Source organism: Gavia stellata, chromosome 2 (assembly GCF_030936135.1).
Source record: "Gavia stellata isolate bGavSte3 chromosome 2, bGavSte3.hap2, whole genome shotgun sequence".
Taxonomy (NCBI): domain Eukaryota; kingdom Metazoa; phylum Chordata; class Aves; order Gaviiformes; family Gaviidae; genus Gavia; species Gavia stellata.
Window position 1 is genome coordinate 100765394 of NC_082595.1, and position 144179 is coordinate 100909572.

The 144179-nt window shown below is 39.2% G+C and overlaps 4 protein-coding genes across 5 annotated transcripts; 3 read left to right on the top strand and 1 right to left on the bottom strand.

The window, feature by feature from the left end:
• Positions 1–4493: 4493 nt before the first annotated feature.
• VSNL1 (visinin like 1) lies at positions 4494–55985 on the top strand. Of its 2 annotated transcripts, XM_059834574.1 has the most exons (3): positions 4494–4655; positions 54619–54834; positions 55788–55985. In XM_059834574.1, exons 1-3 carry the CDS (start codon positions 4494–4496, stop codon positions 55983–55985), a joined length of 576 nt encoding a protein of 191 aa, XP_059690557.1. The 2 variants fall into 2 exon arrangements, with proteins under 2 accessions (XP_059690557.1, XP_059690562.1); XM_059834579.1 differs by lacking the exon at positions 54619–54834.
• Positions 55986–60304: 4319 nt separating this feature from the next.
• On the bottom strand, positions 60305–95306 carry SMC6 (structural maintenance of chromosomes 6). The gene is made up of 27 exons (XM_059828403.1): positions 95165–95306; positions 92562–92690; positions 91207–91311; positions 90315–90420; positions 89030–89166; positions 88404–88465; positions 87408–87488; positions 85872–85973; positions 85558–85677; positions 85355–85453; positions 84074–84220; positions 83603–83691; positions 82937–83101; positions 80988–81166; positions 79686–79887; positions 79434–79548; positions 78246–78406; positions 76375–76510; positions 75392–75472; positions 73344–73514; positions 68811–68948; positions 67909–68054; positions 67079–67204; positions 65553–65658; positions 64098–64250; positions 62089–62186; positions 60305–60756 (listed from the first exon to the last, which is right to left on the bottom strand). Exons 2-27 carry the CDS (start codon positions 92683–92685, stop codon positions 60648–60650), a joined length of 3258 nt encoding a protein of 1085 aa, XP_059684386.1. The 5' UTR covers positions 92686–92690; positions 95165–95306; the 3' UTR covers positions 60305–60647.
• A 6114-nt stretch (positions 95307–101420) lies between these two features.
• Positions 101421–120883, top strand: GEN1 (GEN1 Holliday junction 5' flap endonuclease). The gene is made up of 13 exons (XM_059831141.1): positions 101421–101581; positions 103937–104123; positions 105342–105518; positions 107187–107297; positions 110213–110286; positions 110825–110916; positions 111756–111906; positions 112023–112059; positions 112159–112239; positions 114907–115037; positions 116829–116890; positions 117440–117583; positions 117921–120883. The coding sequence occupies exons 1-13, from the start codon at positions 101421–101423 to the stop codon at positions 119387–119389; spliced, it is 2877 nt and encodes a 958-aa protein (XP_059687124.1). The 3' UTR covers positions 119390–120883.
• Positions 120884–138008: 17125 nt separating this feature from the next.
• On the top strand, positions 138009–138524 carry MSGN1 (mesogenin 1). Its single transcript, XM_009821470.2, has one exon. The coding sequence runs from the start codon at positions 138009–138011 to the stop codon at positions 138522–138524; it is 516 nt and encodes a 171-aa protein (XP_009819772.1).
• Positions 138525–144179: the final 5655 nt, after the last annotated feature.

Here is a 144179-nt window from a genome sequence, read left to right on the forward strand (position 1 = left end):
AGGAAAGATACCAAACAAAAGATATAAACAGGGAAAAACTATTTTAAAACCAGGTACTGTCTTAAAACTGGAGGAACTGTCTTACTCTTCCTGCATGTCACTTAATGCCCGTTACCTCCAAAGCCCCCAGTAAATCATATAAAATCAGTTTTCTAAGCCACGCTGCTGAGTCATTTTGGAGTAACTTCCAGCTGCTGCTGCAGCCCTTTTCTGCTTCCCGGGCTGGCTGGCATGGACCTCCTGAGGGCCAGTGGGGCAAAGAGCAGGCAAATGCATCCTCATACTGTCCCTGCCTGCTGCTGGCACAGCCCAGACTGCTTCAGGCTGGGGACTGGTTGTTTAATAAAATTCCATCTTTTAAATCTGATCCTCCTACGGACCTGTAATGGCAGCAATTAAGGTATTACTTAATGAAGTACTGAAGTACTGCTATACTAAGCATTTATGAAAAGCTTGTTTCTCTGGGTAGCTGATGACCTTTTTGCAGCATTTCAGCCAAGAGGATGTGTTTTTAAACTCAACCTTCATTGCTGTTGCTACTTGTGGCACAACAGTAGAGTTTGAGTGTTTTTCTTGATCTCTAACCTGGATTGTGTGCCCTTGCTAATATCAATAAGCATTCTACTGCCAGAGTAATCTCATTGGGAACAGATTTGACACCTTTACTGATGCTAAGTGCCACCCACATACCTGGTTCCTTGTTTTCATGAATCTCTCCCCCACGATGGTTTGGAATCGAAGTGTGTTGCTTTTTTTGTTTGGGTTTTTTTTTGTTTTTTCCCTTTCATGATATATACCAGTCAGAAAACACAACGTAAGATGAATAGCAGTGCTTGAATTGTCACATTGCATGGTTGGAAGCATGGAAGTTGGAAGCAAATTTACAGTTTAAAAGAATAAAATTTACTAAACAAAGAAATGCTTGCAGAGTGACCTTTCCTCCTCTTGAAAACTTAGTGATTGTGCAGCTGTTCTCTCCTGTCTTTTCCTAATGCATATTCATAGATTTTCACAAGGAAAAAACATGTTTGGGAAACCATGATTATAAGTTAATTAAAAATAGTTTTCATTTTAGAAAATTAAATGTGTTGTCAGTGGCATACTCATTGCTAATGGGTGATTGTACTTTTTCAATAATAATAAGAGATTCGATGAAACTCTAGAAGTTGTTAGAATGTGATTAACTAGATAATCTATGTATTTGAGTTTTTATTCCCAAATAAGCCAGATCTCACAGAGCCAGAAGTGTGAGTTTATATTTGATAATTATATGAGACTCTTGAGCTTTCTTGCAGATTGTCATTCAATTCCATAAGAAAAGAACTTTAAAAAGAGAAGAAAGAATGAGTGTGTCTAATTACAGGAAAGCATTGTGACCAACTTGGTCAGCTTGTTCAGTCCCTCGTCTCAAACAGAGCCTGGCAGATTATGCACCGTACTGTGCTGGAGCAGCAAATAAGAGTACAGAACCCAGCAGTCCCAAACTATACCTTCCTCAGATATTGGAAAAAATAGTTTCTGAATGTGTTCATCAAGATGTCAGCTGTGGTTTTCATTTACTAGAGGATATTTTATGGTGAGGTACATCAGGGATGTCTGGAAGGTGTTTGGGGTTTATTGGACAACCTATGTCAGAACAAGCAGCTGACCAAAGCTAGGGACCTATATCACAGAGGCAGAAAACTGGTGCATTGTTTTTCCAAATCTGATGATAGAAAAGGTTATGTGTGCATATGCTTGTCCAGCTCTTTATTCATGTACTCTTACATATGTGCAGACCCACTCCATTTTCTATAGTGTTTTACATCCACATTACTGAAAACAACACAACTAACTTTGGAAGATGGTGCTGAGATTCACAGTTCTGTCTGCTTCGACCTCTGTGTAGTGCCAGGTCCAAGGGCTGTAAAGCTAATACAATAAATACAGAAAAGTTGCTATTACAGAAAATTTGTCAGTCAAAGCCACCCAATTTTTGCCCATTGAAGATGCTTTTTTTCACGTGTGTCATTGAGTTAAGTATTAATGGGGATAAGAATCCAGGTGAAAAGAGTCAAGTAAAAGAACACTTGGCTAAATTAAGAGCACCAGAAGATGCCTTATGAATCTGCCTAAGGTAGTTACTATAATTGCTGAGAATCTTTAAGGGTCCTCTGGGTGCTAAGCAAAGCACCTTATGACTGCAAAGGGTAACACAGTTTAAAGGAGAAAAAAGAAAAAAGGGAAAACAAACAGGACCCCTAAAGTTTAAAACAAACAGTCTATTGTTTCACTTAAAAACCATCTGAGTTGGAGCTAAAGAAATCACGGTATTAGTATACTTTAGTCTCCATGGGATTTAAATTCAGATTATGCCAAATTAGGTCAATGTCATAAATGAGAAGATGGGGACTTCAAAGATAACGCTGGGGCAATTGTTCTAAATACTATAAATTGCAAACCTGTCTTTTAGTCAAAACAGCTAATTTCTGGACATCTGCATGTACAATTAGGCCTGTGGCAATTAACTGGAAGGTTGAACTCTCCCATATCTGTGCTAAGTTTACCAAAACGTGTGGGTGGGAGCTTGGCAAAGCTTCAAAATAAGTTTGGAGTAAGCAGTGTGCTGCCCTTAATTAACAGCTGGGTGAGTCCTTGCAGTGGGTTCCTGTAGTTCAGAGAAGATGCAGGGCCTGGAGCAGGAAAGCACTGCAGCATCTCGCAGCGTTGATAGAGGAGGGATGTGCAGAGCCTGGGGAAGGAGGATCTGCTTGCTGGAAGCACCCCAAGAAATGGTGGCCCACTTCCACCTCCAGTTATATCTGTGCACAGCACAGCGCACTTGTCTAACAGCTGTGTCCCGAAGGCGTTGAGACATTTCTGGCTGGAGTTTCTAGCTCGATGGGTTGCGGCATTTTGTACTTTCTGATGACCAAATTTCCCAATTGTACCAGCTGAATGCTTTGACGAAAGACACCTTCCTTGTTGGTGTCGGGGATGCTTGTCCGGCCAAGTCATGTGCTGTCTTGGCAAAGAGGTTTGCTGCCAGCCCTGGTTGTCTTGGTGGGCTGGGGGCTGTGGGAGGGGGTGAGGACAGACTGGGGAGGACCATGGCCAAAGGGGAGAGGGGCCATGAGGCGTTTCAGGAAGAGACCTCATGCTGCTGGTAGTATGGCACCAGGGGATTTGTTGGCCACACACAGACCAGGAGGAGTGGTTAACTTTGCACCTGCTCAAGGAAGGTTCCCATAAAGAAAATTATGTGAATATATTGATTCGTTGGAACAGAGCAAAGTATGTCCTTCGTGAGGAGAAAGAAACTTGCCCTTCGAAATGGGGGAATATGCCAAAAGCCATAGATTAGTATCAGGAATGGGTGGTGCTATGCACTAGAAATCAGACTAGAGACAGATGCTATACTGGGAGATAAAAATGGAAATGCTAAGCTAGGCTCAGGAAAGAAAGTATTCATTGCTTTGCAGTTCTGTACAGGACAAGTTAAGTACTGTCTGTCATCTGATTAAAAAATAACTGAAAGACATCTCCTGTCATGAAACAAACTGTAGTAGAGTGGGAAAAGTTAAAGAAAAGGATTTCTCAGAAGTTTTCTCAAAGGACAGCTTTGGTCAAATGTCAAAGGACCTGGAAATATCTCAAAGGGCCAACATGAGTAGTGCTGAAATTACTGTATTTATCTGCACACATATGCGTATTTTTTATTTCTGTATGTTTTATGTTTATAAGTGTGTATACAAAATGTCTATAACAAATGTAGTGGGTATATCCAGAGTTAACAGTGATGAAACATAAACATGGTTTATGGACCATAAATATGGTTCATGGACCAGTGATGAAACATAAATATTTTGTATCAACTATGCAATAAATATATACATATATCTATACATATGTGTGTGTATATATATACACATATATGTGCATATATATAAGAATTACATTCATTTTTCCAGTTTGGTTTCATCATTTTTTGAGATCAAGGGTGTGGACTCTCGCGTTGCTTCCTCCCGGTGGAACATCTAGTGCTGTACATTACAAGCCTCTCTGTCCACTGCCTTGTACCTGTGAAGAGTAGCTGCTAATGTGGGTATTGTATCAGAAGAGATTTTGAAGACAAAGATAAGAGGAATTCTGTGGACATCCCTGAATCTGTGAAAAATTTTTGTTAAATTCAAAGAAAAAGTGCAGTCATCTTTTTCAGCCTTAGTGTAAAGAAAAGCTAGAGATTACCTAATTTGAAGGCAAATAAGCAGTCTGTCTCCAGGCCTTAAGACTCCTAAATGAAAGAAGAATGTTGTCTTTTTCACCATTTCCAGCCTCTATTATTCAAGCATAGTTTAGGTTCCTGTTCACTAGCGAATCTGTGAAGTTGCATTTGACTAAAAGCAGCAGTGAGTACGAAACAAGTGATGAGTTCGAACTTTGTCGCTAATTCCAGTTTAAAATGTTTACAGCAACTTGGCTAATTGTATTAATTTATTTCTTCTTAAGGCAGAATGGGGAAACAGAATAGCAAGCTGGCCCCTGAGGTGATGGAGGATCTGGTGAAGAGCACGGAGTTCAATGAACACGAGCTAAAACAGTGGTACAAAGGATTTCTAAAGGACTGTCCAAGTGGTAGACTGAACCTTGAGGAGTTTCAGCAGCTCTACGTAAAAGTAAGTTATTTATTAAGTTCCTATTATTTGGCCATAGAAAAGGTTGCAAAATAATGTAAATCAAACATATGGTCAAGAGCTGCCAGTCATTTAGACTAAAGAATACCATTGCTAGGAGAAGCAATGGTGAAGATGAGGAGATAAATGGGAAGCGCTACCCTCATCACACCAGCAATTCATATAGCTACAGTGACCAGAACCAAAAGCTTAGAAAAAAAGCTGTGATTTACTCACAAGAAATGTATTCTCTGCACTCTGTAATTTATGGCTGTCTTTCACCTTCAAAGAGTGGTTGTGGTCCTGTTCAATAAATGGCGCTGTACCCATGTAATACCACCAGAATACAAACCTTTTGATTGCTGGACTTACTCATATAAAAGACTGTCCTTTTGGTTTCAGAAAAAGTGGTGAAGTTTCATGACAGTGTGTCCTGCAGATAAATTACACACTGTGCACAAAGGATTTCTTTATCTAAATTTTAAGTATTGCCTTTATTTTTCCCCTACTGTCTCTATGCTCTTGTTATATAGGAAAGAAAAACCAGGCTGCTTGGTTTATTTTCTGCTTATTTTTCATTATTTTATCAAGTTCAATGTAGTCTTTTCCTTACCTTTATTATGTATTTATTCTGTAACAAGAAGAGCATGGGGGCAGCATAAGAAGTATATTCATGTTACAAAGATAATTATATTTTAGTTCAGAATCAAGTGTCTGCCTAAAGGTCAAAGACTTCAAAGTAATTTTAATTAGGAGAAATATTGGATGGCAATGATGAACAGTAGGATCAGAATGGTTCATAAATACAATGTGAGGGGCAGAATAAAAATAAAAAAGCCTTTCAAATGTAAGTAGTTAATATTAAGCACATTGACAATTTCTGCAGACAAGTGGGACTATCTGTCTTTTCCCTTAAATGCATGCTACAGTCCTTTCCTAAATTTCTTCAGCCTTGAACCAGATCACTCTGCAAATTATTACCTAGCCCCTTTTTCCTTCTAATGAATGGTCTAACAAAAACTGCTAACTCCAGCTTACATAAATAAGTTTCTGTCTTCGTATTTTAATATTTATGGCTCAAGATGTTACCTCACAATCCTTTTCTTAAGAAACAACTGACTTTGTAATAACTGTTATTTTCAGATGAAAGAATTTTTACTGCCTCAGGTATTGTGCTTGTTATTCACTGATAATTTATAGCTTCCATTTTAAACAGTACTCGGTGCATATCCAGCAAGATCAGACATCTAATCATTTCTCATATATGTTTCTGAGGAAAGTAAACGGTCTTTACAAAATATGGGTTCCTAATAAAGTACGTAAACTGTTTAACTCTTTCGAAATCATTATTTTCTTTCTGGCAAACCACAGTAAAGGGAATAAGTAATTTTTTTTTATGATTTTGTGCGTTGTGAGGAAAGATATCTTCTGAAAATAGCTCGAAACTCCCTTCCTTCAAAGGGGTGTTTGAAGTGTTCACAGATATTTCACAAGATACTTTACTTATGAAGAAACATCAGAAAGTAAATTCAATATCATGTTTACAAAAATGGCAGTGCAAAAAAACAACATGAAGAGCAGAGCAGTATTTTGCTCTTGAAATTTGGAGACAGCTCTGTAGTCTTACTAAGCTGCAGTATCTGGCTTTTAGTTTCATGGCCTCATATATTTTTAGATATGCACATCAAATAAGATTGTCTCCCGTGCTTTGGAAGTTACGGGTTTTGAGATCTGCTCTGTAATGGTACTGTCATATATTTAGTCCAGCTTATTGTCATTCTATATAGAATGTCTATATAGAGGGCAAAATACTAATTTTGCATAGGAGAAATACGATTAGCTGTAGTAAATCCAGAGTTTTACTTCTTCTGTCACAGAAATGCTTGTAAAATAATGGCCCTGGGCTCTCCAAGGAGCTAATAGTCTGACTGCTGTCAGTGGTGGTGACTTCTCCTATGTAGGACATTCTCCCTGCCCCGGCTGCTGGCTGCAGACAAAACCCCAGATGCGAAATTTGATCTTTCCAGGAGGAGCTGCCAGCAGGAGACCCAAATCATTATGATTGCATTTACAGCATTTCCATTCCTTTAATGCATATTCAGGGTGAAAATGTGTATTGATTAATAACTCCTCTGCATGAACTTATAGTTGAGAGGGATGACATTTTATCTCTTGGTCTGAACTGTATTTTATTGAAGATTTCCATCAATAAATATATTTGGAAAAGAAATACAAGACTTATCTTCAGTTCAGATTTACATTTTCTTAAGATGACACTGTTTCTTTGTTCTTGAGAGTTGTGTGGTACACTTTCATGTGGATTGATAAGAGGGTGTTGTTCATCAGACTAAGATGCAAAGAAAGCTCTTACTTTCTTTTACTTACACACAATAGAAAATATTGTTAGCTTAAAGAGCAAAAATATTTTAGGCTATACCAGGAGTATTATTTTGAGGTGAATTTCCTGATTATCTCCACTTATGCTCTTTCGTCGTAATTACAGAGTGGCGTGCACAATCTTGGGGCACAGAAGCTGCATTTTTTTGGATGTAATGTAACCAGAAGATGTGTCCTGGGATCACACCTAATGTTATTACTGTATCTAATGCCTGCTAATAAGCTAGAGTTGGTCTGAAGTAAAACGTCCAGAACATGTGTGATGTGGATGTCAGGTCCTCAACGCTAACTCTTCCACTCTACGTATTTGCATCAATTGTACTGTGCTGTTTACTGATGTATGTGAAGACCATATTGACTAAAGGGGGAATTACTCTAGCTTGGCTTGGAAGCTTTTGCTATTGAAGTTTCCATTATGAATACAAATCATGCAGTGCTTAAAATAAATAGCAGTTACACAAACAGACTCTACAGAAAAATTGTTTGCAGCACTTTTAGTGGAAGTGTCTATAAAAATATTTAGTCAAGAACACCTCTTTTAAATAAGCAGCTAATAGGCAGAAATATACTTTACACTGTTGCGTATTTAGCTTTGTCTGCAGTCTAACAGGTTCAGTAAAAAACATTGGTACATTTTTGGGTGGATAGATTCTTCTTGGGATCCATAATCTGTGGCAATCTATTAGGACTCATGTTTCCCTCCATGTTACTGAATGAGCTGTATGCTTCAGGCATTTTTGAAATAGTTTATTGAAGAATTTTTTATATACTATCAGCCCAGAGCCACAAAGAGACCTAAATGCTGAAGCACCGAGTTAGCTGCCCCGACAGTCTGCACAGAGCTTGGGAGGGGAAGAAATTTGTGGATGCCATTCTGAGAAAGCTGAAAATTAAGCCAGCATGTTGTAAACAAATGTGCCAGTGCAAAACCACAAGGTAATGCTCACGACAGGAATTTGTATTAAATTCTACATTTCTCCAGGGTATATGCATCTGTTTTCCTATGGGAGCTGCATCTTTCAAACCTCTCCTGCAGAGAACTATCTAGGACATTTGAAGTCAAAGCAAAATCAAGTGGCTGGAGTCCTTTTTCTTTCTCTGTTAAGTAACAAAGATCATGTGAATGCCTCATCTTTACCACAGTGGTTTAAGTACTCATCAAGCTGTAGGAAACTCTGAATCAATTATCACATTCCTGTAAAGAGTTTGAATCTGCACTGCTCACCCTCTCATTGCTCTACCTGTGATGACATAGGCCCTTCTGGGCTGCTGGCAATATCCCAATTAACGTCTTTTTCTGCAGGAAATAGTGATAAGTAGCATCGGACAGTCTGGAACCTACAGTTTCCATCTTCAAAGTGAACATCCTAATTATTAAGCTTAATCCTTGCTTGCTTTCTTCATTTTCCCTTTTTCTGTCCTAAAAAGTCCTTAATTCTTTTATCTTACATAAAACATCATTAGCATTGTGGGCTGAGAGCTGAAAGAATTAATATGCAAAAGTGTCATTAAAATAAAATATACCAATAAAACATTCTGGTCTGTTCCTGTCATTCTTTAGGGTTTCTTGCAGTCTAGAGGGCCAAATACATTTTCCTTCAGATCTTTTGAATTCACTGGGTTTAGATGAATATGCCCTAGAGTGTGTAAGTGTGCATAATCAGTGCTAATATTCACAGGAATTATGCATGTTTATTAAGTGGAAAATAGGCTTCTATATAGTGATACTTCTTGGAATTGGGTCACTGAACATGAGAAGCATGGATTAATAGCAGAAATGGAGAAGCTCTGGATTAATAGCAGAAACAAGCACCGATGGTCCTTTAACTGGAAGGGTAAGGTTGGGAGTGATCATGATGTAATGCTAGCATTAAATAAAGTCGTTTGCTTTGTGACTTTATTGCACATCTATTATTTAGCTATGTTTTGGGGTTTTATAGATAACATTTAAATAAAAAAAATAGTAATGCCATTTGATTAATTACAATCAAATGGTTTGTCATATTTTTGGCTTCTATCTCACATTTCCTGCCTTGAAGGGAATTGATTTCTAGTCCCTCATTTTAATATGTGTAGAACAAAAGAATCTCAAAAATCTATTGAAATTTAAGTGGGTATATTTGCAGCCTCTCTTTCTCTATCCAGATTTTCAAGACAGACTAGCGTCTTTCTAAAGATGGCACAGAGCTCCTCAAAATGTAGGTTAGAGCTGCATTTCAGGCTTTCAGTGGCTGTGAAGTGGGATTCCAGAGCAGCACAGCTGTGTTTACAGATGCCCCTAACATAGATGCAGTTGCACTGGCAGGAACTGATTTTCCTGGGATCATCTCTTTTAACTGGAAGAGCTGTGCTGGTTTTACGAGTGCGGTTTGGCCACTTAAGTTCTCCCTATAATAAGAGTACTTTTTAGTTATATTATACCAATGTTAGGTGTATTATACCTAATATAGTTAACATATTTAGGTATATTGTACCAATCCTGTATTGCTGAAGAACAACAGCATGTTTTGAAATCAGGCAGATTATCGAAAATACTGATGTATCTACTCATACAATGATTTTAGCCCATGCTGTTGCTCCCTTCCAGAAGATCACATCTGGGGAGCTAGCAGTCTTCCTGGACAATATGACTATGTTTGTTGGATGCACCACCTAAAATTAACTGCAACACAAAAAACATGGTATGTATTTGTTTATAAACATGACTCTAAAAAATCCTTAAACAGGTTAATAGTACTGCTGTGTTACTGAATTTTTAAAACCAGTATGGAATAATAAAACTATTACTGTTACGTTAGAGACAATTAGAAATCGCATTGGATGCAAACAAGTAAAGCAACGAATAGCTCTGATCCAGGGACATTACAAGGTGGCTCTATAAGAAGCACCACATATGTAGATGGACAAATAGAGGCTAGAAAGAAATAACAGTAACATTATTGGCATCAGTGGAAGTTTTGCTTTGGGAGGCAGTTGTAGAACAATCTATGAGGTAAAGATTCTTAATACATTCCTTAAGCACTTAATACAAATCTGCACATTTGGGGCAATTACAGTAAAATCATTAGAAACAAATGCTCCTGAAGAGTAAAAAACCTTTCGCCAGAAGTGCAGTGAAAGTTTCTGTGAAAGGAAAATTAATAAAGCAGAATCCAAAAGGCAGTATGCTGGAAAGCAAATGTATTTGCGGTCCAGCATTATCACAGGGGAGTGCTTTTCAGGATGAAGTATATGTTTAGTGCTCCAAAGCTGTATTAAGATTGGGTTCTGATAACTTTAAAAACAAAAGAGATTGCAATTGCTTTTCATCCAGGACTTGGTTAAAAAAAAAGGGATGGTCTTGTTGCCTGGATGTTTTCCATGCAAAACTGCTTATGCCATTGTTCTTCCTCCTCCTTCTCCTTATAAACATGAATAGGCAGATGCTTTGCCAAAATGCAGGTCTACTAGAAAACCACATGAGAGGCTTATTTTATGTTTCAAACAGAAGCTGAGATTGTGCTGCATGAATTTTAAAACAAAGGGCCAGAATGCTTTTACATAGAAAACCAAAATGAAACAAACCCCAAAGGCAGTGTTAACTTTGAAGCTGACTTTGAATGATTTGGGGAAAGGGAGGATATTGGTAACATGCCCTTCTGCTGCATTTCTATCTCTGCCCTGATCCCAGGAAAAAGAATGGCTGGACTAAACATTTTAGGGAACATCTTTTAAAATCTGTTTTTAGTAAACAGAGCTTTAAAGATCAGCAACCATATTGAAAAATAAAATACAGTAAATAAACGTGGATTCTCATTTAAGATGCAAAGTAAAATGAAAACAGTAATTTTCACAAGAGGACCAGCACACTGGGTAGTAAACTGTTCTGAAAATATGGCCATAAATCACAACAGTGGATACTAAGAGCCTTTAACAATGCAGAATGGAGTCAGTTTAGATTGAAATCCTAATCTCACTGAAGCTAATGGGAATTTTCATTCCTGATCCTTATTTAAGTAAGTGCTTAGGACTGCTCTTGAAATTGTGAGACTCAAGTCCCGTGAAGTCTGATGCAAGCTCCATTAACATCCAGTCCTACAAGCTGGATCTAGTGTCTGCAGAACTCCTCTCACCACGTGTAAGGAACGTACACATTGCTAGCTGTCATTTAAAGGCAGCAGTTATTTTAAAAGTAAGTCTGTATGGATGAGGGGTGAGAGTAAGGGTCCTGAAGTTAGTAGAAAAACAGTTTCAGATGCAAAGAAGGACAAATCCTTTTCTTTTTGCAGCATTATGTCTGGTGGCTCATTTTAAAGGCTGAAATCTATTTTTCTTTGCTTCTGTTGCAGAGCACATAATGGCCCATATCCTCCAGACGGTCTCTGGAGACTCTAAATCTAGAAAATGAGGAAGTCGGACAATTCTAAGAGATGAAATCTAAATAGCTAAATCTTAATTGCTCCAAATAGCAACTTGTGGAGTGTCCAGGCGTGTGGGATGAATCTTCCTGATGCTTGAACAATTCAGTAACATATGCTGACACCTTCTCCATGAGAGGCAGGAGTAATGGTCACATGAATCCATAAAGCATTCCAACTGTCCAAAGGCATCTCCAGGGCTTACAGAATCAGAAGATGTATGGGGATGTGAAGGTTTAGTCAAAACCTCTGATTATTACTAAGTATTGAATAGTTCTGTAATTCTGTGGTTATATGTGGTTCCTGGAGGCACTCTAAACTAACATCGAGTCCAAAGCATTGACGAAAGTATATCCGGCCAGGGCAAGACAAGCCAGCCTGGAATACTTAAAAATCTCACTATGTACTTGCATGCCCTAGTTGCCAACATAGCCCAATAAAAGAATCCAGGCTGGGTAAATTTTCCAACAATAAAATGCAAATTACTTTTACTTCATCTTTTATTTTGAAGGAAGCTCACCAGTTCCAAAAACTGCCATGCATTTTTATAAGGGACCTTGTTCCTTTACAGCTCACCTTTGCTCTGTGTTGGATTCCTCAGAGAAATCAAAACGATGAATTTGGGATACTGTAATTATTTCTGTAGCAAAACACTGAATTCATTAATTAGGTTATGATTTCCCTGAAGGGTAATATGGAAGGAGTGGTGCAGCTTGGATGAGGATAGCCACTGTTAACACAAAGTATCAAAGACCTCAAAGGAAAAAAAAACCAACAAATTGTCAGCGCCAAGTCCTGTAGCTGTTATGGTGTTCAGGTCTACTATTTGTTGTAACTACTTATTTTACCATTGTTAAGTAGTCTTCAAAGCAGTCACCAAGACTGATCAGTGGTTCACAACCTTTACCCAACCTGTTGCAAAAGTCAAGTGTTTGGGACTTCTTTCTCCCTTCATACCACCTCAGTGCTTTCCTTCTCATCACAAGGAAGGGTGTTCATGAAACCAGTAAAAACCCTTGAGGATGTGCAGTGGAGAGAGGGAGTGGTGATAATGACAGTACTTTTTTCAGAGATACTCCCTTCTCTTGCAATCTAAATAAAATAACTGTGAATGGAGCACATAAAGTCTCTATATTATGTATGGATAGGTGAGATACAGAAAGGTTCAACCACTTGCTTGTTGTCTTTGGCAAGGTCAAATTGAAATTATTTCACAGGTCAAAATATAAATGTCCTTTATTTTATTTCTTTGGAGTGAGATTTTTTTCCCTACAGAATGGCATGGGATGGGGTTTCTTTGACTTGCTGGGTTCGTACATGCACATTAGTATGGCACTTCTGGCCAGACTTTAATCAAATGTCTACTCTAGATGTACACTGTGATCTGCAGTCTACAGTTAATCTGTGACCACGTTTTTGTGGAAACATGTATTTTAGGTCTTCAGTAACTTTGATTTGGAAAACTGGATCATCCTAAAACTTGTTCTGAAGGCTAGTGAGCATGTATTTTTGTTCCTTGAGACAAAGTGAACTAAGGTCTTTCAGGGACTTCAGCTTGTCACATTTCTTGAACTGTAAACATTTCTCTTTTTTTAAAATATTTTAAAAAGCTGTTTGGTATTACATGGTTCCTGAAGGAGCCTTTGAAACCAGGGCATTTCTTTTCAGCACTGGCGTAAACTAATATGATGTAAAGTATTTTCTTTTAAAACATAGAAGTGTTTTCCTCTAGTATCAAAGTGTGCTTCCAATATCTCACTTGTACATAAGGCCCGGGGCTGAAAACAGTGTTCTTGTTTCATAAGGTATAAACAGGAACTTGGTGCTCTGAACCAAGTCCCTTCATCCTGATGCGATGTCTCTGTCTCCATGCCTCAGATTCACCTCCCCCTCTCCTCCCGGGGAACTCATCAGTCCTTCAGAAAATTAAATTACTGTAGTGATATGTACTTCCAGAGCTTCCCAGATGGACAGTTGTGAGTCACTGTAGCTGGGTATAAATGCTCCAAAAACTAAAGGGGCCTGATTGGTCTGGACCATGGCTCTTGCAGCCATGCATTGCATCTTAGCCTGCTCCATCTGCTTGGGGTACTTTGAGATGGCAAATTGCTATTACCACTGCAACGCATGCTGCTGTGGGTAGCTATAGCTGTGCAGGTAATGAAACATCAGGTGGTTTTACAGGGAGAGACATTTGGGAGCTCGCTTAGTTATCAAGTTCAATGCAGTTTTTATTATCATGTAGACGTTAGTTGAGATTCCAGTCAGGTTTCTACTAATCACAGTCTGAATGTTTCCAGTAGTTTAGGGTATCAACTTCATTTTTCTTCAGTGAGAGTAAATTTCTATCTTTTCATGTTTAATTAAGGCTCATAGGAATAGGTTATTTGTACCGACAAACCTATTGATTGCTGAATTGAGATGACTTACCGCATGAGAATTAGCTAGCTATCTTAATTTTATATTCAATCACAAATGAAACAAAATGCGAAAAACATGTGGTTTGGAAGATAAAGTAATCAACACAAAGAAATTCAGACTGGATGACACTTTGCCATTTTGATGAAATACATATGAAACATTCTCAGAAGATTTCTGTGTGAAATCCACCTATATGAGAAGTTGTGAAGTTTGGCTGTCTGGTTGGATGGATAGCCCAGAACTGAATACGCAGCTTTAAATAAAATCTCCCTGTAGTCCAGAGAAACAGCAGATTAAACAAAAGTGTAAATCAACACTGCAGTTCACCTCAAAGTGAGTATCAGAGTCAATTGGGGATTATTTCCATGTTAACAAAACTATTAAAAAAAAAGAATTAAAAATTCTTAGGTCATTAATTGGAATAAGATTTTATATGGACCTTGTCAGCAGCTTTCAATAGAATTATATTCAATTACAAAGTTATTTCTAGATGCCTTTGTCCCCTTTCATTTGGAAGGATATACTTTAGAATTACTGTTATCTCTTACTGTGAAATTACACACTTGTAAGCATACTTGTGACTCTTCACAGCTTTCTTTGAAAGGTATTCACTAATTTGCTCCTCCCTGTCAAACTGATCAGGCTGGGAGACGGTTAAAGCCCTGTTCCAAGATACATGAGTTTTGTCTGTGTGATTCCTGTCCCTAGTGCTAATACCAAATGCACAAGCACTGATTAAAAAGAGCAGTCCTTGAATTTGCTTTCATGTTCACAAGTTCTGGCTACCGCTACTTCTTGTGCCCATGTTGACTAGATCTGTGTCCCTCTTCTAAATAACTTTTTGGTACTGGAAACACTTTTAATTGTGTTGGTGTTTATTAATGTAGCAATTACAGTGCCTAATTTTATAATATGTGTCAGTGCAGATAATTATGTCACTAAACCATGTAACTGAAATGATGAGTTGTCTAAGAATGGACCAATTAAAACAAGAAACTGTGCTGTGAAAGCCTCACAGGACACCACAGGTAAAGCCTGCAGATGACTTCAGGAGACAACCTCCCTCCTAGCATGGATCTGTTTTCACCAGAATAAACTCCAGCCAACTGCTTTTCAGCCAGCTGCTAAACATGGGTAGCTGGAAAGTGATGGTCTTTGGATGTGGTCCCGGTGAAATGCAGATGTCCTCAGTTCCCTTCAGAGACTCCCTACCCACACACACATGCCTTAGCCCTGGCAGGAAAGGATACAGTTGTTCTTCCCACTAAATCACTGCTTCCCACTTTCCCTCCCACAGATGCTGGTGGCACTTGCCAGGTCGGGTGCCATCCCCTGTACTCCATTAACACTCCTAACTTCATTCAGGAGTAAAACACATCTGCTTTCCTCAGGGTCCAATTTCTCCATTTTGATATAAAGCATCTTCAGCACATTGAGTCTTATGTTACACGTGGGTTGGTAAACTTGGTACAAACATTATAGACACACATTAAACTTCTCCTGGTTTCCTTATTAGGACAAGTCACTTAGGTGGTAATCCACTGCTCTGAATTCACAGTTGCTTAGTGCTGACCAAGTCCCAAAGTTTTCTTGGAGAAATACAGTCATACCATTTCATGCATTTCTAAAGCCACAGAAAGGTACAGCTGAGCATCAGCTTCACAGTAATGGTACTGCACACACAATTTTCTTCTTATCTCTTCTGTTGCTCATTTGTGCAGAAAAGTGATGCCTTAACACTCACTTTATTGCTTTAGGAAGTCATAGTTCCCAATATTTGACTTTTTAAAATATATGCGTACATGGAATTTGTTTGGGGTTTTGTTGGGTTTGGGTTTTTTTGGAGAAAAGTAATAATTCAGACAATACTCGGCCTGAGAAAGGTAGATTTTTGGATGTCCAGTATATGGTGGCTCTTAAAAAGTCAGCAAGAAAACTGCGGTTAAACTCTAGAACAGCTCTTTAAAACTTATCTAATGTCTTTTTTTTTTCCTTTTTTTTTTTTTTTTTGAGCTGGAAGAAATGCTGGTATATGAAATAGGATTCTGAAAATGGGAGTTTATAATAGTAATAGTCATATTTGATTGTAAGGGTGCTATATTAGTCTTGGCTTGAAGAAGCAATTATTTAGCTATCAATTAGTTCTTGCTACAGTTAAATATGGTATATGACAAGGGAATCCCGACAAATTAGTGGCCTTGTGTTAGAATTGCAAACTCTGTGCTGCAAATTAGCCCCTATGGTGTATTAGTCTATCCGCTCATTTATTTTTAAGATTCTTTTCCCCTGGAGTTTTTCTGTATGGCAGGAAAATGGTGTTTAATGGGCCTGATGTTATTTTCACAGAGACATAAATTCTGGGGTTATTCTAATGTGTGGCCAAGAGTAGGGAGAATAAGGACAGTTTCTGCTTCCTGCATCTACTACTCTGGGGTATTTTTGAAATATGAAAAATCATGAAAGAGAGCACATGCTGTAAAACAGCAGGTAAGGAAACCCTATTTTCACTCTCAGAAAATTAAGTTGCTCATATAGAAAATCACCAGCAAGTCCAGGGCAATAAAGCTGAGTTAAAAAATAATGCTAACAAAAGGTAAATGGTGGAAATAATAAGTTGTCTTTGTATTCAGCAGTTTCTTTTAAAGTGATGTACCTCTGTTACCTCTGTGTAAGAATAATGACATTTTGACAAAGAAATCAAATCTGTTCCAAAGTAGAATTTAACACATTCAGTATAAAAATTACATTAAAGCATAGCCAAGTTTATTAAAGACTTTTGAAAATTATTAATTTGGCACACAAACTTCTAATAGGCATCCTATAGAAGTGGACTATCACTGGGAAATTAGCTCTTGAGCTCTACCCAGCAGGCGGCTGTCAGTGTGAGATAGAAGAACTGCATTCTGGCTATCCGAGGGTGAAATTTTTCCTGCACAGGCACAATAAATAGTTTTTGCTAGCAATAAAGAGGCTGCCAAATCAACCTATCTGAATAAAAAGTATGTTGTGCTTTACACATGGGAAAAGTGCTCCAGAACAGTTAATCCTTATGAAAACATTATCCCTGCATTATCGCCAATAATAATTGCCTTCAGGCAGTTTTCAGTTATTTGTTTCCATTTTCTATACGTGTACCCAGTGTTCTTTATTTCCATGTGATTGTTCATCTCAATCATTTTCTTTGCTCTCATCTATTCTGGGCTTATGCACATGCATTTTACCTATTGCCAGAATACTTTAGGCTATATTTAAGTTTCCAGATTCATAGAAATATTGTTCTACATACAATGCTATGAAAGCAAGTACATAGTCCTAAGAGGACCGCTGATTTCTGTGGGATGTCCCATGTCACTACAAAGTACACCAGTGGGCACAAACACTTTTTACTTTTTCTCCTTCCCTTTTATGTAGAGTAAAAGCCTGGAATGGTATAAAAATTCCATGGAAGTCCTGTGTATGTGTGGTGTGAGTGAGTTCATGTAGCTCGCTGGTTGAAGAAGTGTCTCTCAGGTTTTATTGCCAGCACGTTGGTGTAATAGCTGGGTCAAGGGACAGCTGAAGTTGTGTTACTGTGCAGACAAGAATGCATGTCTTGGAGCCAAAAGAACAGCAAGGGGAAAAAAAACCTCTTTACGAGAAAAAGCAATCCCTAGTTACTGTGTAGATCATTTTACTGTATAACAAAAGGGAGCCGTAACAGTGCACAAGTCACATGTATAGTGAAGTGGAAGTGTTATGGTGGAGGGTAAGAGTTTGACCAAAGTAAGAATAGTTCTTTAGTATCATCCATGATGGACTAAAAATGCCCTTTTTGAATTGTTAGAACTCATTTATTGTATTGGGGCCTCAATGCTTGCTGTAACTGGGTAAATTCACAGAATGCAATATAATAAGAAAGCAAAAGTTTTCTCCCCCAAGGAGCAAAGTGCCCACTTTCTTCCTGGAGTGGGCCAGGAGATGCAACCTTGGCATCTCCAAGGTTCTGCACAGTCCTGACTGTGAGGCATGCAGAGTCTTAAGTACATCCCCATCTTTTTCTTAACCATAATGTGCTTTGCTTTGCTTCTCAGATAGCTCCGCTCTGTTTTTCCTAGGGCACTGGCTAGTTGAATAGTGAAGCCTGATGTGATATGTGAACCTTTGTCCTTTTCTTCTCCAGCTTTTGAATTTCTGCAAGTCTGCCTTGTTGGGCAAGGGATGCTGTGACTTCAACATGATGAGAAGCTTGCTGTTGGTTGTGCTCATTCAACCTATGATGTGGGCTTGGTGATTTTATTTTAATTTGTCTCTCTCTTTACTTTAAGAAAAGGGCAGTACAACATCAGAAAGCCAGCCCAATCCGTTATGCAAAGGAGAACTCTATAGCTGAAAACCGTTCTAAAATACAAGTCTACAAGCTCTGTCAAGATTCTGCATAGCAAAGCAAAATGAGTGGGCATAGCTGAGTGTTCGTTATGCATTGTTAATGGAGCTGAGAAACACTTTAAGAAATGGAACTATCCAGAATCTTTTACTTGAACTAAAATGAAATGTCTTCAGAAAAATTTTTGAAATGCCTTCCTTTTAATCTTTGAACGTATACTTTTCCAATTTACTATGTCAGAAGTTGGGGGTTTTTAAATCTGTCATTTTTTTATTTTTAAATTTTTTTTGGCAGTAATGCCAGTTACATGAATGGTGGTGGTGTCAAACAATACAGGTTTGAGAAATGAAAGAAATTAAAAAGAAAAGAGATTGAGCCTGGATAAATGTAAACTTGTGGTAGACCTTGGAAGATTTAAAAGTACATGTATTTTTATAAACCTAAGGGTTTTATAACTTAAGATAGATAATGAAGAGAATGTTGGCAAGGGGACATTATCTAGACAATCCTTTCCATGTTTAAGGTTACATATCTGTAATGAAATGCATGGTTCTGAGAAGAACTGCACTGCAGTCTTTAAATAAGGTTATAAATGAACAGATTGAATAGCCAATGGGTCTGTTCAAATCCATGGAAGATTGACACTTTCTGTGGGACCAAGACTTGGCTTGCATTTTACCAGTTTCTTGTTTTATAACATATGATATACTTTGCAAAAGAATGACAGATGGCCTTAAAACTATTTTTTGTGTTGAGAATATGTTCACCACTTTTTATCTTTTGTATGGAAATTCCTTCTCTCTTGGTAACTTCCACAAGCAAATAATCTGTTACCAAGCTCATCCTGAAATGACAAATATAGTATCTGGAAGTGCACAAGAGAAGTTGCTGAACTGGGCACTCCTGGGAACTCCCATTCAAGCCATTGTGGGTTTTTTCAGTTCATTGGCCAAACAAAACAGATATTACCACATCTGTTTAGCCAGCTGGTCTTTCTAGTGTCATGAGGCAAGTACAGTCAAAATACTATCTACAACTAGCACAAGAACTGTATTGGCAACTTGCTGCAGAAAATAACATATTATGGAAAACCACTGTTGATGGCATTCGATGGCAACTTCCTTTTTTAACAGGCAGATGAACTGAGCACCATGTCCAGCCATGGTTGGGGTATGCAGGTAATAGGTGGCAACCTAGGAGACTAAGCAGTTCTCTGGATGGTTTCTGGATTGCAAGTTAGGAACATTAATCTTCCTATTAATCCTCTATTAATCTTGGCCTGACCTGCTTGATATTATCAGATCTTTTTACTTCTTTGTTTTTTTTCCAGCAGCTGTCAACAAAACAGTATTGTGTGTATTTTGGGTTCATTAGACTACTTCTTGTTCTTCTCTTCTGCTGGATCCACTGTACATACATTAGTACTGTTGAGTCTATACTACAAAATTAAAAAAGAAGAAGAAATTATCACAACTGCTGTGCTTCCAGCTAAAAGAAACTACCTGAGAACCTTTTCCAAATTATCATTCAGTTGATTACAGCCTTATAAAGAAGCTTCTCCCAGAGGCTTATCCAGCTGTGGTTAACTCCTAAGAATTTGCAGTGACTGGCTATTATGAAGGAGCCAATTGAAAGTTCAAATGTTGTATGACACTTCTGTGTAGTTACCAAAATGGATTTTGTCCCCATAGACCTTGAAAATTCCAGTATTACAAGAGAAGCATATGGCACTATGTTATTACTGGAGAGCAAAGGCATCTCCAATGGGCAAATCATCTTGTTACAAGATAGATGTATGAGAGAGATGACAGAAACCATTCTCTGAGGGAACCTGTCTACCTGTATCTAAAGGGTGCCAGTGAGCTGTTAGATGGCTAGAATTGGGAAGAGGAATCTCAACACTGGTGAGAGGTATTTGAGAGAAAACAATTTTACATAAGAAAAGTAAAATTAATCCCAGTTACAGGATATTATAGAGGCTTTATAATATTGTTTGGAACATATAAGAATGTTTCATATCAAGATCTCATAATGGTTTCTTACCAAATAGTAAAAATGGCAGAGATAAACTCACTTCACACAATTTTTTTTTATTGTTGTTAAAATCAAGGACACACTGTGGTCATTGGCAAGATTTTCCTCCCCTTTGGTGGAAGCAAGATCAAGTCCTGTGGACTCAGACAGAAAAAGGGAAAATAGAAGCTGAGATACATGAAGAATAAGTGTGCTTTTAGGCATTAGTAAACTCTTTAGCATAAAACACATTCATACTGAAAAAAAATGGTTGTTTCTGACTTTTTATTAGTTTTATGATAATTATAATAATTACTTTAAAAGTCACAAGCCAGGAAGTTCTAAATGAGACATATAATTATAATATATAACCGTAATAATGCTTCCTTCCATTCCTCACTTGGGTATTGTGAGGCTTAATTAGTTAATGTTTGTAGAGCAGTAAAAGGCGAAACATCATAAAAGTATTAAGCATTTTTCATGGTTTGGTTTTTCAGTATAACTGATTATCTTTCACAAGGTTCTTAAAGGGGGACAATTTAAAAAGATCTATATAAACCAAACTGTATTTTATATCTGTCTTGCTGGTAGTTGGAGTGGCAAATCAGCGTTTAATTACATCAGTATTTCTGATGAACATGCTGACACTGTGACAACGGGTTTGACCTAGAAATATTTGTTGATTATCGTATTTCTGGGCCTTGCAACAAAATTGAAGTGTTCTCATGGGAGCCAGAGTCACAGCTGATGGAAATGAATAGAGAATGAGTGACACAAGCTGACAAACCATCATATTTAGAAGGGAGAAAAATCACAAATAAATGGTGCTCAGTTTGAAGAAATAAAACCTTTTGTCAAATGTTCAGAATAGGAAAATCCGTTATTTCTTCCTTTCTGCTGAGCAGAGTTCAGTAGGGGAAAAAACCTTATGCAATGTGTAAACCTGCAATGTGTAAACAGCAAATAGAGTTAGAGCTCAGGGGATGTGGCACTGTAGACTAAAATATGATGTTTTAAATTATCTCTAGGTTGAAGGAGTCCCAAACTAAATCTGAGTATCAAAAGAACTCCTTTACAGACTGTAAGAATCAGTCTGCATTAGAGGTAGAAATGGACTTAAATTAATTTTCAGGAGATTATTAGTACCTTTGGGTATAGTACTCAGAGCTTGTTAGTTAAAATCCAGGACATTCTCCACTAGATCATTGCTTATTTAGTCACCCTCATCCCTGCCATTGAGCTTCAGCACATATGTAAGGGTTAGGATTAATTTTGCCATCTGAAGGCTAGTTTGTCATTCAGGCTCCACTAGAGTCAATGGAAAGAGAGAGGCATTTCCAGGGGATTATTCATTTTGGCTGACTTATACAAAACCACCTTCATTTCTTTAATAGCTAATAGGCTGAAGGAGAGTTCTCAAAGGATTTAATCTGATCTTGAACTTTTATTTTTGGAAGAAATTAATGATACTGTGGAAATGCCATTCTCCATTCACTATGAAGGGAATCTCAAGTTTCATAGCTGTGTTTTAGACTTAGACAATTAACTTTTAGATGCCTAAGCTAAATTGCATCCTCCATGTGCAAAGAATTAGGTCTTAAGTCTGTAATGATGAGCATGGGCACAACCCTTCAGGATGTTACGCGCCAGCAATGCAGAAGATGCTTAAGCACATGTAGGAAGGGACAGTCCTCATCATTAACCTGGGTCATGATCAAGGCCATTTGTTTCAGTTTGGAGACCATTTTAGGCTCCTTCTTGCTGATGGTACCATAGAATTAAGAAGCTTCAGTTGTAATCCACATGTTTCTGTGAGCATATGGACCTGTCAAATACAGATTACACCAGGTATTTTTTTAAGCAGAGATGGAGTGCTAAGCAGTTGGCTTTGGATTCACATGGACACTTGGATTAGTGCTTTTAAAAATACTTTTTAATGAAAAAAATGGAGATTATATGAAATCCCAGTTCTATAAAGACAGCAAAAGTTTTGCAGTTGACTTTCATGAATCCATTATTTCACCCATTAAATGAAATGGAGTGTGGTCTGTTATACTGGTAATCATATGATGGTTAAAATACTAGAGTGATCAATACATAAAACCAATCATAATTAAATATTGACTCTTGGCTTTTTAACTTCAGTCTCTTTATTATTTAGGTTGTCTCAGTCTGGTTGGCTTTGTACTCAAGGCTGTATTTTGTTTGGAAAGAATTTTTCTAATCTAATATTGCCACTTACTCTGCTTCCAGCCAATTTATAAACATCCGCTTTTAGCAGGCAAGAGCTTTCCACTTTTGTAACCGCGAGAATTTCCATTATTGCATTTACATGTGTCTCAACTGCTGCTAAGCAACAGGGCTGAGTTACCTGCCAAAGCTTGGATTTAAATCCCACGTCTGTAAAAAGGATGGATACAAATATAGGTGTGTAATATACTTAAAATAACAAGTGAAGAATGTGTTTTTGGAAATACGTAGAAATGTGAAGGTACAAGAGGAAAACAATTACGTTCTAGAAACATGTAAATAAAGGTAATATAATATGTTAGGGAAAATTTAGAGAGTCAATCAATTTGTTGTATTTAGGTGATTTGTTCCTGATAGTATACCTTTGTCAGATTGTTTTTGCTTTGCCAAATCTTACCATGAAGTGTTAGGTCTACATACAATGTTAGATAATGGGGAGCAAGGAGTAGGGAGAACATGAAGCAGAAAACTTAATTGAATGCATAAAGTATTCCTAAATAGACCAAGTTTGATATATATTATTTTGTATAGTGGTTTTGCTTCTTCTTTTAAAGACAGGTGTATTTATATTTGGATAAGAAATGAGTCAGTCTCAAGTGCTCTTCAGAGACTTGATTTTCTTTTCTATTGGTGTTTTTCTTTTTGGTCTCATGCCTTTGCCTTGACAAGGTGGGACTGTTTCTAAGAAATGGTTTGGATGTTAGAAATGCTGTTGCAGTTAATAGCATTAGCATTTAAGTCTAAGGGTGTATAATGGGTGGTGGTGTACCAACACAAGGCATAAAGATGGTCTTTACCCTGCAGACCTTATAGTCTGCATTTAAGGAAGAGGTGCTGGTGGATAGGAGGAAATGGACCATGAGAATAAAAATGAATAATGAAACAATACCAAGAGCCCCAGAAGTCACAACCCAAATGCCAGCTGACCATTCTCAAGCCTTGGGTAGCCACAGACAGATTCCAAAAAGACATTTTGAAGAGGAGGAAATAGCCTGCAGTGAGCATGCACTGGGAGAACGTGTAATGCTGCTTGCTCCGAAACTCTGAAACTGTAGATAGTTACAGGCAACATCACTGCTGGAAGTGAAGACCTAGTCTACATTTGTGCCTTGGTACAGTGAAGAAGAGGTACCACGAAGGCTGCAGGTTGAAGTGACAGGACAGGTAAATAATTTTTGCAGCAGTGTTGACATGGTGTTAACAGTGGAAAAAGGACAGACAACATTGTCAATGAGCAAGTTCAAACTGTTTGGACAGAGAAAACGTCAGATTTTCTTCATGTACAACAGAAGCGGAAGTTCTTTATTCTCCTCTGAAGTTTGTTCATATTTTTCCCTGCTTTTGAAGGCATTTTATAATTCTTTAAGGCATTCCCTCCTTTACAGTAATACCACAAGCCAAGTAAAGCATTTAACTGTCTTTATCAAAGCATTTAAGAGAAGTTTCCTACAAAATGGTTACTCTTTCCTGCACTTCAAGACACAGTCTGATGAGAATATAACATCATAAAATGTCATTTTAGACAGGCAGTTTATGCAGTAAATTCCTAGTACTTTGTTTAGTTCCCTTGGTTTGTTTGGAAATTATGTGTATACATGTAATCCCTTAAGACTAGAGTTGTAAGAAACAAAACATTTTCACATTTATTGCTTGTACTTTGGTACACACTGTTTTGCTAACAAAACTGTTGAAATGAGGCAACAAAACTGTTGTGACATTTGGGGCAAAATATTTATGCTGTGAAAAACAATGAAACAAAATACTATGCAGAAAAAATGATACTAACACATTTATCGCTGTGGAAAACAAGAATAGAACAACTGAATTTGTAACATAATTTAAAAAATTTAGGACTAGTTTATCTTTCTGTAATAAAACTGCACTGTATTTTTTAGAAAAAAATTGGCAAGTGACATGGAAAAAGTGACATACAAGAAATTAGATTAAATTAATGGGTCAGTCTAACTGAACTTAGATTTTTTTTTTCTTCAGCACTCAGGTTTAGCTATATTTCCCCTGTCAGCATCTCTAGTATGAAGTCTGCAGTTTATCCATTGAGATTTATGTATTTACAGTCTGCTGGGGAAGAGTCAACACCATGTATTCCTTCCTCACCTCTTAGAGCTCTCTGAAGGGATAGGTGGGCATGTGTATAAAGATAATCGGGTTGATACCGTTTACTTGACTTTCCAAAGAATTTGACAAAGCCCTTCACCAAAATGAGAAATGAGTGTCTCCTAGATTTCGTCGTTACAGAAAAGGGATAGGCTTCTCCCCAGGATCACCCAGAACAAGGATCTTGTTTAAGCTCTCTGATTTGACCCCATGTGAAACCTGTCACTCTGTTGACTACAGAGCACCTTTGGGAAACAAGCACCCCTCGGATAACCCCAGCCTTTGTAACTGCTCCCTTTAATATCCATGCTGAGTCTTTAACTGGATTTTCTGGATTCCTGTGTCTCACAATGCTTTATTATTTTTGTCGAATATAATATGTTAATGCTGTTTGAAAGGGCAATGTATTCTCAGCCTTAACTGTCTTTTCGTCTGGGGATATATTTAAAGCTGTAAAGAGAAGCAATGGTTATCTCATTTGAAAATCTTACTGCTATTCTCAGAGCAGTAATTGATATCTCATGGAGTATGGCTACCTTTTTCTTTTCTCATGTGTATTATGATTCATAAAGGGGGATCTTATTACTCCTTGAATAGCAGTGCCTCAAAGTGCCAACCTGAAGTGCTTGGAATAAAGAGATTGTGTCATTAGCACCAGTGGAGAAAAGCCATGGGAAGAAAAATAAAACTCTAAATAATTTGATTACTTCTCATGCCAGCACTTCCATTAAAGCTCTCACCTGGGCTCATGTGTTTTAACTTAACTGAAAGAATTCGAGCTAATGTATCCAGGGAGAATTTGAAATGCAATATAAGACTAAATAGCATCAAGGGTCACAAATAAAAGACTTGTAAGTAAAACAAAAACAAAACAGCCAAAAAAGACATGTAGACATGGTGCTTAGGGACATGGTTTAGTGGTGGACTTGGCAGTGTTAGGTTTACGGTTGGGCTCAATGATCTTACAGGTCTTTTCCAACCAAAAGATTCTATGATTCTATAAGAAACACATCTGGATTACATCAGTCAAGGCAACCACTTATCATTCTTTTCAGTAGCCGTGTTGAAGTGGAGAATGGCGGAACTGTGTCCCTAGGTTAACGAGCCAAGAGAATGAATCCCTTAATCCCACTGATTTTGGATGAGAGCAGAGCCTCTATTGCATCTGCTCTGACAGTGGGGAGTTGTGTTTGCCAATGGTCATGCTGGCATTTGTGCTCGCAGTGACCCCAGCTGGGACTCCCCGGGGGACAGGGATTATGTTATCATAACTCCTGAACCAGCAGTTTTTGAAGCTGGGACCATAGGGCAGATCCAGAAAAAGCAGGTAGTCTTTATTCCTGTCCTCTTCAAACCGTCACCCCAAAGTGTCCTTGCAAATTGCTATTCTGAGTTGAAGGAGTAAGAAACAGTGCTGTGAAGCTGGCAACGCAGTTTCACTTACAGATAAAATAGGAGCAGACTGCTGCTAAAATAGTCTACTGGTAAAATAGGAACAGTCTACTAATAGAGGGAGAAGTCAGGGTCAGATGGACAGTTCTGGTAATGGACAGATAGAAGGAAAAAAAAGAGTCCGAAAGCTGTGATGGTTTCAGTCAGCTGTCAAAACAATCTTTAATTCCTCTGGAAAACCATCCATCACTAGATTAAGAAGAAATAAATCATTGACTGGTCTTGTGAGGCAATTTTTGAACTCATTAAGAGCATGTCTTCCTCTCATTGGCTTAATCTTTAAAAGACATCTTCCCTTTGTATATAAAAGCACTTTTCCGGCAAGAAGGCTTACTAAAGTCAGTGAGCTATCCCTCCACAATGTTGTGCAACCAAGAACATGTGGTTGTTATTTTCCCTTCTGTTGCTAGCAGAGGGCTCAACATGTGATGTGTGTAATCAATAAACTGTGTGAGCAGTGGCTGTTCTGCACGGCAAGCCTTATTTTTTAATAGTCAGGGACCTGTTTATTACAGCATGTTTGCTTGGGTTTGATCTCTTTTTCTCTGTGCCAATGTGAGAGATCATACTTTATCTGCCTTTGCCAAGAAAAAGGGACCTGGGATGGATCATTCAGTGCTAAGGTCTATGTCTTAAGCATCCCTGTGTTACACTCTGGCTTCAGAAGTGAAATCCAGGTGCTAACAATCTGCATAAAGGAGATGAAGCACTTCCCAAACAAAAGCTGCCAATTGCTTGTGAGTGGTCTGATTTGGAAAAAGTAACACGCACAGTCTGCATGGAAGGAAAGTACCACTGGGGAGAGCTTGTGCAAATGGCATGTGCAGAAGAGATCCTGGGTGTACCAGCAAAATATAAATGTTAAAGAAACAAAAAATGTACAATTGACCTAACTGGACAGACTTGACAGGAAATAATTTTTCTTCTTTTCTTCACACAAGGTGTGTGTCTAGGTGCCTGCTCAATGGGTAGGGTGAGCTGAGAGACTTGAGGCAATATTTTCAGGGGAGAGCTGATTCTCCAATGAGGAATATCCAGGAGGTGGTTTTAAGTTAAGCCCTGCTCCTAGGAAACATTGCATCCTGTGACCTGGGCTGAAGATGGCTGTGTCCCTCAGTTCTTGATTCCCAGAGTGGAGAGCCTTTCCTGGAGCGGGGCACCAAAGCAAATTCAAGCCTTTCCACAAAAGTGGTGTTTCTACCTCCTTTATAGCCACCAGTGTAGTGCCTTAAGGTATACTGGGGGTTGAGGTGTAATCTTACCCCTACTTGAGAGTATTTAAACTTCGTTTTCCAAACTCCCTTTAATGTCCCCTCCACACTTGGTATTAATGTGTCTTTGACATTCTCCCTCAACCTCTTCCACATTACGCTGAACAAAGGGAGCAGCACTGGTCTCTCCTGTGTCAGAGCTTCTGGCTGAGGTCACTGGTTGGTCCTAGAGTTAGTCTGTCGTATCTGTATGGACAATATTTTCTGTCTCCTTTCTTAAGGAAATAAAATTATGTGATTGAGCTGTGTGCATGTTTGCATCTGTCTTTCTGACTTCCCCTAATGAGTTTTGAATCTATGTCCATGATTCATACAATTTGGGCAGAGGAATAAAAGCCTCAATGCCCAAAAAAAAAAAAAATTCCTATAAGTTTCATATAACAAATATCCACATGAGGCCATAATAACCTCATGGAGGAAAGACATCAACATGAACTGAAACCTTCTTAGATATCAAAGAATTCACAGAGAATTCGATTGTGAGATGCAATGATGAGTTTCTCTGAGTCTGCTGCTCAAGAGGTTATCCATCCCCCGTTTAACAAGTTTAATAGCTTGTTCAATATTGTACTTAATAATGAAACTCGATTATTAAAGAGTTTAATAAAGTATTTGATATTAACCAAATAAGATTACGAAGCCTACGGAAGCAATCAAGTTCTTGTTTCTCTCCCATTCTCTTAATAATTTAAAATAAGATAAAATGTATTACATTATTTTTTGTCTTCTCGTTCTGATTTTAAATTTACTGCTTAAAACCTAGCAGATTGTAATTAATAGCCTTACATACAGATCTTGATAAACCTCCCTGCCTATTGTAAGTTTGTAAATGAAGGCTTCAGGTATGCACTATTTCATGGTTTTTTAGTTGTGATTTATCCCTTAACGCTCCAGTGATGTGATACAGTGATTGTGTATGGAAGAGGACTTCATTAACAAAAGTAATAGCTCTTGTTAATAACCGAATTTGCTCGAATGCCCCCACATTTTAGAAGCATTGTTAGATTGACATTTATCTGGGGTTCACATCTGATTTTTGAGGAATGACCAGTTCAGTGCCTAATGCATGATGTATCATGTACATTCATTCCTTCCAGTCATGAATCAACAGATGAAATGTAATGACTTCCCTCCCAAGTGTTCCTCATCAGTGATATCACGAGCAGCATCACCCAGCTCACTACACGATGAACTGTATAGCTTGTATTAGAAAATAACTGCTTATAAAAGCAGTATAACTAGGGCTTAAAGAGAAATAATATTGGCAGGCAATATCATATAATCATTAGAAACCATGACCTTGCTAAATGACTTCTGTTTGTGTGATAGCTGAGTTTAATAGATGCTTCACTACAAGACATCAGTCTTTTAGTAGAGAATAATCCCTATCCCTTGCAGTGCCAGACATCAAGTCTCCTAGTCTCCATGTAAATTCAAGTGGTTGAAAGATTTTGCCAAAGGAGATTGGACTGTGTTTTCTGCATCACTTGTCCATCAGTGTCATGTCGTAAATGTACCTCCCTCTTGTAAAACTACCCAAATAATCTTGTCTCAGTTTAGATCATTAAAATAATCTTCTTTCTTTCTAATCAGGGAAGCTCAGCTTTAAATGAAGTTTGGGGGTAGGGCTTTCCATTTGCCTGCCGTTATCAGCTAGTGGTGATCATATTGAAATTTAAAGTCTCTAGAGCTAAGCTGTTAATGCCATAAGTGATTGATTTATTATCACTCTTTGGAAATGAGTTGGTCATGGAATGGAGCTCCAGAATTCTGAAATCTCTCCGTCGCAGACCGAAGGGGACAGGTTCTCAGTTAAAAAAATAAACAAATAATAAAGAAGAAGCGAAGTGTGGATGTTGCAGCTAGTAGACTGCTAATTGTAGGGAGCACTCAGAGGGGCCAGGGCTCTGTGTGTGCCTTTGCAGCCTGCTCACAGGGAAGGGAGGGAGCAGGAGGGTCCTGTGGGTGCGCTTTGTGCCGGGTGTTGTGGGCGATGTCCCAGCCGCTTGTGTGGAGCAGGTGCCAGTCAGGGTGATGCACTAAAGGGCCCCTCTCTATGTCCTTGTACTTACAGACAGCCTAAACAGGAGGGAGGAATAATGCCAGGTCTTGGTGCAGCTGGGAGGACTGCTGTCGACGGGGGATGAGCGCAGCTGGTCCAAGTGGTCGAGCTGGAAACGGAGGTCCCAGCTGTTCCCTGTGGGAAGGCGTTCCTCCCTCCCTGTTCCCTCAGCTTCCTCTGGTTGGCTGTGCAGGACTGACTGTAATACTCCCTTTAACGTCTAAAATGCCATGTTGTTGTTTCAGATCAGGTTGGGGTGAAGATTTTTGAGGAAGGTAAGTCGATTTCAGCAAAAACTCTCCAACATGGATGAGCTTTTGACTACACAGCCTCCCTCTGCTCAGAGGCTCGATACCCTGGGGGACACAGTTTGCAGAGTGAGCTGTATAATCTAGGTCTACATCAGCAGCATGACTCAGAACTGGACTGCCAATTGTAGCACCTTTCAAAATGAAGAGCTTTTAAAATGCAAAATGCAAGAAGTTGATCTACAGGAGACTAGATTACAGCATGCTTGAAGAAGTAGTTTCACAATGCTGAAAAAGCCTTTGGGATACAATCCCATATCATCCAACCTGTTTGCAAATTAATTATGCTAAGCAGGTTCTTTTAATTACATTGCTTGAAGGAAGAGCAGCAGAACATGTAAATTCCATAAGGGAGAAAACAAAGTTTTCCACTGACAATTATGGAGCTAAATTCAACAAAGGCAGCTGTAGCATGGTGGGGCAGAATGTGATTATTTTAAATGAAGTCTAGAGAAACTCCTGAACTCCTCATTTTTGTTTTCATCAATGTCCTGCAGCGCTGAATTGTATCACACTGAGGATGACATTTTTCCAAAGTATTAAGTCTTTCTGTTATGCAGCTTTCATGACACAACAGCCTGTAGCAAGTTAAAGCACTTGGATCTTGCTTGGGATGTATCAAGGATATTGTTTGACTTACACCACATTGGAGGTCTGTACAGTGTGCCGAAATGTTTCTCCTTCCTCCAGGTTTCTGAGAAAGCCAAGCAAAAAGTGTCAGGTACTCCCTGTGTGGTATACACCACCACCATCTAGTGGTTACCTTATAGCTTGATGGATAGGTGGCTGGAAAGTACTAAGCAGAATTATCCTGGAAATTGGGAAAACTCCCACCTAGGGCTGTTCTACCTCAGTACATTTCTATACCATTTGTTTACTTAGGGAAAGTATGCAAAGAAAAAAAAGGTAATTCTGCTGATAAGTCTGTCCCTGTTTAGCAGCTGGAGAGGCTATTTGAATGATCAGTGTAGAATTTGCAAAATTCTAAAATGCAGTATGAAAGAGCACTTTTTTTTAAAAGAAATTGCTGGAAAAAATACTCGGAAACGTGATTCTTGCATGTGACTTACACAGTTCCAAAAGCAAGTGGAGGAGTTTTAAAAGGAAAACACTTAAAAAAAAAATAAGCATGACTCCTTTTTTGGCACGTTTCTTATTCTAGGCAGATAAAACAGCACTGGTAGTTGTGAGGAAGAAGGACTTAAACCCATCGTTTTTAACTCTAAGCTATTCTTTTTAGGCACATATTTGATTTGTCATTTTTGCAATGTAAAAATGTTTTTTATAATAGCATCAAGAGTGCATTGTTCAAGGCAGAACCCAAAATATCCATGCAGAATGTCCATAAAATGCTTGAAGAGTCACTCTGGTTACAAAAGATTCCATTCAACTCACTTAACTTTTGCCATGTTGAAGTCTAAGGTAGCTATACATTGGGCACCTCCAGCAACGACCTCCTGAGAGGAGAATTCATCCTACCTATTCCATGCGTCCTCCTGTTTTAAGACAGACAAGTCTCCTGTTGGAGGTCATTGCTTCTCTTCAGTCACTGTTGAGGGAACCTTGATAACTAGTTTAGATGGAATACCTGGTTTTGGGACAGATAAAGAGAGATAAATCTTGTCCAAAAAAATAAAGGCACCATTATTAGAGAAAAAGAAAAAAATCACTATTTGCTTTTATGAATCAAAGTTGAATTTTTAAACTTTGCCTTTACTAAAAAAAAAAAAATTAAAAAAAATATTATTTTTAGTTAAACATAGAAATCAGAGCTCTCTGTTGTGATCTGCAATTGGGAGGATCTGTCTTGCAAGCTGTAAAATAATCTCTCACTTCCTGATGTGAATGTTAGCTATTTCACATGGGCTTTGGAAATTCAGGCCTGTCTCTGAATGTAAAGAAAAGGTTTTTAAAAGGCAGCAGTAAGGAGTTCTGTTTCTTATTCATCATTTCTGGGTGGACCCTTTATTCCGATTATGTGAATTACAACTTCATCCTCTCCCCACACCTTACTTCTCCGTGCCTCTTCAGAAGGACCCTGGGCTGAAAGGCCGCGTGGGTTACTGAGACGTGGCCACGTGGGCTGTTCCTGCAGTCTGTGGTGTCTGCTGTGACCCATCTCAGAGACAGTAGTGGGACCCACAGTGTAGATAATAAACTCCTCACTGGACCAAGATGTGAAAACCAGGGAGCTCCGTGTGGGGAAAGACCCATGCTAAGGTCATCTTCTGTGTTGCCATCCTCTAAGCTTGTTCAGAGCTCCTCCTTCCCTCTCTTTTTTGTGGCCTTGGTCTGCTCTCTACCTTCCTTCCCCGGCTCCATGGCTCCATGTGTCTGCCCTCTCATCTGCTGGCCCTGGCTTCTGGGCTGCTCGTGTTGAAAATATCGGGGAGATATTTTTATGCCCTGGGCCAGGTGAGCTGGTGTAGCACCAGCACTTCACTGGAAGCACCAGCTGGGGAGCTGGCCCTTGATCTGGGTTCAAGGCAGCAGAGTTTCCACAGCTCTCTTTGAACTGTTTTTTTGCTTTCTTTATCCTCTGTTCCCTTGCAAAGATCTATTACCCCTGAGATGTCTCAACTTGACACTAATAGAAAATGAAGCTTTTCGGTAAGGGGGTAGAGGTCCTCTCTCAATGCCCAGTCAGTCCTTGACCTTCCTGCCTAGACTTTTAACAGCAGTACAGTTCTGTTGATATGCTTTATTTTGTAGATACCACTAGCAATTAAACCAGGACCACCCTCTCATTCTATGTCGCTGCCAGACAGCTGTCAGATATTAACGACCAGAGTTTGCTATGACCAGAGCTGGATTAAAACTGGTGACCTACATGTGAAAGACTTTGTATCTCATTACCTCAAGTTATTGACCCCTAGATTTCTTTGAAATGTAATGCTTGTTTCTGGCTTGCTTTTATTAATCATATTTGCTGGTGTCTGCCTGCTTTATTCAGTGAATTATCTGGGGATCAATATTCCATGGTCCTCTCTCTTGTATCACACACAATTTTCACCCATCCCAATTTTTGTTCACTGTGATTGACCTTAAGAGATCTAGAAACTGGATAAGAACCCAGGAGTAAGAAGATCAAAGCTTTTTACATCTAGGTCACAACTAATAATCCAGTGGTGGTCATTAGAGCATATGTTTAGCAGCTGATGTAAATTCTTTCAATCCCCTTCCTGTGGTCACAAAATAAAATGTGCCTTCATTTTATTGGCACTTCTGGCGACTTCAGTGGGTGTTTGGCTAATTAAGAACAAGTCTGTGAGCAAGGCGTCTATTCAGGATTTGACCCCAGTTTAGGAAGCTGCTTGGTGACTGCAGCCGTTTCTGTAAGACGGGAACCAAATAAAGATCCAGTTTTGGAAAATTAAGATACTCCAGGCTGTCAATACAGTTTAGACCCTGCCTTGCCATGTGCTTCCATTCTGGGGGAAGATTGTTGGTGTCGGGGTCCTACAGAAAGCCTGCAGCTGCTGCATGTTTCCAGGGAACACTGAATATGAAGAAATAAAGGTTCTAGGCAGAGATCCAAAGCAGGGATGTTGCCAGGGTTCAGTCTGCATTTTAATCCACTAGCATACAAATTTTCCAGACAGACTGGTTCAGCAATTCAGATGGTCCCACCCCGACTCCTGGACAAAGCGAGTGAGACACATGACACATACACGTGTGAAAGGGAGCTCTGTGTGCTGCATAGCTACTGCCAGATACAAAATACCGTGAAGGAACAGAGAAATGCTTTGAATTCTGTCATGCATGCTTTTGGAAGGAGAGTGATGTTATTAGCAGTGAGATTGTCTCCTGAAATGGAAATACATAATTCAGTTTGTGGTTCAGTTAGTTCTATTAAAACTTTGTCTTTATTTCTGCTGTCAAAGTACATTTAGAACAAAACCTTCAAGTTGAAGGCAGGAAAGATTAAATTGCTCTTATCTTTTCAAGTTAAACTGAAAAGAGATGTTGGTGGAAGGGGGTTCTGGAGGTAGAGCAGTGCCATAGCCTCTTTGTATCTGCCCACCAGGCAGAGGGAGGACAAGCCTGCAGGATCTCGGTGCAAGCTAAGGAACGTGGGGGAATCTTCCTTCCAATGTCATAAATGTTTCCAGTGAAAACGGTCACTATTTTCAGGGCCCCGGAGCTCTGCCAATTCCCTGAAGCTTATTTGGATGCTACCTAGTTTTCAGCAGCCCAGAAATGTTTTGCGGCGTTAGACACAGAGGCAGTATGAAACTGGCCCCCCACTGTGGAAGCTCCTACTAGGTCCTTCATGCTTCATACTCTCCCTCAGCTTTAGACAATCTTTAAGTAAAGCTGAAAACCTGTCTTTAAACAGTGCAATGTAACGCAATGAATGGTGCAGTATTCAAATGTGAATGACTAAGGAAATGGTTGGGATTTGTTTGGAAATATAACACAGACATAAAAGCCTCATCTTAGCTCATTGGTTGGCCTTGGCATTTGTTTCTAATGCCTAAAACCAAAAACCAACCTCTCCATGGAGACTTTGGAAGAAGATCAGAGTCATGATCCAAGGTATTTAGAAACCAAGATCTCACCTGCTTTACATGGAAACTGTAATTCCTGGTCTTTTCGGAGCAGACAGACATTTGCCTGCCCTCTCAGTAGTGCGCTGTTTGCTCTCATGGCTTGAGAGCTGTAGATGATTCAGCCATGCTAATTCTTGCCAATATCCAAAATTCAAAAAATGTTGTTTCTCATAGTTGTGTCTGGACTTCTTTGTAGTCTTCCTGGGGAGAGTTACGTGCTTCCACACCATGCAGTTTGAATAACAGGTCGACACCTCCTCATGTCTGTATGTTGTATAACTGATGTCTATATGTTGTATAACTGATGTCTGTATATTGTATAACTAACTTGCACTGAAACAATGAGCTTTGCACCTTCTGGTGTCAGCCCTGGGTGTGTTGCACATGTGCAGATAGACTCTGCAGTGCATGGGCAGCCACTCTGGTGCTCCTGGTACATGTCAGACTTGCTGTGTTTCACTGGGGACTCATTCTGCAAATGTGGGGTGGCCCTTTGTCTGGGAATTTTAGTTTTCCTAAAGGCTACTTAAAGCAAATATTTCATGCTGGTTTCCACCCAGATGTCCCAAGCAGATGGACCCAAAAAGTAATAAGGTGATAGGTCAGGTCTAGAAGTGGTAGAGTTGGTAGGTGGCTTATTTATGTGTGGTCTCACAAGCTTGTTTGTTTTGTTGCCTTGCTTTGCTGGTACTCTAGCGTCCACCCATGTGGTTAGGTTGTGGGATTAGACTGGTGCTAGCAAAGCACTTTGGGATCACTCCGATTTCTGTAGGTGTGAAAACAGCTCTTTTTAAAGTTGAAAACCTGTTATTAACCACACATCTTACGAATTGGTATAGCTAAATCTACAGATTGTTACCTCTCCTGAGGCAATGGGTGCGTTGATATCTGTCAAAGGAAAAGCACAAACTAGTTTGCTGTGACTAGAAAATGTACATTGCCCTCTTGTGAAAACACAGCTCTGCTGCAGCAATAGAAATATCCAAGGATACATTTCAGTTGAAAAGTCAACATATTCTACCACTCTATAAATACAGCACAGGTCAGTCATTGCTTTAGACAGACATCTCAAAGAGTGTGCTCATAGGACAACAAACCAAATCTTTCCTATTTATGTACACAGGACAGGGAAAAAAACCTTGGCTCTGCAGTCATTCTGGATTTTAGTCACTTCATCAGCATGCTGAACTGTATTGTCACTGTATCGCTGTGACAGCTTCACTTGTATTTCGGCTTCATGACAGGTCTCAAACACATGATATTGTGACCTCAAATTTGCATTGCATTCAAGCTTCAGTGTCATACCATCCCTTTCTCTCCCTGTCATTTCATATCAGCAGTTTGAATTGTTTGTTGTACCTTGCAGATATTTATGAATTTTCCTGGAAATGCAACAGGCCTCTCTAGTTCATTAGTAAATCTGGAAAGGTTATAGGTACGTCATCATTAAAGACAACATGAGGAAGTAGCATCTTATATTTCAGTTGAGCACTGAAATCTTGTTCTTTACGTAGCTATTCATGTATTCAGCTCATAGTCATGCAATCCTTCATAACCCAAGAAATCACAAAGCGCTCACCTGGACTGGGATTCAGGTCATGCCTGCTTTTGGGATATATAACCTGTCTTGGGATATATCACCCCATCAAGATGCAGCATCTGTTTCCATTGACGAAGAAGAATGAAGCGATGAGCTTTGAATTGGTGTTTGTCAGGCTGGCTGTTAAACTAAACGTGACGGAACATTTAAACACATTGGCTCACAAAAACATTTTTTCAGTAAACAGTGCTACCAGAATAGAGATAGTATATTCACAAATGACAAGTGTAGGTACTGTGGTACCAATTAGATATCAAGACTGCCCACGGCTGAGTGGCGGTCAGAAATCTAGTGAATAAGAGAACCAGACCTAAACATTTTTTGGAGTGGTGCTGGAAGAAGTATTGATGCTGACAGCAGGTGGAAATGATTAAATTTATGACCTTCTTTCTCTGCCAGCATGCCTTTATTTAGGTTGAATTTAGATGGATTTCTTCATGAATAACCTGGACAGCTGTGAAAAATCTACCTTTTTCTGTACTTGCTTTGAGTGTACTCTCACTGTTCCCCAAATGAAGACAGCCAAAACCTTGACACAGGGAGTATCCAACTGGCAGACTTCTGTGAAAATACCATTGAGCTCTGGGAGCTTCCTAAGAGTTGGTGGTCTGCTTACGCCCTAGTAGGAGAGACTGAGCTATCAGCAGTACACACTCTTTCTGACACTTGTGTAAGAAAGGAAGAACAGAGCTACCTCAGGAAGCAGTTTCTGATTGACCTTCATAGATTTCGGTTCTTTCAGAGTTCTTTCTCCAGCATACTCAGACAACCCAAATTACTGCTGCTGACTGCTAATGGTGTTTGCTTGGGTGAGTGCTTAAAATGTTCAATTTGAGAGCTCTGGTGCTGTGGTTTAGGATTTTACCTTCTTTTTCATGAGTTGTCTCTGCCTGGGGTCATGGTAGATGATGCTGCTGAATCTGCCCTGGCAGCAGGACTAGGTATCCTCTGGGCTCCATCCCAGGTGCAGGAAGAAATGCCAGTGTTGTGTTTTCTAGTTGGACCCCAGACCCCAGCCTGGAAGACAAGCGTCTCCATATTTTGACAGCGCTAAAGAGCACTGGCGCCAATTAGCTTAGTAGGCTGTTATTTTTCTTTAGACATGTCCTGTCTAAGACATATTTCAAGTTTCTTCTCTCCTATTGTTTAACAGGTACTATATACAATTCTCCTGTGTTTCTTGTTCAGTAAGTATTTGTTACATCCTCAGAGACTGAATTCCCTGGCTGCTTTGTTGAAGGTCTTTGCCTGGGCAGTATTATCACCCTTAGGTATTTGGCTGTCACTGAGGAAAGATGCAAAGAATTTTGAGACTTCTTTACAAGGAAATCTGATTGTAACCTTAGTTATGAAGATGCTGCCACCTCTCCATAAAGAAAGATCTCATGCTATGAGAAGGGGGGGGGTTTGCCCTATTTTTGTGAGAGCATGAGCTCTAAAACAGACGAAATGCCAAATCTGTCATATATTTTTAAATAAGATGCCACATGGAGTCTCTGTGAAACTAGTTGCATTCTAGAGACAGCTGCATTAAGAGAGTGGTTGTTCATTGAATGCCTCTCCCAGATGATTTATGAAGTGCTTAGAGGCTTGAAAATCCTTTGACCATCAAGAAGACCCTTTAAGCCGGGAGTGTGTTGAGAAAGGAATGCAATAGGAGAACAAATTCAGAAAAGGCCCCATGCTGGAGAAGATGCCTACCTGTTACTTCCGTGATAATAGCAACCAACAGACAGAATGCTTTCTTGTGTTATTCTCATCTTCTTGTAACTTTGGTTTTGACGTTTTTTCACTTAAGAATTTAACAACTTGCTAGAATTAGCTCATTATTTTTCATCTTTAATTACATCTGGTATGAAATATGAGTCTATCAAATAAGTGCGAAGTATATGTCATTACTGTTCCTCTAGAAATAACTTGCCTCTAGAGAGCATTATATGCAGTCAACTCATAAAGGAGATATAAGGAACTTGGGGATGTCAGGAACTGGGCTGTTATCTCCCAGCTGTAAACTTTAAAAGGACATTTTGGGAACTGGCATCACCAAGAACAGTGTTCCTGGGAGGATCCCTCTTGGCAAGCATAAACCAGCATCCTTCTGGAAAGTGGTTGGTAGCATAATAGTTTGGTCATGATTACATAGTTTCTTGTTCAACCATTAATGTCTATAGGGCTTTTTATTCATCTTTATGGAATCTGGGGTACAAGAATATTACAGATGATGCGATCTGCTGGTCTCATAAGATAAGAGAGCTAACTTATCCAAAGGTATGTATGACTAATCCTCCTTTGAATTCTCACCCCAATACTGAGCTCTTTTTTTGCCATTATTATTGCTATTGTATTGTTGCATGCTTGCTAAGGACCGAGTAGCTGTTGTTGTGTATTCATGAAAGCCTACAACCTGATTTATTTAACATGCTTACCAGAATACTTGGGAGAAAAAAGTTAAATCTATTACTCATGTTCATTAGTCAGTGTGGAAAAGCCATAGTTGTTCCCCAGTGTGAGCTAGTTACCATAATTATACTGCTGGGCGGTTCAAATTGCATCAGTCTACATTTTTGAGCGTATTTTTGAGGTAATGTTTATTAATGGGAAACATTGATTTTGATACATCCCTCTAGTTATGCTTTGCCGTGTCTATAAATAGACCTTGTTTTTTGCTCCTTGCAAGTGGACTTAGTTGGGCTTTCAGGTTTTTAGAGATTTTTTTGTAGCTGAGGGGAAGAATTCAAATAGATCTGGTTTTGAAAGGAAATTGCATTCACCACTACAGTGAGGACATTGGTTTTACATTTATCATGCTCAGAATTTTATGCGCAACTAAAGTGGTACAGGTACCTTCAGTTGGTCTGGTGCACAGAGGGTAACTTAATCCAAAGGAAAATGTGTAGCTACGCTAAGCTTTTGCGATAAATAAAGCAGCAAGGAGTCAACATTAGAGAAGTATATTGCTTAAGTGCTTTTTATTGTGTCTTCTTTTCAGCTGACTTCTAATTATGATATTGAAACTTCAGTCGTTATAATGGTGTCAAATAGTGCATGTAATGAGAGATCCTGGTGTTGGAAGAATGGGCCTGGATAGTAGCTTTCTTTTAAGCATGCATATTGATGCATCTTTTTTGTTAGTATAGTTTTGTTTTGTTCACCTTTTTAGATAAAGATAATTTTTAATTAAAGGTAACTCATTCTCTGCAGATTTTGGAATTTATTTTATACTATCCCTTTGTATGGTCTTATTGCATTCTGGTGTTAAATCATTTATAGATTAAGTATATGAATAATTATAAGATCTTAAAGGAACCAAGTGACAGGCAAGCTCTTAGCTGGTTGATTTATCTGTAACAGAAGAGGCTGCTCTACCCATTGCAGCTTTTTGCTTCAGCGGTGGTGTTCTCATGGGAAAAAGGAGCTGAAATTTAAAGGTACCGTGTGCTGAAGGATTTAAGTTACATCAGCAGGCAAATGCAGGAGAGAAGGCAACCCTGCCTCTCGCTTGCAATGCTTTAAATCAATAAGCAGCATGTTCCAGTTTATACTAATACATTTAAGGATTTCTCTAAAATGAGACCTTATGATCATGTCTGATACCTGGAAGAGTGGACAAAACCACAGAGACCCACTGGAAGGAGATAATACAAAGTTACAGTACTGAGAAAACAGAATCTGTGGGTAATTTTCCCCCTCCAAACATCTGGTTCACTTTAGTCAATCTCATAGAAGACTGCATCCCCACAAGAGTGGATTGGATGAAACTGGGGAGAAGCTTTACTCTATGGGATGGTACTGTCTTCTTTAGCTGGCCAATTGCCTAAAAAGGAGACACCTTTGGGAACCATCTAGTACTGAGTAACACTAATATCAATATCCACATTTTGTCTGCATTGGCCCATGAGCACAGTCAGTACTAGCAAGCATATCCAGGGAAATGGCATCTCTATGTGAAAGCAGTGATCCATATGGCCCACAGGGAGTTCTTCTACGTCTCTTTCTACAGATGGCAAAGAACATCACTGATGGAAAAAAATAACTTCTATATGAAGAGGATTTTCCCTTCTTGCACCATTTTAGACAGGGAACAAGAATGTAATGCTCCTTTACATCCTTCCATTCATCCTTTGAAAGTCTTCGTTCAAGATCCTTTCCCCTTAGGGGAGTTGATCTGTGGAGCTAATAGACAAGGAGACAGTGTACCCAAGAGCTGTTGTTGTTTAAATACCTGTGGGTTATTCTAGACCTGCCCATACATCTTCTTAATTCCCAGAAGGTGACACAATGGGTTGTGTCATTCCCTTCTCTTTTCCCACCCTTGGGAAAATCCATTGGATTCAAGTCACAAAGCACAGTCTTGCAGGCTCCTTGCACTGACCTTTCCTCTTTCCTCTTTTTCTTCTATATTGAGCTTTAGGTTTTATCCAAATGCTGCTCAACCAAGATTCCTAGATATTGTGACTATCAATAACAGCAATAATAATACTGTTATTCAGGGGGAACTACAAATGTGCATAACACTTCACATGTTTTTAAATGTCAGTGAGCTCAAGGGTGTTGTCCTCCAAGACATTTTTTCTAAGCAAGAACTGATTTAGTCCACTCCCTTGATATATATCTATGTATCATAGAATAGAATCATAGAATGGGTTGGGTTGGAAGGGACCTTAAAGATCATCTAGTTCCAACCCTCCTGCCATCGGCAGGGACATCTTCCGCTAGATCAGGTTGCTCAAAGCCCCGTCCAACCTGGCCTTGAAAAATTCCAGGGCTGTGGCATCCACAACTTCTCTGGGCAACCTGTTCCAGTGCCTCACCACCCTCACGGTGAAGAATTTCTTCCTTATAGCTAATCTAAATCTACCCTCTTTCAGCTTAAAGCCATTACCCCTTGACCTATCACTACATGCCCTTGTAAAAAGTCACAGAATCACAGAATCACAGAATGATTGGAAGGGGTTGGAAGGGACCTCTGGAGATCATCTAGTCCAACCCCTCCCCCACCAGAGCAGGTTCACCTAGAGCAGATTGCACAGGAATGCGTCCAAGTGAGTTTTGAATATCTCCAGAGAAGGAGACTCCACAACCTCTCTGGGCAGCTTGTTCCAGGGCTCTGCCACTCTCAAAGTAAAGAAGTTCCTCCTCATGTTTAGATGGACCTTCCTGTGATCAAGTTTGTGCCCATTACCTCTTGTCCTGTCACTGGGCACCACTGAAAAAAGACTGGCCCCATCCTCCTGGCACCCACCCCTTAAGTATTTATAAGCATTGATAAGATCCCCCCTCAGTCTTCTCTTCTCCAGACTAAAAAGACCCAAGTCCCTCAGCCTTTCCTCATAAGAAAGATGTTCCAGTCCCCTCATCATCTTCGTAGCCCTTTGCTGTACCCTCTCCAGCAGTTCCCTGTCCTTTTTGAACCGGGGAGCCCAGAACTGGACCCAGTACTCCAGATGTGTCCTCACCAGGGCAGAGTAGAGGGGAAGGATAACCTCCCTCGACTTGCTTGCCACACTTTTCTTGATGCACCCCAGGATGCCATTGGCCTTCTTGGCCCCAAGGGCACATTGCTGGCTCATGGTCATCCTGTTGTCCCCCAGCGCCCCCAAGTCCCTTTCCACAGAGCTGCTCTCCAGCAGGTCAGCCCCTAACCTGTACTGATGCATGGGGTTATTCCTCCCCAGGTGCAGTACCCTACACTTGCCTTTGTTGAATTTAATAAGGTTCCTCTCTGCCCAACTCTCCAGCCTGTCCAGGTCACGCTGAGTGGCAGCGCAGCCTTCCGGTGCGTCCGCCACTCCTCCCAGTTTTGTGTCATCAGCAAACAGTCCCTCTTCAGCTTTCTTGCAGGCCCCCTTCAGGTACTGGAAGGCTGCTGTAAGGTCTCCCTGGAGCCTTCTCTTCTCCAGACTGAACAACACCAACTCTCTCAGCCTGTCTACATAGGAGACGTGCTCCAGCCCATCTTCGTGGCCCTCCTCTGGACTCGCTCCAACAAGTCCATGTCCTTGTTATGTTGGGCGGTCCAGAGCTGAACACAGTACTCCGGGTAGGGTCTTACAAGAGCAGAGTAGAGGGGGAGAATCATCTCCCTCGAGGTCACACTTCTTTTGATGCAGCCCGGGATTTGGCTGGCTTTCTGGGCTGCAAGCGTGCACTGCTGCCTCATGCTGAGATTCTTGTCAACCAACACCCCCAAGTCCTTCTCCTCAGGGCTGCTCTCAAACCATTCTCCGCCCAGCCTGTATTTGTGCTTGGGATTGCCCTGACCCACATGCAGGACCTTGCACTTGGCCTTGTTGAACTTCATGAGGTTCGCATGGGCCCACCTCTCAAGCCTGTCAAGGGCCCTCTGGATGGCATCCCTTCCCTCCAGCGTGTCAACCACACCACACAGCTTGGTGTCGTTGGCAAACTTGCTGAAGGTGCCCTTGATCCCACTGTCCATGTTGCCGACAAAGATGTTAAACAGCTTTGGTCCCAATACCAATCCCTGAGGAACGCCACTCATTACTGGTCTCCACTTGGACATCGAGCCACTGACCGCAACTCTTTGAGTGCGACCATCCAGCCAATTCCTTATCCACCGAGTGGTCCATCTGTCAAATCCATATCTATATGGATTTGATACATGTCTATAGATATATATAGATATACATGCATGATCCTTTGCACCAGAATGCTGGTATTCCAGTTTCACATGATTAGAAACTTCATTTTAGTACCGTTCCTCTGTGAGTTGTTGGATTGCTTTCAAACTCAGTACTGAAAATAAAAGTCAATAGGATATGCCTAGGGACAACAGGGAAAAAAGGATGATACCAAGTCATTGCCCACTTGACTGTTATGCTAACTATTGCTGCTATTGCTACCATCCTTCCTGCCTCTCACCTCTAACTTTGGGGTCCTTTCCATTCAGTTTGCTCTTCCCCCTTTTGTCCTGCATGGAAACATTATTCTCCTATTAACAGCTCCGATCAGATATCTGTTTGTGTGCCAAGACCACAGGAGTTTAGGGGCAGATGTTGTGTGGTCTCCAAGCAAAGACATGTCAGGATTTACCTATGTGGGTTCCCAAGTACTCTGTGTCATTAACTCTCCCTAGCGCTTAGGTGTTGTTAAACATTTTGGTTACAACACAAAAAATAACCACTCCTAGTCCATTGCCTGGGGTTGGTTGGGCACAGAGGGATGAAGTGCACACCACTGCACACTGACTGACCTAGAGAGTGTGGTTATAGTCTGGTTACTTACTCTGTTACATGTGTTCCTATTGGGACCAAGCTGCCTGGAGGTGCAGGCTGGGGTTCCCTTTTCTAGCCTGTGGTGGCAACAAGCAGCAGGGCACACCGATGTTGGGAGCAGTCAGCCCTTCCCATTTTCTCTCCTTGAATACTCAATGCTTTTCTCAACAGACCAAGTTCTCTCAAGGTGCTCATGATACCATACAACTTTCCTCTTTTTCCACTCCTTTGGTTTTTCTGGACTTTAGATTGTAGTTTCCTTCCTTGGAAGTAAAGGTTTATGGACTGCTCTACAGCCAGAGGTTTTATGAATTGGAAAAGATATCTGAGTCCACCAATTCCCAGCTCACTGGAGTGAGCTGTGCTTGTAAGAGAATTGATAGTTCTTCCCAGAAGTTAAAGCTATTTGTTGGTAACTCCTGAATTAGCAGATTTTGCACTCAATATCAAGAAAAGGGATTTTGTAGGTTAGCACTCACTGACTTCTTGAGGTTCAAATCCTCAGTTCTGTGATACTCCCAGCTACAGCCATTTTCCTTCTCTTTCTGCAGTTTCCTTTCTGCAGTACTGGGCTATAACAACTCCGTATGTATAAGAATTTTAGGACATATTACATAAGTATATGAGACAGTCAGATATTTCAGGCATGAGAATTTTTTCTGCGGTTCCATCTGTATATTCATAAGATGGTTGTCTCAGACTTTAGTGACTTGTGTTTTAAATCGCTTTTTGGCTAGAAGTAGCACTTACTGATGCTTCTATAGTCCTGTTCTTTTGGGAAATTTGCACTAAGGACTTCACAACACAGCAGGCACAGCATTCAAGTTAATACTCTGAACCTTTGGAGCCAAAACTCACTGGGAAAATAAAGCCTTTTTCAGAAATAAAAAGGAGTCAGATGATCTTTACTGGGGAGGAAAAAAAAGGAGAAAAAAAAAAGAAAAGAAATGTCCCAGATCAGTCTATTCTCCATCTGGTATGTTCCCAGATTCCTAAAGAGATAACATGGTGTCAAGAAAAAGGATGTTGTAATTAGGCTGGGGCATAGCTACAGCACAGCAGGATCCTGACATTGTCATAGCCCTGTGCTGTCGCTGACCTTGGGGTAGTGGAAGACTGTGCCAAACTTAAAATAAATAAAGTGTTGCAGTGCTGCTGCGCAGTTAAGGAAGATCAAAGAGAAACAACATTTAATCAGCGGTAGTCATGGTGTTATGCACTAACAATACTAATTGTTTTGATGACAATTCTCTCTGAAGATTTTTTTTTTGTTAGAACTGAGTAATAACTGATCTGCTAGTGTATTGACCTATAGCACTACCACAGCTCAATTAAGTTTCTTATTGTCCAAATCTAATCAGAGAAAAGCTGAGATTGAAAATCGATTCATTTCCTGCTAGTTAATGACTAATTCCCCACAAATGTGAATATAGAGATTAACTTTTCAGGTTGAAAGATTTTTTTAGAGGTAGACCCTGCCAGATGGACGTTTGAGAAGAAGCAGAGTGGCTTCTTTTTCCCCATCCATCTTCCTCCAACCTCTTGGCATATGCTGACTGTAGCCTTTGGTTTTTCACTGTGGGTCTTGCTTTATCATGGACTGTGGTGTGTGCTTGTTCTCTGGTCTCTTAACTTAACCCGTGTCTCACACAATTGCAAGGAACTGGTATTGATAATTCAAGGTCAGCTCCTAAATTCTCATACATTTCTTCTCCATATGCTTCAAATGAGCATTTCTGCAGTGGCTAAAAACATCTGCAAGACAGGGTGACTTAGTCCTTAATAAGGTAAGAGCTAGTCACTGTCCTTGGAGGTCTGGGAAAGACAGAGACTCTTCTCTGATCCCACTTCAGCCTCTACAAGTTAGGAATTTTCCGGATGAAGGGGAGAAATTAGATTTCTTGGCTCTTGTAAATATTTCTTCTTTATGTGAAGAGCTAACAGCTGCTCATAAGCCTCCCCATGTGTCTATATGCATACATGTTCACAGCATTAAAGCTACTGAGCAGAGACATAAGCAGTAAACATCCATGAGGTTTGGGAGTTCTCCCCAGTTCTTACTAGTTGTATGACTCCCACTGTAGCAGTATCTGAAATAGTTGCAATCCTTTGTTGTGTTTATCCTCACAGCACGCCTCTGAGGTGGGAACATCTCACGAATTTACACATGGAGAACTGAGACCTGGATTTAAATAGTCATTTAGACTCTCCTCTTTGGTGGTCCTCGAGATTACCTTTCCAGAGGCTCAGCCCCGTAGCTCAGCGGCTGCTGAAATCTGTAGACCCACGGCTGTGGATGCTGCCCACTGCCTTGGGACCCTCTGGCAAGCTGAAGCGAGGTGGCTGGAGGCAGTTTTCCTGGGTGGGGCATTTCTACCTTCCACTGCAGGTGTGCTTAAGAGTGCAGTTATACCAGACTCCACATCTATGGGGGCAAAAGGCTGGAGGGCTTTTACTGTGAAGATTAGCTCTGGGACAGTGTATAAGGTTTTTTCCTCATGTTTCTGTATCATTCCTGCTCTGCAACTGATGCTTTATCCCTGATGTCTTTTTATTATTCACCTTGCTGCAGAAAATACTGTGCTGGCTTCTGCTTTGCAGCAATGAATTTTGCCAGTGTTGAAATGTCTGTATCTTGTGTATCAATCCGTTGTAATCCTATAGGGTAATCTCTTTCCTGATACTCCACAAAACATAATCAGACTCATTTTTTTGGCTGACTCAAGACAACTTGATTGCTCTGAAGGAATCTGGCTGGTAAACCCCACGCAGACCTGCAGTACTGGGTTGTGCTATTGCATGGTCCGATCCTGCATTTTTCCAGTGGGTCAGCCCAGTGGACCTTTTGTTTGTGTAAAACAGAATAAAAAGGCTAAAGTTGAGCCAGAAATGGCCTTTCTCCCAGATACCAAGCAGGGACTCATATGCTTTGGGTGTGAAGTGCTTTGGTACATGTATGACAAGCTGGAAGGTGATAATAACCCTTCAAAGACTGGTTGGGAGAAGAGGGAGAAAAAGGAAAACTGATAATGTTTTGCTCCTAGTAAGAGCAGCTGTAGGAGGAACACCAAATGAATCTGACTTCTGAAGCAGTGTAGCTATATTAACATGCAAGAGAAAAAAATAATACATCGATGCAGTTGCTTCATTGCATATTCCGTCAGCAGAAGCTGCAGTCCTATAGATGGACAGTCTAAATATCATCGTCTGCTTTGATAATCTTGCTGTTTGTTGGGTTACATTAAGAGTGCCTAAGAGTAATACATTGAGCTTGGATTTCAAAAGGTACAAACTCTGACACAGTAGTACCATTTTTATTCATTTGTTTGCATTTTGGAAGACAGAGGAAATACAATTCACTAACCATGAACAGAGTTTGTTAGGACTACGCTTGTTCTTTCCAGCTTCATCTGCAAAGCAAAAATAGCTGAGCAAAAGAAATTTTTAAGCTAACTGGCCTGCTAATATACACATGACGTGGTTGGGCAAGGTTCTCAGCTTTGAAAAGTTTTCCACAAAACCCTGCTGCTATTCCAGGCAGTTTTTACATGCATCATTAACCCACAGAGTCAACCAACCTGCCCATTTTCCTCTGGCTGTACCGTGGTGGAGTGAGACCCAGGATCCCCATCAGCCTCATTAATGCAGCAAGTGCTTCAGCTCATGTGGAGATCAGTGGCATCAGTGCTGTAGCTGGGGGTGAGCTATTGCGAGAGCTTTTAGATCTCTCCTAGGATTTCTCTGCATAATGGGGTGATAATGTAGAGTGGGGAGGAATAGGGGATAAGGAGAAGGCTGAGAAGAGGGTCCCATCCATACCACACATCTGAACATCGTGTCTGGATCTGTTATAGCATCCCATCTCTAGCACAGTGTAGAGACATGGTCCAATTCCACCCCCTGGCATTTCAATAATGAAATTATCATTGTAATCCTCACTTTATTTTCAATGCATATGAACAAGATGGCCCCACACCTTTCGAAGGCACATGATGTGCCTTTCTGTGCTGATGTGCTGCTACTCTGTGGCTGAGAGCTGGGAACAGGACAGGAACATCTGTATCTCCGGGATCCAAATGCCTCAACGTTTGATTAAATTGTTAATGGAAGCATGCATAGCTGCTGAAATTAACTCTGCTTCTGTGAAGCCAAATTCTTGGGTGCTCATTCATTGCCCATTATGTCTCTGCAGTAAACTTCTGCCTCGGAGAGCTGAGACTCAAATCCTTAGTGGTTATCGAAATGCATCTAAATGCTTTTCATTTAAAGGGCATTTGGGGATAGGAGCCACGGAAGGACTTCAGCACAGTAAGGTGTGGGTAATTGCCTCTGGGAACAGGATCTCCAAAGTCTAGACAGAAGAGTTGTGTGAGGAAAGCCCTTGGAAATCCACAGCCAAAATATCTGGAGACCTTAAAGTGGTGAGAGACCTGGCTATGAAGACGATTGCTCAGTACCCTTCCTTGCCTGTGTCCCTTTGTGGGTTTTGCCTTGGTTGCATAAAGGTCCGTGGGGGTCTGGACTTGAATAACAACATTTGGATGTGTTTCAGTTCATTAAAAATCTCACCCAATGAATAGTAACTCAGGGAAAAACCTTTGACAGAACTAGAAAGCGGTATGGAAATGCTTTCAGTTTTAGCATGATCGTAGGCCCAATTCAAAACCCCCTGAAGTAATTGGATCATTTGCATTGGCCCATACTGCTAATAATATACATTGTGCTTAGTATCGTAGTGGTTAGGATGCAGATGAGAGGAAAGGAGAATTGTGAAAATTATCCGAGTTAAAGTAGGTTTTTTAATATATTTAGTGGGGGAAATGCTAGAATTCAAACCTTCTCTCTCCTAAAGGAGTTCCTCAACCACTAATTTGTTAAAAAAAAAAAGTTTGCTCTGTTTCTGGTCCCTTTAATATTAGTTCACACAAGCTGTTCCCAGTTTGGGAACTCGTCGTTCCCTGATCCATACTATGCTGCAGCCGACGCTGTCTCCTGTTCGGCTTGTCTCAGGTAGGGGAGGGAAGTGAGTGTGGGGTTCCCACGTCCAAGCTGAGACCTTTCAGCAGGGAAAGGACATTGCATCATCCCACTGCTGTGATTTTGGACAGCCTGTTTTGTAGGCAAGCACTGAAAACACTTGTTCAGACAAAAGTATGTAGAAGATAGCTGGGAAGAGGCCTAGTCTGAGAATTACAAGGACTGGAACTCTCCCTCCTTAGGACCGTGAAGACTTTGCAATAAACCCCATAATTTAAGCTTAATGATCCCTTTGCTCCCCCGACAGCCAGTCAAGCGAGAAGTCTCTGACACCTAATTTGGCCGCTCCAGGTGGCTCTCGGGAGAAGCCTCTCTCCATTGACCAAAGAGCGAGGCACGGCACCGACCCAGGGCCACGCTGTGGCTCTCACACCCACAGGCGCTCCGGCTCACAGCCCCGTCCTGCTTGGCCTTGCCCTGTCCCTGGTCCCCTCCCCGCCGCCCCCCGCCACCCTTGGCGGGGTGCTCTCTGCCAGCCTCTCACAGCCGTTCGCGTTCATTTCCCTGGCATTACTCCGGAGAATAAGGGTGAGACCTAACATGAATAAGAGGGGCACATTGTGCCTTATCCATTCTTAATCCACACATCCTCAGGAAGTCTTGAAAATGTGTCTTTATCTATTTTAAAGGTGTATCTGTCCTGACCTGCCCTTGAGCTGTGTATTCCCAGGGCAGTCAAACCTCTTCCAGAAGGACAAATGTCGTGGCCGTGTCTTTTTGCGCTGCTGTGGTTATTAGTTTTCAGTTTTGTAGAAAGAGGTGCTGGCAGGCACAGGCTGCAGCCCCTCAGGTCAGCCTGGTGCCAGAGCGGCACAACCTCCCCACGGGTCCTGATGGTCCCAGCCTGTACATCTCTTCCTCTTCTCACACCTTAACACATGAAGTGCAAGAGTACTATATGTTACAGTAGGTTACGATTATTTTTTCTAAACAAGAGAATTAAAAAGGACTTTTTTTTCTTATCTCCTTGGCTCCTGCATTTGTACTGTTGTCAGGAGCCCAGAGCTTTGTCCTCTTGAAAAACTAGTGAGCAGCAACCTACACCCCAGTCATCACAGGCATCCCCCTCAGTGACCAACATACTGCTGCAGCTTTATCTCATGGTGAAAATATCCACAGCATTCATGTGCTGTAGTTTCAAACACATTTAACGCTGCGGCCCTGCAGGGTGGGAGACCATATCTGATTCATGACATACAAAGCTGGGGATAAAACCTCAGGTCTGAACTCGGTCCCTCTACAGAAAAGATTGTGGGTAACAGCTACTAGAGCTGCTGAGCAAATACACTTCAAAGGACTGCTCACTTCCAAGGATCTGTAAGATGGGGCTTCAGCAGCAGCTATCAGCATCTGGGCTCAAATTTAAGATTTGCTACAAAAAATACCGGTCTGAGCTTCTACCAGCAGCCACACTTTCTGATTCTCAAAGTGCTCATGTTGCCCACTTACAAAGGTGAACTGGGTGCCTAGCAAACTTATTACAGGGAGGAAAGAATACCCTAACAAGGTAGATAAATAGGGTAAGTAACTCCTTCCTAACATGTAACAGCATCAATTATACATGGCTTTTCCCACGGGAGCCAACTTCTAGGACCGTTTCCACATGCCGGCCCCCAATGATGCTCGTGCTGCTCCTTGCGCTGGCTGTGCCTCCCTCGTCCCTCTTCGCCACTTCAGCCTTGGGCAGAGCGTGGCAGTGCTGAGCCCCAGATGGCGTGTCTCAGCTCCTGGGGGAATCGGCAACTGCTTTTTCCATCTTTGCCAAGCCTGGGATACAGAAGCCCTGCATCACCTCCTTCTCTCCCACCTCCCGTTCTGCACTCCAGCTCCCACCTCAGTGCTGGAAGCTGTGACCTTAACCAGTGACCGAGTCGTCACCTGGGCATGTGTAGGCAGCATGTTCAGCTTTCGGTACGCATCTCTAATTCTGGGTTTCTGCATTTTATAGCAGAATTTCCCTCTTAATAGAAATGCATCTCAAACATGATAAAACATTGCATGAAAAACAAAGCACCTCTCAGGCCATCTGTAGAGTCTCTCCACCCCACCCTACCAATGAAGGAAAGACCCTTCTTTTTTGCAACCCCACATCACAGGAATTTGAGGAAGTGTATTGGTTTTGGTTTTATTTTTTCTTTGTGTTTTAGCCATATGTTAAAGCTTTAGCCATATGCTTTAGCATATGCCTTATGCTTTTTCAGTAACTCCCTCCCAAAGATGATCTGAATAGAGTTGGTCACAGAGCTGTCTGTGAACAGCATCTCTTCAAAGATGCTAGAACCATCTGCAGCTGAGCAGATAAATATTTCTAGATATTTGATCAGTTTCCCTAAGACTGAAGTTATGTACAATTTGTTGATGCTATTCGCTAGATATTCTTATTCCGGGACCCTGTGAACTCCCCCCCAGATATGGGAAAAGCATCTGGAAACACTCTGGGAGCTAAGAACCTGCAAGACATTCTTCTCCTCCAAAATTAAGAAGGAGAATAAGAGGGATTTTTTTTTTTATCTTCCTTTTTCCTTTCCTAATTGGTAGTTGTCTGTAGAGATAACACTTTCTTCACACACCAGCGTGTTGACCTAACCGGTCGCAAAAACCACAGGCCAGGCAGCAGATGCAAAGCAGAAACAAAGGAATGACCAGTGTTTGGTCACCCACGGAACTGACTGCTGTAAAAAGCCCAGGCAAGTATCGTTTGTCTTGATTTTTGGATGAAAAGGGTAAAGCAGGAGACAATGTTGGTGTGTAGAGTGCACACTTTTCAATAGTCCCATTGCAGCAGAAGGGAACTGGTTGCTTTCACATGTAGATTGATCACCTGGACAAGGGTTTGCAGAGGAGGCTGAAGAACGCACTGACCTGCCCAGGGGCTGCACCCTCTGAAAATCCCCGTTGTGTTTCTTTACCTGTTTCTGAGGCATTCACTGAGCTCACGCCGGAGTGCCACATGAGGCAGACTAAACCACCCTTCTCATATCCCCCCTGCCAAAAATGGGCGTTTGTCTTCTGGTGATCCCTCTCTCCCAGTGCCACTTGGCTCAGACTACTCTTAAAGTAGTTAACAATCTGTGCCTTTACACCTTGCTAAGGCCTCACTGTATTTTAATAGTCAAATAATGTTTTACCAGAGCTGGCTTCTTTTGCTCTGTAATTGTTTTGGTTTTCTTTTACTCCATTTCTTATTTATGAAGCATTTCAAAACAGGCCAATGGAAGTCTTCAAGTAAGTTTTTAAACAAGTTTTGACAATGTTTTTTAGTCATTCTGAGCTAAAAATAATAGAAATCAGCAGGTACAGACTGGAGAAGAGTGCTTTCAGTCCCTAAAGGACCTTTTACTGCATTTGCTCCTTAGAGGGAGGCAAACAGAGAGAAAAAGAAAGAAAAAAAAAAGGCATTAATTCAATTTGTTCACCTTACTAGGCTGTAAAAGCCAAGGCTTAGCTCTGAGCATTGCCACCGCCTTTCTCACCTCAGAAGAGAAAATGTTGTCTTGTCTGTGATGAAAAAAATAGAAGAATGCTTTTCTCCCTGCTACGTGAGGTTAATGGTATGACTGGCACAAGAGGTAGGCACAGCTTGCTTATGGTTCTCTGATGGGAGACTGAATGATGTTCGTGTTTCCTCAAGAATAATTTAGAAATGGTCTTCGGCATCTCCAGCCATTGACCCCTCCTAATCCCCAGCTTCGTTCTTGGGCTCTTGAGTATTTCTGTGTGCCTACCACTTCTTAGCCATTTTTTGTAGGTGAGCTTCTTCATTGCATTTTAGTTCTTTGGTCCCACCAGTACATTTGTACCATTTCCCAGTCTGGATCAAAGGAGAATAGCACCTGAATGTGTTTTGTTTCTCTGGACAGTGAGAAGGACGATCCCATTTCCCTCTAGCTGCTTGCCTTTCTGTTACAGAGGCACAGACACAGACAGAGTCACAGAAATACCAATCGGGCAGCATCCTCAGCAATAGTCAGCTCTTAACTGAAACACTTGGAAGACTGTGAAATGTTGAAGTATTTTGTTTCATAACCTATATGTCACAGGACAGTGATCAGCACAGATTTAAAAAGCAAGAGATTATTCTGATTGTCTTTTCATCTTTGAATAGCCAGCAAGCTCCCAAGAATAGAAGGGGGGGAGCAGTGGAGTCCCGGTGGAGCTACAGGGCACAAGAGCCACTTCTTAACTTCCCACCAGTGATCTGCAGAAGTGTACGTGTATCTATACACACACACGTGTAAAATTGTCACCTGCGTTACCATCTGCAGCTGATACAGAAGTTGGGGAAAAGATAGATCATGAAGAAAAGAAAGCATGAGCAGGATTTCCCATAACCTGCAAACAATGTTCTGGTTTTGGATAACATTCACATAATTTTGTTCTTTCACAGCCAAATGTAGGGTTGTAAGCACAAAGAGCCTTCCCGCAGAGGGAGCTCGATTTGCTTTGACAGAAGGTGGAGGTTTGCACTAGAAGAGCAATTCAGCAAGGTCTGGTAGCTGCAGTCACTGCAGTCCTGAATTGTATCATATACCTTTATGTGTGTTTACAAGCCCAATCACGCTTACCATACCAGAGTCCAAAAATTTTTAAAGGTCAAAAATCAGAAAGTAAAGAAAAGAGCTGCAACAGTACCTTGAGGTATTTACAGCTCCATCACTTTGGATTATCAAAACAGAAACAGGGGCTGGGTTGAATACAGGTACATAAGTTACATTTTCAGGAGGAGACAATACTAAATGCCTCTTTCAGCTATTGGAGAAGGGGCGTAGAAGCAGCAGCTGGATGCTGACTCATACTTTGTCAGATTAAAAAATCGCAACTTTAACAGCAATGTTAACCTGGACAAAATACCACTGGAATGGGTACAGTGTCCCTCTCTCTCTCCCAATACCTCCACACCATGTTCAAATATCTCCCCAAAAAGATACTTGGGAAGTGAGATGGACATATTTGATACCTCTTGTGGGATAATTCAGCAATTTGCATCACTTTGGGGGTAATTCACAACAGGGCAATATTCTGAACGGATGGAGGTGGGCAAAATTTGACTGTGCTCTCTCTTTTGAGGGGAAGAGGAAGATTTTACCATGACTATAATGCCACGTAGCCAGAGAAGCGATAGTATCATAGCTTTTCAGCAACACAAAGGTTATCCAGAATTTTGTCTGAAAAGTTGATATCAGAGAAAACAGTAAGTTTAAAGGAAACTTTGCAGTTAGAACCCCTTTGGCAAGGTAGCAATGGCTCCTGACATGACCCGCACGGCCACATAGTACAAGCAGCTGGCTGCGCACCAAGTTTTGCATTTTTAGGGCAAGGCACAGTATCCAAACGGTCATTTGGCCTCCTCAAAGGAAAAGCAACAAAGGCTTGCCATGTTCCACATCTGTGTTTAGTCAGACAATTAGTAGCGCCCATTTCGGTATATGCTGTGAGATCCCTACGTACCCCCAAGAAATTTGAGTATATTGTTCAAGAGCTTTCATAGCTGACCACAGCAAGCGTCAGCCTGCAGTGAAAGCTCTGGACAGGGAAATGGAAAATTGTAAAATGCAGACCCACTTCCTCGGCTACCACCGAAGTCTTTCCTTCAAACTTAACATTATTAAATGCAATACTTACTAAGATTTGGAATTTTAAAAAGCACAAAAGGAGATGGCTCTCAGATTGGGAGTAAAGCACATTTCTATTTTAGGAGCACGAAAAGCTCCATGGAATTGGGTAGGGAATATAGAAACAATCATTTGTGTACAGTCCCTTCACTGCAATGGGACTTCAGCACTGGGTTAAAACTCCCTTTCTTAAGAGGTATGTTTTCTTGAGTCTGGGCCACAGAAAGAACCACCACTGTCTCAAATGTCTTAAATCATACATTTCTTGAGGGAAAAAATATCAGCTGAAAACTTACATGTTATGGTCATTTAAAACACTTTGTTAGGCTACAGTCAGTTGCAGTGTTCACTGAGCATGGATATTGAACATGAAAAGCATTGTCCTGTATTGTTTAACTGAATCTCAATTCTCATCTTATGTACTTGTGTTATGTTGGTTGGAAGATAACATATGTTCCTGTTTTTTTACGCTGTGTGGATTTTTTTTAAAAATAAATGAAGTTATATAACAACAAGCCCCCACATCTACTTGGTTGCAACATGGCAAGGGCTGGTTACTCCCAGGCAGAAAAAATACTGTTAAACTGCACCTTGGTTGCTGTATTTCATAGTCAGAGAATATTATGTACACTCTCCCATTTGCACCCAACTTCATTTTAAGGTTCATCTAATTAATTTAGCTTTAAATTAGCGTTAAATATATTTGTAATATAGTTTGCAGTAACCTAAAATTTTTGTCAAAGTAAGTTTTTAATAATCTTTACACTAGAACTGTTCGGGAAGCTTACATTACATATCTTTGGTTTCACACAAAGCCCACCAGGTACGTAGCTTGCTCCCTTGCGTTGCCCACAGTTCTATTTATTATTTTCTTTTGCAGTTCTTCCCATATGGAGATGCTTCAAAGTTTGCTCAGCATGCCTTCCGAACCTTTGATAAGAACGGAGATGGGACCATTGACTTCAGAGAGTTCATTTGTGCATTGTCCATCACCTCACGAGGCAGTTTCGAGCAAAAGCTGAACTGGGCCTTCAACATGTACGACCTGGATGGTGACGGTAAAATTACAAGAGTGGAAATGCTGGAAATTATAGAGGTGAGATCAATACGACACTTAAAAATAACATGTCTGAACATTAATAAAATTTGTTTACTTGTTCACATATGCTTTAGATTTTAAGCACACAAGAGGCTGTACTGTATCATTAAAAAAGTACATTACATACATTCATCCTACTCTCATACCTAACTGATGCAAGCACACTAACATTTCAATAGCTGTAATCTCTAAGAATTGCAGAGAGCACATATGTGCATATAAGCTTTTAAATATCAAGAGGTAATTTTATTTCTAAGGAACAGATTAACCATAAGAACAGCACAGCAAAGGATTTACAACATCCATCTGAAAATCACTTGACACCCATGAAATTACTGGTTTGTAGCTCAAGTAGCTGAAACTTCACTGGAGATTAACTTTAGATGATTACAAAAATTTAGAGGGATAACGACACACTATTTTAAGTGAGGTCTCACAGATGGGCTTTAAGATGACCACAGCATATAAGAGGAAGGATAAAGTTTACTGCCCTCATCATCTGCCGGCTACTCACCACAGTAGTTAATACCAGATTTTGCTCACATGTACACATAGAAAGCTATTAAAAGGTGATGAGTTCTAAAACTGATTATTCGGAATTTATGTGAAATATTTCAATGGAGTGACTAAAAGCCAAATAAGTTGATCCAGAGAATCAGTTGATCCAGAGAATTGGTTACAACAGTTTTGCACTGTGAAACAGAAAGCCAAAGAAATTCATTCCAGGATGCAAAATGCAACCATTGAAATAAATATACATCTAAAGAAAGTAAAACGCATTCTTCCCTGTTTCAAGTATATGGACATCAGACTCTAAGAAAAAAAGAAAAGAAAATCTTTGGGGGAAACTGGCAATCATTTTATTGTTGGAATACCTTTCCAGAATTTGATCACATCAAAAAATCACGTTAATTCATATGTTGAATTTTCTATTTGGTTTCTTTCCAAAGGCCATCTACAAAATGGTGGGCACTGTGATAATGATGAAAATGAATGAGGATGGTCTGACGCCTGAGCAACGGGTAGACAAGATCTTCAGTAAAATGGATAAGAACAAAGATGACCAGATCACGCTGGATGAATTCAAAGAAGCTGCAAAGAGTGATCCTTCCATTGTATTACTCCTGCAGTGTGACATTCAAAAATGAGCTTGTGTACAATGCGTCATAGACTGCACAGAAGTTTAATGTTCCATTCAGTTTGCAGCTATTTCCACACACACAAAAATTTGCTTGGACTACCTATAAATGGACTTGCTTCTTGTGTTTGAAACACTTGTGTGCATGAGAATGTCATTTGCTAAATAATTTTAAAGGTATATATTATAAAAATAAACTGCCACAACGTGATGTGTGCGATGTCGTTTCATAACAACCCTATTCCTCTGAAGCCTGTGCAGCAGTCCTGTGCTGCAGTGAATTATATTATTTATTGTTCATGTTTTACTGATGCTAGCTCTGTGTCTCCTAGACTGAGTAATGTTAGTGACACTGAATTCCCATGGTAATGTTAACTGTTTATTATAAATTACGTCACCATTCTGCTGTAAAGTAGTACTGGACAGACAGAGGGGACGAGTTCCTCAGCTCTTAAGTCTGATCCACACATGTGCTTGTATTGTCAGTGGATATAAATGTACTTCATTTGCATGCCTTTTAGGTTTGCCTTAATTCTTACCTCATTTGCATCCCTTCAATCTGGAAAGAGCTATGTCAGAGGAATGCAGTATAAAAAAAAAGAAAATCCTGCTAAAATGATCCCTTTAATTAAAAAAATATATATAAATATATATATATAATGTTTAAAATATTGTTTTATTGGAAGTTTAAAGGTTTTATTGGAAGTGTATTGATCTTTGCCTGAATTTTCAAAAGCTTCCACAGAGGTTGCAATATATATGTCCCAAAATAAATTTATAACATTTGACCTCTTCCCCTAATTCTTATTTCATGTCTTCTGCATGGTAATAGAAAAAAAAAAAGTTCAATCTCTTTAACTATCTGTCGCTGTACTACTGGGAAATATATATTTCATTACAAAGCATGAAGAAAACTTCTTTGCACTCACTCACTAGAAGAGTCATATTATACGAAACCGAAAGTTGTAGTTCTTGTATTTACCAACAGAGCAGCTGTTTATCCTCTAAGATGCTAATGCTACGATTTAACAGTATACCTACTAGACCTGTGCTTACATAGCTTTTTAAGCTAGCTGGAAGTCAAATACAGTTTATTTGCTTGGCTTAAACCTGGTCTTCTAATGTTTTTCCCCTCCTTAAGTAACAATCTTTGCTCTTACCATATGACACTAAACTACCCTGGGTTGAATATAAACAGACATGTTGTTAAAAAGCATTACCGATAAATTAACCATAAAGTATGATGATTGAGAAGGGATAGCGAAGAGAACAATTCTATGTGCATCAATCAAGTTTATCTCTATACTGTGGCAAGTACAGTTCTGCACAGCCCTGGGAAAGCATCGACAACTAGCAGACTACAGAAACTGCAGATAACAATCTTTCCTACACCACATTTCCCAGTTGCTTTAAACAGTTGGTTGCTTGCAGGATTACAAAAACCAAAAAAGTCTGAACAACTTACAATTGCATGTTTGATATTTCTTCTTTACCTTATGAAGAAACGAGATGGTACTCTTGATAGCTAAAAATCAAACAATAAAACATGACACAAACCAAATCATTCTCTGTATTTTCAAATTTAAAAAGTGAAGCTCATCTTAAAATTGAGGGGAAAAACCCAACAGAAAACAGTTTTACACATTTTGCTAACAAACTTGTTGGGGGGAATCACAGCATCAATTGTTGCCACAACCACAGCCATACTCTAAGTTTCTTTATATTCCAAACAAACAGCAAAAGGCAGAAATTTCAACCACATTTTTTAATACCAGAATTTAACTTAGACTACACAGGTAATAGTCTTAGCAAATTAGAGAGTGGTATACTTTGTACATTTGTCTGTAACTTAAAAATAAACCACATTCTGAAAACGTTACATACTTCTGAGAATTATATGCCCGTTGTTTCCACTTAGGCTTAAATTACTAGTTGTAGAGAGGATGTTGAATATTCCTGGGAATTTATGCCTCTTTGGTTTACATATACTTACTAGAGAAGCTGTATCTCATTCTACGTTTCCCTGCACCTCGAATTTATGTAGCTGGACAGGCTCCATTTACTTTAATGCAGCATTAAGCAATGCATTGCCATCCAAAATGGCCAACAGCTCAAACACAGTCACAGAATTTAACATCAGCACTGCAATTCTCTCTCTAGGTAGCTGGTATAGTAAACTCTATATTTAAAGTACCAAGAATAAGATAGTTTTGAGACCTTAGTAGGATCACTGCAAAAATAAGTGCATCCAAGCAAGTGCTTCTGTAATTTTTTATTCAGAACTAATCTTCTACCATGAAAACAGTTGCTTGTAATAATTATACAGTCAGGCATACATTTTCATCAAGTACAAGTGGTAGATTAGAATAGATACAATATATTGATTTGAACCAAAGACCAGAATTGTTGCCAGCTGCTCCAATATTTCAAGTAAGTCTATAGAAAACTTGGGAGAAAGCTGAAGTGTTAGCTCAGTAGGAATGCGATAATTTTCCTTAAGCTCTTTTCCTCCGTACTACTCATTATAAAAGTACTAATGAAGATAAATGGTTTTCACTGTCCTGCCTCTGCACTCTTGCTTTATTTTTTGGATGCTGAAGAAAATCAGGAGGAAATAATGCTATGCCATCTATCATTTCATATTGTAAAAGGGTCTGAAACATATTCTAGTTTCAATATAAAATCAAGTCAAACTAAACATGTGGTTCATGATCAACTAATAGTATCAAGGACTCCCACTACAAACAAACTGGGCTTGTGCTCCAGACAAGTTTTGCCAAGTATGCACTTTGTATGGTTTTCCCCCCTGCCGTCCCAGTATTTTCACATAATCCTAAACAAGTTGTAAGTATCTTGAATATATATTCATCAAATCACAGGATTATGGAATTGTTTAGTCTGGTAGGGACCTCCAGAGGTCTCTTGTCCAACCCCCTGCTTGAAGGAGGTGCAGCAGCCTGTTCAGACCCCAAAAGCCTCCAAGGATGGAGATTCTACAGCCTGTCAGGACAACATGCTCAAATGCCTCATATCTTCATCATGAACAATCCCTCCCCCCAGTTCATCCAGCCAGAACCTCCCCACTTCAATTTATGACCAGTGTCTCTCTCTCTTCTGCCACGCACTTCAACGAAAAGCCTGGCCCTGTTTTGTCAGTAACCTCCTCAAGGCTGCTTTGAGTCTGTTGGCCCATTACTCTGGGCTTTCAGAAGTAAACATCTGAAGCCTTTTGAAGAGCACTAGACTTAATTCCTAAAGTTAGAATGCACTAGAACTCCAGTTAGCTTTCTCAGTGCATTTCCTTCAATTCTGTGCTAGCTTCCATATTTTAAAGATACATACAAGTTTAATATATGCTTGTGTAAAAAATAAACAACATTAAAGACGACAAAATACCAGGCAGCAGCTGAAAACAAATTTGGCTACGAAGTCAAGTTAAAACTTACACTGCAATGAGGTTTTATTGAGGAATTGCTATTTGGTAAATAATTGTAGAAACTGCAGAACTGTTCTCTGAATAGTCTCAATGGCTTTTGTATCCCTGTAACGTCAAAAAAAAAAAAAAAGGAAAGTATGTCTAATGGCTGAACTCTAAAAAGTGACTGTTTTTGAAAAGCTCCCAACAATTTCAAGTTCCTGGAGAAAGGAGAACAGAAGAGAAAAAGAAGTTAATTCATGGCAGTTTGAAAAATCTGATTCTTCTTTCTCTCTCTTATCCCAAATTACTTAAGTTAATGCAAGATTATTTTACTTTAACTATTATAGTGTAGTCCCAGGGGAGGGGACACCCAGCAAAACACAGGCCTACAGTAATGTAGAAGTTACTGTATTATTTCCCAAAATTCTTATTCCACATCATTCCTCTATATTGGAAGGACTTCTGTCACTTTAGTTTGTTGTAATAGAATGAATATCTACAGACTTAATCTATTCTGCAAACTCAGAGTGTGCAAGAGCTTAGTCTACTGCAATTAAGAATTCAAGTTTATAAAGCCACAATTTGCTAGGTTTTGTAATCTCGTGTCCAAGAAACTCAAACTTTTCCCTATAAACTCTCTAGGAAGAAATAAAAGCACTTTTTCCCTGCCCAGAGAATACACTACAAATAAATTCTTCACTTCTCTAATTACAAAAGTATACACTATAAGTACTAATAGTTTTCTCATGTTCAGCTGCTGTGGTTCCACTGGAAAAAAATGAAACACACGTGTTACTGCATGTATTAATTAGCACACATTTAAGAAATAAAGCAGAGTTAGGAGGTAACCAACATTTTTAACTTAATGCTAATTTTAAATGTGTAGAGACACTAAAACATAACCACAAGTATCAATTCTCAGTGTTTATTAAAATATTACTCCATAGTTATACAAAATATACTTCATCTTTTCCAGAAGAAAAAACAGAACAACTGATTAAAAATTTCTACTAGTTGGTAGTTAAAAATACTAACTGAACATTCAGAATTTTCTCATCATCAAAACTGTGCTTCTTGTTGGTCTGTACACATACAGGAATTCTTAAATATTAAAAAAAAAAAATACAGGAACCTTTTCTTTTCCTGAGAGTATCTAACAAAAGATCCTCTTATGCAGCATCAGGAAATAATAAGTTTACACACATCATTACACATTTATCCTCAATAGTATGCCATATTCATACACAGAGATACTTATTGATCGTCCTCTTTGCCATTCCTATTTTGGAAATTCAGTGTTCTTTGGCCTCTTTCAGGGTCTTGCATTCGGAGGATTCGAATACGGGAACTCGTAGGCAGAGAACTAAAAATAAAGTATGCATAATTTAAACAGTGTTTCTTCTCCACAAATTTTAGTATTTCCATTTTATTCTTTCCATTACATATTTTCCTTTAAATAATGCAATCTTTTTTCTTTGACAGTTTTAAAAAACAGTAACATGGGGTGAAGTTCTAGCTTCACTGAACTGATACTGGAGCCAGACTTCAGTAAAGCTTGAGGTAAAGACAATGACTGATTTCAGTCATGTGATTTCTAACAATTAGACTACCTTAATTATAGAAAAGGTACTTTTAAGAGAAACTCCAAACCAAATAATGATCGAATACGGTTCATATTTCCCTTACAGATCCTAGAGTGGCACACATTTTATACATGTATAATCACTCACATCATACTAAGAATTAGCAAAGTTACTAAACATACATTTATACAGGCTTCTCCACTGATTGTCCTAAATGTATTTTTTCTGAAGGTGCCTCCATACTTTTGTTAAATTAAATGTTTTCTGAACATACAACATGTAGCAAAATATAACAAAACCAAGCTGCACTTGAATTATTAAACTTTTAAACAGTAACCATACAGAAAATTCCTACATGTTTATTTAATACAGTTTCAGAAATTCCCCCCAAAGCTTTTCCACTTAGGTAATAATAGTTAATAATATGTTACTTTTTCCAGATTTTAATAAAGGAAGACAATTAAGAGTAAATCAACTTCATTTTGAAGACTGATGAATTATCGTCCACAGGCTTCACTGATTACATTTGCCTAATAGAGAGAAAAGTTGGCTGCATAAGGTTAGACAGTGACTGTCCCCTTAAGCTGGGCATAGCTTTACCAGGGACTTACATGGAGGTTTTTAAAGAATTTTGGGCTACTAGGATCAAAAAGAAAAACCAAGGAGTAAGTTAGCAGTTTCTAGATCAGCTATACTAAAAAAAAACCCCAAATCAACTCAAATGACAAACTTCTTGAAAGTACTGTAGTATTAGTAGGAAAAATGGAAAAATGCAGTGTCTTCTGTTAATTTTGGGAGGGGACAGGGAGATACAGGGCTAAAAGCTACCAGAAGCCTACTTTACAGAATAAAACATTTCAAAAAGCTGTTCTACTTAAGATAAACTGATTCAAGTCCCAATAAACTAATGTATTAACAGACTTTATGTAAAGAAGAGTGAAAAACCTATTAAATTCCCAGAACCACCAGCAGTGAACTGCTTAATCATTGATGTTCTACTGCTACAAACAGCAAAATTTCTTTCTCCTCATATTTACTTTTTTCAAGTTACACTCCTTCAATAGAACTTCCTTGTAATTCTTGTACCAGGAAATATAACACAACATTATTACCTCATGCTTTGTGGGGTGAGCAAAATGAACTGTCGATGATGCTGAGAGTCGGCCACCTTAAGAATCATATCCATTGCAATTCTTCTGTTAACCATGTCCTAAAGACAAAAGATTTATCAGGAAGCGATACTGACCGTGTACTTCACTAGCTATTATTGCACAAATTAGTACAAATGCTTAAGAATATAAGAAAATATTAGAAAATACCTTAATAGAAAAACCTACCAGAAGTAATTAATACACAGTAAAGCTTAGCTAAAGAAGTCTAATAAAAACTAAGCTGGAGAAACATTAGGGTTAAGTTCTAAAAGCTACAGACTCGGAGATTCTTAAATTCTACTTTTTAGTATACATGCACAAAAGAAAGCTTCTATCAGAACAATCACACACTCCTATTCACAATGTTTTTCTATCAGCTTTGATATACACATAGTACTTCTTACTTTATTGGTATGCTGAAATGAATTACATTTTAGTAGAATAGTATTTCCTATAAAATCCTGCCTCAAATTACCTGAAAGGATTAAGAACTGCATGAAACCTAAGATATTATGTAGCTTGTTTTTATTATTATTATTATTAATATTTTGAACACAACCTTATGCATTAGGCTTACTGAAAAAGATGTGTAATGGGAAGCTATTATTAGCAGGGTTTAAACAAAGTTCTGCTTCTACACATTGTTACACATGAAACCAGGTATCTCCCTTGCAAATATGCTGATGGAGTCCTCTTGTGGTGGGTCTCCAGGATTACACCAAAAGTAACTACACAACGTGGAGACAGTAAGGTTGCACTTATTGACACAGTAGTGGAAAGACAAATTGTGTGGAATTATTTATGGAATAGATGACATGAAAATTCTCTGCAGGGCCCATGGTTCTGAGTATCCACCCTTCTCTGAACGGATGAATAAACTTCTGCATAACTAACTTGTACAAAAGGACCTAAGCTTTGGAAGTCAGCTGAAAAATGACTGCTCGACCACCTTAGATGCATACTTTCCTTTTTGAAATTCTTTATATGCAAAGTAGATTATCTTTTTATCCCCTCTAGGTCTGTGACTCCCAGTAAATAAATCATTGATGGGAAAAGGACACTGAAGGTAAAATGAAATAATCCAGCATCAACTCTTTGTCTCACGGAACTAATTATTTTCATAGAATCATAGAATGGTTTGGGTTGGAAGGGACCTTAAAGATCATCTAGGTCCAACCCCCCTGCCATAGGCAGGGAGACCTTCCACTAGACCAGGTTGCTCAAAGCCCCGTCCAACCTGGCCATGAATACTTCCAGGGTTGGGGCATCCACAACTTCTCTGGGCAACCTGTTCCAGGTTTTCTCAAACCATACTACACTGCATATTAATAAGGAGGAAATGAAATAAAAATATATAAAAAAATTGGTTAATCGCCTATCCAGGGAAGCCATACACACAGATGAGGTTTATCAGTTTTAGCTCACATTAGTATTTACTGTTCATTATCCTGCATTTCAGCACCTTGGAAAGATGCTGCTAGGTGAAGTATAAAACAAGTTTCTGAGTAGCAACAGTGAACTACTACTGCTACACTTGCTCTGAAAAAAACCACACTGATCTCAAAATTGGTAGAAGCCAGAGCACACGCTAAGCCCAGAACTGTCACAGCAATATGCAGAGGTAACTTGTAACAAACACAGTAACAACTGCTTGGGGAACTAATAAAAAGTTATATTTTATTATTTTTGTGCTGGACTAAGGTTCAAGTATGTAAAGTAACAGAGATGCTCATAGCTCTGGGTATCAACTTCAGAAACAGAATAAGCTTCAAAAGTCACTAAGCGAAGTGAACAACATCCCTAACAAGTTTTGTTTTGGGGGATTTGGGTTTTGGTTTGGGGTTTTTTTAATTTATTTTTTACAGTTAACTATAGTGTTTTAAAATCTTACCAAATACAGATAACAACCCAACCATTTCACTTATTTATACAAATCAGAATGGCAAATGTAGTTTAAGTTTAAACTATACCATGTAGACATCAAATTCATCCAAGCATCTGAAAGGCGATTCAGTAATGGACCACAGAGAAAGAATGAAACAAACTGTTGAGAAGGAACGTTCACCTCCTGATAAAGATCTCACGTCATTAAGGGCAGCTTTGTCTTCCTCTCGAGGCTGAACCTTGAAATAAAAACATTAGAGCAATTTTTAAAACTGAGATGGAGACTTACTAACAGAATCGTGGTTTTAACAGCAAACACATTACACATGAAGAGATAGAGATCACCTGAAAACAATTTTATGCACTGCACTGGCACTGCCATTCTAGAAGGGGATGGCTCCTAACCATTTAATAACACATTTCTAGGATTGCAAAATACATTGAACAGATTGAATGACTCTGCCAGTGTTTTCTTATTAAACAATGCTTAATAAATGTCAACCAGCGTAGTTATACTACAGTAAAATCCAGTGGTTACCAGCTACAATAGAAAAGCAAATAATTTATTTACAGCAGGAGTTTAAAGGAGGAACAGTTTATTTACCAGAACACATGAAATATTGTGAACAGTCCTTTGGTTCTATTGATTATGATGACACCTTGTGGCACTCCCCCTTTAAGACTAGCCTTAAGCATTTTCGTGTCCTGTTAATTACATTACCTCTAACAAGCTAAGCAGGAAAATAAGAATTATTTTGGTGTGAGGTCTTTTGGTGTTTTGTGGGGGAGTGTGTGATGGGTGGAGGGGATGTTGTTTTTTTCTTTTTTAATTTACCTTCCTTAACTAAATATAAATCTCTTGCATGAGAAACATAAAACATCAGCTATAAAAAGAAAAGGTATTCTGATAAAGCCAGGTAATGGACTTCATGTTTTATGGAGTTTGAGTTCTTCAGATACATATCCTTCACCTATTTAATGAGGACTGTATCAACACATATTTATGTGGTCACTAGACATTTTTCCCCTCAATTCCTAAAACTGAAGTCTCCCACAGAAGCAAAAGTAAATACCCCCATGACTAAACCTTTTTTTGGGTCTGTTAAAAGATACAAACTTACAGAATACACAGAAAAAACATAATATTGAAGCTTTCAGCCATTAAATGTTGTCTGAATAACAACTAGAGCCACTATTAAAAAAAACCCAAAACCACAAAAAAAGGCAAACTTCCTATCAATGAAATAGGAATGAATAATTTCAAAGACTGGCTATGATGACTGGCTAGTGAATTCTTATCCTCAGCATAAGACAACAGTCCAAATTTATTCCATGTAATCTAGCAACCTGCCCATATAAGATGGTAATACGTTTTTTGTTCTTGCTTGCTTTCAACAACATCCTACAATTTAGCATATGACATTCGGAGAGGGGAGAATAATTTATTCTACCCTTTGCAATGCATGTTCTAGTAGCTGATATTACAAAAAAAGAAAATTAATTACATATTATGATAATTAAAGGAATATAAAATAACTTACTGTTATTGAAAGTGTCTCATTCTTGTGATCAAAAAGTATTTTTCCAGAGCAAGCTCGAATACGTAATAAATGGTCAAAGTAGAGTTTGCATCGTAAAGAAAGAAGCCTTAAATCAGTTAAATCAAGCAAAAAAACATTAGGTGAGTAAGTTTTAAAATACATGAAAAAGTGACAACAGATTTTTATCAACAGTTCCACATCATAATCTTAAATAGTAATCCCTGCTCCGTTAATAACTTTTTCCCAAATCAATTACACTCTCAAGCGGTTGACATTCAGTGCTGGACATATTGGAGACAATCACCGACACAAAGTTACAACGTAAGAAACCCAGAAGTACAGGCTTTGTATTGTCTAGAAGTCTGTTTCAATAGACTGGACACTTTTTACACCCTTCTTTTACACCACAACTTCAACAAAAAATTACCAAATTCCACTTCTTTCCTAACCAGTATTAGGACTGCACAGTAAGGACAGTAAAGAATTTGTGGACTCTGCTAGACGCCAGGAATTAAAGTGTTGAATATTAATTCTGCCCGCCTTCCCCCCCAATTCTAGCACATAATTCCCCAATAGACAATACATCACAGTTCCTTCAAGAAAGAACTATGGTTCTTTAACATGTCTTAGAGTGGGATTCATACTCAAAATTTGGGCACTAGGAAGAAGATTCAGTTTTACATATATGGGCACCAAAAGGCAAGCATCAGATTCTGCAGGTAAATCTTACCCACGAGGTACTTCTAGACTTCCACATGCAAAGGCTGGGATTCTCCTGATCATTACTATTTGTCAGGATCATACTGGCACCCTCTCCAAATCCCAGATAAAGAAGTACAAAAAGCAGAGCCAACACAGATATCCCTCAATTTCTGCTGAAGGGAATGATAAATGATAAAGGGCTGCACTGGAAAAAAGACCATCAATCCTTCCGAAGGGAGGCCACCACAAAATCTTCCTTGATAGGTATAGGATACTAAGGACTGAAGCAAGAAAGAACGGGTGTACTGCCAGTATGGACACTCCATGACAGAGGAACCTGTCAAATTTCAGAATCTGAATAAAGATCCTGAAATTTTTTCAGCACAGGGCAGAGAAAAAATGCTTGGCCCACAAAAAAAATTACGCAAGCACAGCACCACTAATTACACTCGATGAAAATGAGTGACAGTCCAGATGATTTCAATGCTAGTATGTTGCTGATATTTTACTGACAAAAACCAGCACTGAAACAAAACTGCCTTGGATTAAGTCCGCGTAGTCGAGGCCTTCAGTGTGAAGCAAAATAGAGCCTCCATCTCACTGTGTTGTTTTTCCAGCTGTCAGTCCAGCTGCCTCTAAACTGTCAGGCATGGCAGTATTGGATTTGGTAGCAAGATCAGGTTAGAAAGACTGCTGTGAGTACTGCCTGAAAGATATCTCTTTCTCACAGGTGTGCTCTATAATTTTCACCCGGAATACGGGCACATACTTACATCTACAGATTAGTTTACCTGAAACCTGAAATTACAGTAAAATTAACTCACCTTAAGAATTGCCGATATATTTTAAATCTCTGTGTCATTATTTCTTCCAGCAGCCTAATGAATTTCTTTAAATTCTTTACTTTACTGTTTGCATCCTCATATCTTTCCTTTGCATCATGAAATTGCCTGTTTTAATTAACAAAAAGTTTAGGATCAACATGCATTACATTAAACCCAAGCTATTGTTGTAAATGCTGAAAATCAGTTTCATAATCGAAACATTCAAATAAAAACTTTCTTGTGAGGATCTACATTAAAGCTAAAAGCATTTGATGAGTCAAGTAAGACACTGTTCACAAATGAAAAGTGGTCAAAAATTAAATTTTACTTCTATTTTTAATTATTCTGAACGGAAACTCTTACACCAAGAAGAATGAATGGCTGGGCTCCCCATGCTCAAGAATATCCAAGGTGAGTGATTCCTTGAAATACACTGCAGTCAAAACGTCAAGTAATTCCCTAACTTCCGCATTAGTTATTCAAACTAGAAGTACACTTAATGCTCACTGCATCCCAGAACAATGGCAGGTTATGTTTGCACCACGTAGTCAGAATTGGGATACCTCTAAACACTAAAAGGGTATCTGATTATTGGTGACCTCATATATACAGCACAGACACTGTCTAAAATCACTAGAAGGTGGTTCAACACTCCTAAGCCTGTTCAGTACTGGTTGACTGAGCAAGCAGCACAGCACGTTTCCATACCTTCGTACATGGTTTAAGTACTAAAAACACATATAAATGCATTGTGAGTCAATAAGAAAACTCTTCTTTCCCCGATCTTTTCCATTGTACATTAACTACTTCAGACATTAAAGATTACTTACTGTACTATTTCTTCTCTGTTTCCATGGCGATCATTTTCTGAATTTATCCTCTCTCTCAAGCGATTCATTTCTGCATCAAGACTCTTAACAGTTCTGCTGACCTCGATGCGCTCTGCATAGATTTGCCTAGCCTGTGCAATTTTTTCCTAAAGTAATGTTAGAAACTCAATTAATTGTTACATTTTTAAAAAATCTGTTAAGTCTTCACAACAAATATTTTAAGCTATGGAATAACAAGGTCTCCAAGCAAGAACAATGTTTTTGTATCGTTTTTCATGTACTTATCACAGCAAACCTAGTTATCATTAACAATTTTACTAACATTTATAGGTAGGTAGTTATTTCAGTGCTAAGAACTGTCTCCATCTGAGATCTTTAATATGTTCACAGTTATTTAACTCATAAAGATAAATAAAAAAATTCACCATATTTAAATAGGATAGTCTTCCAAAAGCCTTTGCGGATGTCATTTCAGAGTTAGTTAATAAAACTTGATTAGATAAGTCTTCAAAAGATCAGGTATGAGGCCTGTACAAGGAAAAACCTAGCATCCAAAACACCAAAACGGTATTATTCAATTTAACATAAAACACGAATTTTAAGGTTAAGCAATTTTAACCTTTTAATTGCAAAATACAGAAGAAATAGTCCTAGATCGATAATCCCTAACTTATCTGTCAAGACAGAAATGGTGCTCTGCCAGACAAAAAGAGGCCTTGATGCATTTATAAAAATTACTTTTACTCAATTTAGACAGTCAGCTTAAGACATAGCTGAGAGAATATTCAGTGTATCTGAATATTAATATGGTTTGTATGTTGTAGAAGTGGAATGATTTATTATTAAAGATTAGAAGGATCATGACCATCTGACTTCAATAACGAAAAAAGCCCCACACCTACCTCTAATTCTTTTTCTTTGGCAGTTAATAATTCTTTATGTCTTTTTATACAAGCCAAGTGTTCTTTCTGTTTATCTTCATAATGCTGCAAACGGCGTTTACTGTTTTCCACTTCTGAATCAGCTTGGTTTAATTCATCCTGTTTGGAATAAATCAAGATGTGAGCTGTTTGGGGTAGATTCCTAAATATCTCTCCAGTGTTTACTGACTTATCACAGGTAATTATGTTGTTTTTAACACTGTGTAATTTATTTTGCTTTCAGTAAGACTACTCCTTCTAAAGTCCAGTAGCTTTAACAGCAACTTATCAGAAAGTCTATACTCAATTCTGACAAGGACATACTAAATGCTTGTAACGTTTTTAGGAATCGTATCTTGAGGGGATGTTTTAATCTTCGAAAAAAAGCCATTCTTTCTCCTAAACCTCCAAAAACTACATTTATTTTTCACACTACATTCTAGCCAGAACTTCTGATGACTCTGTGACATCAGCCAGAACTGCATTTCTGTGTGAAAATTCAGTGTCTTGTTATACCTATAATATGATGTAGACTGTAGCAACTTCTATACTACCTAAGTGTTGATACATTTGAAGTGATATCATCTCTTTCCAGAGAAGCAGAGGTATAAAGAATGACATAGATTAGACAACAATTTTCTTCCTCATTCCTGTTAATTAGATGGCCCAACTAAAGTGCATCTATACCAATGCACACAGCACGGGCAACAAACAGGAGGAGCTGGAAGCCATTGTCCAGCAGGAAAACTATGATGTAGTGGACATCACAGAAACATGGTGGGATGACTCACACAACTGGAGTGCTCCACTGGATGGCTACAAACTCTTCAGAAGGGACAGGCAAGGAAGGAGAGGTGGTGGGGTAGCCCTGTCTGTCAAGGAGTGTTTTGACTGTCTAGAGGTTAACAATGCTGATGATAGAGTTGAGTGTCTGTGGGTAAGAATCAGGGGGAAGGCCAACAAGGCAGGTATCATGGTTGCAGTCTGTTATAGACCACCCAACCAGGACGAGGAGGCAGATGAAATATTCTATAAGCAGCTGGGAGAAATCTCATGATTGCTAGCCCTTCTTCTCGTGGGGGACTTCAACCTACCAGATGTCTGCTGGAAATACAATACGGCAGAGACAAAAGAGTCCAGGAGGTTCCTGGAGTGTGTGGAAGATAACTTCCTGACACAACTGGTCAGTGAGCCAACTAGGGAAGGCGCCCTGCCGGACCTGTTATTTGTGAACAGAGAAGGACTGGTGGGGGATGTGACGGTGGGACGCCGTCTTGGTCACAGCGATCATGAAATGATAGAGCTCTTGATTGTCAGAGAAGTAAGGAGGGGGGTCAGCAGAACTGCTACCTTGGACTTGCCGAGGGCTGACTTCAGCCTGTTTAGGAGCCTGGTGGACAGAGTCCCTTGGGAGGCAGTCCTGAAGGGCAAAGGAGTCCAGGAAGGCTGGACACTCTTCAAGAAGGAACTCTTAAAGGCACAGGAGCAGGCTGTCCCCACATGCAGGAAGACAAGCTGGCAGGAGCAAAGACCAGCCTGGCTGAACAGAGAGCTTTGGATGGAACTCAGGAAAAAAAAGACAGTTTATGACCTCTGGAAGAAGGGACAGGCAACTCAGAAGGAGTTACTACAAGGATGTCGTAAGGTTTTGCAGGGAGAAAATCAGAAGGCCCAAAGCCCAACTAGAACTTAACCTCACAGTGGTGGTAAAAGACAATTAAAAATATTTCTATAAATACATTAGCAACAAAAGGAGAGCTAAGGAGAATCTTCAACCTTTACTGGATGCGGGGGGGGGGGGGGGGGGGGGGAAACAACAACAAAGGATGAGGTACTTAATGTCTTCTTTGCCTCAGTCTTTAATAGTAAGACCAGTTGTTCTCCAGGTACCCAGCCCCATGAGCTGGAAGACAGGCACGGGGAGCAGAATGAAGCCCCCACAATCCAAGGGGAAATGGTTAGCGACCTGCTACACCACTTAGACACACACAAGTCTATGGGACTGGATGGGATCCACACAAGAGTACTGAGGGAGCTGGCGGAAGTGCTCACCAAAACACTTTCTATCATCTTCCAGCAGTCTTGGCTAACTGGGAAGGTCCCAGCAGACTGGAGGTTAGCAGATGTGATGCCCACCTACAAGAAGGGACGGAAGGAGGATCCTGAGAACTACAGGCCTGTCAGCCTGACCTCGGAGCTGGGGAAGATTATGGAGCAGATCATCCTGAGTACCATCACATGGCACATACAGAACAAACAGGTGATAAGGCCCAGTCAGCGTGGGTTTATGAAAGGCAGGTCCTACTTGACTAACCTGATCTCCTTCTATGACAAAATGACCCGCTTACAGGACAAGGGAAAGGCTGTGGATGTTTTTTACCTAGACTTTAGTAAAGCCTTTGACAGTGTTTCCCATAGCATTCTCCTGGAGAAACTGGCTGCTTCAGACAACACCAAGTTGGGCAGGAGTGTTGACCTGCTGGAGGGTAGGAATGCTCTGCAGAGGGATCTGGACAGGCTGGATGGATGGGCCAAGGCCAACTGTATGACGTTCAACAAGGCCAAGTGCCGGGTCCTGCACTTGGGTCACAACAACCCCATGCAATGCTACAGGCTTGGGGACGAGTGGCTGGAAAGCTGCCCTGCAGAAAAGGACCTGGGGGTGTTGATTGACAGCTGGCTGAAAATGAGCCAGCAGTGTGCCCAGGTGGCCAAGAAGGCCAACAGCATCCTGGCCTGTATCAGAAACAGTGTGGCCAGCAGGAGTAGGGAGGTGATCGTGCCCCTGTACTCGGTCGGCACTGGTGAGGCCGCACCTCAACTACTGGGTTCAGTTTTGGGCCCCTCACTGCAAGAAGGACATTGAGGTGCTGGAGTGTGTCCAGAGAAGGGCGACAAAGCTGGTGAGGGGTCTGGAGCACAAGTCTGATGAGGAACGGTTGAGAGAGCTGGGGTTATTCAGCCTGGAGGAGAGGAGGCTGAGGGGAGACCTTATCGCTCTCTACAATTACCTGAGAGGAGATTGTAGAGGGGTGGGTGCTGGTCTCTTCTCCCAAGTGACAAAAGATAGGACAAGAGGAAATGGCCTCAAGTTGTGCCAGGGGAGGTTTAGACTGGATATTAGGAAAAACTTCTTCACTGAAAGGGTTGTCAGACATTGGAACAGGCTACCTAGGGAGGTGGTAGAGTCACCACCCCGGAGGTATTTAAAAGACTTGTGGATGAGGTGCTTAGGGACATGGTTTAGTGGTGGACTTGGTAGTGTTAGGTTTACGGTTGGACTCGATGATCTTAAAGGTCTTTTCCAACCTAAATGATTCTATGATTCTATGGCTTAAAAAACAAAAATAAGAAACAAACCCAAACCAAAGAAAACAAACAACAAAAACCCACTCCAAAAACCCAAAACAACAAACAAGAAAACCAACTATCACCAATAATAATGGATGCTCTTACCTTTTTCTAAACCTGCCTTAAAGCCACAACTTGCTATATGTCAACAGTTCATTAAACAACTGTAGAACACGCAGCAATACGTCTAATCTACAGTCCTTTCAGGAATTTAAGAGTTTGCCTCTACTGTGTTCAGTACTCTTAATAACTAGCAATAATGTTCTAAGGTTCTGAATAAATCTGTTCTCTTTCCTTACATGGTTCTTCTTTATAAATAGAATATATCTTTAGAATTTCCGTATTAGATACATTATAACTAACATATTTATCAGTTGTTTTCCTTACCTGTTTCCTTCCTCTTTTTGTTTACTCTTGCTTTTTTAATTTGGGCTGACTACATAAATTCTGTATTGCTAAGTGAGGCATATAAAAGATTCTTATAGCGATCTTGAAGTTTTTCCTCATTCCATCCTTCAAGTTTACAATACTATAAACATGGTGGACTCTGTTATTTCTGTTTTCCATTTCCAAACCATTCATTCTTCCTGGCAACGTGAGATTGCCTTCTATTTGCCAATATCAAATTTTGCATGTCACCACTCTGCTATTTAACTTAAGTCTTGCTACTTCTCTGCAATTTCCAGGTGTCTTCTGTAGTCTTGAATAATTAAAACTATGCGTTGGTACCTTCTGTGATTATGCAACTTTATAGAATAACAACCACTTCATATAGAACTTCAAATGCTATTTTGAAAACTGAACAGTTATGAACACTCTTAGCCAGGCCTTATCAGAAACAAACAAATAAGCCAAAACAACAGATGTGATGCACTAAAAAGGAAAGTCAAGGAAACTATTTTTCCTTCTTTTCAGTCCATGACTAAAAATACCTGGAGACAAACTCTCTTTAAACATAAAACACTATAGCAACTACACTTAACAATCAACACCATCTTCAAAATATTGCTAAGCTTATTTCTTGACATGCTCTAGATGGAATGCTCTATTTCCATTTTCATAGATACACCTTAAACATATCAGGAAGGAGCACACTCTTCTCTCCTGCCTCCTTTTACCCTTGTTGCCCTTGCCACACAAAGGGAATGATAAAATTATTGCTACCTTAATTGGACCAGCAATTTCTTCCACTTCATGAATTTTTTGTTTCATTTCTTCAAATTTTTTTTCAGCTACCTGGAGACTATTTTTCAGTTCTTCCATTTTTCTGCTTTGTTGCTGCATGTCTTTTTTCACAGATTCCATCTTACCCTTATTTTCTTCAGCTTCATCTTCCTGTCAAAATATATTGAAATGAAGAATAATAAAAGGAGACATACATTTGCAAATCACTGTACAAGATTTTTATTTTATTATCACTATCAGGGTACAAGATTACATGCAATACTCTATAACTTTAATAAGAATACGAACAACTCAAGGTAGTTGTCACTAAAGCCCAAAAGAAGAGACTGACAGATCTTGTAGGAGACCACTAAATCAAACTGCAAAATAAAAAGTGGAATTTCCTAATTATCTGACTGGAAATTAAGGGGACTTTATTTGGGAGTTGTGATGAAAAGACTAAAGGGACTAGGATTTTGTGAAGACTTAGCTGTGCTAGTATTTTACTACAGTAATTTTTTTAAACAAAAGAACAAGGTAACTTCCCTCTGGATCTGTGACACAGTATATACATCCAGTATACAAAAGGAATACAGGAAGAGTAAGTGGATCATCAATGTTCCCTAGAAAATTATACCATTCTTGATGAATTATCATTATACATACTTTCGAATTTGAAAAGAGAAATATTCCAAAACTTGGGGAAAATATGTAAATGAAACCTTGTATTGCTAAGGTTCTTTTTCATGATCAAACAATTGTGAAATCAAGGTAGCAATGAAAGACAAATACCAAGAGAAAGAACAGCAATTAATCCATAGTAGTGGTCAGAAAGTACAGAAAACAGAAAAACAACAAAAATCCAAGAAAGGAATAAGAAGCAAATATATAAATCTACCAGTTGCATAAGACCATTATCAGAAGGCAATGGTAAAAATGTAGATGTTGAAAAAGCAAGTGTCCAATAATTTTTGAACAGGAAGATATTCTTCTACAAAAGGACCAAAGAATATACTTCTTTTTTTAAAAACAACAGAACTAGATTATCTGGAAAAGAGAAACCCTACCAGAGTTTAGAGAATCTGTACTGATCCCTTACTTTTTGAGTAAATTTTGAAGTGTTTACTTACATGCATGCGTGTGCATACACACTGAAAGACAGATTACTGAAAAAGCATGAGCTTGTGCCAACATCAGAAGTGCCAAAAACCCCAAATTCTGGGCAACTTAGCCTCTCACTGATCCCAGATAAAAGAGCGGGGAAAACCAACATCGATTTTAACTGAAACAACTGTAGTCAGGATTATTATTAACATCTATCAGCATGATTCTCAGAATTTAAATCTTGGCCATCTGTATATTAGCTTGTTACAGAGCAACAGTTGAAATTCATTGCCACCATCACACAAATCACAATAGATTATCAAACTTTTTTTTTTTCTGTTCTCAAACTACTATGCGTACATTTTAAAAGCACATGGATAAGAATAAGAACTTTGAAGAAACCATCATACTACTATGATGCTTCCCTAGGGTGATATATGGATTTCGAAATTTCTGCATGGTGAAGCTACTGCAAAGCAAGAAACTGTGGGTTCAGGGCAGAGTGGCAGTGCTGTGCCATAAATTATGGCCTTTACCTGTGCTTTGATGGTGCCACTTGGGACCTCCCAACCTGCAGCACCGTTTCTCCCTAACCAGACTTTTACCGCACTGCAGGTCTGGAACGAGGAAAGAATATGCATGGAATATCCCTTTACAACACCACCTTGCCTTCCATAAACCTGCAGTGCTATTGGTTTGAAAAGGGGCAGAAGTGAAAGTAAAGGGGAAAAAAAAAAAAAGAAAAAACAACAAAAGTCACCAAAAAATAAAATCACACCACTGCCGTAAGTGTAGGCATTCTGTAAAGTATTACATTCTTCACTATTTCTCCAACTTGTACACTAGTTGAAAATCTACAGTATTTGCTTATTTCTAAACACTGCCAACATTCAAATACATTATTTGATATCTTTATTAGATACAATTTGATAATCTGTTCTTACTAATGTACGGATGTCCACTGACTGGTGTTCTTCCATATTTTCAAGATCTGCTATTTCTGCATTTGTTGTTCTTATTTTTATCTGAAAAGAAAATAAATATTCTTAAGATAATCTTAAGAGAAAAGTTCACATTTCTTCATTTAAGTCAACACAGAAAGCAAGACATTCGGTCGTTTAGTTTCATTAGTGCCTACAAAAGACAGAACTCTTCTCCCTTATAGAATCTAGTTTTAGAAGATATAACTTGTTCTGAAAGTCACATGCATTTTAAACCATTAAGTTATTGTATTTCCATTCAACATGCCAATTGAATAAAATATATTTTATTTTTCCTTCAAATATTTATCTTCAGCAATTCGAGGCCATGTGCCAGTTGTTTTGCTGGTTCTCAGTTGTAATTTACTGAATATAGGCTTATATAGTATATATGATCTTACACTACCTAACTGTAACATCATTGGCCACCACAAACATATATCCTACCTGGAAGTTCTGGAAAACAAAGAAAGAAGACTAATAGTTGTAAAATGGTTTATAAAGAAATTAAGAAAACTTAAAGGTGAAATATTGAGCATATTAAAATGGGTTAAGAATATAAATGAAGAGCATGAGGAGAAGATTCTGGGAATGAAGAGCCAAGGCTCAACAGAAATAAAGGAGGGAAGCAGGGAAAAGAAACTTGCATCAAAATATTGCAACAACTTCCTATTTGTGTCAAAAAAAGCAGTAGAAATTTGTGAGATTTGGCATGGGGGGGGAGAGATACCGTACAGAAACAACAGCATATGCTAATATTGATGTAACCTCTATTGTTCTGCCCTAAATTATGAAAGCATACTACAAAAGTAAACAACATGAAAGCAAACAACAAAAGTAAAGATAAACATTAAAAAATATAATCCACTCAAAATACACTGCAGAAGTCAAAATGAAATAGGGAAAGACTGACCAGTTTCTAAAAATTAACTTTGTACCTATTTTACCTGTAGTTCTTTTTGGTGTCGTCGATGACCATGAAGATGATCTTCATTCTGCCTAATCTCATTTTCAATGGAATATAAACGTTGCTGAGATGCTGTCATCTGTGCCTTTTTGTTTTCAATTTCTTTCTCCAAGTGACTTTATAAAAAAGTGATATTGAGATATTATATATTATACACACACAGAGAAATACACAAAAATAAATGCATGACAAGACAAAGTCTAAAAAAGCACACACTCACCCCCCCAAAAAAAAGAAAAAAATCTGAAGTTTGTTTTGCATTGGATGGTTTTAACAATCAATAAAGAAACACCAAAGCTCTACAGCAGAACTCAGTTAATAACCAGCAGATAGCTGTTTGATTTGTCCTAGGTCAATGCCTAGCAGATAAACCATTAATGTAATTTAAACCATTCGTAACACCCGTTAGCAATTTTCGCAAATTGTTTGAACTGTTTGAACTGTTTGAACAGGCGAAATGTTTGAACTAAGCAGCGGTGTTACTTCTAAAAATACTACTGCATCTTGAGAGAAAACAAATACTTTAACTAGTACAAAACACTTCCAGTCAGAGAGAAAATACATTAACAGAGATCTGAAAAAAATATTTTACATAGCCTCATACTTTTCCTTCTACAAAGGAGGTCATGTCCAGAGGTTTCTATAATTAATTCTTTCAAGGTTATGATAAAACTATTTGAAATGCAAAACAAAGCTATTTTTTGTTACTATTTATAAATGGCAAAACTTTGATAGTCTTTCATCTCTGCAAAAGAAAGGGGAAGATTTACTAATATTACTGTTAAAAAAAATCTAATGCAAATGTTTAATCCAATTTTTGTTATAGATGCATGAAATGGACTGATTAAATCTGATTCCAGAATCAGTGTTTAATAAATTGCTTATACTATTCCAGAGGTGTCATTCCTTTAGCCTAAGTATTGAAACTGCACGGGGGGAGGTGGGAAGACATTTTTCCTTTTTAACTGGCCTACATCATTCCCCCATAGCAATGCTGGCAATGAAATGCCTGTAACACTTTGAAAGTTAAGATAATGTTTGAGTGAAGTTCATTATATACTGACACAAACAAAGTACAGTTAAGTGACACATTTAAAACTTTTGAGTTTACAGAAGTAAGTTTTTAACATTCAATTCAGTCTACACTATCAGCTTTTAATACTAAAATTAAAATATTTACTCAATATGCCTGTAATATAATCTGAGCCTCAAAATAAAAGTATTCTGTTGTCATCAGTTCGCTTGGTGATATTTCAAGTTTTTAAACTTTTAAATATGTTTGGCTTTTTAAACTACCATTTTGAAAGTAATGAGAAAAAACAACTTAAAAAATAAAACAGAGGGGGGTTGGAATTCAAATTTATCAGAGATACCTACCATAAGTGAAATCAAAAGCCTGAAAAAACACAGATGCAAATTTTGAAACCAGTAGGACTAGGTGTGCCAGCGTAACTTTGGTTTGAATAACCAGGCTTCCTTTGGAGTAAACTACGATACCACTGTTCAGGTATTAGATTTTTAAAGAAACAGCTTGGACTCCATACTCTTTTTTTCAGCAAACGCAAGGAGGTAGCTAGATTTCCTGGAATATTCAGCCCAGCAAATCCCTACTTGCTGGGCAAGATTTACATGCCACAAGCTGAAAAATACCTAGGTACAACTCAGGTTTCTACCTATCACAGAAAGGCACTGAAAAAAAGAGGTTTGTCAGAACTCTCAGAAAGGAAGTGTAAATCTCAAAGAAAATGGAGAGACTGGAGAATAGCGTACATGCGAATAGACAACTACGCAATTCCACTATTTATGTCAACAAATGCACTTCTTGCATATACAACATTACAAGATGCTAACCTTATTTCTGCTTCAACATCTTTGCTTAGGAACTTGGGTCTGAGATAATCAGAAGAGTAATACCGTCTCTCAAATACTTGATCACCTTCAGCAGTGAAAGCTTCTCTACAATTTTTTGGGGGCCGATTAAACTGCATTACTTCACGAGCTTTACGGCTACTCTGAAAAATACAATGACCTTATCACACAATAGAAAAGCAGCCATAATTAAAGATATCAATTTAAAACTTGTCTAGAAGTTCTCCCCCAGAAATCATTTCAATTCCTAATGAAAAATAAGAAATACAGTAAAGAAATAATGTAAAAAAATCTATAATGTCAAGAATCTGCTTTTCTTAGTTGAATAAGACATTTATGTTCTCAAAAACCAGCCACTTAGTTTAGCTGCCCATTTCTTTTATTCTTTTACAAGTTTCTCTGCATTCTAAGTTCTGTAGCCTAATCAGTTCCTTATAATTCACCACAGGGCCGGGGGCGGGGGGGAAATCACTAACCAAAAGGTCACTATGCACAGATATATTTAACTATCAAAAGTGGAATACACATACAGGAAACAATCTTCCAAAGAAAGCTGTGAAGTACGTCAAACAATATTCAATTAAAGTTTGGGGAAACTTGCTGGTAAAAAAAACCCCAAACATTGCAGTGCTAGACGAAGTGGTCACAAGGGCCTTTGTCTGAGGCAACCATGTCATCCATTCAGAAGTATCATAGCTTCCACACAATAGCCATTCAACTTCTTTCAGATTCAGTTGAAATTGTTCAGGTAGGGCTCAACAATAATAACATTACAAAAATCAGTGGTTAGGTAGGCAGAGGTGGAAGAGCAAAACCAGGAGTCCTGCCAAGAAAAAAGCCTAGAAAATTCAGCAGTTACGTATCCCATTCAGTAACAGCCATGCTTACTAAACAGTCAGTCAGCTCTGCACGAGATAGAGCATAAACTGCCTCTTTTCCAGTAGGAATGTCAGAGGACAAACTGGAACAAGTGCTTTTGGAGAAAAACAAAATCCACAAAAAGTAAGCATCATTAGTTCTGCTGCTTATAGAATACCCTGCTTTCTTTAAATAAAATCTTTCTCTACCTCTTTTGTCCGTTACAGACAGTATCAGTGAAGGTATCATATATGCTCCATATGAAGAGAAAACGCTTTTCTTTAAAGACCAATAGGGAGCATAGAGCCTTACTTTAATCAGCAGGATTGTTTCTATACCCCTCACATCGATCAAACAATTGGCAACCACTGCATGATCTATTTCCAATGCTGTGAGAACTGATGGGAATTCTGGATGATGAACTCCTCTGAAGAAAAGAAGAAAAACCACCATTCATAAAGCTCACATGAGATTCTTTAAAAAAAAAAATTACAAATAGTTCTTTTCAACTAATAATAATTTGAACCCCCAAGGCTAAGCAATAAAATTCAAAACATAAGTTACCTGTGTCTAACATCATAAACTTCACTCCGAAATTTGTTTACAATTATTTGAGGTCTATATCCATGCGGATAATATTTTGACATCAGTAGCTGAAGAGTTCTTTCATCACTATGATTATCACAGCAAAATGCCTGAACTAGGCTCTTTAAACAAGATTCAATAGCCAAGGTCAGTTCAGTATCTTTCGGATGGATGAAAGCACCTAAATAAACATAAGAGACAAGGCTTTAGGAGCTGTGTTCCATAACAAAACATAACAATCCTGTAGTGCATTTTTACCACTGGAGGTTTTTGTTTTGTTGTGTTATTGCTTTTTTTAAGAGTCTAAAATAAACCTTGCTTACAAGAAGAAAAAAATAATTAAGAAGTTAACTAAAAGATAAAGAACTCCACAACAGACAAGCTACTCTGAGAACACAGACATGTAATTTCTCCTCCTATAGAGACACCTATACATATTCAGAGGCCTACATTTTCTTCCAAGATCTTTCACAGGTCACTACCAAATTCCATTAAGGTACCAATTTTATGGCAGCTCAGAAGGTGTATATCAAGGCAAAGATTGTTTATCAACAATTTAATGCTTTAAGGGTGAAGGCAGAGGAACAACTATGCTGCAAGTTAAACAAACATGAAGATTTCCATTATATCGCCTGTCTTCAGTAGCACGTGTGTTTGCACGTTCTTACCCTGCAGTAAATGCCAAGCACTTAACTACTTGGCCTTTACACTTCCATCCAGAAAATGCTGAAGCCATTACTCCCATTCACCAATTGAAAATAGCATTCACTGTCAGAGCTGATCAAAAAACTAATGAAACTAAACTTTCCAAGAAAATCCCAATTGGTTCTGAGTTGCTCCATGCAAAACATTTAAAGTTTGACAAGCCCACAAGTCAGCCGCTGGACATTTTGAACAAAATCTGTTCAAGAGCTTGACAGTGGTATCCACCAAGGAACAAGCTGACAAAGCACAGTAGCCTGATGCTTAGAGGATGCGGGGGAGTCAGAGGGGTGCACTGAAAGTTTACCATTGTAACTACATAAAATACCTTAACAAAAACAGCTGGAAGATGAGGAACAACAGTAGATGTTAGCTAGTTCATGTGATGAAAAGGACAGAAGCAAAAGACAACCTACCAGGATAAAACCTTTAGTCCAGGAAGTACAGAGTAAAGATATATCTGAAGCTCCTTAAAGAACAAACAATTTTTCTAAAAGATCACTGTTCACATTAGCAGCCATGCAATAAATCCCATGAGGAAATGTTCTAAACACTGTGTTTTACAGCAGTCATTCTTACCTAAAGGTCCAACAGGTTTGTGTTTAAAGCGTCCTTGCCTATAGGCTGTTTCAACTGCTTCAAGAAATGCTGGTATATGCGGTCCAAATCTTTTCAAGGTATTTGTTTTACTATCTTTCAGCTCTCTCAGCTGTTTCTGCTTGGCATCCAGTGCTTGTTTCACATCATAGTCTTCTCTCCTAAGAGAACAGAATTGTTTGCAGTAGCAACAGCTTATGAAGCCTTAATTTGATTAAAATAATTATAAAGTCTCATTTTTCAAGTACTAATAAGACAGTGTATCAAGACCTCAATACTTCAATGTACAGCCAGCTACACAAATGCAACAACATTTTTATAGTTCCAAGAAACATGAGACAAAAAAGCAAGAAAGAGAATTACTACTTTGCAACAGCTTTACAAGACTTTATTTCTAACAATTTATAATAAATTTATTTTATTTCTAATTGTATGCTTCAATTTCATTGCCTTCTACAAATGTCTTCAACAGAACGCAAAGTAACTATTGGTTACAATAATTGATAAAAGACATTTAAACTAATGCATCAAGTGCAACAAGCAATAATTCACAATTCCTCTCTTAAGACAATAAATGACAACATCACCACAACCCCCTCCGGTAACCACTGTTCAAGTTCAGGTTTCCAAATCAAAGCCAAAGAGTGCTTTCTTTTTCTAGTTCAGGTATGGGCTAAATTGGTATTTGAACCACTTGCTTCAAAGTCTCCATAAATTTGCTTTTAACTATAGATACAATAATTATCCCAAAGTGTATCTATTTCCTTATATCATGTTATATATCTTGTGACATCATATCAGGATATAATAGTGTATTAAACAACAAATGCCGAGTCCTACACTTCGGTCACAACAACCCCATGCAATGCTACAGGCTTGGGGACGAGTGGCTGGAAAGCTGCCCCACAGAAAAGGACCTGGGGGTGTTGGTTGACATCCGGCTGAATATGAGTCAGCAGTGTGCCCAGGTGGCCAAGAAGGCCAACGGCATCCTGGCCTGTATCAGAAAGAGTGTGGCCAGCAGGAGCAGGGAGGGGATCGTGCCCCTGTACTCGGCACTGGTGAGGCCGCACCTCGAATACTGTGTTCAGTTTTGGGCCCCTCACTCCAAGAAGGACATTGAGGTGCTGGAGCGTGTCCAGAGATGGGCGACAAAGCTGGTGAGGGGTCTGGAGCACAAGTCTGATGAGGAGCGGCTGAGGGAACTGGGGTTGTTCAGTCTGGAGAAGAGGAGGCTGAGGGGAGACCTCATCGCTCTCTACAATTACCTGAAAGGGGGTTGCAGAGAGGTGGGTGTTGGTCTCTTCTCCTAAGTGACAAGTGATAGGACAAGAGGAAATGGCCTCAAGTTGTGCCGGGGAAGTTTAGATTGAATATTAGGAAAAATTTCTCCACTGAAAGGGTTGTCAGACATTGGAACAGGCTGCCCCTGGAGAAAGCTGAGTCACCATCCCTGGAGGTATTTAAAAGATGTGTGGATGAGGCGCTTAGGGACATGGTTTAGTGGTGGACTTGGTAGTGTTAGGTTTACGGTTGGACTTGATGATCTTAAAGGTCTTTTCCAATTTAAATGATTCCATGATTCTATGAAAAAATTTAAATCATAGTCTGTCCATAGGATGATAAGAGAATAAGGCACAGATGGTGGGAGGAAGAAAGAAGGGCATTAAACTGACAGTATGGATTTGTATCAGGCTTTAAATTAGTAATACCTTTCACCTTTAATGACAAAACAGTTTTCTTAACTTTCCAAAAGCTTCTGAATTAAGTTACGTTGTGACAAAGACAAAAGTTTAGCAAGTCCTAAGATAAACTAGGAAAAAATGAAATAGAAACTGAAGCCCAATACCTCAGGAAATGCAGGTACATAAGAAGGGACCTGTTATAACCTGAAACAAAGGAAAACAGTTACACTGAAAAAGCGAACTTACCTAAGTCTAGCGTGTTCTTCCTTACACTTATATATAGCCTGCTGAAACTGATCCACCTGTTGACCAATCATTATTTCTTCATCATGGAATGCCTTTAACTGTTCCCTTAAGTGTGCAATTTTCCTTTGTCTTTCCAATTTTTCAGGCTCTGAAACCTGATTAGCACTAGAAAAGATCATACGTCAATATTTTAAAACCACACTGATGATTTTTAAGTGACACAAACTTTTCGTACCTGTATCATACAAAAAAAATTATGTATCAGAAAGTTATATTTAAGATTCTGTGCATTTACAAGATCTACAAAGCATAAATAACAATTTTTTTTTTTAATTTGTAATCACACATAACTCTCTTCAGTTAGATTCCTATTACATTTAGCTTAAGGTATATTTGTTTTGCAACACCAGAGAAGCTAGAAAATGTATATTTTCACCATCAAAAAAGAAAAGCTTTTTTTCTGCCCAATTACCTCATCACCTTCTAGTCAAAATCTTGTTATGCAAAGAAGCAGTATCAGAAATATTTAAATATCTAACTGGACCCTGTTAAATTTTAAATAAATTTTTTCTATCACTGCAGATTTTCTTATTAATCAGAAGAGCTCACTCCCTGCATACCTATACCTTAATAAACATACATCATAATCACTATATCTGTATTTACCTGCTTTTCAGTTCTTCAATTCGTTTACGTAGCTGCTCATCGTCTTTTCCCAAACGTTTTAACTCCGTTTTGCAACGATTATAAAGTACCTATGAAGGAAATACAATATAGTAGTTTAATAAACAGAAGCAAGAGTAATTTCAAAAAGAACTACAGTTTTGAGTAAATAAACACTGAACTGCATCAAAACAGACAAACATAACTTGAATTTCAAGAATGTGAAAAAGAAGGAATAACACAGTTGACTTGAATCATATATATTTTGACCTAAGCTTAACACTCATGTAAATATATAAACTCTATGGCCCCCAAACAGAACCTACTCGCAGTTCAGGCAGGAAATTGCACCTATTCGGAATCACACTATGGATTCAGGAAGCCTAAACACAGATGGAAAAGTACATATGGGTAGAGCACAAACAAGATTAAAGCTGTAAATCGGTATGAACTTTGAAAGTTCTTTTTGCCTACCTCAGCTTCATTGACTGCTTTTCTTTTTGCCTGCACATCAGCCTTCAAAGAAATACACTGAGGATGCAGGGCTTGTGCTTCTTCACTTATTGTTATTAACTTGTCCTGTATTGCTTTGTACTTTTCTTCTGCTTCATTCACTTTTACCTTTGGTGCAAAAAAAGAATGATACACAAGTAGTAATGAAGCAAAATGTTCTTCAAAACCTCTTAATGCTACAGAAGAAATATCTCTCAAAAGAATCCATCCAACATGTCTCATTTGCTTTTTTTTTGTTAAAAAAATAAAACAAGTCATTGCCACTATGGGTATGCTAAGGGGAAAATTAATAAAGGAACATACTCAGGAAACCAACGGACTACCAAATCTGTGAAGTAAACAGTAACATTCTTCTCTTAACTCATGGGTTACTCAAATACAGGACTCTTACTACAATAAGGCCAAGTACCGTGATATGGAAAGAAGTGAAACCAGTATCTGGACAATGTTCCTTCAACACTACACAGACGTGTTTGGCCATAAAGTAAAAATGCCTCAATTGTAAAACAAATATATATTTCTTTTTTTCAAAGATTAAAAAAAAAATTCCATTAAAAATGAGTGCCAATTCAGAAAGTTTGGAGAAGGAGTTTTAATAGACTGAAAAGTTCAAAATAACGATGCCTCGTGTTTCTCTGCAAAAGATATATTTCATATGTGAATCTGAATGTTTGGCAAAATTATTCTTTCCTGCTACCTACAGAAGTCTTAAGTACCATCCAAAGAGTCTGTTAAATTTCCAGACGTCTCCTGAAATCAGACACTGATCTTTTCTACAGGCAACGATACCCAAGGAAACCTACATGACAGATCTCCAAAAGATGCTCCAACATTACAGAAATAGGCATCAAGTAAGTACTCTCAACAATAAAGCAGTTTAAATTACTGTCCACTGGTATATGCAATGCCAGTCATCTCAAATTCCCAAACAAAGTAATATAACCCTTACCTGAAACAAAAGTATCAGCATGAAAGCCACAGACACATACCACTACTAAACAACAGAAAATAAAATGTCCTAATACTATTATCCAGTAAAATGTGGAATGCAAATGTAACTGTTAAGTTTTAGATGGCTAGAAAGGTATATAAATGGGAATGTTCTTAGCTGCTTGTGAAAAGTTAAGATGGCCAGTTTCAATAGCTTACAAGCTGAAGGACAATCATAGTTTAAATATTATTTTTATTCTTGAGTCAAGGAGCCAATACTAGAGTGGCATATGGTTTAAACCATATATGTACCTGGCATTCTTCTAGCTTCTGAATAAACTTCTCCGTATTTCCTTCTTCAGCTCTGATGCCTTCTTTGATCGGCTGTATTTCTTTTTCCATCTCACCCACCTAAACAGAATCACATATTAGCATATATCAGAGTGTCCACAGCAGACTGGGAATAATTTAAAGCACGTTTCATATGAGGAAACATATTTTAACAAGGCATTTACCACTGCCCATGCCATTTTATGTTTCAAATCTTCAAGATGATTTCGCATGTCATTCACAAACCCAATCCTTTTGTAACGTTCCTTTTTTTCACAATAAAGCAGCTTAAGTTCTTGAAGACGCTTTAAAAAAAAAAAAAGAGAGAGGTTCAATTGTGACTGCAAAAAGCTGTGATATAATATGAAATCTTGGAAAGATTTATTTTTTTTAAATGTAAAGCCACTGAGACCTAATTAAATCAAAACTATGTAGTTTAACTCCTCTAGTTATTTCAGTGCTCAGATATGTACTAATAATTACTTTAACTTTTACATACCTCTACCCCTTGTTCTATCTGAATACATGTATTTTCTTTAGTTTTCATAATAGAGGAATAATCTTCTTTCATTTGTTCCAGCTGAGTTGCCTTCATAAAAAACTAAAAAGGAATTAAGAAGATGCAGGTGTCAGATTCAGCAGCTTACCTAAGTGAACTTTAAATAATTACCATAGGAAGACCACTCATCCCAACCTCCATGCATGCTGAATGATACCCAAAGTAAAATAACTGCTGGGGTATTTCTGAATAATGAACTAACTCAGCAGTGTCCTATTTTTTTTTTTAAATTTATCAATGTCTTTAGAGCAAAGAAACTTCAAAAAAACTATTATGGTGCTGTGTTTTAGATGTGCGACCAAAACAATGCTGATAACACATTAAGGTTTTAGCTGTCGCTGAACAGTGTTTGTATAGTGTGAAGGCCTCCTCTGTTTCTCACTCTCCCCTCCCAGTGAATAGACTGGCAGGGTGTGCAAGAGGTTGGGAAGGGATACAACCAGGCAGATGACCCCAAATAACTAAAGAGATATTCCATCCCATAAAATGTCATTGTGATTTAACCCCAGCTGGCAACTAAGCCTCACGCAGCTGCTCGCTCACTCCCCCCACCAGTGGGGATGGGGGAGAGAATCAGAAGGGTAAAACTTGTGGGTTGAGATAAAGACAGTTTAATAGGTAAAGCAAAAGCTGTGCGTGCAAGCAAAGCAAGATAAGGAATTCATTCACTACTTCCCATTGGCAGGCAGGTGTTCAGACATCTCCAGGAAAGCAGGGCTCCATCATGCATAACGGTTACTTGGGAAGACAAATGCCATCGCTCTGAACGTCACCCCTTCCTCCTTCTTCCCCCAGCTTTATATTGCTGAGCGTGATGACACACAGTACGGAATATCGCTTTGGTCAGCTGGGGCAAGCTCTCCTGGCTGTGTCCCCTCCCAGCTTCTTGTGCACCCCCAGTGGGGTGGTGAGAAGCAGAAAAGACCTTGACTGTGTGTAAGCACTGCTTAGCAGTAACTAAAACATCCCTGTTTTCAGCACAAATCCAAAACATAGCCCCATACTAGCTACTACGAAGAAAATTAACTCCACCCCAGGCAAAACCCCCACAGTCATGCTCAGCAATAAAAAGGGAGAGGAGAAGGTTTAGGGGGTTTAGCCATCTTTTGCTCAGGAACTGCTGTGCATCTGTCTACCCATGCAAGGTGGTCAGTGATTGCCTTTGCATCTCTTGTTTTGTTTTGCTTGCTTTCCCTCTTCTTCCAGCTCCTACTTCATTTTTCAAACAATTTTTATCTCAACCCACAAATTTTCTTGTTTTTAACTCCTCCTTTCCTCTTCCCCCATCCAAAGCGGGGGGCAGCAGGGAAGGGAAGTTAGCGAGTGGCTGTGTGGTGCTTAGCTGCTTACCTGAGTTAACCCACAACAGGTCACTAAAATTAAGAATTCTGAATTTTTTGTCCTCCAAACGCTGCCTCTAAAGATTTGAAATCAGTACTTTCATGTTTAATCAAAATATTAAATGATTTTTCTTACCTTGTACTTGTCACCTTCATTTTTAGACTGTAAAAAGTGCTTACTCATCTCTTGGGTTAAAACAGACACAGGATTATCTACCTGTAAAAATAAATCACTCTCTTTTTATTTTAAGTTAAAAAGTTCTTATGTAACTGCATATCCATGAAAGTGAGCAAACCATCTCCCTGTTCTATGCCCAGCAATTCAGTAATAAGCTGAGAAAAGCAGATCCAGAAATGAAGATTTCTACTGCTTTCACCCCTTTTTTTCTATAAACAAATAAAAAAAATCCCAACAACAAACAAACAAATTTAAAAAACCCAACTCCATCAAGTACAAATCAGAACCACAACAAGGACAACTAAGGAACTGTTTCCAGAAGGATAACTGACTTCTGGAAAGGCAGTGCCTGTTTTTTCCATTTATTTAACAACACCAGCATTAGGAATTTTGTCCAATGCTGTTTAATTTCTCATTATTTAGTTGATCAAAGTATTGCATTAAATGCAATGAATTGCCGCATATATTCTTACAGTAGTTTCCACAAAATAAAATCAATACATACTAAAAGAAGTTTATATTATTTGAAAGGCTGACTATGTTGAATATGTTAAACTTCACCTACACTACCTGATCTTTCCTTAATCACTTAAGCAGCAAAAACACACTCAAATTTCTGCAACAGCAAAAATTGAAATACTGAGCAGTAAAAAAAATGCTCCAGGTGGGAAAGAAACCTACATATGCTAAGACTTTCATTACCAGAATACATGACTCATGGCTCACAGATGACAGCAAATACTTATCTGTCTGGGACAGAATCTTATTCTGCATTGTATGAGGTATAAATTTCAATTTTCTTTTGCCATTGTGTTCGATCTTGAAAGAACATAGAAGTTGTGAATCTCCCTCATCTAACAAAATGGAACATTGCTTTTTAATTAAAGAATTGTAACATCACATGCTGATGTCTTAAATTGCACAGAATTTAAACACTATAACAATAATAATTACCTGTATATTAAAGTGATCCAGTATTCCTACGAGTTCCTCTTTCTTTGAAGAAATTAAGGTCCCTAATGGTAAAAAAAAAGAAAGGAAAAATACCAATAGGTCCCAAGTAAAGAGACATACAATTAATTCCCTAGCCTTTTGTTCCATCTAGTGGTTCTCAGTAAATGTAAAAAAATGAGATTTGTATTTTTGTAACACAGATTTAGTCCTAAATGGAAACAGTTTGGTTGGGTTTTTTAATCTTTCTGATAGATTTAATTAGAAGTCTTTCTGTACAAATGCCAAGTCCCTCTTTGCCTCATAAACCCTCTGTGACAGAATTTAGGTAAATCAGCAAATTCAACAAAAACTCAAAAAGACTAAAAACTATGTTCAGCCTCATCACACAAGCAGATTTTCATAAAGACAAATACTGTATGACCTCACATCATGCAGAACCTGATACAATCGCTTTTGACATGCTAAAATATTCTTAGTCTAAGGAAAACACAAAAAAAACGCACATCATCATCCTTGAATGATGAATGAAATGAGAAAGATCATCCTTTACTAACATCAAGGCATTTAAAGCAATGAAAATATTCAAAAAGCTTCTACGACTGAGAACAAAACAAACTATCACCAACCAGATTTGCTTTTCAGTCTATAACTTCTGTTTCCATCCAGATTAATGTGCTGATTCACAATAATAGAGCCACCATACACTTCTGGTTTAAAAGCATCTTTACCTTGGTTTCGCAATGTTATGGAAATATCTGCAGAACTAAAAAATAAAAATAATTTCAAAATACAACTGAAATTAGCTCAAAATATAAAAAAAAAAAAAAAGATCAGAACATTCTAATTTTCCACAAAAATTATCACATCTTGTACAGGTCACAACTGGAAGTCAGTCATAGTACCAATCGGAACAAGATATGTTGTTTGAGCCAAAACAGCTTCGGAGACACATAGCCAGAAAGGTGACCTCTTTGCACCTTGTATGTTTCAGATAAATCATGAGTCAAAAGGAAATAGTTGTGAGATCAGATTTCCCCCACTTTCCCTTCCCATCTGAGGTTCCCCCATCTTCAGGTTGCAGAATCAAGTTGCTTTTTGGTTGTTTTCCTGTTCCCAAACTGGCTTCTGTAGAAAACAGTTACTTCTACAGCCATCCCTAACCAAAGTAATCTATACCAGAATGCTTAAGGTGTTCTCCTAGAAGAGATGAGATGTGGTTTCAGTTCTGAATTCAGATTTTCTGTTTCTCAAGTGAATGCTGAAACACTAAGTTACTATGCATAAGGCAGGTACTGCCAACGATTTTACTCCAAGCACCTATGAAAGGAAAAGCCTGGAGCTCTCAGTTACAGCTTTATGTAAATGTAAACTTTTAAACCTCCTCTCCTATCTTTTTATTGATTCCCCTAAACACGTTATCCCCACTCTTGCAGCAGACATGAATCCACTTCCTGCATGTTTAATAATCCACCTGTATGTCAAGGTCTTTATATTGGATATTCATTCAGAAAGACAGAAAAAGAATTAGTCTCACTGCTTGCATAACAATGATAATTAGTTTCCTAAGAATCTTTTCTTATGAACTCAATTCTTCTGTAGGATATTCAAGTATATCGTGGAAGTAATACGCAAGAACTGAGCAATACGGAGGACATATCACTGTTAGCTAGTTCAGAGATAATGGTATAATACTGGTAAATTACTGGTAAAATTTCTAACGTGTTTTTTGTTTGTAGGTTTGGGGTTTTTTTTAAATATGGTCTCTTCAGTGTTATGCTTTTTATTCAAATCTGTTAGATCCAATAAGAGAGCAGAGAAAACAACAAAGGTGAACAGAAAACTAATCAGCTAACCTGAATCACAATCGCTAGACAACGTGTTCAACCTTAAAACTAAAGAAGTTTTACTTACGTCTCTCCATCTCGTACAAACATTTTTAATGAGGAACCTCTATTAGTTGCAGTGGCTTTTCCACCAAGTCCAACAATAAGAGCAGTTAATACAGAGCTTTTTCCACCTGTAATGGAAGCATTGAACTTTTTCTAAAAAGAAGTTCTTGTAACTCTTTATCCAGTTCACCCATATTACAGATTTGTTTGACTGGTTATGTATTCACGCACTTCAAAGTCCAAATTCTGTCTTTATCAAAGAAACATATGAAATACCGATAACTCTAGAAGACACCTGCCACTTCCAAGTGTCTACCTAAAAAAACCAACATGCTGAGCCAAACTTCTGTTACTTCCATTTAGCAATCTGCATTCAGCAAGACGTCCTATCTTAGGAGGAAAGAATCTCCCTTCCTCACAGGCGTACAGAAAACATGTATGCAACAAAAGAAACATTACCATTACACATTACCATTTATGTAACTATCTGAAAGGTTTTAAGCTCTCTTTCAAAATTTATGTTTAATTTTTTAAAATGCTCTCTCCAAAAGAAGTGAACTTGCATAAATAAGCATAATTTCCTTCTCCTAGAATAGTTTCTACATGATATATACTTGGACAATTACCATGCATTTAATAATGAACGTACATTTACTTTAAATATAAATTTATGTATGATTTAGCTAGGAAAAGATTTATATTCACATTATCTTTTGCAAATCTCCAAATTTAAGATCTAACTTTTTCACCAGCCTTGAACTTCTGGGATAGACCTGTGTGGTTCCCAAGTCCAAAAGCGAATCCGTCCCCATTCCTAAAAGATGGCTAGCAATTCTTTTTCAAATAAAAATTACATCTTCTAAATCATTAACAACAGTGTTCTTTGACAAAGAAATGATGCAACTAATACCTACTTCCATTGTTACCAATAACAAAATTGAGATTTGATCCAAACTGAAAAGGCCCCAACATCGAATGGCACATGAAGTTCTTCAGCTGAATACTTTCAATTATCCCAACTTCCCCTACAGTCTAAATAATGAAGAATTAAAACTGGTGTTATGTATGCATTTTAATGAGATACAGTTTATCTACTTTGAATATAATGAGAATTCAAACGACAGTACAATATAAAACATCAATGGTTACAAACTACAAGGAAATCAGAAGGACTTCATGACACGACGAAAAGTTGCTTGCTACAGAGCAGTTACATAATAAGAGGAAAACAGTTACCAAAACTGATCACTCACCCATAGTAACTTTCAGTTCTCCCCATAACTAACTTATAATTAATACAATATAAAAGATTAAGAGCATCAATTCTATACAGTTGTCAGAGCAGTAATAAAGAGCATCACAGAAAGACTTTTTTGTTAATTGAATAATACTGTTTGTGAGAATTCTTAGCACAGCTTAGAAGGAGGGAAATTAAATTAGATCAGGAAGGAGGAAGTGAAACTAGAAATGGGACAGCCCTCTGTTCAGCTGGTGAAGCACTGTTTTGACAGGAAACTTTAGTTTTACTGCCAGTGCTTCAGAAAAGCAATGTTTTCTAAGAAAGCGAAGTCCTCAGGAAAAATAAACAAACCAATGACACAAAACAGCCGCTGTTCAAGAAAATGAAGTGAGGAATAATCTTTCTGCATACCAAAAATCAACCACAGTGTCTTATAATACACAAGACAGCATCTGCAATCTCAGAAATTATTTTAAAAAAATCCTCCATCAAATTAGTATTCAACTATTACAGAAAAGCAGAAAAAAATGGTATTCCTGTTTTCAAGTTTCAATTCCATTAAAATACGCATTTCAAACACTAGATTTTTTCAGTAATTTGAAAGTGTCAGCTGTGCAAAACAAACAAGTATTTGGTGCTTCTTTCAGGAAATAATTTGCTTTCTAAATATTTTCCTCTGCTTTTACTACCAACAGAAACCAAACATACCATACTTCTATCAAATAAAATCTGTTTATTTGGTTATTTGACAACTTCAGTAGTATTCATTCTATAAAACCAGAATACTGTTATTTTATGATCAACTGTTATAACTACATGACCCAAAAGACAAAAGGTACAAATGAACTCATGCAGAAATCCTCATCACGACATTATCTCTAGTTTCTCTTATATTGGTTCCACTGAAGCCTACATGCAAGACATTTATCTCAACATCTACCAAAAGCACAGAACTTTTTTATACCAACTTTTTCTTACATCTTCCCCCCCAACTTTTTAAACAACCTACCGACAGTGAAGAGAAATTACTGTCAGCTGATGACTGTGAATTTTCTTCTTCAATAGACTCATCGCTATGTTCATCTGTGTATTCTTGTTTCTGTCTTTTGTGGGATCCAGGCTTTGAAATACTTTCTTCCTTTCTCTTACCCATGAGTACTGAAAAATGAAAATAATGAAAAATTGTAGGTTTCAGTCTTCTAGATGAAAACATACCTATAACACAGACATACTAATTTATGTACTTTCATAAAAGAAATATTAAGATCAAACGTCTCAACAACCAAATACTTTTTCAGAACTGAAATCTCAGTGAATTTAAGCCTAAGCTTATTATGAAGAAGTTGTATTAGAACAAAAGAAACACAACTTCATTATTCTAATCAAGCTGAATTTGTTTGTTGATTAACAACAAAATCAACCTGGATTCTGTTTTCCTTGGTACATTAGACTTGGGGATATTTGCTAAAATTGGTTTTGGCTAGTAATGGAGTTGAAGATGAAGTTGTAAAAAGTACACAACTATCAAAGTATAATCAAACCTGCATTGCTGCTGCTGATCAAAGTGAGCTGCGCAGCCAAAAAGAAAATGTATTAATTATATGTGGTTGACAAATGCCCAGAAAATCAACATGCAGAACACATAAAAGTAGAACAAAGGAAAATTTAGATTCACAGCACTGTTCCTATGCTGTTTGTAAACAAAATGCTGTTATTTTACTAATGAAGGATAACAATTCTCTAATATAGAGAACATACATATATATTTCCTCCAGAAATGAATAAGTAATGCACAGTCTTCCCGCACTAATGACTCATCAGAAATGAATCTTGCAAAAGTAACAAGGTCTACTAAAGTCACATAAAACTGAAACAACAGGCATCAAGATTAGTCAAAATCTCACATTTTCTGTAACTGTACCCTTAGGGCATGGTTTTTATTCCCCCAAAAGTACGTATTACATTCTTCATATCTAGAGTCCCAAAAGCACTACACATGGAAGTTCACATATTTTTGCCCAAAGTAGAAGCAAGGTCCTGTTTATACAAAGGCAATGCACAATATTTTTATTGGCCAGTAGTTAAGTCACCTACTGGTAAGTGTCCAAACCAGGCTAAAACTGACATCAGCTGCATAGTTTTCTGACAACAAAAACTTTCTGAAATGGAGTATGTTCTCCTACTCAGGCAACTTTGATTACTAGAATTCGATCTAGAGATCCCTTCTAGGAAAGATGGCAACCAACTTAAACGCATCTCACCAGTTCGAGCAAAATTCAGAGGCATTAAATGTAATTAATATCCACTGCTATAGAAAGATTACTGCATGACTCATGGCCTAAGAGTAGGCTGAGTTTATTTATAAAAATAAATAATAATATATTTTTTAAAACAGGGTGGGGTGCAGGAAAGGAAAGAATGACCAGCATTAGAGACACTGCATGTCCAAAGTTGATACCATGTGTCATGGTCTGAGACCAAACTGACTGTGTGGAGACTAAACACACTGGGGGCTTGGATACCAGAACACTTCTAGCCACAGATACATTTAATGTTAACAACTGACCACTTCCTTGTCCCACAGGACTGATGAGACGATCCAGGAGAGAAGGCAGGCAGGTCAGCCTAACAGTTCCTAACATGATCTCCTGTGCCCTGCAGGAGAGATGCCATGGTCTGTGAGAAAGCTGGATGGACCAGCACAGCGGTTCCAGCTGTGCAATGCACAGCCTCAGGGCCCCATGGGGCTCCCTTGTTAAAGCCCTCAAGTCCTCCCAGAGCTTCTCTGTGGGTCTTGCTCCACTCTCTCTCTTTAAATGTTTTAAGATGAATAACTTGAAGAATCTACAGAGAACTCAATGAAATAAAGACTGTTAAATTACAATTTTAGTCGTAAGAACTAGTGCTGCAACAGAGACAACCAGTCTTTTCTCCCTCTGCATCTTCTGTTTCTGTCTCATCCCTCTGAGTTTAAGCAGTTTTTTTATACAGCAGAATAATAAACCATCTCAAGGCACTGATTCTACTGAAAATTAATGCAGGAAAAAACTTTTTTCTTTTCAAATAAGTTCCCCAACCATTTCACCATGCAGATCTGTACATTTGAGTCATTGTGGAGAAAGACAGCGCTTCTTTGAGCAGCTTCTTTTACTTGTGCCATCTTAATGTTCTGGTCAAACTATAGCCAGATTTCAACTGATGAAAGGTCAGATAGCTCATACTACCAAGCACCACAGACAATAGCATTTATCATATGAAACACTACAGACATTAAAGTTTGTTACATCATTACAAAGAGTATTTAATTTCTATTTCAGATATTCATTGTTTTATCAACTAGTCTAGTAAGTCCTTCATTAATTTTCTTTGACACGGCATCTAAATGATAAAGAAAAAATATGCAACTCTTTCCATTAAGTGCAATGAACACAATTCAAAGCAAACGCAGAAATGTAATAAACTTCCCATCTCACATTCTTGCAATAATTTTGTATGGCAGGGATTTCAGATCAAATACTGGATTATTATTACATCCATGAAGCATTTACATGGAATCTGCAATTTCCATGTTATGTTATACCCATACCCATACAAACCAAGAAGCAAATACACTTCATGATTCAGTTACATACCTTTTGCTATGCTACTTTCAGTTTCCTATATAAGCGTGCCTTTATGCTTAAATTACTCAGACCAGGAAAGAGTCACTTGTATGCTCTTGGAATTTATCCATCACCCAAATATACAGACAAACATTCATTCCATGTGATGTTCCACTGAAATATCTCTCTAGAAAGAAGGGAAAACACAAGATTTAAATGTTGTAATTATTAATGTCCAAACTAAAGATCAGGGCTATGAGTTCCATCGCTATACCATTTGGACACTTAAGAAAAAGAGAGTATCAGAGTAGAAAACAGAACAAAATAACCTAGGCAAAAACTTACTCATGTAATCTAAGCATGACAAAGGCAAAGAACAGAACAGCCTGCACCCCAGAATTCCTGAAGAGCTAGTACTGCAAACTGCTAGTACTGCAAACAAAACTTAACTGAAACTGCAAGCAAACTTTATTGAAGTAGCCTCAGAAATTATTACAAGTACCAGCAGATGTAATACCTACATTGAGTACAAAAAAGCTGGAAGGAAAGAGAAACTGACTGCAGCAACAGGGAATCCACTAATAAGACTTCACAAGAAACAGAGCTTTAAAAGCTGAAGGAAGAAAAAAATCAACATTAAGAAAAAAAACCCACAGAAAATGACAAATACATTTGAATTTTATCTTTAGATCATCTTGACGTTTTTGACAGAAAAAGCTTTTTACATTAATTGCTCCCAAAACTCTTGCACCAAGATACCTCTAATTTTCTTCATTATTTTTTTAATTGAAAGAATAGTTGATTTTAGTCTCAGCACCACTTACCATTACTTCAACAAGAATTTGGTAATAACTATTCAAAGCAAAGGAAAAGCAGCCCAACTGAAGGTTATAAAAATGTGCAATACTATATTGGAAACAATTAAACAGGCAAAAGCATACCTTAGTACAAGTATTCTAAGATATCTAATAGACTAACAGGAAGCCAACAACGGACACTATTGACAAATGTTAACAGAAGGGTTTTTTAATGCACCAGGCATGATACTTAAAAACTGAAGTCTAAATTTATGTTTATACTGCAATATAAAGTAGGATTATGTTAATGGAAACTGTGATGACAGAGTCAGGAACATCAATAATTCAAACGAGAATCCGACTGTTATTCAGAAAGACAAAACAAAAGCACGGATTTAAGAGAGAAAATGAACTTCACTATCATGGAATCTAAGACCATACAGTTAGAAATAAAAACTGGAGCTATAAACTGGGAACAAAGAAGGGCAAGACACATCCAATTATAAAAACGTCATCGGATCACTACAAATTATTACAAGTAATTGTTAAGCTTGTAATGAGATCACGAAAGAAAAATGCAATCCCCAAACGTGCTGTATAAAACCATTAGGACTATTACATGTTACAGTAGAAAAGTATTTACCCTGTTAAGATCAAAGTGTAGGAAAACGGAGGCTGCATCCATTGGAAGCAACATGCACTGATGCCCACCCCTGTTCCGACTTAACCAGTGGCATCTCTTTCCACAGTTTCCATTGCAATGCAGTTACTCAACTGTTTTCCCCTCTCCCCACCCGGCTGGTCACAGTCGGCCTCACCCAGAGCAGACGCAACCAACCTACTGCCACCAAACCCACTCCCCTGGCTGTCCAGCAGCCTTCTGTCGGCCTGGTGTCCCTCCGAGGCAGGGAGCAGCTGCCACTCCAAACATCCACTTTAACCACTCCGCACCCAGACCAGCTACAACCCGGACTGCTTTTGTCCGGGTCGCAAACCAGAGGTAGAGAAAAGACATCAGAGCAGACTGAGGGTGGGATGAATGCAAGATCTGGGAGGAAGAGAGGGCATAAGGTGGGAGAAGAGGAAGAAAGGAGTTGTGGTCTTCTGCTTATGTATAGCACACTACATTCATTTAAACAGACACAAAAATAGTGATAAACGAATTACAGACTAACTCTGGCAGTTTATAATAATGAAGGAGGGGAACATACGCTATCTGTTGTACTCGAAAGGCACATATTTCAGAGGGTCGAAGTCAGAAGCCTAGCTTCATACACAGCAGTGGAGTGCTGTATATTTTTCGGGGCTATCCAAGCCAGATGTCCCGTGTCAGACTATGTGACTCTGACATTCACGACTCCCCTCCGAATATATTCACAGCCAATGCATAAGAAGTCGATACCATCCCATCTAGACGCTGGAAAAGCAGTCTGACAAACAGCAGCACAGAAGGCAGCTCCACCTCCTCTGTGGGGAGGTACAAAGGAAAGAGGGGGCAGACATCGCCCCGCTCGCAGCTCCAGTCCCACAGTTACCCCTTGCTGGGCGCAACACTTTCTCCGGACGACCTGTAAGGGTCCACTCACCTCCCAGAGAGGCGACACCGGTCCCTCGGCGGCTGGAAAGCCCGGGCGGCAATCGCTCCACGGTCCTTACCCGCTTCCCCTCTGCCTTCGCAGCGCCGGCTGCCGTCGGGCAAAGCCGTCGGGCAAAGCCGTCGGGCAGACAACGCCGCTACCCTGCGACCTCCCTCCCTCCCAGCCGCCCCCCGCTCCCAGAGAGCAGAGGCGCGCCCGGCCACCACCACCCCCCTACCCCGCAGAGGTCGCCCGCCCCTCACCCTGCCTCTCCTCAACGCTGCCGCCGGTGGGGCCGTTACAACCGCCGCAAGCTCAGACCCCAGGAAGGTCCCGAGCCCTGTGCGGCGGGACGGTCGCAGTCAGGGGGCGGCGCAGCCTCCCGGGTGCGACGGAAGAGCCGCCGCGGGCGCGGCGCTTGCGCACTCCCGCCCCCCGCCCCGAGGGGGCCTTTTCCGTGCGCCCGCCATTTTCGAGAGGGCGGAGCTGCCGCTGGGGCGGTGCCCGCCGGCGGCGACCGTTAGGGCTGTGGAGAGCGGCGCGGGTGAGCGGCTGCGGAGGTTTCGTCCCCTCCCCTTCTCTCTGTTGTGGGGTCCTCGGGAGTTAGCAGTTGGGCCCGCTCGGCTCTCCCTGAGCCTCTCGGGGCTCAAACCGGGATGTAAGTTTATACTAATCCCTCCCTTGAAGGCTGAGCTGCCTTCGCTGAGGAGGCGTCGGCTCCGCAGGTGTCCGCTGGCGGGCGGGCAGCGGGGAGCGTTGCGGGAGAGGAGGCCTCCGGCCCCAAATCTGGAGTCAGGGTGTTAGGCCTGCAGTCCTCTCAGTGAGCAGGGAGAGCCCTCCCGGCGGCTCTTCGCCTCGCGGCGGGTCGGGGAAACGTCTGTTTTGTCTGTGCGGTGCATTATTATCTCTAGCTCGCATCAAGGCGGGAATTTTAGATGCTTGTACTCGAGATGCCTGTGTGTCTTGTTACTTTGCTTTCAGGTAGCTTCTCGCTTTTGTTTTCATCTCGCGGGAAGAAAAAACAACGTAGGAGGTTGAGGAGGAATCTGTAAATGCTGAAACATGCCACTGCTGTGCTTCGGGTGCTCAGGTTTATTGGCAAAGCGGTGCCAGGTGCTGGGGTATCGCAGTAGCGTAGAAAGGGAGTGGGAGAGTTGTTAAAAACGTGTTGTGGCCTTTCTTCTTCTTTCTTTTTTTTTTTTTTTTAAAGGCCTCTGGTTCAGACATAAACCATATGCTTGGCAGTATTTGTAGGTTACCTTGGCAATGAGTGAAAACTTACCTGCATGAACTAAACTTAAGTGTTAAATGTCTTCTGTAGTTATTTTCAAGTAACTGGCTTACTTTTCTGGCTATGTAAAAAAAAAAAAAAAAAAACAAAAAACTTTGTAGAGTAGAATATATTTTTAAAACATGATTTATAAAAACATAAAAGCTATATAGCTGTAGCATATTCTGGCCCAATGAAAAATTGAGAAGGTTTTCTGTGGGTTTTTTAAATTATATTTCCTGTCAATGATCTTATAATAGCATGGTATCTTCAGTGATTTGTGAGTATATGAAAAAAATCAGGTTCAGTCTACTCATCTTTGGAAGTTACTATCTCTCTAAGAAGATTGGAGGCTTGTGATGAACAAAGCTCCTCAATAAAATCTGAGTAGGCAGGTTATTCTTATTAAAAGTAGTAGATCAGTTTGTGTACAGGATCCAGATTTAAATATTTTACTGAATGTGCTCAAAAAAAGCAAAGACTGGTAGGTCTCACAGGCTTTCATAACTCAACCTTAGATATACATTGAACAGGGATAAGGAAAACTTCTGTCCTCAAATAACAATACTTTATTATCTCATAATGAAGAAAGTGGGGTTTTTTATAGTTTTATATTTTTATACGTGTTTTTTTCTTTATTATTTGTAATCTTATGGAATGTAAGTGTTTGTAGTGTATTTGTCTCTCCTGTTAAGTACCATGTGACATTCCATAACAATATTTAGAAACCAACTAATACTTTTTTTTTTCTAAATGTGTATTGATGTAGACTGGCAGGAACCAAACGATAACTTCAAAAAAGATATCTCCCTTTTTTTGCTAAGTGTTCTCTTGTTAAACTCTCCTGAAGCTGAATATCACACTTGTCTTTTGAGAAGGTTTGGATGCCTTTTGTTAGCCTTCCCTATGCATCAGAGAAATTGATCATCCTGGGCTTCAAGAAATTATGCCATGTATTTGCACACTTTATTTATATTTTTAACGCATTGTATGTGCTTGAGGTATAACAACAATAAAAGCAGTACATTATGCTCTGTATGCATACAACTAAAATAGGTTGAGTGATTGAAGTAGTTAAAGAAATGGGCTAGAGAAACACGATCTCCATTGAATGTAAGTCTTAACATGAGAACTTCTTTTAAAAATAACCTGGAATTCCTGCAATGGCAGAAATAATGTATTATTGATTAGCTAACTTGCTTTAAAACAGTTGTAGAGTATAAAGCAACGCACCCTACAAAGGCAGTCTTGCTGTTACGACAGGCTGCGATGATGTTAAATGTGGAAGACTGCTGAATTGAGCATGGCCGTGTTCACTAGAGGCCGCAAGGTGGCATAGCTCCTCAGGTGTCTGAGGCAGGTCTCTGAGTACAGGTAACTAGTTTATCTAGTCGTTTATTCAAAGGAGGGTTTTATTTTATCTGTAGTAGTTTCAAAATCAGGATGAAAGAAATACAAAACATTCCAGACTTCATTTTATTTTTATCTTCTACTATTGAGGAAGAAGAGAGAAAAGTAGAGACATAAGCATGAGGCAAACTTTGTACAGTAAGACAGTACAGGAATAGATTGGTATTGTGAGGGGGAAAAGCAGAGTATGTGTTAGAGGCCTTGTAAAGAAGTGGCAAGGTATGAGAATCAGAAGAATAATGAAAAAGGAAAGACGGAAAGGAAGAAAATTAAATCTGGTAATAGGGTAGCATGGAGAATAGAGCTATATAAGTAAAGTTAAATAAGAGGCAAAGAAATATACCACCTAATGGCTGCATGTTTTCAGCTGGTGTTCATTATAGGTAGTGCCAGTCACACAATACCAAAATTAAAATAGTAATATCATACAAACTGGCATGTTTCTGCAATCACAGTGTTACAAATGTCGAAATATTTGTTGGAAGGGACCTCTGGATGTCATCAATGCTGATTCCCTGCTCAAAGGGGGACTTCCACCAGTATTGGATTAAACCAGGAAGACAGTATGCTGGCTGGATGTTGAAAATCTCCAAAAATGGAGATTCTGCAAACTCTGGGCAACCAGTGCTGCAGTACCCTCTGTCATTTTTTTTCCTGAAGTCCAACATGAATTTCCCAAGCCAAAATCTGTGGCTCTTGGCCCTTCTTATATCATCTTGGAATACTAAGGAGAGTTTAAGTTCTGTCATCATTGTAAATACTCCTTGAGTAGCTTTAAGCTACTTTTATTTGAACAGAAACATTTTAATGTGAATCCTACCACTTCAGATCAGGAAGTAATTCCCTCAAGAGGTCTGTTTTTTCTTTGTTTTTAAATAAAGCTTGGTTTGTGGATATGTAAGGGACACATGAGACTTGGAAATGAACGATTTTTTTCTTTCTCCCCAACTGAGTTTGTTTTTATTTATGTTCAGGCTATTAGCAATGAAAATGTACAGTCCAAAGAAGGTATTTAGTAATAAACCATCTGTGAACTGGAGTCACTACATATTTAAAAGGCTTGATTGCAAGCATTCTTGGCTCATAAAAGTAAAACTGATAATGACTATATATTTATTTTCTGAACCTCACTTTCATAATATGTTGTACTTCATGTAATATTCTGAAAGTATATTATTTTGCTTGGTCTTCACAGCTAAAACCTTCATGCTGACAACAAAGAAGCTATAACAATGGGAGTCACTAATCTGTGGCAAATCCTTGAGCCTGTGAGACAACCTGTCAACTTGAGCAGTCTCAAAGGAAAAACACTTGCTGTTGATTTAAGTCTGTGGGTTTGTGAAGCACAGACTGTTAAAAAGATGGTTGGAGTAGTTACCAAGCCACATCTGAGGTATGGTATCCATATAAATTATTGTAGCCAAAAGTCATGGAGCTGTATAATTTAGGTATGACACTTACTCCAAATTTAAGACTACCTCTGAAATTCATGTGACTGTGTTTTGATTACGTTATTATCACTTATGCTACCTATGTGACGGGTTTGAAGTGAAGACTGAATCATACTGGCTGAATTCAACTTAATGCTCGGGTGCAAACAGAAGTTCTTGGGCCTAGCCTACTTTGTCTTGAGGCCTCAAATGGTGATAAGGATGAGATGGATGTAAGCAGAATTGTGTTTGTCTTACTGTGATATAGCACTGTGATATACAGGTTATCAAGGAACACAAATCGATGTGCTAATTCCTATATATTTCTGAGGCTGATGGAAGGTAGTATGGCAGTTTCAACTGTTTATCACAGCAGTTTGGATGCTAGTCAATTCAGAGCATACTGAGAGTCCTGTGTGCTTTAGCCTGATCTGGCTTATAAATTAAAATTCTAGTTAGACCCAGTGTTGAATTAAATATGTTTAAATTGTTCTTCAGGCTTATGAACAACCTTGAAGAAAATGTGTATTTTTAATTTAAATGAATCACATTCTTAAGGGATGAGCAAGTATAAGCAGCTGTAATTTCAAAGCACTGTTTTCTGCAAATGATGCTGACAAAAATGAAAATATATACAAATTTTCATAAATGACATTGAATCACAGAATCACTATGGTTGGAAAAGACCTATAACATTATCAAGTCCAACCATTAACCCAACACCGCCATGCCCACTAAACCATGTCCCGAAGTGCTACGTCTACATGTTTTTTTGAACACCTCCAGTGATGGTGACCCTACCGCCTCCCTGGGCAGCCTGTTCCAATGCTTCACCACTCTCTCAGTAAAGAAATTTTTCCTAATGTCCAATCCAAACCTCCCCTGGCACAACTTGAAGCCATTTCCTCCTGTCCTATCAGTTGTCACTTGGGAGAAGACACCAACACCCACCTCTCTGCAACCCCCTTTCAGGTTGTAGAGAGCAGTAAGGTCTCCCCTCAGCTTCCTCTTCTGCAGACTGAACAACCCCAGTTCCCTCAGCCGCTCCTCATCAGACTTGTGCTCCAGACCCCTCACCAGCTTCGTCGCCCTTCTCTGGACACGCTCCAGCACCTCAATGTCCTTCTTGGAGTGAGGGGCCCAAAACTGAACACAGCATTCGAGGTGCGGCCTCACCAGGGCCGAGTACAGGGGCACAATCACCTCCCTATTCCTGCTGGCCACGCTTTCTGATACAGGATACGTGTTATGGGTTAGCTCAAGAATACTGAATTACTAGCTGCTGTTAGATGTTCCTATGGCTTCTGTTGAATTCAGCTGATATGAAATACCAGCATCTTCTGAGAATAATTTCTTAAAATGTTGGGCTTATGACCCCGAATTATTAACTTTAACTTAAAGCATGACCAAAATCATTACTTCCCTCTGATAGGATGTCCTGTGTGCAGTGCAATGGAAGCATCAGTCCAGACCTCTTATGCAGTCTTTCCAAAGCAAGACAAAGGGATGAACAGATTTCTACCAAAAAAAGAAATTAAATTGTTTTGCTATGTGTTTTAGAGAAACATAGTGCAAGCAATTGATTTTTATATCGTTTGTGAAACTAGAACTAGCCTCAAAACATCAGCTTATCGTTTTTTACCAACAGCAAATGTACAAAATTGAATCTAGAGTGATGGTCTTTCCATGTCAGTTGAAGAGATATAAATGTTTGGTCTAATCTTTTTGAAAGATTCATCCTGGAATTACTGGGAAAAGCATATGCTGTCTGATACTACTGCTCTCAATTTTATTGTTATAGACCAAATAGTTATTATTGCTCGCTTTGAAAATTCCACCCATCAGTGCTGTTGGTTTGCATATAAAATAAATTGACGTGGTAATGGTATCTATGAGTCTGTCTAATACCACAGCATTCAGTCACTTCAGAATCTGATGTACTTGTATTGATAGATTAGGGATTAAAATTTGATATACAAGAATCAATGTGGATATGTGTTTGGAAGCAGACTTTGGATATTGAATGTTTTTTATTAAGAAATTTGCTTATGTCTTTACACCCAAAAAAGATCTTTCTTGTCCTTATGTGGTATTTTCTTGGGAATTTTGTAAAGCTGTTACAAGTTCATAGTAAAGCAACTTCAACCAAAGACAGTGATATAGATAAAAGGTTTGTTAGCATGGGGGTGAGGGAATCATAAAAGGTGGAGAGGAAGCTAAGATTGTTCCTGAGGTAGGCTGAGGGATATAAGGAAAACATCTGAAGAAATCAGGCTTCACTAATTTTGCAGCTTATGGAAAACCTTGCTTTATTGCAGAAACCTATTTTTCCGATTCTCTTTCTTAACATCAATGGGAATTAACCTAGTGTTTGTCATGGAAGGAGAAGCCCCCAAGTTGAAAGCAGATACCATGAGTAAGAGGAACGAGATGCGCTATGGACCTTCGAAGAAAGTTGGAGCTACAAGAACAGGGAGATCTTTATTTAAAGCCATTTTAAAAGAGGTGGGTAATTGAGGGCTGTGTTTTGGTATTTTTAATGTGATAGGAAGAAATCTTAACCAAATTAAATACAAGTACTTGAAAGAATTAATAGTTTTCTACACAACAAATTTCAACAGTATTTTGAGTTTTGAGGGAACACATGCCTTTGAAATTGGGCCTTACAGCATCTCTTAACTGTTGTTGTAGAAGAGGGACAATGTCAGTTAGAATAAGTTAGAATAATTTTCTTGCTTGATATGTTCCTGTGCATGTTATGCTGTAGTGAGCCACAGCGATAATTGAGTGTTTATTACAGAAATTGAACTTTCTTGTTCTTTAATAGTGTTAGTATTGACGCTTTTTTTTTTCCCCCCCTAGATTGGGGTATACATGAAAACAGGAATGTGTTGTGTGTCTATGTAAACTAAGCTACGCTACTGTGTTTTTTGAAGAGGTACACAAACTGTTTTGTAACCTAGATCTATGATTTGGTAAACTAGCTGAGTATCTAAGAGGATACACTTGTTGGAAACCCACTGGATTAGGATAAAAGGAAGATTGTATAGTCGTCTTGGTATAGGTGGTTGAGACCACTCTGGTTGCAAAGACCTTTTGTTCAGTGATTTTCTTCTTCATTGATTGTTGCAGATATTTAACCATTTTTGTCTATTCAGAATTTTATGAAATAGAATTTATAGATGCTCGTGGCCTCAGTAGATTGAAAGTATCAATTCATGTTTTATTCTTACATTTTCTATTCTGAAACTTGTAAGTGGTATATATGAGTATATCAGTATGTCTTATACTGTGGTCCAGTCATACTAGGCCAACAGTACTGTACTTTCATGCTTGATAGCGTCAGGGAGTTTGGCCTGTGCTAGCCCAGTATTACTGCTTGACCTAACAGTATTGCTTTACAAAGATAAATATTTCTTTGTTACTCTTCTTTTGAAAACATCCTGAATGTCTATTTAAAGTGTAAAGATTTCTGTGAAGGGGTAACCATTAATCATGCTGTGTTCAAGTCCTGTAACTAATACTTTGCTCTTAGTTGGATATTTCTTTTGACTGTTACAGTAAAATGTATTTCTCCTAAAGTAGAACACTACATCAATACAAGCACTATGGGCAGTACAACAGTAGCAGGTTTTGTATACACTTGAGTCTGAGAAACACATGCTAATAAGTGTATCTAATTCAGCATTCAATCTCTCTTTCCTTTTGGATTTCTTCTTTTAGTGTCTCCAGCTGCTGGAGTGTTTAGGTGTCCCTTGGGTTCAAGCAGCTGGGGAAGCAGAGGCAATGTGTGCCTACCTAAATGAAAAAGGACATGTTGATGGGTGCATTACCAATGATGGAGATGTCTTCTTATATGGAGCTCAAACAGTTTATAGGAACTTTGCCGTGAATGCTAAGGTAATGTACCCCATCCATTCTCACCCTTTCTTTAGACTTTTCCCAAAAATGTAAACAGAAAGAAGGGGCTTGAAGCAGTTACTTAAGTATTATCGCACTTACCCTCTAGTACTTGGGTTTGTTTAAAATAGTACGTTTAAGACAGGAATGTTTTGTTTGATTCACTGGCAATCCACGCATTTGATGTGAGAACAAAACTACTGAATTGAAGAACAGTTATGGTATTATTGAGTGTGATTGTAGTATCCTGTGATGTTGTGTAATATAAAGCTAGGTAGCAAACTCCCCCCCCCCCCCCCCCCCCCCCCTTTCTCCTCTACAGTGGAGAATTTGAGTGAAGTAATTGCTTCCTATAAATTTACCATTAGGGTATATGGGAGTGGTCAGCCTCCTGGCTCTAATAACAGTGTTCACACACTTGCATCTTACAGGTTTGTTTTATTATGAATATACTTACAATTAATACTATTAGTCTCCAATTTAACATGAATAGGGTAGGGATTTTAAGTCTGTATCATAATCAATTGTTGCAATCATTCAAAAAACCAAATCAATTTATGACCTTGAGCTGAAGTGTTCACTTTTTAGGAATGCAATTTTTCAGAACTGGTGAAAGGCAACCCCAAATTTCCATAATTTATACTTTCTCTATAAATCAGAGAAAGAAATGCATGTGTTCTGTCTGGTGAATCTAACAGGAAAGTGGAGGAAAAATTATATTGGGGTTGGAATTTTAATAAAAATTCATCTGAAAGACTTGTTGAGAAAATAGTTCAGTAGTAGGAGAAAATCAATAGAACAGAAAAACAGCACTATGAACAATTAGCATTTAAAAATATAATAATTAAAGTTGATGGAAGACAATTTGCTTTGATGGCACCATGTTTGGGTTCTGTGTTGACCTGGTTCTTTTCTTTCATACAACTTCCTTGTCCTTTATCACCAAAAAGGAAGGTGGCTTCAGTCTTTCAGGTGTACTTTGTTACATATCTAAGTCAGCATAAAAAAAAAAATTCTGTGAGTGTGGGTCTGTCAGGGGTATCTGTTCCAGAAAACCGGATTATTTTGGGTTGTTGGCTTGTGTGGGGTTTTGTGGTGGGGTTTTGGGGGGTTTTTTGGGTTGTTTTTGTCTTGGGAGGTGGGGGGCAGTGTTCTATGTTTTGATTCATGTTACTCTTGATTTCATGTTGTGTTTGAGTCCCTCTACCCTTCAAAGCTTCAGGTGTTCCTTTAGCTCATGTCTAATATGCTAGGTAACATTTTAATTATTTTTTCTTCAAGTAACACATTAAAATGTTTACGTGGATTTTAAAAAGTGCAGTTCCTGAGATGATTTATGCAGCCACTAGTGCTGGATAGCTTTAGTTCTTCCACTTTTGCTACAGGTAGTGAAAAACCACCCCTTGGGTTATTTTAGTTTCTTTCAAAAGTTGATGCCCATACTTGAAATTCCAGAACTGTAGTTATTTGTGTGGCATCCATACATTACAATATAAATCTTAGTTGCTGCTTATTTTTTTTTGCTATCAGACCCCTCTTATGGGATAGACCCATTTCCTGCAGATGTGGGTGAATAGGGATGGGTAAGCAATCACAGCTGAATGTGACTCAGGGCAGTTCCTTCCCTGATGTTACAGAAATAACATGTGCAATAAATTTCTCTTGCAGGATCCGCACCTTGACTGTTACACAATGTCTTCTGTTAAGGAGAAGCTTGGTTGTGACAGAGAATCTTTGATAGGGCTAGCTGTTCTTCTGGGTTGTGATTATCTTCCAAAGGTAAGCAAAATAATTATTTTTTTATTAGGTACTTACACTGTCTTGAAAAACAAACTATATCAAGGGAGACATGTGCGTGCTGACAAAACTGTGTGCAATGCATGATTAGAGATCTGGTTGAAGATGCTTATAAGTCGCTGTAAATTTTATTTGTGAAGGCTTGAAGATGATGAAAATGGTTCATGAACATTAATCTTTCTAATTATTCCAGACTTTTTCTATAATGAAGGTGAAGACAAAAATTTAGGTGTCAATGACATTGAGCAAAGGTGTGAGAAGTCAGTTGTTTGTGAGGAATCTTTGTAACCATTCACATATAAGTACATCCTTGGCAGAGTAGCTGTGGAAATGAGAAAAACAGCTTTGTCTATACTATTTGGAGGACTTAGTAGTGATGGTTTTGAACTGTAGTTATTAGCAATTCTAGTTCTAATGCAGTTTGGATGTATCCCCTTTTAGATCTATCGTTTGTAAATATATGATTTATGAAGAAGTCACCTATTTGAAAGTTTGCCTAATGAATGAAGTGAGAGGGATTTCACTCATTACTACTTCACTTTTTTCTTTGGGCTTTTTTTTTTCTGTAAGCTCTTGAATTTTTTTTGAGACTTTGAAAAGAAGCTGTGTAATGGCTATCTGAAATGGAAAGGAAGTGGGGTAAAACTTGATATCCGTACAATTCATGATACAGTGACTTCAGGCAACGGTTGCTCCCATTCAGGCTTACAGTGGATATCTAGTTATTCTTAAATCATTGTGTTCCAATTTGATAAAACTGTCCTTTTAAACAACTGATACTGCTGAAAGCAAATCACTTTAATTATTTTTTTCTGAAAGGCTTGCTTCTGTTATAGGAATCTTTAAATAGTTGTTTAATACTGATATTATTATTATTACAAAATAAATGTATAAAGAGAGAGGGAGTAAAAAAAAAAAATAGTGGCTAATCAGTGGTTATTGTAATGGAACTAGCAGCTCCTGGAATGCCATGTTCTTGCATAGTCCTAAAGTGACATGATTATGTAATGTCAGCAAGGTCTTTTGAGTTATTGCAGCCAGCAAAGTGGATAAAGATTGAAACTTCTAAGGAAAGCTGAATTACAGGAATGCATTGGGAATGGGGATTGGCAGAACAGATTAATGAGAATACCACTCTATAACTGCACTTACTTTGAATATGTATCAAAACAATGTCTTCCTTGCAGAAGCTGAATATCTGACTCTCTACCTGAGTGTCTGGCTGCAGTCCAATGAGAACTTCTAATTGGTTTTGAATGTACATGTATTTCATATGGTTGCATATATTCAGTTCAGCCATTGCAGCTGAATAAAAATAAGCTATAGATTTATTTGTAATAATGCTATAGAAAGCACACTCAATGCAATCTTTACATTAAACTGTACTGATTCTTGGCAAAATAGGGTAAGGTTTGAAAGAGAGACTGGAAAAGCAATATGTGCATTTTAAATCATAGAATAGTTTGGGTTGGAAGGGACCTTCAAAAGGTCATCTAGTCCAACCCCCCTGCAATGAGCAGGGACATCTTCAACTTGATCAGGTTGCTCAGAGGCCTGTCCAACCTGGCCTTGAATGTTTCCAGGGATGGGGCCATCTATCACCTCTCTGGGCAACCTGTTCCAGTGTTTCACCACCCTCATTGTAAAAAAAACAACTTCCTTATATCTAGTCTAAATCTACCCTCTTTTGGTTTAAAACAACTACCCCTTGTCCTGTTGCAACAGGCCCTGCTAAAAAGTTTGGGACAATCTTTCCTTTAAGCCCTCTTCAGGTACTGGAAGGCTGCAATAAGGTCTCCCTGGAGCCTTCTCTTTTTCAGGCTGAACAACCCCAGTTCTCTCAGCCTTTCTTCATAGGAGAGGTGTTCCATCCCTCTGATCATTTTTGTGGCCCTCCTCTGGTTGTTTTGAATCAACTGACTTTCAGTCTTCAGCATGTCTAGGGGTTACTACAAAGTTCTGGATTTCATTTCCATGAGCTAGGTTCCAGAAAAGGAACTTCCAAGGTCAGGTTGAACAGAGCTCTAAGCAACCTGATCTACTTGAAGATGTCCCTGCTCATTGCGGGGGAGGTAGACTATAGATGATATTTAAAGGTCCTTTCCAACCCAAACCATTCTATGATTCTATGAAAATACTTACTGTTCCTATCTATTATCCATAGTGGTAGTCCCTTTTCCTATAAAGGATGTGCATATTGCAGATGTAATAATGGAGTAAATATCAAAGTCAAGCAAGCAATTATTGAACGGGAGGGGAGGAATTCTTTGGGTTTGTGGTTTTACTGGGTTTTTAAATTATTTTTCAGAAAATGCTCTTGCACTTTTCTTTGTCACCTCTCAGAATTGATTTTGCATAAGTGCTTGAGGTCTTCAAATATTAAAAGTTGTCTGTGTTGCCATAAAGCATCTCTTTCCTGTGAGTAAAAGCTTTTTGCTGGATTTCTTCTATCTTTTAAGTTCCAGCCTTTTGACTCTAAAATCTAAAAGATCTGTGTTCGTCTTGTCTTTCCAAGACAATTCTGAATTCAAAGTTTCAGCTCTCTGGCAGTTAGCTGGCAAGTTGTCCTGTTGCAGATAGCAAGAAAGAAAACAAAACAAACAAAACCTCTTTTCCTATTGTTTTCTACTACCTTCTTTCTCTACCTTGTTTTATCTGAGCCGCTATTGAGCGTAAGAACACTTTATGCAGCTTGTGTGTTGCACTGGTAGTACAGCTGTAATCTGTCACTTTCTCTGACTTTAGAACTTGGTCAAAAATTATTTTTCTCAATTTATTCTCAACATGTGGGATCATTTTTGTCATTTCTCTACATAACATTGTGAAGGCAGTTTTTATGAAAATCTGAATGCTTTCTGTTTGTCATTAAATAATGTTTCGTATTTCTGTCTCTATAGGGTGTTCCAGGAGTTGGGAAGGAACAAGCTTTAAAGTTAATTGAGACTTTGCGAGGTCAAAACTTATTGCAAAGGTAAGATGAAAATTTATGTTGTATGCTGAAGTATTTTGATTTTATTCAGAGACTTGCTAGTATGTACTTCAGATCCAAGACAATGTTTGTAATACTTTTAATTTGGAGGTGGGGGGGAGATTACCACATTCCTTACTTCATGTTTGGTAAATGAAGTAAGTGTTTTGCTAGGCAAGCTTCTTAATTGTTTTAAACATTAGCTGGCTCCTAGCTCTTGAGCTAGGAGATGTACGTTGATATATTGGAAAGAAAGTCATAGGGGCTGATGAGAGAGTTTTGCTGATTTTTTTTTTTTTTTTTTAATTGGGTTGTGGATCAAGACATGAGATACCATACGCTTTCTATGTTTGTTATCATAATGTGTGTGTCAGTACTAGAAATCCAACAATCATAATGTACTGTAAAAAAATCTATTTCTTAAATTGGAAAACTTTTTCAGGTAGATGCCTGAGAAGTATAAAGGGGGTATTTTTCAGTGTTTTATTTTAAGTATGAAAGTTAATAATATTTTTTAATCCTTTTAATATCATCCTTTTAGGTTTGAGCAATGGAAAGAACAATTTCAGTATGATAATAATCCACCTTTGGTTGTTAAAAGGGTAATTCACTGTTCTGAGTGCCATCATCCAGGTCAGTGTGAAAAGCGTTGAATTTTATTTCTAGCTTAATTGTTTACTTTTTGTTCTGGGTGTGTGGGGTGGTGGGTTTTTTTGTTTCGTTGGGTTTTGGGGTGTTTTATGACTGGCGTTTAAAAACTGCTTTTCTTGTCGTTCAGCTTCTGGGCTATCTTCACATTTTCAATATTGTTTATATCTGTATCTTTATATAAATATTTTTGAGGCTGGGGACTACCTTTCTTCAAATGTGAAACTAGTTCATAGCAGATGGAATGTTATCACAACGCTGTTGTGTGATCCCAGATATTTGCCTTTTCAACACTATCAGTAAAGAAAGGATGCTATACTAACAAGCAACTATTTCTTTAGTTGACTGAATGTGTCTTGCATCGAGAGGACTGAATCCATTAGCATTGCTGGGTTTTGCCGCAGTGTTTTCTTAAAAAGAAATTATTCTTAAGGAACCTCATTTTGGTAGCATCTTTGATCAGTGAACTCATTCAAACCCATCACCTGGAGAAGGAAAAGCTTGTTTCAAGTATGTTACTAATATACATTTGTCAGGATGTCATGGACTACTTATGTAGTTTTTAGGTAATAAAGTTTTCAGCGTAAGGTCTGAAACTATTGGGGGAAAAGTCTTCAAAATAAAAAAAAAAGAAAGCTTGCTTCTATTTGTCAGTTTTCACTGTAGCTATATAAATACAGCTAATGCACTCAGATCTGCTTATGGCTACTATTCTTGTCAGATTCATATGTGTTCTGAGTTTTGTATTTGTACTGTTAGCTTTGTATATTTGGAGATTTTGGAGACCTCTTTTCTCCTCCTGCTTTGTGCATCTGCTTCTATAGGATCTTACAAGGAACATGAGCACAGTGGATGTAAACTCTGTGAAAGCACTAGATACTGCAAACCCAATGACTCCAAATACTGCTGCCCTTGTGAATGGCATCGGTTAGAGCGAGCGAAACAAGCAAGTGCAGTGGAGGACAACATCAGAAAGTAGGAATGTCTTGAAAATTAAACCGCTTTTCCCTGTGTTCATGTGCAGAGTGAACGTTTAAATTCTGCATTTTTCCATTTGTATTCAGTTCCTAACACATCTGTTTTACCTGCAGAAAAGCTAACAGTTGTGTGGGCTTTCCGTTCTCTGAGGTAACAAACAAGCATATTTAGAGATTAATTTTTTTTAATCAATTAATTGACATTTCAGTTTTCTGCCCTCTCTTAAACTCTTTTTTGTTTTATCTCAAGGTTATCCAAGAATTTCTTGTAAACAAGAATAAATTGATCAAGATAAAGGAATGCCAAAGGCCAAATTTATTGTCCTTTCAGGTATATAAGAAAATACTGGTTTTTCAGCTCTAGTGTTCTGTTTATTAGTAAGGAAGGCATCTGTGATTATTTTGATCTGTGTTGGTAATTTTACTGGAAATAAGAATTAAAGAATCTTGCTGCAACTTCTTAATATACTTCATTTTTTGAAAGTCTAAAATTGAAGACTTTGAAGAAAATCAGTTGATGTAAATACATATGTAAAAAAGTGGAAGAAAGAGAACTCAGAAAAAAGGTCACCTGCCATTGTTTTGTTTTTCACTGTCCCATATGACTAGATTGGGTTGCTGAATGCTACATTATTTATATAATATATAAAGTACTATATGGTTATATCATGGAATACATACTTCAGGGATGTTATCTTTTTGTTTTCATCCACCTTTCATAAAGGTATTCACAAATACAACTCTTGTTTTTACTCGTACTTGTTTCATTATCATACTGACACAGTGCATATATGGTAACTTTGGGTATTATAGCAAGTTATGGTTGTGGACTTTTTTTTAACGTTAAACTTTTTTTTCAATATTTTTTCGGTATCATCGAGATCACCAGCTTCTGTATATAACAAGCAGAAGCAGCTTTTATTCTGAATGTTGCCTGTTTTCCCAAAAACAGGTAGCAGGCTTGTATTTAGCATAATACTACCAGCTTTCAAGTTCAGAGGCCGTTTCATTCAAAGTGCACAAAGCTCAAAAGTGGTCTCGCTTATTCCTCTGTCCATAGAAGGAAGGATAAATATCCTGTGAGGCTTCTTTTTTTTTTTTTTTTGGGGGGGGGGGGGCATGTGGGGTGTTAATATATGCATGTGTGCTGGTTTTGGCTGGGATGGGGTTAACTTTCTTCATAGCAGCTAGTATGGGGCTGTGTTTTGGATTGTATGGGGCTGTGTTTTGGATTTGGGCTGGAAACAATGTTGATAGCACAGGGATGTTTTAGTTACTGCTGAGCAGGGCTCACACAGCACCAAGGCCTTTTCTGCTCCTCACCCCACCCCACCAGCGAGTGGGCTGGGGGTGCACGGGAAGTTGGGAGGGGACACAGCCGGGACAGCTGACCCCAACTGACCAAAGGGATATTCCATACCATATGACATCATGCTCAGTATATAAAGCCGGGGGAGGAAGAAGGAAGGTGGGGACATTCGGAGTAATGGCGTTTGTCTTCCCGAGCAACCGCTACGTGTGATAGAGCCCTGCTTCCCTGCAGATAGCTGAACACCTGCCTGCCGACGGGAAGTGGTGAATGAATTCCTTCTTTCGCTTTGCTTCTCCGCGCGGTGTTCTTTGCTCTACCTATTAAACTGTTTTTATCTCAGCCCACGAGTTTTCTCACTTTTACTCTTCTGGTTCTCTCCCCCACCCCACCTGGGGGGAGTGAGTGAGTGGCTGTGTGGTGATTAGTTGCCAGCTGGGCTTAAACCACGACAGTCCTTTGTGGCGCCCAACGTGGGGCTCGAACCCACGACCCTGGGATTAAGAGTCCCATGCTCTACTGACTGAGGGTAGGGTCCAGGGTTCAAGCCCCTGTTCAAGAGCCACAAAGGACTGTCGTGGTTTAAGCCCAGCTGGCAACTAAGCACCACACAGCCGCTCACTCACTCCCCCCAGGTGGGGTGGGGGAGAGAACCAGAAGAGTAAAGGTGAGAAAACTCGTGGGCTGAGATAAAAACAGTTTAATAGGTAGAGCAAAGAACACCGCGCGGAGAAGCAAAGCGAAAGAAGGAATTCATTCACCACTTCCCGTCGGCAGGCAGGTGTTCAGCTATCTGCAGGGAAGCAGGGCTCTATCACGCGTAGCGGTTGCTCGGGAAGACAAACGCCATTACTCCGAATGTCCCCACCTTCCTTCTTCCTCCCCCGGCTTTATATACTGAGCATGATGTCATATGGTATGGAATATCCCTTTGGTCAGTTGGGGTCAGCTGTCCCGGCTGTGTCCCCTCCCAACTTCCCGTGCACCCCCAGCCCACTCGCTGGTGGGGTGGGGTGAGGAGCAGAAAAGGCCTTGGTGCTGTGTGAGCCCTGCTCAGCAGTAACTAAAACATCCCTGTGCTATCAACATTGTTTCCAGCCCAAATCCAAAACACAGCCCCATACAATCCAAAACACAGCCCCATACTAGCTGCTATGAAGAAAGTTAACCCCATCCCAGCCAAAACCAGCACAGCATGTTAGCATTGTTTTCTAAGAATGATTTTTATTTGCTTTTTATTGGTGAAAGCGGATCTTTTTACAATGTTTCCTTTTCAAGGATTGATGACAGTGTGAGAATTATGTATAGCATAATAGACCGCTGTTGAGCAATGTAGTTTTAATGAAAATCTGCATTCATGCTTCTCTCACGTGTAAAATCCGTAATTTTCACAGCTCCTTGCATAGCTGGTCTGAATCTGATAGTGTTTAGCAGCTCTCTTATCCCTGCTGCTGCCGGTACACAACTGTTGCCTTGTCTTGTTATTGACAGCTGATGAAACTGCCCTGTTGCGGATGGCTGTTCCCTCCCTTGGCAGTGAGATACCGTTACGCATTACACTAATGTATAAAAGCATTCTAGATATTTTAAGTATTTAGTCCTGTGACCCTACTACATAGCTGTCTAAGCATGGTATCTAACAGAATAAGAAAGTTTTAAAGTTTGGTTTGGTTTTTTTTATACTAACAGATATTTGCTTCTGAGAAGATGGAATGGACCAAACATTACGCTTGTAAGAAACTGTTAGCACTATTGACACATTATGATATGATCCAGAGAAAATCTGGATACATTGATTCAAAACAACTGCAGGCAATACGGTAATGTAGCTTGATTTCTTGAACTTAATAAGTGTACTTCTGCTGCTGGAGGAAAATCACATGTTTTTTTCCTTTTTTTATGAAAGTATAATGGTTTTCTTGCATCTCTCTTTCAAGCCTTGTGCTCATTTTGAATACAGGTAAAAAATTACATCAGTACACCAATTCTTATTCTACTACTGCACAAAGTAATACATATAGCAGTTCCCTTTCATTCTACCTGACAATGCCTGCTTTTTCCTATGCTTACTTTCTATTCTGTTTCCTTGGATCTGCGCATGAGATATAGCATTACAGGTTTGATCCTCTGCTCAGGTTCTTAGCAGAAGTTTAATTGACTTCTGTGATTCAAAATATGAGCCTAGAGTTAGAAATAAGTTATCTTCAGATTCAGTCATGGTCTCTGATTTCTTATCAGACCTACTGACTGTCGTCATACTATGTGTCTGATGAAATCCTTGGCTTACGGTTCTATTTTGCTACCCCTTTTTCTCAAAACATTTTCATTCAGCACTGCTCATTTAGGAATATAAAAATGGCCAAGTATCCTGTTACTAAAATAGGATATGCAGGAAAAAACCCAATATAAGCATGTAAATACTTCCCACAGAATATTTTCCCACCATCCAGGTTTCTGTTACTCAGGGGTTTTCTGAGCCAGAAGTAGTACCTTCTTATTCTGTCAGCCCTCAATGTATTTTTTGTTGTTTTTTAAATGATCTATTGTTTTCTTAAACGTACGTAAAATTCTATAATCTATGGTGTCTGTTGCCAAGTCTGAACTTAACTTCACTGTGTGAAGGAAATTGTTACTTTAGTATCTGATGGTTTCATTTCCCAAATGAAACCCAAATCCCACCCTCCTCCCCCCAAATTCTTGTACTGCAAGAAGGTTACTAGTTTTTCCATGTTCCTTGATGCTGTTCAAAATTTTATAGACCTTCATTTTAGGGAACAGAAGAACAGTCAGTAGCAATGTGATAGTATTTCTTCTGGGTTCATGTGTCATAGTCTGTTAAATTATTACATGCAGGGAAGCTGTTCTATTCAGTGTTATCTTTCAGAAGAGTAGAGAGACTGGTTGGGGACTGCTTTTTAAACAGGTTGGTTAGATAAATTACCAGCACTTACCTTGATGAATGAATTAATTGATATCCTCTGTTTATAACACGTTCTAGTGTTTCAAGAGTTTAAAAGACAGATCATGTATGCTCTAGAAGATTTCTTTTGTTAATAAGCATTTAAAAATGCCGTAATGATTACGCAGGAGCCTCTTCACGCATAGGAACCTATTAAACTGGAGTGTAGATAAAGTTTTTAGAAAAATCTCATAAAGACTGACTGTCCCTGCTCAGTTCATGTTTTATCTTTCTTCATGCTCTCATGCAAAAGGTATAAATGACCCTGTCTGGTCATTGAGAAAATAACTGTCTATGGCAACAGCCTTCCCTGTGGCATTAGTTGAAGATATCAAACTGATGTTTGTAGGAGTCTGCGTTACGGTTGTCTGTTACAGAATAGCTTTTTGATTTTTTTGTTATGCTCCTCTGAGCTGTATCATTAAAAAAAATAAAAATGTTTCAGTACTCAAATCTAGACCCAAAATTTTACTGTATAACTTATACAGAGAAGTAGTGTGGTTTTTTTAAAGGTGTATTAATTTCACTATTACAAGAATATTTTTTCCTCTGAATCATTACAAATTAGAGTATTGAAATATTTTTAGATAATTTAGATTTTTTTTTTTCCTGTTTAAACAAAATCATTTAATGGCCTTCTTTGTTCTTACAGGATAGTCAAGACACGTGTTAAAAACGGAATTCCTTGTTTTGAAATTGAGTGGCAAAAACCAGGTTGGTCTGGTTTCTATGTACATTATGGGACAAAACAGTTCATAGAAAAAGGGAAAGGTGTGCTTTAAAGAGGAAAAGAGTTTGACAACATTATGAGGCAATGAAATGTGGGTGCGATTGGAAACTGTTCCATGAAAACAATAGAAAATGTGCATCAAATTTCACATACCCTGAAAGTAACAGCAATGCTTTAAAAAAAAAAAATTACCTAGAAAGCAAGGGACTCGGTCTTCAGGTACTTTTTCTGGTACATGTTCATAAGACCTGGACTCTGTATTTCATGTCTCGTTTCACTGTGTACCTGAAGCTGTGACTGTTCACTAGCTAGAAATTTTTCTATGCTGACAGACTGCTACCTTTAGTGTGCCTGTTTGTACTAGGAGACTGGCAGAAAGAAAAAGACTTTACTTGTATCTAAATCTCAAACATTGTACTATTGACTTTTTTACATACCTTCTTTGTACTCAAATAAATCTTTTGTTCTTTGTTTTTCTTATTCCCTAGTTTGATATGTGTGTATATACATGTCTAATACATTAATTTTTTTAGAACATTATGTTGATGCAGAAGATGAGCCTGTGGAGTTGTTTGTAGTCACAGTAGAAGAGGAGTCTTTGTTTCAGGCTGCTTATCCTGATGTTGTTGCTCTTTATCACGTGGAAAAGTCAGAAGTTTTGAAGAAGAAACAGAAAAGTAAGTCCAAAAGCTTATTTCTTATGAACTTATGGGTCTTGTCAGAATACAAGAAGCAAAAGCAACAAACATTTCTCCCACTGTTGAGCAGTATCATGTTTTGTGAAGATCAGATCATGATACCTTGCAGGGACTGGAGGTGTTCAAGGAACGTGTGGACGCGGTTTAATAGGCATGGCGGTGTTAGTTGATGGTTGGACTTGATGATCATACAGGTCTTTTCCAACCTTAGTGATTCTGTGACTGTGCTTTTATTTTACCATTTTATACTTTAGCAAGAGGAAATCTGAACTGTGGTTAATATGCCATTTTGATATGCCCGTTTTATTTTTTTCAGACAGGAAAGACAGACCAAAAGGAAAGGAATTATCAAATATTTATGATGAAGTTAGCGACCTTCTGTCTCAAATGAATTTAAAATCTAAATGTGGAATTCTTCCTGTGCCAGACTCCATGTCAGATATAAAAACTTCCCCAGAAGATCAGATATGCCAGAGGAGTACTGAATCAAAAGATCTGCTGTTAGTTGCAGCTTCCTGCATAACAACTGTTCCAATACCAGCGTCAGCAGCTGCTCTTCCTCTGACTGCATCACCTTACTCGCTCTTAGAGAGCACGTTGGCTGACTCATCTGTATTGCCAGCACAATTTAGTAAAAATTCAGGGATATCGTCCTCTGTAACAGCTGGTCTTCAACTGAGCAGTATTGATTGCAAAGGAACCTTCTTCAGGGCTTCACCAGCCCATGGGGGTGATACCCATGATCCAGCAGCTGACTTAACTATGTACATAAAACACTCACATCAACTAGGTCATGAAACAGTGAGAAATAGCTCAGAATATTCTGATGCTATGCAGTCTGATCAGCATCATTCTGATAGTGTGGATGATTTGGTTTCAGATGATGCTATAGAACAACTTCAGAACTGGTCTTTAAGTGAGCGAATACTTAAGAAGACTTCCATTCCATCAAAGCCTTTGTTGTCTGAAGATGTAAAGCAACTGGAGTCTTTGAAGTGGTTTGAACAAACAAAAGAAACATTGAATCCTGATAAAGATTATGTCTCTTCCTCATGTCAGTTAAATAAACTAGTGCAGTTAAATAAACTAGTGCAGAAAAGTAAAAATGTACTATCAGAAAACTATTCAAGGGAATCCAATGTACATGTTTATCAAGATCAGTACAAAAAAGCTGACAGCCTGGCTGAAATGATGCAAAAAGATCATAATATAAGCTGTTCGGCATCTCTAGCCTACGGTGGGCAAACAACGGAGACACTACATCCTGGGTGTGAAATGCTTCCAGCGTCTAAAAAGCCAGCAGATGTTGTAACTGGCTGTCACATTAAAAAAGCTTGTACTCAAACTACTTGGAAAACTTCTTTTAAAAAGAGTGTGTGTCAGAACAGATGTTCTTCTAGTGAAGACAGTGATGATGGGAACATGAATAAAAATCTGATTTATGAGCAGCAGAAAAGACAACTGAACGCTGGTCAGTTTAAAAAATCTTTTACAAAGAAAAGGAGTAATGTTATTAGCAAAAGAACAAACAGTGACTCAGCCCTTATAATTAAAGGGAAGAAGGAGGCCAGTTTAAAAAAAGCTGGTAATAGCTTCTCATTGCAAGTTTCTCCAAAACCATCCTCTGTAGGGGAAGTTAATTGTTCCCAAAGCCCAGAGCAACCGTTTGAGAGGTCAGGTTCTGGCCCCATGCAGCAAGCCAGAAGTGCTGTTCTGACTTATGCATGGGCAGACAGTCCCCTTCCCCTGTCTGAAAGACTAAAAGGAAGAATCAAAATCAATTAGGTTCTCCATAAAATAGATTATGATAAGTTAACTCTGAACCTTCAACTCTTACAGGGTTCTTTCTCAAAGTTTCTGCAGTATGCTCTATCAATTTTAAGTGGACACAGTTTTGATGAATAAGAAGTGCTGTGAAATACTGCATACTGGAGCTAAAGTTTGAAAATAAAATGTTAGCAAAAGTACCAAAGAGCTGATGATAGGCAAGTGCCAGTTATTCTGGACTTGATTGCATTCTGAACTTGATACATAAGCATTGGGATATAGTATACAAGGAAGCAGTGAGGTTTATTTAAAAAATAAGGTTTTTTCCCAGCCAATTGTGAAGATTTTGTGTGCAGCTGTTAAGTCTGCTTATAAAAAAACAGACTTACTAGAATAGTGCCTGCACTGCTGTTGGATATTCTTAATAAGACAAAGTGATACAGCTCTTCCCAACAGAAATTTTCCATTCTGCCCCACTAACTTAATTTTGCTAGTTTTCAAATCCTAGGATGCTGGTTGTTGTGATTATCTCTGAAGGACCAGATAGAGGCGCACAGCAGATGTACCTTGCAGAGTAGCTAAATTTATATCTGCCATGCCCTATAATAAACTGTTCTTTGAGAGTGTGCATTTTCCCAAGAATGGAATAAGCCATGTAATGATATTCTGGTTTTGTAGCTATCATGTCTAATATTTAAGGAAATTTGATGGCTCTTTTAATCAAATATTTATAGTTTGGGGCATTTTTTTCTTAAAGAAGATATAAGTGAGTGTTAGATGGGATTTCATAATAGAATGAAGGTTAACTTACAGAAAATTAGAATCTAATTATTATCTTGCAGATTCTTTGAATAATATCATGTAAATGTTTGTTTTTAAAGGGGGAACTTGAATGCAATTACATTTTTCAGTTCTCCTACCACTTTGATATAGAAGCAATCTCTGTTCATACGTAAAAAAAGCTGTCTTCAACAGCTTATTGGAAAATGCCTCCTTGCCTGCATTTAGGTGTTCATAACTTTTTCTATGGACCAACCAGAAGGAAGGCCAGTCTTACCAAGATGTAATGTTAACAATGGAAAATTAGAGTATCAATGCCTTAATGAAAATGTCAATTCTTTCTTCATGAAGGCCAAGGCTTTAAAAGTTAGGAAGCTAAATTCTAGATGTGTTTAAGGAAGAAATAGGTAGTCTATAGATAATACAATCTGTAGTTAGCCGAAATGGTAGTTTCTTATTTTCTTCTGTAGGCAGATGGACAAAGTTTGTTTACAGTTGATTTTCCAAATGAGAAATGTATTATGGAAATGAGCAAAAAATCCAAAATGTTGGAAACTTATTTTCAGTTTTGAAGATGGTCTTCTGGAGACTTTTAACCACCTAGCTGGAAGAATAGAATTGCTAAGGAGAATGAAAGTAGCAGTCATCTGGGAACTGTAAATGGAGAGATTCCTTATGCAGTGGTCAGTAATGGAGAGATCAGACCATTTTTTGTGGAAAAATATTATTATTGGTTACGTATGATGCTTTTCCTTGCTGCTGATTTTGAATATTGGAAGTTGGAATCAATAGTTTGAATTTTCATTAATAAAAATGCCAACATCATGTGAATGACCTCGCTTTTGTTCGCTCCCAGGGTATGGGAATGTGCTCTTTTGTTGGAGGGATCATACAATTTCACCCACAGCATGAGGGTTTCTGTGTTTTAGGGTTTTGTTTAGAATTGGGGGGCAAGAGTGGTTTTTGAAGGGTTTTTTGTTTGTGTTCCAAATCTGGCTGGGATGACTGCTTTAATGGATGATTCACTGAAAATACTGTGCCAGAATTATGTTAAGTTTGTGTTTTGCAGGTGATGGAAACCAGAAATAAGATATAACAGTAAGATATTAAGAACTGCAGAGGAAAAAAAAGAGACTGTGTTGCTGATTACCTCTACAGATTAATCTAGCTTTGTAAATACGGTTCAAGCATGAAAAGCGGAAAAATTTCAATTTTTTTAATTTGCAGTGCATCTCAATTTTGTGCAAGTTGTCTGCCACTACTTTAGAAGCAGCAATAGATGTGAAAACAACTGTATAGGATGCCCTCTCATTTAGGCTATAGCTGTTCATTGCAGCAAATAAACACAAGAACATTTATCATTGGGGGTGACTGTTGCTTGAGTTAAACTTGTGATACATTACAGAAGGGAGATAACAATTTTTAAAGTGTTTTGATTTCTCATCTTCCTGTAATTTACTTGATCTAAGGATTAGGGATGATTTTTCTTCTTTGGAACTGTTTTTACCGTGCCAAAGCTGACTGCTTTGCAACCTCTCACACTTGTGAAGAGGATGTTTAAATAAATTTGAGTGGGTGTAACAGGTAACTTTCTTTGGCAGGAAATATTCCTACAAGATTATGTTAAACTGGTCATAAGTATACGTCGATGTGTTGTATCAGCCTGATGACCCTGGATATATTTTCATTTATCTTCTGTCTTGGTCAGCCCAAACAGGCTGTATCAGGGTGCTTCATCTGAAGTAATAAAAATATACCTGCTATGGAGGTGGGGCAAGTACAGGATGCATCGTTCTTCAACTACTTTTCTGAAAGTTTTTCTGTAGAACTACTGTGCCAGCCCGAGTACTTTACCGTGTCTGTCACTCCTGATGTTGGCAACCCTCTAGCTTGAATGGTTCCTGCAGAGATATAGAGCAGAACCATAGGTTCTGTCTTAGCAGTATAAATACCATTATTTCCACTTACAAACAGTATTAAACATCTACTTAGATATAGCAAATTTATTTAGCATAGCTTAACAAAGGGAAACATTTGGCATTCCTTGTGATTGTAACTCACTATTTCAGGTCCATGCAGAATCAACCAGAAAGAAAAATAAATACTGTTTACATGGAATATATACATAGAGATATAAAAAAAAAATGTAATGTTAGAAATCGAGAGGGTGGGTTTTTTATCTGTCCCATTATCAAGCTACACCTGCTCTTACTTTTTTCATTGGAAGATAGTACTGAAATACTTGTCAACATGTGTGAACATGCTTAACAAAAGGAAAAATTCATTTTCATTGCATTTACCAATTTTTACTTTATTGACAGAATTGATGAACTCAGTAGATCTTTTGCTAGTTAACAGAAATTTCCTAATTTGCGAAGGGGATTACTTAACCTTGAGGCTTTGCACAGGCTTGGCTCTGTGCTCTATGTCAAGAAAGATACTTGGAAATCTAGTGGTGAGAGACGAATGGCAGCTGTTACTTGAGACAAGATAAAGTCTTTTCATGTCTAAAAAGGTGTCAAACCTTGCCGTATTATATCAGCAGATAAAAGGAAACTGCGGTTAGAATATTATTGAGAGTTGTTATAAACCGAAGTGCTACTGGCAAAACAGTAAACTCGGCGCTAGATTTAGCGCTTTTTCCTTCAGGAAACAAAACACTTTAACTGTTTCAAGAAAACAAAATTACAATGGGTGACAGAACCACTCTTCGCACAGTTCTCTTGCTCACGTATCCTGCATCGTGGCCACTTATCAGTACCGAACTTAATTTAACTTAACAAGATTAATCGCATATCAAACTCTAAAAGTTCTTTAAACCCAAGCCTCGTTTCCACCACCCACCCCTATTTCCCTTGATGGAGTTGGAGAGATTTTGTCACTTCAAAGACTGAGCACAGCTGGAAAAAGGGACATACCTTTGAAAATTTGGTTCCATGAAAACAGCTACTTATGCTAAAATTCCATCTGATTGATATTTGAAGTGAATTAGCTGCCTGACTAAAACACGATGAAGGAAAAGCAGCTAACCAGGGATATTTTTAATGCCAAGATAGTGTAGAAGTAGCTGTACGTTAGCATTTATGTTATTTTAATATCTTATTTTAAAAGGCGATTTGCTCTGCTACAGCAGCTCCCCAGCCAAGCTCGAAGCCAAGTTAGTTGTCCTACCAAACATTCTTGACAAAGGTTGGATCTGTGGCAAGCTATGGGTATTCTTTAGGACATGGTGGGAGGAACTGTGAGCGTGGCCTGCTTTGAATAAATTTGTGGGCAAACTTACTAGAGGAACCCTTACGTGCTGCCTTCTTCCTCCATCCCAACATCCCAGTGCTACCCTGGCAGTGATACCACAAAACAAATAACAGGCAGACAAAATAGCCCAAACACTAGAAACTGTCCAAGTTTTATCTGCTGCAAAAATATGAAATTTGTGGCCTCATTTCAGGTCGAATTCAGGCTGTCTTCCAGTCCAACATGAATGCCAGGTCTCAGAGCAGCTTTGGCCTTTAAGCATCTCTGTCACTCAGCCCACTGCGATATGTTCTAGACATTTCCTTTAAATCTTTGGTGCTGGTGAGCTAAATTTGCTGCTTGATCTGCAGCTGGGTGGAAAAGAGCCCTGTGTCCAGGCTCAGATTCCACAAAGCCTGGAGCTGAACGGAACAAAGGGCTCCAGGAGTTACAGCCATGTGCACACCATCTGTACAGGGGCTTTGTAAAACTTTTCATCCAGACTAGTTTCTGTAATTATTGAATGGCCTTTTTACCAAAAAAGACCTGCCAGTTAGAAATGTGGGAGTTATGGTCTATTTTCTTCTAATTAGTTTCAGGGCTGATGTCTCAGTACGACCTAAGAAGACACTGCTGAGGACAGCATCTTTCATATGAGATGCTGCTGAAGGAATGGACAATTAGCAGTTCATAGATGACTATATGGCACTTGGGCCAGTTTTGTGAATTGCAGTTTTCTATACCTAAATTGCTTTTGTGGTTTAACTGTGGGTACTTCTCTCTGGAAAGCTTGCTTAGTGGTACAGGCTGTCAGTCTCTTACGTCCTTTTGAGTTTATGGAAATCTGAAAGTTTTCCAAGAGTGGGCAGCCAGAGCTATTGCTTAGTAGACTTCATCAGGCCTCTCTTATTCTGTTGGATAGACCAGAAAAACATGGGCTGTCTTTTTCACAGAAGTTCTTAATAACTTGAAAATTTCAGCTGGAAAAGAAAAAAAACTGGTTCAGTGCCTTGGATGTGTTCTTGGCCTGGACGGGTTCAGATCATCTGTCTTCTGGGAAAGTAGCTATACCACCCACCCAGTTATGGGCATGGACCCTTACGGAAAGATATCTGTGCCGTGTGACTTCTCTCCCTTTCTCCTTCACTGGTATTTTTTAACAACTGGCCAACTTCAATCAAATTTGATGGTTTCAGGGCTATAAATCTTTGATAATCAATTGCTCAGGGAAGGGAGAAAGACTTTTTATGCCTCTCCGAGGGAAAAAAATCAGCCGTGGCTCTGATGACAGCCAGCTGGCCAGTCAGCTCACACATACTTCCCTAAGCTGTGACATGGGCTATCTTTTGGCTATCAGGCAGATCAAAAAAGATGGAGGATGCATGGGGGTACATGAGTATGTAAAGATGGTTTTGCCATGACAGGTTATCAAAGACCTGAGGAAGGTGCTGCTGATATTATAGAGGACCTTAGGAGATACAGCAGAGGAGCGGGAGATACTACAGTGGGGTCACACAGGGCATACATCAATCCTGAATTCCCAAGCACTTGCGTTGTAAGTTTTGGAATAACCTCCTGGGAGAGCTCAAGGCATGCTGTTCAGCAGCTCTGCCTTTGTAGAAACCTGTGCCAAACTGCTGTCCTCCCCATGTCTGACTCCTACCATAGTTTTTCAGTAAGTGCAGCCCAACATCTCCTTCTGCTGCTCTATTACCTTTTTAAACTGAAAATACTAGCTTTTATAGCGTGCTTTCAGATAGTGGTTTGTGGTCTCTATGTATTTATTTTCAACATCATGAGATGTGTGGGATTTGTAGGTGTTCTTACCATGAAGTTCAAGTGAAGGTGATGGGATTGCGCCCACGCATCTCCGAGCACAAATCCACCTTTGTTCTGGTGTCTGCTGATACGCCATCATCAAAGAAGATGTCACTCAGTTTCCTGGACTTTTCTTAGCTTAACTTTCTAAAAATCCCAAATCTTACTGCTCGCAGATTGCTTAGAATTTGCAAGATAGATATTTAGGAAAAATTGTAGCCTCATGATTTTTGTCTGTCATTTCTAAAGAAATACTGTTTTCAGTTGATGGTATATTGGTATTTCCCCCAAGTATTACTGTCAGTTGCTAACTGTTACGGTTGTTAGTACACTAATCATAAAAACTCATAGAATATGTTATTCTGTTTTTCTGTTTTATAATTTTTTTTTTGCAAGACCATAAGAAAATGCTATGATAATCACATTGGAGATACAACGTAGAAAGAAAGCAGGATTCACAATGACATTTTCCATTTTGTTTTGGTTTGGGTTTTTTTTCAGCTACAAAGGCCAAGTTTGATTCTAATTAAAAAAAAAACAAAACACCCTTATCCAGCACCATCCATGTAGCAGTCTCTGGTGTTAGTGGTTTGGAAGGTGGGCTGAAAGGTATCCTATAATAGTTAATTGATTTTTGTAGAGCAACCTAGCAGACTTCGTAAATAATTTTTAAAAAGCCACTAGTCCTTTGCTTGTTCTGTTATCTATAGCCCACCGCTGTGGTCTTACAGAGAGGACATTCCTCTCCCCACATTGATAATCTGAAGAATATAACTGCGTAAAATGGTCATGTGGCTCTGGCACTGGAAGTGTTTGAATTTGTACACAGAACTGAAAAACTCCTTCAAGAAAATTATATTCCTTCCAACTATAGTGGTGTGTATCTTGCAACAACTTCTTTGTCGTAGCATATTTATCTTGTAAGATACCAGCAGCTTAAGTTCTGGGTTTTTTCTTTTTTTTCTTTCTTATTAAAAAAACCAAACAAACATTTTGTGCTGGGAGGCCATGAATTAGAGCTACAGATAAAGTGACTATCAACAATCAGAAATGTCTTCCAACTGCCGGGCCACTCTCACCACAGAAGCCCAAGACTTGGAACTGCTTTGACATGACAGTTAACAGGGAAAAGCTCATGGTGTGACATCCATGTAGGTATCTATATAACCTTGTATAGCTGTCTTGTATGAACTCATATAACCTTGTTACTTGCTCCTGGGGGAAAGACCCTAGTTTGTATATTGTGTTTAACTGATCCTATAATTAAGAATATAACCCAAGTAGGTGACTGGGGAGGGATGAATGTTTCAGAGGGGGAATATATCAAAACTTTGATGAACAGAAGAGCCAGTGAGGTACGAAGTGTCCCTGGTGCAAATAAAAGTTACCAGCGCAGATGTTCTGGGGAGTCTTGCCAGACCCAGCCAAGGACACCTTCTGAAGATGCTTGCTGAGCTCAGGGTCCCCAGTCAGCTCCCCTCAGACAACCCCTTGTCCATCCTGCTGGAAAGCTTTCTGATCAAGTCGTATCCTCTTTCAAAGATCCCAGTAAAGTCCACTTAACAAAACCTCTCTGCAGTTGTTCATTTAACAAAACAGAGCACTAGGATTTCCCCTTACAAATAAGGATTAGGTATAGTGCAGTATTTTTTTTTAACTCTTGCTCTTCTAGTCAATTAAATCAATTAAATATTCTATTACATCACTAAAGCTGTCTCTAAAAAGACCTAGACGTAGCACCTTTTAAGAAAGTAATTATGTTTTCAGAATAATGACAGCCTAAAATAAGGATGAGTATGGCATCAATCTGGAGAACATGCAGTTTAGGAAGTGCACATTAAAAAATTCCCCTAAATGTAATTCAGGCTAAGAAGTCAGTTGATAATTGTTAGTACATGAATCACAGTAGCTCATAGTTTGGCAATTAAAAAGAGTGGCTTATTGTAAGGACTCTTTTAATAACCTATTGCCACAGATCTCAGTTTAACTTTAATAGCAGCATTATGTGATCACATATTTTATTTATGGACATTTGAAGAATTTGTTATGCAGATGTTCTGATTAGTGGGCTATTGGACCATTAGCCAAATAAATCTAAAGGTAATAAAACTCACAGGAAGATAAATGGCTTTCTTTTTCTTGTTCTTTTCAGCCAATTCAGGCTAATTTAAGCCTTTCACAGAATGGTGATAATGAAGGATTTGTTCTCAGCAGCGTTATGGCAGGTGATTTGCATTTGAAAGTTTGACACATTTATAGGCCTTTGATCTTTTCCCTCCAGTGCTTGTGCCCCTGGCCAGACACCTACATGCACGTTTTACCAGGTGGAAGATCTAGGAGCAAAAGTACCTCTGAGTCACTCTGAAGATGTACGCTAGAAAAAATAATTATACAATTTGTGTCCAGAAAATATTTTATTGCTGAATTTGAGTGGCCTTTATATAACACAAGACAAAATATATTTGAACTTCTTTTATTAGAGTTTCTCTTAGACTAGAGAGTGTCCTCATGGAAGATTTTAAAGGAATACGGAGTTTGATGTAAAGCCCACTGAGCCGTAAACATTGGCTTCTTCTGTGGGTTTGATTTTATTGTTGAAATAGAACTTTTCACTGTAGGACACTTCAAGAATTTTGGCACCAAGCAAATTCGAGAAAAGACTGTGTCAGCCATGGAGACATTTCTTAAATATTATTTAAATTTTTGCTTTGTTATTAAAAAAAAGAAAAAGAAATTAACTCTCTGGGCAGGAGCGCTATCTCTGGGCTGGAAGAGAAAGCCTTGAAAAAAAATCAAGGCACTACTGGCACCATGAGCATATGTGAGCAAAATCAAGTGTGTAACCTAGGATATGTAAAGGATGTTCTTAGTGTTTACTATTTGACCCCAAAATAAGTAGGGGGTCACAAGATTTAGGAGGAACATACCTGAATATTAGAAACAGAACTAGTGTATCCCTCATGATTGTCTAAAATTTAACATAATCAGCTGATTTCTCTGATGGGTCATAACGGTTAATTCCAGGTCTGTGAGCTAGGAGCTCATTTCATTCTTATCTCAGACTTGATTCCTAAGGTAGGCTGGCTTCACTACTTAAAAATTGCCTGCATGAAATTCCTTCCTGTGCCATGAGCAAACGATACTTCTCCAAATTGAGCTTTCCTCTGAAAGAAGATAAGGCTTGCTAGGTTCCTTGGAGGAGGACAGCCTGTCTCATCTCTGGAAAACTCCGAGGGTGGAGATCTCTGGCCTTCAGAGATCAGCTGGCTTCAGGCTGTATGTTGTATTTAGGAGGATGGGCTCACCACGCTGGAATACTCAGCCTTTTTAAAGCTGTGTAATGAGTATTGATTATCCATTGTCTGAAGTACACTGAAAGTAGCAGGGACTACATAAATGTTAGCTTACTTTATATGCACATTAGTAGGGAATCCCCAATAGCCCTTCTGAGTCCTTTTTTTTTTTTTTCTTTTTTTTTTTTCGCCTTCTCTTGCCTTTAAAAGTTGCTCTTACAATCTAAGAGTTAACTTCACGTGGAATGTACTTGAAAATTCAGTTCCTGATACATTTTGTTCTTCAAAAGAGAGCACTATTCATCTGTGTTACTTTGCTTTCAACTCGTCACAGAATGTCAGATATCAGATAAGAGCAAGAGACTGATGAATGTGCATCCCAGCTTGACAGGGCAGGTCAATGTCAGGGAAATTGAAGTTTCCCTTTTTTTCCCTTTTTTTTTTTTTTTACTACAACACATTTGCCAGTATTTACTTTAGAAAATCGCTTCTCTGGGGGCACAACTGGTTTAAAGCAGTATTACCTGGAGAATTTAGATTTAATTGCTTTCTCATACTGTCTCCATTTTATACAGTATTTTGTAATAGAATAGCGTCACAAGCTTTAAGTTTAGCACTGTGGTGGGCATCACATCATAGAAGATCTCTGCAGAGAGATAATCCCTCCCCTGACACAGTTTGTATCTAAGGCAGGGAGAGACGTGGGGGAGCAGGAGCAGAAGATGGGTGTCTCTGTGATCATGCAGGTCAGTAGCAGGGCTGAGAACAGGACTTTTGTGACCTGATTTCCCATCCGTGTGATTGTGCTGCCTCTCCAGACAGTGCTTTACTGTTCTCCCTGGTTTGCAGCAAACCGGACCGTACGAGAGCAGAATTTTAGCCAGGACCAGCTGGCCTCAAGATTTGCATACCTGCTGTTGTAAGGTCTACCTGCTTATTCATGCGTGCACTGATTTTACACATCCCAGTTACCATTAACTAAGCAGGAACTTAGGCAGGGTGCAAACCAGATGTCTGTGTCTCATCAGTGACGGGTGGCCAGCAGCATACAGTTAAATGGGCTCTCAGAGTGAAGGCAAGCTGAGTTTGATTTCTCCCACTAGTTCTGCATTTTACTTTCTCATTATTTTACCTTCTCTTTGGTTGACCTGATAGATTTATAAGCTTGACTTACTGGCCCATATATAAGTGTTCATGGTAGGAGTTTAGGTTTTTTGTGTTTCAAAAATAGACATGAAAATAATGTAAGAGTTTTCTAAACAACAGTGGACTGAAGTAAATGACTTCTTGCAACTTTACAACCTTAACTGATCCCCTATTTATAACTATATACTGTAACTATAACTACTGTAACTATTTATTCAATAACTTGTGCTTTGGACTTCCTGAAAAGCCTGTTTCGAGTGGATAATTACATGTTTCTTGCTTCTAACATTAACTTTATCCATGCAACTGAGCAACTAAACAGAGATGTATGATTTATATGGGCAGGGGATGTTAAAAAAGACATCATGTTCTACTGTCAGTATCAAGAAGCACCAAAAAGAATAAGACTGAAAATCGAATAGATTAAACCTTAAAAAAAAAAAAGAGAGAAAGGAAAAGACAGACAGAAGAGGACAAGAAACAATGTTTAGTCATAGACAGGACAAGCTAGAGGTAGAAAAATGTAGAAGAGGTGGAAAATAAAAGCTGATCATGAAGCAAGGAAAGGGAGCAGGGTCTTCAGTGGTGGAGAAAACCATCCTCTGCAACACGCCCTTGTCACCCAAACACAACTGTCCTAAAATCTAAACAGGCAGGAAAAATATCAGTGTCTTGTATCACCAGAGGTACAGCGGGAAACCTACAATGAATCATTGGAAGGTCAAAGGCTTGTAAGACTCAGAACTCAATGTGCTCATTGTCTCTCTTTCTTTCACTGTGAACCTCTGCAAAGAGTTTGGTTGATCTCCTTTTTGTTCTCCCATCAGCTAGTTACAGGCAGCGGTAAGGTCTGCCCTGAGCCTTCTTGTCTCCAGGCTGGACATCATATCCTCCTCTCTGGACCTCTTTCCGCACGCAGTGTCCACCAACCCTCTGATCAGCTTGGTGACCCTTCTCTGGACTTGCTCCAGTCTGTCAATCCACCAGGTTCCCCAGGTCTTTTTCTGAGAAGCTGCCTCCTGGCCAGTCACCCTGAGCCTGTGCTGCGGCGCGGGGTTATCCCTCCCGGCACAGGGGTTTGCATTGGCTTTCCTTGCACCCCCGAGGCTGCTCCCGGATCATTTCTCCAGCCTGTCGAGTTCCCTCTGAATGGCAGCTCTGCTCTCCAGTGTATTAACCACCTCCCCCCCCTTCATATAATCTGAAAACCTCTGTATGTGCAAAGGTTACCGACAAAAAAAATGGGAATTATTTTACTCAACTGTATTCATGGGACTGTTACAACTCTGAGTTTAATTTGTTAGGCAAAATTCATGGAAGCATTCAGAGCAAATGCAAAAAAACCCACCCCAAACTTAATATGCCATTTATGTTCATCAGTAGGCTGAAGGACAGACTTGTTTTTTGTGGGATTGAATGTGATTAAAATTAAGATTTAGCAACTTGCCAAGAAATTTATGATTGCAGTTTAAAATCAATGGTCCTCACCCGCGGGTTAAATACGTGCTTGCGAAAGGTGGCTTGAAGAGGCACACAGGGCTTTATTTCAGAATGTGAAATATGTAAGAGCTAAATAAAATTTGTAATCTAACACTTGTATGTTGTCTCTTACCCAGACTATCGATCCATTTTATAATTATTAAACTGAACTGCAGGCTGTGCCCAGAGCATAACTTCATTTAGCACTGAGATGAAAGATGGTTTCCATTAGCAGCACGCAGCAATTCTGCACATCAGTGCTAGGACACGGGGGAGGAAGAAATGAGCAGATACTGATGAGGAGGTTCACTGGGTGAAAAGGAACAGCCTGAGCTGAAATGTAATCACAGCAATTGAAAAATAGCTCCCTTCACAAACACCCAGCTTCAGCTGCGCAGCTTGACTAGAAATAGTCGCCACTGAGCTTTTAATGCAATTTTCCTGGCTATTGGAATTTCTTGTAAGATTTACCTAGTGTTGGAAAATTCGTCATGCTGCAAAATGAACCATTTAGAACACAGAGCATGAAAGCCCATTGCAATAGCAAGAAAGCAAGAGTACAACCCTTGAACTTCCTCTGGGACCCCTAGGTGCTATCCTGGTTTTTTTAAAAAGCCCCGTGAAACCACTGTCACACATGGCCAGGCAATCATCAAGCCGTTCATGGAGAGAGTAAAAGAAACACTTGGAGATAAACTATATTGTACTTTATAATTTCTTAAATTTGAATGTATGCTTTTGGGTAGAAAAAGAGGCATTGCTGATGATCTTGAAATGTTTGCAACAGGTAACACTCCACCTCTCCCATGAAAAACTGAAATACATCAACTTCATTACAGCAGACAACATTTTTTGAAACCAGATGTGAAAGCTGATACAATGAAGCTGTAGTTAACGATAATGGAGTTCTCATACCGCACCAGCTTTTATTATTTTGATAATATCTGTTACTTTTCATTTTCTGAGCAAAATAAACCTTGTTAGGCTCCCCTTCCTCCCCCAGCTTCGCCCTTTGCTTCTGGCTGAAGTAGCCAGTAGACATTAAAGACCAACCACACAGTCGAACCTCCTTTCAACTTCTGTTAACAGGGGTATTAAAAAGACATTCCTAAATATCAGCTGAAAACCACTAGGTAATAAACTCCCTACTTAAAAGGTGGGTAGGTGTAAATTCCACACGTAGGCCTTTTCATCTGGGAAGCCAGTTGCTTGGAGATCAGATGTTTTAAATGAATTGCGGAGCTGATGTCACTTGGCAGACGATGGAGACTGCCACTATTTGGAGGATCAAATACTTACATTTGAGGACGTAAAGCAAATAGATAGGTCCTGATCCTGCCAGGGCCATGCCAGAGAGATGCTTGTCACTATGCAAAGCCCTGGTGAAATCAATGGTACTTGACTGTTTCTGCTCCATGAGCAGGCTCTTAGTTTGGCATTTTGGAGTTGCACCCTTGAGAAAATTAAAGGGTTTAAATGCTTAAGGCAGGATTTTTTAACAGGACTAGAACTGGCCTATTTCAGTCTGGAGAAGAGGAGAAGAGGAGGCTGAGGGGAGACCTTATCGCTCTCTGCCATTACCTGAAAGGGGGTTGCGGAGAGGTGGGTGTTGGTCTCTTCTCCCAAGTGACTAGCAACAGGATGAGAGGAAATGGCCTCAAGTTGCACCAGGGGAGGTTCAGGCTGGATATTAGGAAAAAGTTCTTTACTGAGAGAGTGGTGAGACACCGGAATAAGCTGCCCAGGGAGGTGGTGGAGTCACCGTCACTGGAAGTGTTCAAGGAATGTGTGGATGTGGCATTGTGGGACATGGTTTAGTGGGCATGGTGGTGTTGGGTTGATGGTTGGACTTGATGATCTTACAGGTCTTTTCCAACCTTAGTGATTCTGTGATTCTGTGATTCTATTTCTGGTCTTACTACAAACAAATAACAGCGTTTTCTCGTGCTAGCCACAGGGTTTTTTTTGGTCAAAGGTGGTAATAACAATGAGAAATCCAATTTACACATGGTTTTAATTAATTGTAGTAAGGGTTGTGGGCTCCCTTTCATAGGGCTGGTCTCAGGATCAGTTCTGGTTCTCTTACTGCCTTCTTTTCCTCTGGGAATTGTAGCTGGCTGTTCATCTATATTCTTTGGCATATTGACCTCAAAAAAAAAAAAAATTTCTGTATCCTTTGACCAGCTTGCTTACCTAGAAGTCTTATTTATTTCAGCTGAGGTTGGACCCAGATTAAACCATCTTCCACAAGTAGAAAAAAAGCAGCAAAGTCTACTCGTTTTAAAAAAGAGAGCATCTATCCAAATTGAGGGAAAGTCTTAAAAAGGAGAGAAGCATCATCTGGTGGCTAATGTGACTCTAGATAACAAATGTGGTAGATCCTTTCCTTCCTTTATTGCCAGCTTGGGCGTAAACCGAGGTGTTCAACACTATTTTTCAGAAGTGTTGAACACCTGCTGCGTCTGCTGAAGTTAGTGAGACCTGCAGCTGCTCGCTCCACTTTTTATATACGGGTGATTGACTCCTCGTCCACAGCTCTGTAAAGCAGGATGGTAACAGCCACCTCCGCAGCGAGTGGGCAGCACAGCAGCCTAATACTTGGGAAACCTCTTGTTAAATAAGAGATGAAGTGACTTTTAAAAAGCTTTTGGGAGACAGATATTTTTCATGGTACAAACTGCAAGATGAGGCTTTATCGTCCAAGCGCTCTACAAGGATATTATGATCTGCTTCTTGTCAATAAAATAAGACTGGACTTCTGTCCTAATTGTAAAGGAGGCTGACTGTTATGGGATTAGTGTTGTTGAAACACATTTATCCATGTTTACTCTGTTTCAGCTTGCATTCTTCCCATCCGATATGATTTTCTACTTATTGTTACAAGTCTGTTTCTCCTACCGAACTCACAGCTTGGTGAAAATATACTCTAGAAAAAAAAAGTAGATCAGTCCTTAAATAACTGTATACAAAAAATGCATTTATCTACCATACTTGAGGATGACAGAAATTATCTGGACAACTTATTTTAAATTTAAAACCTGAATCAGCTACATATGGAAGTTCTAAAAATTTTCTATTCCATCAGTGGTTTTCTTTTTAAATAGAAAAATTTTTGCTCCTTCCATCCATCCATGCTTCTTCTCCCTTCTGTAACGAATTCAGAAATATGAGCAGGGAACCTTTCATTTTAAAGGAGATGAAGATTGAGGTGTTAGCCTTCATACTGCAGAATAAATTACTGAAATGAAAATCAAAACTATCAGTCAAGCAGAAAAAGCCTTATAATTTTTTAAGTGTCAGTTCGTATTTCATTGACGTTAGTCTCATATCTCACTACCCTTCAATCTTTTGACATTACTGACAGACAAATAGGGAATTCCTAAAATTTGTGAGAGGTAGAATAAAGTAAAGATTTTTTTCATGGATTTACTTTCTAGGAAGGTGCCACCTGAAATACTAGACTTTCTTAGCTTTTCAGTGAGAGCATCCAACAATCATAGGGTATAGAAAAATAAACCAGCCTGTAGCCATGCCTTCCTCTGTATGGTACTTTTTAAGGCCCTGTTATAAAACAACACTGTGAACTGTTCTACCATTCCTAGTAATTTTTCCCCTTATAATTGTCCCTACTTTGTGAGATAATTTCCTAACTGAGAATTCTCATAGTTCCAAGTGGAAACCTAGCACTATACAAAACTAACTAATCCAAGAACAGCTACATACCGTGAGACTCTGTTGACTTACACAGGCTATGGATCTTACAGGGATCATGGAGAGAGACCTTACATAATTTCCTGATTTGGCCAAAACTGAGGCACACTTCACATGAGTACATTTTGGAAACCTGGAGGCTGTGGATAGAAATGGGTGGTTATTTCTCAAAATTGAACCTCTGGCTGCATCTTTTCCAGTAGAGCAAAAAGGGCCACAGCCCCTTCTCTGGCTCTGAAGACGTGTGTTATGGCAAAGCTTGCTTTCATATGGGTAAACCCTTTGCTCACCCCTATGCCCTCGGCAGCATCCCCTGAACCACGGTCAGGCAATGTCTGGGACGTAACTAGCTGGGTCCAAGCTAAAATAGCACCAGGGAGCACGACGGTAATAAAACAGGATGCAGAGCTGCAAGGCAGTTTTCAAGTATGAGTGTTAGCCCTGTATTATTTATAGAAAAGCCTGTAATTTTTTCTTGCCTGTGTAACAGTTTATAAAAGCATAAGCTTATAAGATCCACTGATTTTTCATGCAACCAGAGCAGTTGTCCACATACTTTAATACCCTGTCTTGGTCACTCTAAACATTTACCTGTAAGATATAAGAAAAGCTATAGCTATTGCTATAATTTGCATTACTCTTCCCTGCCTAATCTCATCCCAATTCCTATATATAAGAATACAGAGATGAAATCGGACTGTGCACACTTGTCATTTACAGCAATGGCATCTTGGACATGCACAAAATCTTTTCCCCCTTGGTGACTGTGCAACATTTTCTATGATTTACCCATAGATTAGGGGTATAAATTAACTGGCAACATGCATTGTTTATAGTCAACAAATAAGTGACTTGTTGAAATTTTTGCTTCTAAATTTGACTGCATTTATTTAACGTTTGATTCCAAAATCAAAACTGCTGAGCAGAACAGTATATATATGTATGCTCAATATGTGTATTTTTAATATATTTATATATATATACACACAAATGCATATATTTGCAAGTTCCTTTTTCTTGGCACAGAAGTTCCTCCTCTTCCACCTCCCCCTCCTGATTTTTGTCCATTTGTAGACTTTTAATTGTGTTTACCAAAAAAGGGAAAGACATAAAATAAGACCAGGGGACATATCAAATGGAAAAGGCACTATAAACACAAATAGGCAGCAGAAAAGACAAAAGGAGTGGGGAAAGATTTTAACTGGGACACGAACAAGCCCCCTATTTACGCTAAATTAAACCTTATGTCTAACTTGTGGCCTTGTGATCATTGTCTTGGTGCTCAATTAAACTCATTCAGTTCACTGAAGTCACAGAAAATACCTGTCATTCATCTTGTCTTAATTTTAATTTGTAGCAGGCATTTGTGATTCTTAGGACTGTTTCAGCTCATTTTTCTTCAAGAAGGAGTAAAGCAGAGCTCAGAATACAATCAGGTAACCATAAACCCCAAAGCAATCCTGATTGTGGTGAGCTCTGCCCTGAGTTTCTGCATGGAGTAGATGTCATCGTGTCAAACTGTCTCAGCCCGGGCTGAAATGCTAAAATCCTTCTCTTTTTTGTTTTTTCTTATTCATCTCAGCATAAAATCAGGAAGTCTCCCACAAGCTGCTTCCCAACCTCATAAAAATTCACAAAAGCCTTCCTAATGACTACAACGAGTATTGGATTGGGTTTTTTTCTGAGTGGTTGTAGTGAGGATTTCACAACCAAAAAGAAATGGTGTATCCCAGAAAGCCTCAGCTTGCTTCGGCTCTGTGCTGTTCAGAGGCATTCCCCCCTTTTGTCAGAGTGGATTATGGTGCACACAGAGATTGTTACAAAGAAGGAATCTCTAAAATAAAACCTACTTTTCTTTTTCCTCCAGGTTGGCAGTCTTTTTCCCCTTCTTTTCATTATATATTCTGTTTTGCTTCCATTATGTGCTGATACAAAGTCATGGCTGGCAGCTGAGCTGCTCAGTAGAGCTGCAGAGCTCAGTAGTTTTGGACAGTTTTCCTGGCTCTCCTAATGATTTGCTGTGTGATTTTGGGCAAGTTACTCCTTGCCTCTGCTTATCCATTTCCCCAGAGTAATAGAGATCATTGATCATCACTATAAGCTGTTCTGAAGCCTAGAGATGAAAAGTGCTCATTATTAATGCTATTAATTTATAGGATATACATTTTCACTTGAACTGCCTAACATATAACTTCACTTTTACATTGACTCAGGGCTGGAAAAGAGGGTTTTTTGGTAGAAGAATGGATTCCTAGAGGTAGAAAATCTTACAGAAGTAGCTTCTAGTCTTCTCTTACACACTTCTAATCCATATATTACTTTGAATTAAATTTCCATGTAAAACATTTGTTTGGATCCAAAGTTTATACACCCTTTTATCTCTTTTTAAATGACATTTTCCTATTTCTTTTTTTAAATAGGACTTTGACTGTGTTTACAATTACAGATTTCCTTTTTTTGATTTCCCACTCATGATTTAAAATAGCAAATGAATCTACAGACTGCAGGGAATGCATTGCTGTTCTTTCCTCTTTTCTCTTGTTGAAAACCAAAGTGATCCAGACAGAAGTTGCATTCGCATGAGAAGAGAGCCATAACACATAGAAATCAAAACAAACCATCTTTGACTTTCACAATTAAGATGCAGATAATGAAAGACTACTTCAGCAGCAGTCAGCAGAGATCAAATCATCCCTGCTCTAGTTCCATTGTCTTCAAACAGTTACACAGAAATCAAGGTTCGGTGGCTTAAATTCAGGGTTTGTGTTAGCGGTCGTTATCTTTAAATTCTGCGTCTGCAAATTGCTTTGTAAAATTGTTAATTTTCTTTTTCCTCTCTCACCACTTATCCCCCCAGTGCAACATTACACGTAGATGCACAGCCTTAATTGGTTTAGTTGCAAGAAGATAATCTTTTTTTCCTCCTTTCTTGCTGTTGCCTGTTAGCTTAAAGGCTTTTTAGCTGAAGGTTGATAATTATCACCGAGAAGAAACTAGCACATCAGGAGTTCATTTTCCATCTTAGCACTTGTGGTGCTCCTTTGAACTCCTCTCGCCAAACCCGCGTTCCCACTCTGTCACTTTCCTCCCTCCATCATAAAAAGGTCTCCGCAGCCGTCGGCTCCAGCCTTTGCTGGGGGGCAGAGGGCATTGCTTCTCCCGAGCGCTCCTCCAGCATGGACAAATTGCACGAGACGTTGATAAACATGGAAGATGCTTCGGAGCACTCCGTCTGCTTATCGCCCTGGGACTGGAAAAGCGCAGCCGGGTCTTTCGAGCTGCACCCCGTCTCGTCGCCACACAGCTTATCCCCGACGCCCTCCTTCGAGTCCTACTCCTCGTCCCCTTGCCCGGTGGTGGCGGAGACCCCCTACGGCAGCGGCGGTGGTGGCGGCAGCCTGGTGGGCTACAGCCTGGTGGACTTCCCCCCCGCCTACCTGCCCAGCCCCGGGCAGGCTCGGCTGCCCAAGGGCACCAAGGTGCGGATGTCCGCCCAGCGCAGGAGGAAGGCCAGCGAGAGGGAGAAGCTGCGGATGAGGACCCTGGCCGACGCGCTCCACACGCTGCGCAACTACCTGCCCCCCATCTACAGCCAGAGGGGACAGCCCCTCACCAAAATACAAACCCTGAAGTACACCATCAAGTACATCAGCGAACTGACGGAGCTCCTCAACAGCGTCAAGCGGGTGTAGACCCCACCTGCAGCACCCGCCCCGGCATGCTCAGGGCCTTTACAAACAAAAAAACAGCAGAATTTCTTTCTCGCCAGAGTACAGTGGCGCAGGGTGCAAGAGGAGGACGGAGCAAGAGGGAGGGAGAGCGAGGGCCGCCGTTGTACATAGGACGTGATGCTGGAAGGTGATGTAGGATTGCCTAGAAACCTGAGCTGCAGGTTGCTAAGACAGAAGTCTTGCTCTTTGCTTTTTTGATGTCTCTTTTTAAATAATAAGCTTCTGAGAAATATTAAACCTAGTCTGATACAAAAGTAAAGAAAAAAAGCCAACTGATCTTCCTAGGATTTACATATCACTGTTCTGACTGATCTTCTGTTTAATAAGGACAATAGTAAATCCATAGGTTTTAAATTGACTTTTAAAAAAGTAAATGACAAAACCGCTATAGGAATACTAAGTGTATTGATTTGTAGGCACTTTAAATATTAGGATGAGGAAGAACATGTATAGTTAATTCGTGTTGTCTATTTATCCACGTTTCCACTGTACCTAAAAATCAAGAAACCAAGTAATAGTGAGAACATCTTTGCTCGTAAACAAATAAATATCAGTGTCATGGTCTGTATCTTGTATTATATATCTGATGGATAGATAAGTAAAATCTAACAAGGACTGCTAAATATTGGAAATTAAATGTAAGCAAACTGACATTTTATGTAGATAAATTGCTGTTAAATCCTATCTTCTTTATTAATATATACAGAAAGATATAAAGTTTCTGTATTTAATGTATAAAAACCCCTTGCTTCAATGCCTCATAAATTATGGAAAACATTTTTACATCAAATTGCTAGAACAAATAAGATTTCCTTCCTTCTCTCTGACATGAAATAAATTGATTCAGGTATCAGAAAGATGCAAAGTTTTATCCTCAAGGTGTACTGAAACCTAGGAGGGCTCTAGTAACCATGTCTCCTTACTAAAAGCTGTCAGATCAGCTATTTTCTACAGCCAGTAACAGTCCTGTAAAACACACACATGAAACCCTCCAAAACCCAAACAAACGAGGATATAGTCTTAATCCCTAATTACTTTGACTTTCACCTGACAGGTATCACGCAGGTCTCGCCACACCACCAAAAAATATGGGTTGCTTTGTAACTCTCATTGCAGACTGATTGATAAGACTTGGCTGTGCTGAGGCCAGCAGCGCACAGAGAGCAGCAAAACCCAGGGCTGACTTGTGTGGAGCTAATTAAGTGAGATTAACCTTTTCTCCACAGGGAGATGCAAGGCATGGAGAGAGCAGCAGCCAGGAGGTAACAAGCTTGTCTCAGCAGGATGGATAGATCAGCATATCTGTGTGGGGCAGATGGTTTAGGTTTGTGGATGCATCCTGTAGCAGAGCACCGCAAAGCTAAAACTTTATTGCATCCCTCTCTTTTTTTTTCTTTCCCTCTTTCTGTTTGTTTGGATTGAGAGGCAACTGTCTGTCATTTTTTTCTCCAAGGCTCAGCCTAAGCTGACTCAGGGCTCTTCTCACATGGTACCTGCATATTGGAGCAGTCAGAGCGAAATCCATCAGTGTCTCAAAAATGCAGCTACATTCAAATTTATGCAGGTAGCACTGTCACCCAAGATATAACCACATTTAAGCGTATACCATATGCTTCAGTTTTGTTTTAAGCCACATTAGATTTCTCACAAGCTTTAGGGTTTCAATGAGAGTAAAAGCAGAATAATTTTTAAAGCCCTGTAAAATTCTCAAACTAGAGAAAATTTTAGGCACATATGAGATGGCAGCAGTAATGTCAGCATAACATTCCTCAGTATAAGCCTGTGCAACTGGTCCAGGTTTGAGCAGATAAAGAGCCTTATAGACAAGGTCAGTCTGGATTATGTTTGGATTTGGTCCTCATGATGTTCAAGGGAGTTGAACTGTACAGTGATCGTGGGATCTTACAGAGAACAAGAACTGAGAGCTTGATCCCAAATCTTTTCTCAAAGACTCTTGTCTCTGACAGCTGTAAAGAGGTGCCTGCTCACTAGTGTTGGCAAGCCACTAGCCAGGAAGATAGTCCCAGCACTCTATAATGTTGATTAAATACCATCATCATTCACAATATACTGGTTTGGTAGATTGTCTATGCTTGGGAAGACTTTTAACCTTGTTCCTTAGATGTTCCATACCTGAAACTACAGGTAATAACTATGCTTTTCAGGTCTTTAGCTAAGAAAGCCTATAGGGTCATGGTTAAAGCAGAGGAACAAGGAGTTGGAAGGATCCACTTTTACTGCTAATTTATCTATTAACTTGGCTGGTCATCCAGCATTGCTTGCCTCAGTTTACCCATGTACAAATGAAGGCACTGCTAGCTAATGGCTTCAGAAGGGTGCTGCTCATAGACAAAGATAAGTAAAGCTGTACGCAGAAAGAGTAGGAAGCCCAGTAAGAAGTACCCTACAGATTTGAGAAGTGACTCAGGGTCAGCATTTCCCACCACCCCAAAGAAAGTGGAAGCTGAAGACCCTTGAAGTGCTGGGATATAGAGTTTGTCTCTGTGCAAGTCCAAGGTGGAGCAACAGCTCTAAGTAACCACAAAGGCAAGGCTTCAAGTTACTGTTTCTGTGCTGGTGAACTCAACCTTATTTGTGCCCATATTCTAGCCTCAGAAGACCGGTGGCCACTGCCATACCTTTAAATACTTTGAGCTGTAGCACGAGATGGCTGACCTTAAAGAACAGGCTTATGGTCTATCCTAAATCACTCTCTGTGCTGCAACAGGACCAAAGTCCACGTCCAGGGAGGGGTTACTTTGCTAGAATACATTGTACTCTTGCACTGTTCAATTTGTCAATACTGACAGAGCCATGCCCCTGTCAAGGGATCTCTCCTTGCACCTGCATGTGAGGGGTGAAAAACTGACCAAGGCATATGAGTAGTAGGTATAGGTGGGTTCATTACCTGCCTGTGATCCAGATCTCCTAGGATCTGCTAGGTTTGTTTCTCCCTCCCAGAAAGGAAAGAATTCTTGCTCTGCCTGACATAAAACATCTCTCTAAATCTTTCCCTTGGCATAGACATTTCACAGATCCAGAGGAAATAGTACCATCATGAATATAATAATTTGGACAAGTTTTGTTAACAAATGGTGGATTTTATTTATTTTTAAATAAAATGGAATACAGTCAATGTTCCTCTTCTTTTCCCATTCCTTTACCCACAGGAATTTAGGATATTTAATTGTTGTGAAAGAGACCAAGTTAAGTCCCTCACTTGAGGGCATGAGATCCAGGCCCCAGGACTGTTCATATGGTCGATAAAGCTATATTGAATTCCAACAGCAACACCATAATAATCCATAGATCTGAGGCAAAAAAGTGGAACCTCAGTCTGAAAACATTGCACAAGTCACAGAACTATCTTAATGCAATATTTTAAGAATCTATATGTAAATAAGCTAAAGTAGTAGCCCAACAATCACCAGATGTTTATGGCTGAGGAATTAAATTACCTTCTAGCTAAGAGATAGAGTTCTCTACCATGCTAAAGAGAAAGAGGTACAGGAGAAGGTACTGGGGTTAGTCCAAGACAATGAAATGAACTCTTCTGGCCTCAAGAGCTCTCCCTTTTCCAGGTTAGCATGTCGCTGAAATTCCTTACTAATGTGGAGAGCAGAACATGGGTACTAAAGAAGAAACCGCCACCACAACATAGTTTTCTACCGCATTCACAGTTTCCTCATACAATGAATTGGTACATGAAATAATACTTCACGAGTGATACTAGTCATAAAGCTGGAAGGGCAGCAGATAAGTGCTCAAATAACAAAGAGAAAAAGGATGAAGAACATAAGATCTTCTATAGAAATTAATTAATTGAAACAGATTTTAGAATCTCAGGGAAAGCCTTAAGATACAGAAACCTGGCAATTTGGTTGAATTACTGGTCCTTCACTCTCAGTATACTGACGAGATGATTACACCATCCCGCTGCTCCCAGAGTCAGTTGCTGCACACTACAAGTATATATTTTGCCTTTTAAACAAGCGCTCCCAGACAAAAAAACCACACCAACCAAACCACACTTTGCATGGAGCCAGAGGAAAGAGCCCATGCTGTGCATGTGCTCTCCCTGCCCAAAGACACCAGAGAGCAGGGCAGTGAAGCAGGCTGAAGGGGAGAGAAGAGATGAGGAAGGGGCACCAAATCACAGCTGAGATGGCTGGAGCCCACCAGCTGTTTTGCTGAGCAGCTCTTCATGTTCAGAGCTGTGCCCTTGCCTCTGCTCTGGGTGAATTGCTGAGGGCAGACCAGGTGTGATCACAGAGACAGAGGGCTTAAAGTTTCAGGAGCCAGAGAAAAGTGGGATTTTTGCCCCACAGCCATCCTAACCCTTTTATTAGGGAAGGGTAAGGCAGGGCAGAGCAGGCGGTTACATATAATGGATTTTATACAAGTTAACTCCTCTGATGCCATCAGCCAGGTAGTTGGTGCTGCTGGAGAATTGTTGCTGCTGTCAACAGTACGAGAATAGGCTCTGGGTTTCTCCTCATACCTCAGAGACCAGAGGCTGTTCTGGTGCAGCTGAAAGTATATGATGCTGCTTTATCTAGCAGAAGGCACACAGATGGAAAGGAGGAAGCCTAGTAGGTAAGGTATTAGCTCAGGATTCAGGAGACTCATACAGCTCCACTCTCCCAGGCAGTCTTTCCACCTGAATTCAGGAGAGTTACAACTTCTCTGCCCACCCTATATAAAGGATGCAGCAATGTGTTGCCTGAGAGCAGTGGTAATACCTAGAGAAACACCCTGAAGATGGCAAGGAGGTCAAGTTCCCTCGTGGTGGGAAGAGCAAGTCCTCAGAGAGAATATTCCCCAGCGGTTGAAGGATCACACATGGAAGAAACTCCCCAGGCAGGCCCTGGCTCTGTGAGCAGCAGAGCTCACCCCCCCCAGCCTCAAAGCAGAGGGGAGCCCAGGGCCACCCTCCCACACACACAGTGCTTTGAAATTCTACTCTGAGGAGCACCACGTAGGTGCCAAGAGGTTTTATGGTTACACATTTGGGCTGCACATAGGTGTGCTTGGGGGGGGGGGGGGGTGGGGAAGAAAGCCTCCTGCTAAAGGGCTTCAGCCAGTTCCTTGGGGTAGCTGCTTATCTGGCAGCTGCCACAGCTCCACAGTCCCTCTGCTAGGGATGCCAGGGGCCATCCCTCCAGCTCTGCATGGCAGTAGCTAAAAACACCAAAACCCAAACAATCCACAACAATATACATGCACCCCAGCTTCTAAGGAGCCAGTGTCTGACTTACTTTTATTCCCCAACTTAGTCGCCATACAACCACAAATGCTATTATTGCATTTAACAGATGAGAAACTCAGTTGTGGAGAGAAGTCCCAGCTCCCAAGAAAGCAGATTGCTTTTAATGAACTATAGGATTTGGGTCTATCTGAACCCCCTCCCTGATCAAGCCCCTGACTTCACACTTCTTTACACAGCAAGAGCCTAGGTTTGCTCTTTTATCAGTATGCCAAGTACTGTAAAGTGACAGATTCAGCTTACTTCTGCTTTAAAGCATTTCTTTCAAGGCACATGCCTTTCTGGGATTTGGGGATTTAGCTAACACTGTGTTTAGATGTTTCTGGACTCCCATAGAAATGCTGTTTCCA

Coding starts and splice junctions, on each gene's coding strand:
- VSNL1 (XM_059834574.1), top strand. CDS start 4,494: ATGGGGAAACAGAATAGCAAGCTGGCCCCTGAGGTGATGGAGGATCTG. Junction 4,656..54,618: donor TTCAGCAGCTCTACGTAAAA/GTAAGTTATTTA, acceptor TTTCTTTTGCAG/TTCTTCCCATATGGAGATGC. Junction 54,835..55,787: donor AAATGCTGGAAATTATAGAG/GTGAGATCAATA, acceptor TTCTTTCCAAAG/GCCATCTACAAAATGGTGGG.
- SMC6 (XM_059828403.1), bottom strand. CDS start 92,685: ATGGGTAAGAGAAAGGAAGAAAGTATTTCAAAGCCTGGATCCCACAAA. Junction 84,221..85,354: donor AGAAGCTAGAAGAATGCCAG/GTACATATATGG, acceptor TTTGCACCAAAG/GTAAAAGTGAATGAAGCAGA. Junction 79,549..79,685: donor GTTTATGATGTTAGACACAG/GTAACTTATGTT, acceptor TCTTTTCTTCAG/AGGAGTTCATCATCCAGAAT.
- GEN1 (XM_059831141.1), top strand. CDS start 101,421: ATGGGAGTCACTAATCTGTGGCAAATCCTTGAGCCTGTGAGACAACCT. Junction 107,298..110,212: donor GTTGTGATTATCTTCCAAAG/GTAAGCAAAATA, acceptor CTGTCTCTATAG/GGTGTTCCAGGAGTTGGGAA. Junction 110,287..110,824: donor GGTCAAAACTTATTGCAAAG/GTAAGATGAAAA, acceptor TCATCCTTTTAG/GTTTGAGCAATGGAAAGAAC.
- MSGN1 (XM_009821470.2), top strand. CDS start 138,009: ATGGACAAATTGCACGAGACGTTGATAAACATGGAAGATGCTTCGGAG.